This window comes from Rhododendron vialii, chromosome 1a (assembly GCF_030253575.1).
Source record: "Rhododendron vialii isolate Sample 1 chromosome 1a, ASM3025357v1".
Classification (NCBI taxonomy): Eukaryota; Viridiplantae; Streptophyta; class Magnoliopsida; order Ericales; family Ericaceae; genus Rhododendron; species Rhododendron vialii.
In genome coordinates this window covers 45,232,924-45,370,882 of record NC_080557.1, presented here as the reverse complement: position 1 = coordinate 45,370,882, position 137,959 = coordinate 45,232,924, and the positions used below count along the sequence as shown (strand labels likewise).

At 38.5% G+C, this 137,959-nt stretch overlaps 15 protein-coding genes and 2 non-coding genes across 38 annotated transcripts in view; 9 read left to right on the top strand and 8 right to left on the bottom strand.

Moving 5' to 3' along the window:
* The window catches only part of LOC131320383 (guanine nucleotide-binding protein-like NSN1), a 4,940-nt gene extending 2,827 nt beyond the window's left edge, over positions 1–2,113 (bottom strand). Inside the window, exons 1-5 of the mRNA XM_058351087.1 lie at positions 1,952–2,113; positions 1,819–1,862; positions 1,472–1,716; positions 328–466; positions 38–211 (exon numbers count right to left, since the gene is read on the bottom strand). Of these exons, the coding sequence (XP_058207070.1) occupies positions 38–211; positions 328–466; positions 1,472–1,716; positions 1,819–1,837 (577 nt within the window). The 5' untranslated portion in view covers positions 1,838–1,862; positions 1,952–2,113. The remainder of the gene's footprint in view (positions 1–37; positions 212–327; positions 467–1,471; positions 1,717–1,818; positions 1,863–1,951) is intronic.
* Positions 2,114–2,125: 12 nt separating this feature from the next.
* TRNAM-CAU (transfer RNA methionine (anticodon CAU)) lies at positions 2,126–2,211 on the bottom strand. The gene is given in 2 exon segments: positions 2,126–2,161; positions 2,174–2,211. It is a non-coding gene; the product is annotated as a tRNA-Met (tRNA).
* A 4,538-nt stretch (positions 2,212–6,749) lies between these two features.
* Positions 6,750–17,773, top strand: LOC131320355 (uncharacterized). 3 transcript variants are annotated; one of them, XM_058351045.1, is made up of 17 exons: positions 6,750–6,962; positions 7,175–7,295; positions 7,798–7,886; positions 8,215–8,371; positions 8,481–8,619; positions 9,900–9,993; positions 10,907–11,041; positions 12,017–12,117; positions 12,235–12,348; positions 13,521–13,747; positions 14,624–14,682; positions 14,790–14,975; positions 15,169–15,292; positions 15,393–15,451; positions 16,163–16,308; positions 16,446–16,607; positions 16,942–17,773. In XM_058351045.1, exons 1-17 carry the CDS (start codon positions 6,902–6,904, stop codon positions 17,245–17,247), a joined length of 2,280 nt encoding a protein of 759 aa, XP_058207028.1. In that variant the 5' UTR covers positions 6,750–6,901; the 3' UTR covers positions 17,248–17,773. The 3 variants fall into 3 exon arrangements, with proteins under 3 accessions (XP_058207028.1, XP_058207036.1, XP_058207044.1); XM_058351053.1 differs by having other exon boundaries at positions 6,943–6,962; positions 7,788–7,886; XM_058351061.1 differs by lacking the exons at positions 6,750–6,962; positions 7,175–7,295; positions 7,798–7,886 and having other exon boundaries at positions 8,229–8,392.
* A 654-nt stretch (positions 17,774–18,427) lies between these two features.
* On the top strand, positions 18,428–25,025 carry LOC131320372 (probable serine/threonine-protein kinase PBL26). Of its 2 annotated transcripts, XM_058351075.1 has the most exons (5): positions 20,807–21,589; positions 22,243–22,436; positions 22,506–22,695; positions 23,480–23,871; positions 24,399–25,025. In XM_058351075.1, the coding sequence occupies exons 1-5, from the start codon at positions 21,463–21,465 to the stop codon at positions 24,780–24,782; spliced, it is 1,287 nt and encodes a 428-aa protein (XP_058207058.1). In that variant the 5' UTR covers positions 20,807–21,462; the 3' UTR covers positions 24,783–25,025. The 2 variants fall into 2 exon arrangements, 1 of the variants encoding a protein (XP_058207058.1); XR_009198208.1 differs by lacking the exons at positions 22,506–22,695; positions 23,480–23,871; positions 24,399–25,025 and adding an exon at positions 18,428–20,798 and having other exon boundaries at positions 21,499–21,589; positions 22,243–22,290.
* Positions 25,026–25,160: 135 nt separating this feature from the next.
* Positions 25,161–27,776, bottom strand: LOC131320451 (uncharacterized). The gene is made up of 2 exons (XM_058351167.1): positions 27,495–27,776; positions 25,161–25,939 (listed from the first exon to the last, which is right to left on the bottom strand). The coding sequence occupies exon 2, from the start codon at positions 25,862–25,864 to the stop codon at positions 25,475–25,477; it is 390 nt and encodes a 129-aa protein (XP_058207150.1). The 5' UTR covers positions 25,865–25,939; positions 27,495–27,776; the 3' UTR covers positions 25,161–25,474.
* Positions 27,777–32,015: 4,239 nt separating this feature from the next.
* On the top strand, positions 32,016–35,402 carry LOC131320418 (uncharacterized vacuolar membrane protein YML018C-like). Its single transcript, XM_058351120.1, has 3 exons — positions 32,016–33,098; positions 33,412–33,832; positions 34,993–35,402. The coding sequence occupies exons 1-3, from the start codon at positions 32,553–32,555 to the stop codon at positions 35,262–35,264; spliced, it is 1,239 nt and encodes a 412-aa protein (XP_058207103.1). The 5' UTR covers positions 32,016–32,552; the 3' UTR covers positions 35,265–35,402.
* Positions 35,403–36,157: 755 nt separating this feature from the next.
* LOC131320425 (uncharacterized) lies at positions 36,158–40,018 on the bottom strand. The gene is made up of 5 exons (XM_058351132.1): positions 39,813–40,018; positions 38,514–38,602; positions 38,291–38,388; positions 37,359–37,675; positions 36,158–36,746 (listed from the first exon to the last, which is right to left on the bottom strand). Exons 2-5 carry the CDS (start codon positions 38,520–38,522, stop codon positions 36,343–36,345), a joined length of 828 nt encoding a protein of 275 aa, XP_058207115.1. The 5' UTR covers positions 38,523–38,602; positions 39,813–40,018; the 3' UTR covers positions 36,158–36,342.
* A 3,393-nt stretch (positions 40,019–43,411) lies between these two features.
* LOC131320329 (transcriptional corepressor LEUNIG_HOMOLOG) lies at positions 43,412–53,301 on the top strand. 5 transcript variants are annotated; one of them, XM_058351034.1, is made up of 19 exons: positions 43,412–43,697; positions 43,930–43,998; positions 44,105–44,208; positions 45,829–45,926; positions 46,109–46,218; positions 46,315–46,613; positions 46,727–46,802; positions 46,901–47,012; positions 47,877–47,926; positions 48,033–48,281; positions 49,376–49,471; positions 49,600–49,821; positions 50,531–50,669; positions 50,753–50,859; positions 51,519–51,668; positions 51,838–51,993; positions 52,130–52,249; positions 52,338–52,535; positions 52,895–53,301. In XM_058351034.1, the coding sequence occupies exons 3-19, from the start codon at positions 44,174–44,176 to the stop codon at positions 53,036–53,038; spliced, it is 2,361 nt and encodes a 786-aa protein (XP_058207017.1). In that variant the 5' UTR covers positions 43,412–43,697; positions 43,930–43,998; positions 44,105–44,173; the 3' UTR covers positions 53,039–53,301. The 5 variants fall into 5 exon arrangements, with proteins under 5 accessions (XP_058207017.1, XP_058206997.1, XP_058206988.1 ...); XM_058351005.1 differs by having other exon boundaries at positions 43,463–43,697; positions 46,898–47,012; XM_058351014.1 differs by lacking the exon at positions 43,930–43,998 and having other exon boundaries at positions 44,062–44,208; positions 46,898–47,012.
* Positions 50,050–50,157, top strand: LOC131308660 (small nucleolar RNA snoR100). The gene has a single exon (XR_009194521.1). It is a non-coding gene; the product is annotated as a small nucleolar RNA snoR100 (small nucleolar RNA).
* Positions 53,302–55,619: 2,318 nt separating the features above from the next.
* Positions 55,620–62,148, top strand: LOC131320392 (E3 ubiquitin-protein ligase PRT1-like). Of its 4 annotated transcripts, none has more exons than XM_058351096.1 (10): positions 55,620–55,745; positions 56,761–56,789; positions 56,860–57,039; positions 57,130–57,264; positions 57,355–57,489; positions 57,580–57,714; positions 57,805–58,092; positions 58,454–58,654; positions 59,420–59,505; positions 61,372–62,148. In XM_058351096.1, exons 1-10 carry the CDS (start codon positions 55,675–55,677, stop codon positions 61,705–61,707), a joined length of 1,596 nt encoding a protein of 531 aa, XP_058207079.1. In that variant the 5' UTR covers positions 55,620–55,674; the 3' UTR covers positions 61,708–62,148. The 4 variants fall into 4 exon arrangements, with proteins under 4 accessions (XP_058207079.1, XP_058207087.1, XP_058207098.1 ...); XM_058351109.1 differs by having other exon boundaries at positions 55,633–55,745; positions 56,939–57,039; XM_058351104.1 differs by lacking the exon at positions 57,130–57,264 and having other exon boundaries at positions 55,622–55,745.
* Positions 62,149–67,623: 5,475 nt separating this feature from the next.
* Positions 67,624–72,063, top strand: LOC131320310 (BTB/POZ domain-containing protein At5g48800-like). Of its 3 annotated transcripts, none has more exons than XM_058350989.1 (5): positions 67,631–67,963; positions 68,065–68,132; positions 69,047–69,113; positions 69,566–70,738; positions 71,236–72,063. In XM_058350989.1, the coding sequence occupies exons 2-5, from the start codon at positions 68,065–68,067 to the stop codon at positions 71,752–71,754; spliced, it is 1,827 nt and encodes a 608-aa protein (XP_058206972.1). In that variant the 5' UTR covers positions 67,631–67,963; the 3' UTR covers positions 71,755–72,063. The 3 variants fall into 3 exon arrangements, with proteins under 3 accessions (XP_058206965.1, XP_058206972.1, XP_058206975.1); XM_058350992.1 differs by having other exon boundaries at positions 67,841–67,982; XM_058350982.1 differs by having other exon boundaries at positions 67,624–68,132.
* Positions 72,064–72,911: 848 nt separating this feature from the next.
* On the bottom strand, positions 72,912–82,633 carry LOC131320282 (uncharacterized). Of its 5 annotated transcripts, XM_058350959.1 has the most exons (10): positions 82,310–82,633; positions 77,958–78,299; positions 77,408–77,480; positions 77,145–77,257; positions 76,978–77,062; positions 76,765–76,837; positions 74,925–74,980; positions 73,970–74,035; positions 73,457–73,522; positions 72,912–73,383 (listed from the first exon to the last, which is right to left on the bottom strand). In XM_058350959.1, exons 1-10 carry the CDS (start codon positions 82,474–82,476, stop codon positions 73,303–73,305), a joined length of 1,122 nt encoding a protein of 373 aa, XP_058206942.1. In that variant the 5' UTR covers positions 82,477–82,633; the 3' UTR covers positions 72,912–73,302. The 5 variants fall into 5 exon arrangements, 4 of the variants coding, with proteins under 4 accessions (XP_058206942.1, XP_058206953.1, XP_058206927.1 ...); XM_058350970.1 differs by having other exon boundaries at positions 72,912–73,522; positions 82,329–82,633; XM_058350944.1 differs by having other exon boundaries at positions 72,912–73,522; positions 82,310–82,631.
* Positions 82,634–84,079: 1,446 nt separating this feature from the next.
* On the bottom strand, positions 84,080–98,679 carry LOC131320273 (chromatin modification-related protein EAF1 B-like). Its single transcript, XM_058350933.1, has 24 exons — positions 98,354–98,679; positions 95,600–95,801; positions 95,409–95,463; positions 95,216–95,313; positions 93,556–95,113; positions 93,331–93,450; positions 92,952–93,107; positions 92,670–92,858; positions 92,371–92,451; positions 91,873–91,930; positions 91,262–91,788; positions 91,089–91,139; positions 90,862–90,919; positions 90,585–90,781; positions 90,428–90,481; positions 90,255–90,335; positions 89,796–89,933; positions 89,525–89,641; positions 88,654–88,754; positions 88,280–88,498; positions 87,801–88,182; positions 86,490–86,933; positions 84,770–85,875; positions 84,080–84,519 (listed from the first exon to the last, which is right to left on the bottom strand). The coding sequence occupies exons 2-23, from the start codon at positions 95,740–95,742 to the stop codon at positions 84,850–84,852; spliced, it is 5,853 nt and encodes a 1,950-aa protein (XP_058206916.1). The 5' UTR covers positions 95,743–95,801; positions 98,354–98,679; the 3' UTR covers positions 84,080–84,519; positions 84,770–84,849.
* A 4,837-nt stretch (positions 98,680–103,516) lies between these two features.
* LOC131332108 (uncharacterized) lies at positions 103,517–107,451 on the top strand. Its single transcript, XM_058366180.1, has 5 exons — positions 103,517–104,227; positions 104,608–106,067; positions 106,168–106,338; positions 106,794–106,969; positions 107,212–107,451. Exons 2-5 carry the CDS (start codon positions 105,995–105,997, stop codon positions 107,449–107,451), a joined length of 660 nt encoding a protein of 219 aa, XP_058222163.1. The 5' UTR covers positions 103,517–104,227; positions 104,608–105,994.
* Positions 107,452–113,327: 5,876 nt separating this feature from the next.
* On the top strand, positions 113,328–116,021 carry LOC131320266 (uncharacterized). The gene is made up of 2 exons (XM_058350921.1): positions 113,328–113,574; positions 114,655–116,021. The coding sequence occupies exon 2, from the start codon at positions 114,665–114,667 to the stop codon at positions 115,694–115,696; it is 1,032 nt and encodes a 343-aa protein (XP_058206904.1). The 5' UTR covers positions 113,328–113,574; positions 114,655–114,664; the 3' UTR covers positions 115,697–116,021.
* A 2,265-nt stretch (positions 116,022–118,286) lies between these two features.
* LOC131320257 (purple acid phosphatase 15) lies at positions 118,287–124,799 on the bottom strand. Its single transcript, XM_058350909.1, has 7 exons — positions 124,338–124,799; positions 122,813–123,007; positions 121,629–121,962; positions 121,274–121,491; positions 120,603–120,793; positions 119,904–120,188; positions 118,287–118,758 (listed from the first exon to the last, which is right to left on the bottom strand). Exons 1-7 carry the CDS (start codon positions 124,729–124,731, stop codon positions 118,615–118,617), a joined length of 1,761 nt encoding a protein of 586 aa, XP_058206892.1. The 5' UTR covers positions 124,732–124,799; the 3' UTR covers positions 118,287–118,614.
* Positions 124,800–130,711: 5,912 nt separating this feature from the next.
* LOC131320225 (protein XRI1) lies at positions 130,712–134,136 on the bottom strand. 6 transcript variants are annotated; one of them, XM_058350863.1, is made up of 9 exons: positions 134,018–134,136; positions 133,143–133,198; positions 132,906–133,025; positions 132,662–132,801; positions 132,166–132,232; positions 131,978–132,080; positions 131,851–131,891; positions 131,663–131,746; positions 130,712–131,337 (listed from the first exon to the last, which is right to left on the bottom strand). In XM_058350863.1, exons 2-9 carry the CDS (start codon positions 133,192–133,194, stop codon positions 131,060–131,062), a joined length of 885 nt encoding a protein of 294 aa, XP_058206846.1. In that variant the 5' UTR covers positions 133,195–133,198; positions 134,018–134,136; the 3' UTR covers positions 130,712–131,059. The 6 variants fall into 6 exon arrangements, with proteins under 6 accessions (XP_058206846.1, XP_058206864.1, XP_058206838.1 ...); XM_058350881.1 differs by having other exon boundaries at positions 131,978–132,077; positions 134,018–134,130; XM_058350855.1 differs by lacking the exon at positions 134,018–134,136 and having other exon boundaries at positions 133,143–134,017.
* Positions 134,137–137,959: the final 3,823 nt, after the last annotated feature.

The following is a 137,959-nucleotide window of genomic DNA, read 5'->3' as shown; positions in this document are numbered from 1 at the left end:
GTGGTGGTGGTTAGAGAGAGAGAGAGAGAGTCATTACCTATTTTATTAAGAAGCAACACAAGATGCTTATCAGCACCTGATTTGAGCACCATCCTTTCCATGTCGACACAGCGGGTACCAAGCGGATCTCGAGCATCTAAAACTTCCACAATGACATCTGATGCTTCAATGACTTTGACCAACTCCTTGTAGAAAGCCCTCTCTGAGTTTTCTGTACAAAATAATTCCAATGAAGACAGTTAAAGAAAATATAGGAAAAAAGACAGACACAACAGTACCATTTTCCATCCAGAATGCAAGTTCCAGGCATTATAAAAAGTAAAATACCCCTAATCTTGCCAGTAGAAGTCAAAGCATCATCATCCCTGCCCTCTATGAAATTTTGCTCTTTTGCAGAAGCTATATCACCCAGTTTAGAAATATCATCACCACCATCCTCCAATAAACCCAACTTTCTCTTTTTAGCCTGAAAAGGCAGCAAAACTCATAATTAATCACACCGGCTAAAATAATGTTCTCTGAAGTTATCCAAAACAATATATACCCAAAAAGAAATTATGAAAACAGAAGTCCATAGAGAACACAGAGAAGAAAATGAATCAGACACCACAAAAGTAGTAAGCCAACCTCACTGCAACATACGTTGTATTCATCTGCATATCAAACAGTTATAGTCCAAAGCAAACACAGATGAGAACAAAATTTACAAACAGAAGCAGAATGCCGTTTCATGCATATTAGGGTGCATAAACAGATAAAAGTTCTAGAAGCCCAAAGTCCTAGGGGAGTTATCAGCCAATGCAAAAACTATCAAGTAAAAGATCAACTAGATTCCGAAATTCCAAGTTTCTCTTATCTGCTAAACCAACACAAGACTCATCAAAAACTTAGGTATTTAACTAGAAAGTCGCAGACTCTCCTTTGAAATACTTTCATTGGTCACTTCCCTACTACAATGGATCCAAAAGCCTTTAAAGAACAAATATGGAGTGAAGGCTCCAAGACGAGTAATACGCCTCAATCTCCAGTCCATATTTCCTCCTTTCCCCCAAAAAAGCAAGGAAAAATGGTCAGAAAGCAGCAATTGAGAACTTCATCTGACCTTCAAAATGACAATTGATCGTTCAGTTCTCATAAATTGACCAAGAAACTACCATTTAACAACGTCTTGTTTAATTAGAACGCGACACTTCAAAGCACATAAGTACGTGCAAGCAAGTTACAGCATCGAACTTGAGGAAGAAACAACTTGGAAGTAATTAGCAAGAGTATACAAACATGATGCTCGAAGTGAATATTTCTCTCCATGGGTGGTCTTATCAAACCATTCCCATATTTCAAAAATCTCCTTGCACCAATATTTTCATAGAAATGAACACATGCAACACAACTCAGACAGCAGAATACAACAGGTCCACAACATATCAATTCAACACATAACCACCAAAAGATATGAAATCCAAGACCATACCCTCTCCTTACGGGCTGCTTTCTTCTGCTCCAAATCCTCGATTACGCGAGCACGCCGGGCTTCCAGGGCCTTGAGCTCTTGTTCCTTAAAAGGCCAGTCATTGGGAATCCCGGGGTCTTTCTCGACCTTGGGCCTTTTGTTCAAGCCCAGCTTTTTGGCCTCCTTGGCCTTCTTCTTGTGGTGCTCCTTCACCTTCCTTATCACCTTGTGCTTTTGTTTCAACGTAACTCTCTTACTCTTGCTCTCTGCAAAAAGAAAATGAACCATTTTTCAATTTCCACAAACACAAGGGGTTGACACTACACGAATGGGTAGATACAGTCATACAGAGCCGGTGAGTTACGTACTTTTGCTCTTCTTCACCATCTTTGATTGTAAACGACAGAATTATCTGGAAAATAAACAAAAAATCAAGTTCTTGATCTTTATAACTCTGATTGGAGCAATCGATAAAACAATAGAGGAAATCAAGCGGCATACCTGGGAAAACAGGAGAGAGAAAAGAGTATATGGTGTTGCAGAAAGAAGGGCGGATGAAGTAGGGTTTGGGAGAGAGTACTCAGAGGAGGAGTTGGGGTTTTAGGGTTTCAGATGACGAGTGATAATGTGGGGCGGGTATGGGTTGACCCGGAGTTTGTTCAGCAAAAAGATGATTGGGGTGAGAGAGGCTCGAACTCTCGACCTCAGGATTACTCAGAAAGCTATGAGACCTACGCGCTAGCCAACTGCGCCACCACCCCAGTTGGTGTGTGTTTCGTCGGTAAGTACATAATATATCAATATTCTCTCAAAGTACTGCCAGCATCCTCCAATGGAGTGGTCATTTTACTAAACTAAACGAGTCAAACTTTTGTCGAACGAGCCGAGCAGATCGAAAACTCAATCTCAATCTCAACACATTTACTAAACGGACCGAGCCGAGCTCGCGAGCTGCTCCGTTCATTTGCAGCCCTACTCACAATATTTTTACTTTGAAAGTGCATTTTAAGAGCTTTGTATCCTTGCGGTAAAACGTGTTTTAAATACTGTAATTTTGATCGAATGATCTGGTAAAAAACGTGAGGTTGAGACATTACAAATTTCCTTAAATCACGACTGTTATATAATTTGCCGTAAAATGTAGTATCAACAATTAAGACCTGGAGGAAGCTATGGTACACAGGGTATACCGTATATCTAAATTATGACAATTTGTGATTTTCATTATGCCGATTTTTGGTTTTTGAATGCATATTTATGATTCTAGTTACGACTTGTACATTAAAATTTACCTGTTGAACAGGTCATTAGCAGGTTATCCATAATTAAAAAATATTGTTATTATGTAACCATAATTATTCGTACCGAAATCCATAATATTTATACCCTAACCAAATATATACGTACAATATCAAAAATTAAATAATGTTACCCATAAATGTTATAACAATACCATAAATTGGCATTATCTTACCACAATGAATCATACCAAATTTTTTTTGACTCGTATGATATTCCGTAACAAAATCAAAATATGTAGTACTAGAATCAACAATTGTTATACTCAAGCCAAAAATATTTGTAAAATGCCACAAATTTTATAAAATATCCACAATTATTATAACAACACCTAAAATTGTCATTTTCTTAACACAATGTGTCGTATCAAAAGAAAATATATTTAAATACCACAAATTATATAACAAACCATAATTATTATGGCAATACCATAAATTGACGTTTTCTTACCACAATGTGTCGTACCAAATGAAATTAATTAAAATATTCCGTAATAACACATGTCTAAAATACCACAAATTTAGTAATATAATCAAATTTGTTATGACAACGCCATAAATTGACAATTTCATACCCACAACGTGTCGTATAAAAAAATTCAATCAGAATATTCAATTAACGAGTTATAATCAACAAAATATTATACCACAAATTCAGTAATATAACCAAAGTTGTTATGACAACACCATAAATTGGCGTTTTCATACCCACAACGTGTCGTATAAAAAAAATTCAATTGAAATGCTCAATTAACGATAGTTATTATTAACAAAATACCATATCGCAAATTCAATAATATAACCAAATTTGTTATGACAACACCATAAATTGACGTTTTCATACCCACAACGTGTCGTATAAAAAAATTCAATCAGAATGTTCAATTAACGATAGTTATAATCAACAAAATATCATACCACAAATTTAGTAATATAACCAAATTTGTTATGACAACACCATAAATTGTCGTTTTCATACCCACAACGTGTCGTATAAAAAAAATTCAATCGGAATGTTCAGTAAACGATAATTATAATTGGCAAAATACATTACCACTAATTATTTTCAATTCCCGCCACATTAGTTTTTAAAATTTTAAAATTTTCACCATATTATCTTAATTTTCGATTCCCTCCATACTATTTTTTCAAATTCTTATTTGTTCCTACACAATACCTCAATAATTTAAACTAAAAATGAAGTTCTCGCACAAAAATTTCATCCAAGAAATTCACCAAAAAGTAAGTACTATACCCAAAATTTTTAATACAACTACAATTTCCTCTCAAAATATTGTCTAAATCAAATTATTTCTCCACAAAATTTAATTCAAAAAATCAAAATTCCTTCGTGGAAAAATGAGAGGTCACTAAAAAAATAATTATCCTACTGTCTCAAATGCATACACTTTCGACACTAAAATGGAATACAAAAAAATAAGTGTGAATATCAAAAAATAGATTGTGAAAATTACTCCCCTTTTTGTAATTGGTGAAATTAATTACATTAATACCCAATCTTATTAATATTCAGGGCGATACACTTAACAATTGGCACTATATATTTGACACATGGATCGGTGTCAAACCTTCACCCTATGCATACCAATCAAAATTTAATGGTGGTCCTTGGAACTAGGTCGTGGAAGTAAAATCTAAATAATTTTGTAAGCTTATTGTCATTGTACTTTCTTTCAAAAAAAATTATTATAGTCGACATATTGATTTACACCAATGACATAGCCTGAAAATAAAGCCCATACATACAAGAAAATATTATATAACTAATAGCCTTTAGAATTACAAATTCTAAATTGTGTACTATAGTGATAAAGTGTTGGAATTTGGACATTTATCTAAAAGATCTGGAGTTCATGTCTTACACTCTTCGTTCCTATTTTTTTTAAAAGAATGTTGTTATTTTTTAGGATAAATTACATAGTTAGTCCTTAAATTTTCATACTTCAACAAATCTCGTCGTTCAATTTCAATACAACATTAAAATATAATAATGCACCATCTGAGCCCCACGTAAGGTGTTTATTTTATTTTATTTTTTATTTTATCAAAATCGTCTATCTTTTACATAATATTAATTAGGTCATTCGTACCAAGAATGAAGTTGATGGCTTATAGCTAGACACTTAATTGGATGAAAAATATCATTCTATTATTCAATTTGTGTGCCGATAATGGAGTTTTCTAAACCTGATTGAGACAAAAATTTACGTAGGTGACTTAATCAACAAACATAAAAAATTCAACGGATTTGATCGTTATTATTGTGTCACAGTCGCATGGCTACATTACATTCAACTATAACAGAGGACTAGGTTTCACACCAAATACTATAAATTAACTGTACAGTCTAAATGTCGTTAGTGAGTGTATTTTTAAAATGATCAATCAGGACTGTTAGGATGTTAAGTTATACAATATTTAATTTGTGATATTTTAGACATGTATCTTGCTTGGGTATAATAATTATTGATTGTACTACGATATATTTTGGTCGTGTATCTAGTATTTTTTGATCGATTTCTTTTGGTACGACACATTGTGGTAAGAAAGTGTCAATTTTTTGTGTTGTTATAACAATTGTGGTTATGTTATATAATTTGTAGTATTTTACACATGAGGGAGAGGAAGAGAAAGTCAAGGAGGAGTGAACAACCTGTTACCTGCTGAGCCCTTTTTTTATTTTATAAATTGATTTAATAAATGGGTGGTCCGGATTATTTACTTTGAAATCCAAGGGTTTAAAATCATGATGCGTACGGTACACCCCTAATAAGGGGTGTGTACCATAGGACTACCCTACCAACTAAACAAACTTTTCAAATAGAGATTATACAGTGTTTCACTTAATTAGCCACTTGGTTTGCTTGTGAATTGGGCTCACTTGAAACTTCATGAGCACCAGCCTTACATTCTGTAATTGTTGACAAATAACTTTGTGAATTATGGGGCATGGTTTCAAAGAGTGAACGACGAAGAGGAAAGCGCGGATAATAAAAATTATAAAGATAGTGAAAAAGTGTAATTCTGTATGCGTTTCTCGGATTGATGTTTTGAAGAAAATGGAGATGCATTTGTCAATAATAAGAAACACATACACCCCTGAGTCCCACAAAAGATCAATGTCTATGAAATCAGTTGCACCATCAACACTAAGAAGAGAGGGGACTCGCTAGGAGGGGGAGGGAGGGAAAGCTTCAAAGCGGATGGTGAAAATTGGAAAGGATGTCTTGAAATTAGGCACATACATGTTAAGAATCAAATCATAAACCAGAATATGAAAGCATGTTTCATAGATATAGGTCTTAAGGTAGCATGTTTATTACCTCGTCATCATCTCTTGCATTTCTGTTTCTAGTTCCTCTCTCCTCATTCTTTATACATGTTATTCTATTTTTTTCCCTTAATATTCCATCCATTTAGCTTGTCCAAAATTTGGATGAAAAAACCCTTTATAATTTATAGGGAAAATGATGGTCAATAACGTGTTTTGATAATTATTACTTGCCAAAGACATGCTGAGAACATTTGTTAATACTGAAAATATTATTAGCGGGTTATTAATTATCGAAACACGTCCTAGGCCGTCGTTTTCCCTAATTTATAAGGATGAAATTAATAGACAGTTTCACGATTGATGTGCTTTTACTTCATGAGATTAGGGACACTTGTTAAATTATAGCCCCTAAGGCTTCGTTTCAGAACTCCCAATAAGTACTTATTTTTTAAGAATGTAATTTCAAGCCCAAAAATCACGTATTTACGCAAATAATTTTTCTATCAATATGGATTTTGTTTGATAGATCTCATCGAGATCTTTTATACGGTGTAAAAAATAAAAAAATAAAAAAATAATTTTTTATTTATATTATTTTTTAATTTAAAAATGTGAAATAAGCTATTTATTTTTTAAAAAAATTTCTTAGAAAATTTCTGAAACGGTACCTAAGTATACCTAGTTGGGCCTTGTTACATTAGGCCCAAACAAAGGGTTCCGCGCGCCAACCGGACCAAAATATTTTCAAGCCCTACCCGCCGATCTACTCCCGCCGCCGACAACAAAAATTCCCGATTCCTAACACCGGGGGAAAACAGAGACGGCCAGACGGGTACTCGGAGAAATTGGGGGCAAAAAATGTCTCTGGTGTTTCGAAGACTGAGGCAAATTTCTAGGGTTTCCCCCTGCGTTCACTCGGGTAGAATCTCCACTCCAGTGTTTCACTCACTCAATCGAAAGCTTGTGTCCTGTCGATGTTCGATTGTAGAGAACTTCACTTTGATTAATTTTATTTTTTTCGTACCTTGTTAATTATTATTTTTTTACTGATACATGTTTTCAGTTGTTGTTTTCGGAAGCAAAGATATGGGAGAGCTAATGGCGGCGGTTGCTTTGTGTTTCCTTGTGTAGGTAATCGTTATATACAATTTAGACCAGATAAGGACTTATTTGATTCCCGTTGGAATTCTTTGCCTGGTCCATGGCAAAACATCAAGAGAAGTTTTACGGACAGAGGTTGTTTTGTGAAGAGGTAATAACTGTAAATACTGTACTATATTTGAAGTTGAAATCCCGAAAAGCCAAACTAAGCAATAAAGTACCTTGTATTTATCCCTCCGCGGCGGGCTGCCTCAAGATACCTTTGACAGCTTGGCCCCCTTTACGGAGCCAAACTGTACATGCGATTTTCATGTCAAACGGCTGGCGTAAGAACAGAAGTCTGTATAAAACGATACGTGAATTGCTCAGTAGTTCTTCGCAATTACCGTAGCAGTTAATTTGTATTTATATGCCACTTTCTTGTTATGGTTCGTGTGAAATGGTGCAATATTCACCGATTAGGCTGCTAGTTTTGGCTCGAAAGGTTCTCCATTTCTGGACTAATTATCAATAAAGACTGCCTTTTTTGTTTTCTTTTTTTTTGTTACAGCTGTTGAGATTTGAATGTTCATAGATTAAAAGTTTGAACATGTCTCAGTATCCATTTCAGTGTTTGGTAGCAGTCCTAACTTTACCGTGACAGTCTCTTTCAGGTTCTCGACTGCTTCGGAAACATCACACGAGTTGTTTCCTGAAGATAATTTACTGTCCTTTATTGAATCTACCATGAATGACGTGGAAGGTAATAATTCAAATCTTTAGGATTTTAGTTTAATATGGGCTAAGAAAATGGCTTGAGTTTGCGGCCCTGTGGCACCAGCCTAGTAAGCAAGTGGTCCTAGTTGGCTTCCTAATCGTAAAGTCAGGGGTGCAGGTCCTCTTGTTGCAAGAACTGATACTTCTTTTGCCCTGTGGATTGTCTGGGATGGAAGGGCAGAGGCCCTTGGTGTCCCCTCTTGTCAAGAACTGGGGCCTCACAATCACTAGCCAATGTGTTCTCTCATTCCCAGCTTTATATATTTGTCGTGCCTCCACCACTCCCCCTTGTAAAAACATGAATTAATGTACAGGCCCTCATCATTTCTGGATGAATAAAGTAGAGGATAGCAAGGACTTTTGCAGGAAAAATGGAGTCTTAGTTCTTTTTGGTGCATTCCTGGAGGAACCTTTAGTACGAGGCAACAACTCCGCTGTTATGTTTGAGAAAGTAAAATCACTTCAGCAGAGGTAGAGGAATGCTCTATGCAGGTCACTTATTAACTTGGTAGATTTGGATTGTTTTAAGGTGGATAATGGGATGATTCTTTACCGTTTATTTATTCTTCTTCTGTTGTAGGTATCCCACACTACATGTTATAGGTTTTCAGTTCAGCAGTTCAATTTTCTCTGATGCTGTTCGTACTCAATTCGTCCAGATTGCCATGAAACACTATATTACTTTTCCTGTACTGTTGTCCAACAAGATCTTTACAGAGGTGAGATATATGTGGTTGGTTTATATACTTGAAACAAGATAACTGTCTATGAATTTACATACTCAAGACTAATAATGTTGTGTCAAACGTTAATATAGCCGCCAATCAGGTGAGACATTGCCAGTGGCACTTAAAGCCATTCTTTATGGCATCTTTTATCTGGTTCATATGTATTTGCTTCAATGTAGACATGCGTTAGGTGTTCGGTCACTCATCAACTTGACAACTTTGAGGTCCATTTGGGGGCAATGTTGAAAATGTGTGGCACTATATTGTCAGCCCGTTAGCGTTGCATCAACTTCTTTCCAAGTATCTATCCTTCAAGCAGCTGATATAAAAAATAAAATAAAATAAATCCTTCAAGCAGTGATGAGCCCTTAGAGTATGCATTGCTTCATGACAACGCCCATCGGTTGTTTGATATTTGAGTGTGGAGCGGTAACAGATACCCACGTACGTTCGTAGTAAGAAGTAAGATTTCACATCTGCTGTTAGGCATTTGTTTCACGAGGATGTCATTGATAGATTTGTTATATCAAATTAATGAACCATTATTGCACAGAAGTGGTAGATTTGTAAACAGCTAATGGAACATTATTTAACATTTCATACCATTTTTTGCTTGCTTTGTTCACTAAGAAGTGTTAAGTGTTCCAAACTACTAAATACTGAAAGTAGTTTATGTTGGGAAAATTGATAAATATAGATAATAATAACTGAAACATTTGAAAGTTGGCATTCTTTCTGTCCCAAAAACTAAATAAATCTCATTATTTATGTGGTAAATTGTACCAGGCAGTTCCCTACTAATGGCAGAAACAGAATTTTTGGCTTCTACAAGCTTGATAATAAAGTTTGCTGCTTGTTTGAATTATTCACTTAGCACATCACAGAATCTGACAAAGTCCGCTGGTTATAGATTTTTCCCTAGTGATTGTTGTGTAGGCGCCCATCATTCTGTATTATCAAGCACAACATATCATAGCTGTTGGACGACTTTTGTGGACATATGTCTATTTGATGACATGACCATGTACATGTATTCGTAATTATGTTTATATTTTTGTTTTTGGTACTTTCAAACATACCCATTTGTCATGGTATACTGAAAAATGAAGACTGAACTAGGTATCCAAGTCAATTATGTTAAGCCAGTTTTGTAGTTGCTTGTATTCTTTATTTCTGTTTGCTTGACTGCTATCTAGAATAGTACTTAACTTTTCGACAAAGACAGTGTTGGTCATTTCCTCTGGTTGTAGCATTAATTTCGTGCTATTTAGATGACAGATGGGGCATGTTTCGGTTTATTTAAAGGCTTCAAGAGTCCTTTCACTTACTACGAGAGGGATGTGAACCTTGTAACTATTGACAAAGGTATGATATTTTTTCTTTTTCTTTTTCATGTTTAGGGGTTTCTCTTAGCAATAATGCAACCATTAATGCTATTCTTTGTGCATTGTCAGACTGTTTGCCCATTGGAGATTAACGTAAAAGATGTTACCTGGTTTGGGTCAAACTTTTTGACCTAGAGAATCGAATGAGAACTGCAATATTCGGGAGCTAGTAAAATATGGAGATTGGAGATATCTTTTTTCCAGTGAAATTGTTGCATTATTTGTCTGATTGAGTAGAAATTTTGATGAAGAACCATAGCTGATGTAAAGTTAAGCTAGAGGCATGACTTCCAACCTCTCTACAAAAGTCGAGCTCTAACTTGGCATGTGAACCTCAATAAGTGTGCTAACAGCTACGTGGACTTCCAGAAGTCCAAATTTTTTCTTAATAATACATACTGGTTGGGGAGACCTAAACCCCGTCAGGCCAGGAGGGTGTTTTCACAATGAGTCGCACTGAGTAATGGTGCAGAGGCAGGGATTTATAACAGAGTTGTGTGTCGGGATGGTATAAACAAAACTGCCGGGTTCCATTTACATTCCTACGTCAATGATAGTATTGAAGCCAAAACCATAAAAACAAAAAGTGAAATTATATTATTTCATAAAAACCTGTGAGTTGCGCCATCATAACTGAAGCTGAAAACATACTATAAATCATGTTAGGGCTGTCGCTTGAACGACTGTAAAACCTTGGTATGCTGTGCTGTCTTTATTTTGCCATGTTTGAATTGAGTCTCCATTTTTTTTTTTTTTGAACGGCTTGAATTGAGTCTCCATTATGAAACGCTTAACTCATCTTGTTAACCTTTGGGGTCCGCTTTTCATCCTTCTAGGATAGTTACTCTTCTAATTTTTTTTTTCCCCTTTTTTGTATGTTGTCATGTATGCAGCCATCAAAGAGTTAATGCATGGAGAGAATCATGAAAAAATGAACAACGTGAAAAGCCCTTGGGCGAAGCAAATTGAAGTCATTAAGGAACCACATGTTTGTGCTTTCTTGCGCAACTTACTTCTTTACTCTCCAGGTAAAAGTTTCCTAAGGTTGCTTGCCTGGGCTTCATATATTTTGGTCGCATCTCTCTATTAGTCGCTCAACTCAAGGTTGGCATCGTGCACCTTCCACCCACTTCCTGCAATGTTGGGTAATGCAATATTTAAGTTAGTTAAAGGACGGGGGATTCCATGGTTGTCCAGGCTTAAGTAACTTTTTTTCCTGTCTAGAACAAACAAAGTATCATGTCTCCTACCATAAACAGTTATGTGATGTGTCACTCTTGGTTTCACCAAATATGGTGTTCATTATGTAAGGGGACGGGGGTAAAAACCATGGTGGTGGGTCTTATTAATAGATGAAGGTTTGTAGATGCCAAAGAGTAGATCATTTGTATATTTCTTGTTAGGCCTAGAAACAGGATCTACAGGTTCCAGATTCTGGACTTCTGTACCTTGTTTAGTGTGTGATTGCCTCAAGTTAACTCTGGCTTTGGCTTGGCAGACTAGCCGAGAAGAGAGCAATGATTGTAAGGGTGGTGCGTACTCTGGTTCTTGAGTGAACTTTAATTTCCTTCGTGGTTCTAAATGATAAAATAGTTAACAGTTTGGTCCAATTCTTTAATATGCCAAGCATGAATATGCATATGCTTGCTTGCTTGATTTGTTGCTGTGTAGTATAGTGCTGTTGTATGTCTGCTGCTTCAAGTTCTCCTGTGTGGAGGAGTAAATGAGTAAAACTTGTTCCAAAATTAAGCTTGAATAAAAGAAAAGGGAAATCTTATGCGGTTTTAAAAGCATCATTTCTTTCAACTTTTAATTCGACTATTCGAGTAGTTTGTCTTGTCAAGCTTTTTATCTTCTCTTTACATTTTGTAGTAACTTGTAATCTTTCTAGTTTCTTAATTGTACCTCTCAACTTTATTATGGTATAGTAATATAAGAAACTTCAAAGATCTGCCATTTGTTTTTCTTTTGGTAAGTGAAATATCTGCCATCTTTTATTGCAGGCTGCATCTCTGTTGATGAAATGGGCAACCGCTTGTTCCTCTCTGATACAAATCACCACCGTATCATCGTATTCGATGGCAATGGAAAGATTTTAGACTGTGTATGTATGGAAGTATTATTTCGGTTACGGTTGAATGCAAGTTGTTATGTTTATCAGTTCAAAACAAAATAGTAGATTGGGAAACAAATGCATTTATTCAGACCTACACTGGTGCAGATTGGTTCTTCCCCAGGCTTTGAGGATGGAGAATTTGAATCTGCCAAATTAATGTGCCCTGCTGCTTCTTTCTATAATGCGGCTGAGGGTTGCCTATATTTTGTGGACTCGGAGGTACGGACCTAGTATTTCTGTTAGAGTACAGCTCATCAGTTCCTAACTATGTGTTGTTTTGCAACCCTTATACCATGTCTGGGTGGGACGAATGGATGGCAACCTGCAGGGTGTCTCATTTTTCAAGAGTACCATTAGGTATAACAAAGATTTTCATGTTGATGCCATTCATGGGTTTGGAGCACAATATGAAATGAACCCAGAAAATGATAGGATTCAAGTTACTGCGGGCCCTACTTCCCTTTTTGGTTTTCAATTGATAGGATTCTCGTGGATGGATTTGGGAATGAGATTCCAAATATGTTCAGTTCAATCTTGTCGTGCTTTTACGATGTTGACTGACTTCTCATGTGGTAACATAAACAATTGGTGAAATGGAAGAGACATGAGCTCAGATATATATTCAAAGTTTGCGTTCCTGCCATCCAATCGTGGCCTTGGTAACATTTTTTCCTCTTGGTCAAGCCTGTGAATAGGCACTACAATGTGTTCACTTATTAATCTTTTTTATTTTTTTGCCTTTCTCTGCTTAGTGTTAGACCCAAAATCATTCCGAATACACAACCTATATATATGTCTTCTCTTGTTTATGGAACTGCCAAATAGTCGGTACAAGGCTTTGTTGAGTCTAGTAGTTTTGTTTTCTATTGGTTGCCGGACATTCACAACAGTAAAATAATGAAATTACCAATATTAGCTGCATAGGTAATTTATGAGTACTACCATTTGTTCTTTTTTAACAAAATCTTCAACATTGTAGTTTCATATATGCTTGATTACCTTTTTTCTTTTGGTGAAACACGATTACCTTTTTTTTGTTGCCTTCTCCTTTCCTCCCTTTATATCCTTCCATATGGTCTAGGGCATTCACTCCCTCCTGGTGAAATAGAATATTGTTAAGGTAAAATTATTGCCAACCGAACTCAAATGACATTTTGCAGTGGCTATTCGAAGGTTTAATGCATTGATGTAACCTTCCTATGTACTGTATTTCCTGAATTGGAGGAAAAGCGATGTTTCTGTCCTGAGATAGTTACCGGAAAAAAATCTTCTGTCCTGAGATCAGTTTCTTATTATATTACTGGGTTTGTTGTTTGGTATGTTAAGGTGTAATATAAGTCTATATTTGATTTGCATCTAACACATAATTGTGTTTGTGACTGCTGTTAAAGAACCATGCTGTCAGGAGAGCTGATATGGTGAAGAGGGTTTTGGAGACACTCTATCCAACATCCAATGCTACGAAGGAAGGGAATAGTCTCTGGAGCTGGATCACGAGTAATCTTTGGATGAAAAGAAATGTTGACACAAAGTCTGAGTATTTGAATTCAGAATCATTTTTGTTTCCTTGGCATCTGATCAAATCGTCCGATAATGACCTCATTATTGCTAACCGAAGGTAAAAAAAGCATACTAAATTCGGTACTTTTTGTATTCAATTGGCGAGGAAATTGAAAAAGGGAAAAGTAGCTGCTATCATCTGCCTAGCATTTTTCTGATATATATTGCGGAGGATTACATGTCTACTCGAAACTATGGTCCTGTCTTGTAATATGTTGATGATCTCTCTTTTTCTAGGAAGCATAACCTGCAATTCTCAACTCTAGCCCAAACCATAGATTCTCTGGTGATCTTAAGCATACAATCCTAGGATTTGTTGACGAACTGGCAAACGTTGTAGTATCTCACTATATAGCAACTAAGTGTAGATTGGAGATCCGTTGATTGATGTTAACCCGTCAGTTTCCTTGGCTGATTTAAGCGGTGTCATGAGCAGTCTCTAACATGCCATACTCGTGCCCGGTCTGTCTCTTTTACAGATTCATAAGTTGGTTATGAATTTCTCTGCATGAGCCCGCTTAATGACTTGGCCTGGGGCAAGTGTACCATATATGCTTGCCTTGGCCATCATTGCTTGAAATTCCACGGGTAAGAACTTGTAGAAATGTCATTGACCAATAACCTCAGCAGGAAACAATGTACATTGGAGGTGCCAACATGGGGGCACCAGCAACGCCAATTGCAGAGGTTTCCTTGTACTTGATATCTTCAATCAGCCAGTTTTGGTACCAATGTGCTCTGAATGTGGTCTTTTTTGCATTTACAGGAGCGAGTGGAGTGACAGTATTCTTTTTTTATCCGAGAGTGACAGTATACTTACTACATGTATCTCTATGTTTTCTATACTCCCACTGTTGACATGCATATCCACATCTATCTCTAGTCATTTGATGTGAGCTCTGAAGCTGCTATCTTTTGATTTTCTTGTTTGCAGCTTTGAAACCTTATGGATTATAGATTTGGCTTCCGGGGTGATCAAAGAAGTGGTCAAAGGTTTCGAACTGATAAAAACCTCCCAACGCTCTTAAATTGTCCCACCTTCCCCCTTTACAACATTTCTTTTTCTAAAATGATGATTCTATTTTTCTCAATTACTGAAGGATTTCCAAAGATTGTGGAGATCTGCGGACAGTTGATCCTGGAGAAATCATCACTTTTGAAGCAGATACCAGGTGATTGGCTGCAGCAACTAGTTGGTACTAATAGTCCACATGAGGGTGCTATGTACGCTGGCATTATGTCTTCTTTAGCAACATTTGAGGATCATATAGCTATTTGTGATACAGGTACAGAAACTTCTATCCATGCATTACTATTACTTGTATTTAGTGGTATGCTGGCATTATGTCTTCTTTAGCAACGTTTGAGGATCATATAGCTATTTGTGATACAGGTACAGAGACTTCTATCCATGCATTACTATTACTGGTATTTAGTGGTTAAATTTCATGCATGTGATTTATCTTTTGTTTTGTGAAGTTGGTCAGAGGGTCTTAAAACTTAATAGAGAATCTGGATGTATCTCCAGCTTCCACTTCTCAAACTTTGGTATCCTTGGACTTCCTTATTGGGTGTCATCCTCTTTGGAGAGAGTTTATGCTGTGTAAGTCATTTGCTTTATCAAAGCTAAAACATATAATTTCATTTCCTCTCATCCCTCAGTTTCCGTGTTTCCCTCCATAATTCGTCAATTGGTATTGCAGTGGTGAAGTATTGGCAGAAGGTCACTTTGATCATGTTCAGTGTTTCCGTTTTTTGCCAGGTATTTTGCTCATGCTGTGTACCCCTCCAGTATACTCTGTTGGATATGGCTTATTGTTGTATGATGCACTGTGGGGTTGTTAACTGGATTCAGTACTTCTATGTTTGTATGCCACAATATGTAACTTGTTATCGCGAGAATCGATTGACCATGGGTTGTTCCCTAACTGCTTTGTAACAATTTTTGTTGCCTTCCTTTGGGTCTTGTTTGCCTGGAAGTGACAAACGATGAAATTTCTATTAGCAACAGTACTGATGATGACGGATGGCGCAAACTGCGAAAGAATGAATGGAAACTTATACAGATTTTGGTATTTTAGTTTTTGCGAGTCCACTCCCAGTCTATGTCCCTGATTGTTGGGTTTTTGGGAGCAGGGGACTGCGTACATAACCATCCCTTGGTGTTGTATTATTAACTGCGAAAAGCGGCATCCTTATAATTGAATCTCAGCATCCGGATCTTTCATCATTACACCAAGCAATGGAGTTTTTGCAATGAACTGTGAAAGATATAAATGCTCATGCATAGGTTTAGGGTGAGGGAAACTTGTTCCTGTTTATTCTTTGGACTTATGATACGGTTTTTGCACTGCTCAAGTAGGATATGATCATGTCATCGGTTATGTCTACAATACGAAAGTGTGTGATAAGTGTTGGATGTGAATTTTCACGGACTAATCAGCTTTTTTGGTGATTTCATTGCATGAAACAGGACGAATTGACTTACAGTTGAATATTGATATTCCTGAAGATACTGAGCTTGTTGAACCATTACAAGAAGGTTGTGTATGGCGCCAGGTAAGAGGGGCAGCTATTGAAGTCTCAGGAGCAGAGAGGAAAGCGGCATCCTTAGAGAAGGTGTTTACCCACTAGAGCTTTTATCAATGTCACTTTAATACTCTTTTTTCCTTCGCAGAAGATGGCTGAAATTTTGTCGAATTGTTCTAGTATTCGTAAGCAGTACCTCAATGAGTTCATTCTGTGCATGTGTACAGGTTGGTGTGTCGCAGCAGTGGTATGATGAGTTGGATAACCTAGCCTTTTCAGAACCAGAATCAGAACTGAGTGCTGAAGAGGAAAGCACTTCTGATGTTAACTTACAGGAACATGGAGTTTGCGTCGATTGTGCAATTAATACAAGTCCTGGAAGAAGTGAGGTACTGTTGAAGTGCATTTCTATTTGCTGTCCACTCGTAATCTAAGACCCTGTCGGGCTGCCGTTTGTCAAAAAGTCTTGCATAATGCCATGTTTGAGCGGAAAAAGGTTTCAAGAATTCGAAAACATCCTCTAAAAAATTGGTTTTTGCTGACAAATTCCCCCAAAAACACATTCTTACTTTTCAGTAACCAGTTTCATGTTTCTACTTCGGAAACAGAAAACAATACAAACCCTTAAAAGGGATCGTGGGAGTATGTTTATGAAGCTTTAGCCAGCATGGAAAGCTCTGATTTTGGTATTTTGTATTACTTTGCCATTTCTGACTTGTGCAGGTTATCATTTATGCGGCACTTTATCTCAAAATGAAACAACATCCAGATTCCAGTGAGGTCCATGGTAAGGAGAGAAAAGCTGCTAGGATTGCTGATATTCTGAACCATAGGAGAGCTGAAAGGTGGGGAAAGGACCAGTGCGTTCAATTTTTGATGAAATCAGACAGAAGTATGGAAGAACTAGTATTCATGAAACCTCTACGTGTGAAGCTAAAGATTGAATGTCTTGACCACCCAAAGATAAACGATACAAAAGACTTCATTTTAACAGATTCCTCCATTGATGTCAGTGTATCTCTTAACTAAATCACAATGCCCGGTGACGGCTCAGCCATGCGCAAGATGACATTGTTCAGCATTAATGATTACAGTTCTGTAAGAAAGCTGTTCTTTTCTGAGACCAGAGTTGATGTTTATGTTTGGCAGTACAGGTATAGTTAGGCAATTCTCATTTTCCCTCCCTTCAACTTCGCTTTTCGCGGAATATTCATTTACAGTGCTGTTGCCGTAACAAGGGAACGGTTTTGCTCTGTTATCAACTGCGGGGATGGGTTGAATTTATGCATCCACAAAGAAAAAGAAAAACCTGTATCTATTGCGCGCATGCCCCCGTCATTGGAGGATGTAACTAACTTGTATGGATGAGGGGGGAATTCAATTTGTATACAAATTTAACTCTAGGAGTTGGCACAGTGGTAGTAGTTACTAAATACTAAGGGAAGAATTTGATCTGGAATTTATTTCATCTGCGTACTCTCAGTTTTTTTGTTGGGTCGATGTATATGACGTTTTGTCTCGGCATTGAGAAATTGATTTTTTAAATTAGGCTCTATTTCATTGAGGTTCTTATTTTTTAAGTACTTATTTTTCGCTTTGCAAAACAGGTCATTCTCTCATAATATATTATTTGTAATTCAAAAAATACTGTATTTTTTATTTCCCCTAGTGGAATGGGACTATGGTCAATTTAAGTTATTTAACGGGATGCCCAGTTATAATGGCTAAAGTTCTGAACACTTAATTGCAGTTACGAAACAAAAGATTACACAAGCACGCACAATTTACACGCAAAAATGCATGCTTACATAATTTAAATTTTTTTTTTCTTGGTACTGGCACGAAATTATGTTAAGTGTGTATATTTGTTTGTGGTAATGGTAAAACTCATTACGAAAATGAATCCAGGGTGAGTTTCCACTATATTTTTTGTCAATTTTTTTTAGTCTTCATGCTAATAGTAATGCTAGTCAAATTGTTTCTCTTAAATTGTACTCCGTAAGTATTTTAGATGATGTTTAGTTGATATATGTCAGGAGAATAATTTATCTAGAAATTCATTAAAATGGCTTTAGTTCATTAAATAGAAAATTAGAGGTCGATATTCTATTTAGGTTTGGTTTTATCCCAATCCTAAATATTTTTTTCCAAATCTGTATAGACTCGGTTACGTTGCGTAATGACTTTTATATCCAAAATGGACCAAATCAAACCCTCCACTCTCTAAATACCCCTTCATTTATAATTCATTCATTTAGTTTAGTGAAAACTCTAACCGTGGCCTTCTATGAATCATCATAGACTCCTATCTAAGGCCCAATTCAATCCTTCGACTCTGTCCCCTGTTTCAATGTCAAACTGCTCACACAGAAAGTCATATCGTTTCCCTGTTTCAGTTGCAGACACTTGAGAGAGAGAGAGAGAGAGAGAGAGAGAGAGAGCATGAATGAACAGACATGCCTGGCTCATCAAACTTGGCCTCGACACAAACCCAGCAGTCGTCACTCGCCTCATCAACGACTGCACACAGTCATCATCGTGCAACCTCAATTACGCCCACAAACTGTTCGACCAAGTGTCTCAAAAAGACACAACCCTTTGGACCTCCCTCATCTCCGCCTACACTCGCTCCAACCACCCACTTAAAGCCCTCCAACTCTTCTCCCTCATGACCCGCCAACCCGGCTCGACCCTAAAACCCAACCACTTCGTCCTTGCCACCATCGCGCGTGCCATTGCTTCCTCCCCACACCACCTCCCTTTGGGTCGGACTGTCCATGCCCACGCCATAAAATCCGGTTTTTTACCCTCGAATGTCGTCCTTGGGACGGCATTGTTAGATATGTACTCGAAATGTGATATGCCTGGTTTTGCTTGTAAGGTGTTTGATGATTTGCCGGAAAGAAATTTGGTTACTTGGAATGCAATGGTTTCTGGGTATGTTCGTAATGGTATGGAAATTCGTGGGCTGGAGTTGTTTTATTGTATGAAGTGTGTTGAGTTTTGTGGGCCTGATGAGTTTACTGTGGCCACTGTTTTGGCGGGTTGTGGGCGGGCTAAAGATTTGGTTTTGGGGATGCAGATTCATGGGTATGTGATTGTTAGTGGGTTTGAGGCGGTATGCGCGAATCCGATCAGTAGCATGTACTTTCAGTGTGGGAAAGTTTGTTGTGCTGAAAGAGTTTTGGATGGAGTGGAAGGGAATGTTGTTTCGAAACTTGTAAGGATAAGAGGGTATGTCTTTAATCAGAGATATCGTGATGTGATTGATTATGTAGCTTCTGAGAATAATATGCCTGGAATTTTTGAAGTAGATGGCACTATGTATGTGCCTCTTTTGAGTGCATGCGCAGAGCTCTCCTTGCTCAATGTTGGAAGACAAGTCCATGGCCTTCTTATTGCGATGGAGAATTCATCAGAAGAAGATGGTGCAATTATTGGAAGTGCTTTAATCAATATGTATTGCAAGTGCAACAGTGTTGCTGAAGCTCAAAAAGTTTTTGATGCTTGGCCAACTGCCCAAGTTGCCCTTTGGAATTCAATGATATCAGGGTATATGTATAATGGTTTAGTTGAAAATGCCAGGGAATTGTGGGAAGAAATGCCAGAGAAAAATGTCATTTCATGGACGAGCATGATATCAGGGTATGTGCAGAATGGTATGCCACGAGAAGGTTTAAGTTTACTTGCTAAAATGTATTCCCATGGGGATGGATCCAGAGTAGAAGGAAACTGCTTCACTTGTGTGGCAGGTCTTGAAGCATGTAGCCACTTGCCAAACTTGGAAAAGGGGAAACAAATCCACGCAAAGCTTGCAAGGACACTAACAAAAGCTGATATAGAAAATGTGGTCATTGGAACGGCTTTGGTGGATATGTATTCTAAATCAGGTCATTTGTCCTACTCACAAACTTGTTTTGATTTGATGAAAGAGAGAAATGTAGTTGCATGGACATCTATCATAACGGGTTACGCATTTCATGGGTTTGGGTTTCGAGCTCTTGAAATTTTCCAGCAGATGATGGAAATGGGAATTGAACCAAATGAGGTGACATTTGTATCCGTCTTAACTGTTTGCAGCCATTGTGGTTTAGTGGACAAGGGGTTGCAGTACTTCAGACTGATGAGGGAGAAGTATAGGATCATTCCGAGGGAAGATCACTTTACATGTTTGATTGATATGTTGGGACGTGCTGGAAGATTAGACGAAGCATGGGCTTTGGTGGACGAAATTGAGGAGGGAGAAACGAGCGATGGGTGTGTTAGTGGTACCATTTGGGCTGCAATGCTTGGGGCATGTCAATTGCATGGGAATGTTGAAATGGGGAGGAGAGTGGCTAACAAGATGTTGGAGTCCAAGAAACAGGTCTCTATGACTTATGTTGCACTTTCTAATGTATATGCTGCAGCAGGAATGTGGAACGAAGCGTATCGAGTAAGAGAGAATTGGAGGAAAGAAGGTAATATTGATGGAGGAGAGCCGGGCCTTAGCCGCATCTGCACAACCCTTCAGTAATTGGGTTTTTCTTGGTGAGAAGAAGATGATGACATGGCACTTCTTGATTTGATTCTAATTCAAGGTAATAAAAAGGAGAGGTCATGACAAGTGACAACATTTTGGTCAAACAATAAAAATTTGGTCTTTATGCAATTGAACATTTGGTGGCTCTGAGATATAAGCCAACTAAAATAAGTCAGCAATTGTCCACAACGGTATTACAAGATGACAAACCGTTTCTTAACCCCTGGTCCCCTGCCTAAATTGGCTACTACGTTTCTCTCTCTAGGACTTCTCCCACATCCCTTCAAATTTTCCTTTCACCTGTCTTTCCACTTTCTGCGGAGAAGTCAAAGGAAAGTTGCCCCTGCTAAACATGTTTTCCCTTGGATCACAATGTTAAAACATTTTTGTCCATCAGTTTTTTTTTAATTCTCTGGGTCTGCCTAATCTGGTAAATTTGAACAACCATTTCTAGGATTCTTACAATGCCATACCGATTTTGATACCTGGGTTCTGAATATTCAAAGGGTTTGGCGTTTCATTCTTGGATACCTGTGGGACCTCTCTTTGAATTTCAGAACCCACATTCTGTTTTCTCTGGCTTTTTAAGAGGAAACATTATCTATACATGTTTGAATCATTTCCTTGATACCGAAAGTCGTCTTGTGGAGCTCCATTTGATTGGATTTAGATTGCCCTGTTTAATTTGTGGCAAATACTTCTACCATTTGGATTCTGATATTATGAGTTGTTTTTTGTGTTTTTCATCCCACGAAAAGAAATCAACTGAGAGGACAAATAGTAGGAGAGGGGGACCTGTGCCTGCTTCTGCTCCTCATTATAGAGAAGCCCGAACTCAACAACGGCCAGGTAAGCACATTAGCTTTGCAAACAAAGAGGCAAATTCTTAATTCTTGTAACATTCATCCTTGTTACCTAAAATACGAATATGTATCGATACCCACGGGGGTATTGCAGGTGTTTCTATCAGCTAAAAAGGGTTCCGGGTGGGTTTATGGGATTCATTAGTTATGATTAATTTGGCATTCTTCTTGAATCAATCATTTCAGACAGATAATCCTATGAGGGTATTTTTTGGATTATTTGTATCATCACCTGATTGAACGGAAATATTTTCTCGCGGAAACAAGTAAACCGTTTTAGTTGTTTCTCAATTTGGGTAAGATTTATTTCAGGAAAGTTTATGGGGATGATATTCAATTCTGCTAATATTTCAGAAATAGAGTAGTCTTGTTCTACTCCTTATTTGTCTAAGATGATCATAGCTTGTAGATGGTATGTCCACTGATGTACACTCGTCTTGTTGGTTTCATCCGTCCATAGAAGTACTCCTCAATTTCTTGAACTTATCCTATGTACTACGAAATCCCACTTTGGGCTTCTAGAAACAATCACCTAGTGATAATTATAGGTTCTATTTGTCATATCTAATTTGTGGTAAGTGTTGGACAAATGTTTTGTGATGGGGGTGGTTACCGATGGAAACAAGCTCTCTTGTGCAGAGAATCCTAGAAGGGTCTCTGCTGAAGCTACAAATGAAAAGGATGGGACAAAAGAAGCTGCCAACAACATTGCAGCGCAAACATTCACCTTCCGTGAGCTGGCTGCAGCAACAAAGAATTTCCGGCAGGAGTGTCTGGTGGGTGAAGGTGGATTTGGGCGAGTTTATAAGGGCCAACTGGAAAAAACTGGCCAGGTATACATATCAATCTTCTCTTTCTTTTCTTATTCATTTTATTTGGAATTAAATTACCGTTTAGTTCAGATTGTAGCTGTGAAGCAACTTGACCGAAACGGATTGCAAGGGAACCGAGAGTTTCTTGTGGAGGTTTTGATGCTGAGCCTCTTGCACCATCAAAATCTGGTCAATCTCATAGGATACTGCGCCGATGGAGATCAGAGGCTTCTGGTATATGAGTACATGCCCTTGGGATCTTTGGAAAACCATCTCCTTGGTACTTTCTTCCTTTACATCATTCCCTTCTATGTTACTCCCTACTTATTGGCGTCTTGGCATCATTTTGAGATGAAACTGTAGTTTTAAAGTTGACAGAAATTATACATGCTGGTCTATCCTATAAAATGTTTTTTTGAACAGCAAGTCAGCAACTATCCTATAAAATAATGTGGTTAATGCCAACGATAACTGATCCAATTTACCAAATTTTGTAGACCATTGACCCTGTTTTTTGTTTTTGGTAATTAAACCATTCATTAGAAAGCACAAACAAGGGGAGATTCTCAAGTGTTACAAATCACAAAGACATAACCCTATACAAGAGAAAGCAAAACAGCTGGAGAATATACAAGGAAAAATGACCCTGTTATCTTCTAGCATCAAATTAAAGGAGCAATAATTTCTATCGAATCAGGAAAATGTATGATTTGATGGTCAATTTTTTTTCAGAAGAAAAATCTTTTTGAGGCCTAAGTAGCTCTAAAGCGCACCACTCAATAAGGTCACCAAACTAAGCTGCATCCAGTCAATATCCCATGTTATAACATGGATGTGATATATATGCACCAAAATGAAATCCAGTTGAATGTGTAGAAATATAACGGTGCAACCGACCAAATGTAAGTTTGAAATTATCCGAACAAAATATACTCGTCCAATTTCTACGAGGTGCCCATACCTGGAAAATCGAAGTTTCCTACTTAGATTTAGTTTTACAACACCATTTTATGCATAACACCTCCCCACTGACTGAATTTGTCATGCAACATTTTAATTTTCAGATCTCCCACTTGGTCAAGCACCTTTAGATTGGTTCACAAGGATGAAAATCGCTCTAGGTGCTGCAAAGGGTCTGGAATATTTACACGATAAGGCCAATCCGCCCGTCATATATCGTGATTTGAAATCGTCTAACATCTTGCTTGACAAGGAGTTCATTTCCAAGCTCTCTGATTTCGGGCTCGCAAAGCTTGGTCCCACTGGAGATAAAACGCATGTTTCTTCAAGGGTGATGGGAACATACGGTTATTGTGCCCCGGAGTATCAGAGAACAGGGCAATTGACTGTAAAGTCGGACGTTTACAGCTTTGGAGTTGTTCTTTTGGAGCTAATCACTGGACGGCGGGCCATTGACACCACAAGGCAGACTAGGGAGCAAAATTTAGTTTCATCAGTAAGCTCTTTCCATTATTCTCCTCACCTAAGTGAACTCATATTTGTAGCCCGTTGGCCCATATCAGGATGAATCACTGAAACAATAATCCCACAGCTAACTATGTGACATTATTAATGCTTATTGCTGTGTTATAACTAGAGGCAGGATCCTCTCGAGTCTCTGAAAAGGGATTGGACGGCCCTAGTGGGGGCAAATGTGGGCCTTTCTAGTGCCCACTTAAAAAAATTGGCACAGTTTCAATTTTAGGCTTCGTCGAGAATATCAACCCTTCAAAAAAATCATGTTGATCTCGCGTCGATAAACATGATTTGAGAGAAGCACTTTTAGAAAATGAACATACCAACCCAAAAAGTAGATTTTCTTAAGGTTTACGAAGTGTTCTCACATCCACGACGCAATGAGGAAGCTTATTGGTTCATGAAACTTTGTTACATAAACCACTCATATAACAATTACTTCATGTAATCCCTCCTCATTCTTCATGCACTCTGACTTGTGCTGACACTTTTCTTGCCTATGAGCAGGCAGAACCGATTTTCAAAGAACCAACTAGATACACCGAACTAGCTGATCCACTTCTTGAAGGAAACTTCCCAGTGAAATGCTTCAATCAAGCGGTTGCCGTTGCTGCCATGTGTCTCCACGGCGATGCCTCCATGCGTCCCTTGATGAGGGATGTGGTCACCGCTCTCAGTTACCTTGGGCTGGGCCCCCACACGGGATCCATTTCACCCTTGTCAGATCCTGCTTCACCGTTGGATGAGAGAGTGAAGGGTACAAATGAAAACAATTGCGATGAAGTTGGTGCAACGGAGCGCGAAAGAGCAGTGGCAGAAGCCCTGGAATGGGGTTCGACTTCTAGGCATAACAAGGCGAGAGCGATGGCTTCTATTGGTTCTTCAGTGTAACATTTCCAGGTGTCCTTGTTTTCTGCTTCAATTATTCAAATGTATTCGCACGTTCTGAAAGAATGATTACGTGAACTCTTGGTGGAATTCATCTGTTGATATAAAGTTTAACACGCGAATTATATTTGAAAGAAAAATGTTTTGTGAGAGATCTTGTCAATTCATCACCCTTTCAAATATTCTCTTCGGGAGCATCATGAGAGACATATGACAAATATATGTAATTGTCTCAAACTTGGTTTCTTCGGTTGTGTTTGGAACTTGAATTTGTGTTAGAATTCAAAACTGTTTCAAATTGATGCAATCAAAATACCAAAGGGGAATCAAAGATTCGAAGAAAAGAGCAAAATTTCATTCAAGGGGATAAATGTCAAAGGGTAGAAAGAGAAACTATGTCTCAATTAATATATTCAATATTCTTAATAATCAAAAAGCTACCGAATGAACACTCTAGACTCCTACTTATAGACCCTCTACTACAAAAGACTCAAAATGACATACATACCCTTAAACCTACTACATCACAAATTCTCCATATGACACTTTAGCCTTCGAAGTAAACAAACACAACTGATTAACAAGAATTCAGTCTGAAAAGTCCTAAAACCAAAGGTCACAAAAATAGCAAGGGCACTGCATATTAGCTCTTGGATGGCAGATATTAACAAAAGCATTATCATTACTGAAACTAACTAACCAGATTGGACTAGATCACAGAGCTGGTCAAGTGTGCCTGCTAGATTGGCAAGGCACGCGATAACTTTGTCACCTTGACGCCTTGTGAAAGCAGTGTGAGTGGCCTCCACATTTTTCAAATCAGCCAAAACAAAGTCTGCACTCTCATCAAGGTTTCCATTAAGTATCGCAATGAGCAGTTCTGCATTATTTCGTAGTTTTGCAAACATCAGTTGCTCCTTGTTGACCTCAATGGTGCTGCTGTTCTCGAGCATTATCTTCTCATCTCTTGATCTTTTATGTTTCCTAGGCTTCCGCTTTGCTTCTGCCATGATTTCCTCAGGCCTTGTGTTTATATCTGTTTGTGGCTTCGACGTATCCTCTATGTTGTGATTCTGATACATCATGTTCCTTTGTTCTTAGAACCTGAGGTACCAAAACTGTGCTTCTCTTCCAAGCTTTGTCCGATTTGGGATAATGGGCTGTTAAAATTTTAAACCAAACATCACAAGATATGAGGATGAATAACTAGCACCCTAAAGTAGTACTACTATACAAGTGAGGCAGCCACACAAGGCATGCGAGCTAGTGCCCAATATAGCGAATTCATTTTTGTTTCCGAACATCAAGCAATCCTGCGTAACTGGTTCTTTTTCATGATTAGTCCATCTTCATTACACCAAGCAATTAATTATAAAAAAAAATTGCATCATTTTTGTAAGTGGGAATATACAAATAAAGAAACATATTAAGCATTTATAGCTATAAATGTAAAAAAAAAATACCATCTTGTCAGAAAAGGAAGAGCAAAAGACCAGTTAGCAAGGTCCCTACTAGCTATATTTTTGTTGTTAGAAGCACTCTCTTTTACTATAAACCTGGAACACCATGTTTAACACAGTATTTGAAGGATATAAAGAGGATTATGGAACAACAAAATTGATCAATTTTGCATCTGAGATAGATAGTAATTCTAATAATTCAACCATACACAATCATATTACCTAAAAAAGACAGAATGGATAAAGTATGTCTTGAAGTAAAAGTGATGGCTAACTGACTATAGCAACAATAAGCACAATGAATATGTTAGGCACCACCTAAACATTAACCAAAAGCTAACATGAGGATAATCAAAGATCAAAACTGGGAAGCCAAGAGGCATTTGACTAGACGACATCTCAGGTGCTAGGAAAAAGGAGGTCAAAAGTTCAACTCCTCTTCCAAGGTGCTAATTTAACTATTCAAACGATACTGACGTTCACCAATAAAAAAAAAGAAGAAGATCAAATCAGGAAATAAGATCATGAGTTGATTACAATCAAAACATAATAATGTGTACACCAACTTCGGTCACACTAGACAATTTTGATTCACCATGAACAATATAGTAGGAGAGGTCAAGCCCAAAAATATAAACATCCAAAATCAGATGACTTATATATCCAACAACTAAAATAGTAGCTGATTTGTAAATTCTACTCTCTTTAAAACAATATCCTGGTCTTTTCTTCCAAACTTCTTACCTCAACTTTAAATTCCATCAAGCAATTATAGGTAATTGTAGTAGTATCTCTTTGTAACCCTTGGGATTGGGATTGGCCTTGTGGTCTTGGCCTCGGACTTAGGGGTTTGCTCATTCCTAAAGTCTTAAATTCTATTCCTCTCGCCAACAACTCTTGGCCCACCTCACCCCACTTGTAAGCACGTAGAGAATAGTTCGAGGTGCACGCAAGCTGGTCCGATGTGCATTAACTTGAAAAAAAAAATATTTGTATCTTTACTAGGGTAATTTTGGCAACTTCACTTTTTAAGCACGCCCCATAAAAGATAGGAGTACTTTCTTCTTGCATTCCTAGATGATTAGTTTCGCCCCATTTCAATGAAATTTTGAAAGATATTAACGATTGGAGCGATAATTCAAGATTTTGATACACAGAGGCAAATCGGCAATTTCAAGAAAAAAAAGAGGCCCTAATTTACTGAAGAGAGGCAGAGTGAGAAAGAGAGTAGCAGTAATTGAACTGTTTGTTTTACCGAAGGAAGAAACACAGTCGGCAATCTTGGAGCAGCAACGGAGAAGAAATTCTTTTCCTTGGAGTTGGATGAGATCGACGGCGTTTCGACGGTGTTCGAAGGTGGGTATTGCCGGTTTTGTGGAGAATAATCTTGGAGAGAGAGAGAGAGAGAGAGAGAGAGAGGCGTAGATGAGGGCGAACGATAGATGGGGAGCGAGGGGGAGCATGAGGGGTGAGAACAAAGAAACTACTATTCGATTTCGTACACGTATGTTTTCAATCGGGGCAATATAGGAACACCTAAAAATACACTCCATGCGGATTGATTTTAGAATCTTGACGTTAATGATCCGACAAAATTCTAGTTGTCCTAAAGTTTTTAAATGTTTGGCCTTTGGATCTTGGGATTCGAACTCGAGATTGCTTGTAGAGGACAAGATCTTCAATTACTTTCTTAACCACTTCGGCCAAATCGCTTGAATTTAGAGCTCGTAGTTGTTTCTTGGAGTAAAAAATTGTTTATTTCGAAAATTAAAAATAGAACTTTGAGCACAGTACTATTTGGCTCACTAGCTTTTAATATAAATAAAATTTTCAGATTACTCGACATCAGGTCATCTTCGGTGTTATTAAAGTCGGTTTAAAATTAAGTTATTTTGGTGAACGAGAATTGAAAACAGATTAAGGGGCCGTTCCGTTCGCCTAAATAAGACTTGGCTTATTTTTTTGTCCTTATTCAATTTTTTTTTGTATTTATTAATTTTTCGCCAATTTTTTAGAGATTATTATTTCGTCATGACGAAAGGAATCTAAAAAGTAAAAAATTACGATTGAAACCTAATTTTTTTGAATAAAAACAAAAATAAGCCAATTTTTTCGTCTTTATTCAAAAAAATTAGATTTTGATCATAATTTTTTATTTTTTAGATTCTTCTTATCATAAAGAAGCAATAATCTCCCAAAAATTAACAAAAAACTAACAAATACAAAAAAAATTGAATAAAAACAAAAAAATAAGCCGAGTAACTTATTTAGCCCAACAGCCCCTAATTAGAATCTCTCATAAAAAAAATACCTCACTGAAGTCTGCCGTGAGGAAGTCTGTCACTTCACCCAGAGAGGTCATCATTAGACACCATGTGGAGGCAGTGGTTTAGGCTCCGTTTTAGAACATCTTCTTAAAAAATAAGTACTTATTTCACATTTTCAAACTCAAAAATAATGTAAATGAAAAATAATTTTTTGATTTTTTTTGCACCGTATTAAAGATCTCGATGAGATCTTTCAAACAAAATCCATATTGCATATTTTTAGATTTCATTAAACTTTTTATTTTTGAGTTTGAAATTGTCTTTTTAAAAAATAAGTACTTATTATCCGTTCTGGAACAGGACCATCCTCCGCTCTATTGTCTTCTCAAAGGGTATGCTACAAATTGCTTCCCATCATTTCCGTGATTGCATGACATTCATTTGCTAAACTACTCTCGCTTTATCAACTCCACAATGTATTAGTACTAGCACATGAGTCCATGAGCCCGTGGCCGAAGACACTTATTCACAAGCGTTAACCGACAATAATGTAAATTTATCCTGTGCTACCACCACTAAATTAATAACTTATTCTCAATCAAAATTATTACCCAACGAATCAATAAAACACTTAATTCAAATTTACCATAAATGCTTTTGGTCAATCGAAAAAGTTTTGAAATTGCTATTCAAAATCAAAGAGCATTCACCGAGTTCCTATTTTAAAGACATTGCCCAACAAGGCTGCTGATTTTGTCACTCCCTTTTTTGTTAATATCACTCTCCTGTAAGTGTATTTTTGGTGCAAATATACACTTGCAGGGAAGTGGCGTTAACAAAAAAAGGGAGTGACAAAATCTGTAATGATCCTCATTTTGACCCTAATTTTTCGAGTAAAATTTAGTGAGCGTGCTCCTAAATTATTACTGTAATTGATTAGAATGATTTATGTAATTAAGTGTATTTGACCTTATAAACAGAACCCCAACAAACTAAACCATATCATCCTAATTGAACCGACACCCAAAAACTCTATTACTGCCTAACCTAACCCATCACCTCCCTTTCTATCAACCCATCAACTCCTTCCATCACAGTGCTTAGCCATTTTTGACATTTCCTTTTCTCTAGCCACTAATAACTATAGCACCTGATTTTACATCCCAATGGGGATGCTCTAAGAACTCAACACACTTCCTAGAAGCTTTCCTCTAAGGCTCTAACCTACGGTCTAGGCCTTAAGTTCTACACTTCATTACCCAACGGATTGTACCTAGCTAAACTAACACACCCCATATCACCCCACCTGCTACCAACAAAAATAATACACCAAAGAAACAAATAAGTACTCCCCACCCCCTCATATTCCGGCAGTAAGAGAGAAAAAGAGAGTGAGACAGAGGGAGAGTATGTGAGAGAGAGAAAGGCATTAACCCATAGCCTTATTTCCTTTTCTTCTTTTCTTTTGTTCCTTGCCGAGAGTGAGAGAGAGGGTTCTTTTCCGAGAAGGAAGAAAAGTACCACCATTGCCGCCACCAAGCCCCGCTTCCAAACCCACCATTTTTCATCCGTCCTAGCTAGAACTCTAAGGATCAAAGTAGATATCTCATTACCCCTTAACTCTAAGTATATCAAAACAATTTTGTTGTGAAGAAAACCGTGACCTTAATCGAGCCCGTGTAAAGAGTAACCAAATTAAACTACCAAAAACTGTTCGAACAAGTTGGTACCTCAAGTCCGCGAGTCACGACCATACGGCTGCCACCTTATTAACAATCGATCTGTTTGGCTATTTGGGCAATACTAGGTTCTGTTGTTAGTGACTTAATTAAGGACATACGATCAGCTTAGGCCTTATATTTGATTAGAAAGGCAAAGAAGTTAAAACAAAGGGAAGATTTTTGGAGCTACTTGATTAAGATGTTATACGGATGTGCTAAAAAAATTATTTTACTTGTTTAACTAGTAAAGTTTATATTTCACAATACAAAACTATATGGGTATATTGTCAAATTTTAGTAATAAAAGTGTGAGGTTTAAATAATTAATTCATCGTTGTAGTAAATAAAAATGTATGTCTTTTTAGTGAAACTTAAATTACTACTTCAGTAATTTAGTTTGATAAAACTAGATGGTGTGTTAGTTTAAAGTGAAACTTAGATTAAAACAAATAGACGATCTCGGCTAGTAAGATTTTAACTTAGTGAAACATGTTGAAATCGTTATGAGGTTAGTTTGAACTTAAGCTCGTTAGAGATGGGTGTACGGTGGTTCAGTTATTTTGTGTATGTGGTGATATTATGATCTGTTTACTCGTCATTTGAAATGATTGCTTTGCCAATTGAAACGAGAACGTAGAAAGAACATTAGAGACATCGGATGAGTTGTGGACTTAGAGAATGTAGATGTTGTCATGGATAAGGAAAAAGGAAACAGATGAAAGGTTGTGAGCTTAGTAGGACCTCAGGGGTAGCCTGGTAGGACCTTGAGGGTAGCCTAAAAGACTCGGTATAGCTAGGGTGGCCAAGCAGGACCTCAGGGGTGGCCTGGCAGGACCTCGGGTATTGATGGTAGTCTAGTAGGATATTAAGGGCAGCCTGATGGACCTAGAATTGTGAGAGTAGCCTACTAGGACCTCGGGATGTTGAGGGTAGCTTAGCAGAACCTATAAAGTAAGTCAAGTGAATATTGCGGTGTTGGAACGGTTATAGAAGTTGAAATTCTGGAATTTACTTAAGTTGATGGTTATATAATGAACAAATTTTGTGCTCTTCAATTCTTAGCTCTTTTTGTTATCAATGTGGTTACTCGTAAAGTAAGAGTTAATGAGTAGGATTTATCTACTGAGTGTCAAAACTCATTCTAATGCCGTTTGGCCTGGCACTTCATGCCAGGTATACAAGGGATGATAGGTGATCAACACTTTGAGAAAGATAAACCAGTTGCTGAGACTGGGCAAGAAGAAGCCTGGAATCCCTATCAGAATTAGAGTCTTGCTCTATCCTTTTGTTAAATTAAGTTGTCAGACTTTTGTACTCGTACCCTTAGATGCTCTAATTTAATTTTAGTACTGATTTCAAGTTCCAAGAAATGTAATCTTAAGTGATTAACTTATTCTTTTGTAAGACTCAAATTATTTCTATGTTTAATTCGAATTTTAGGACTTTTGTTGTTAAACTCAATTTTGAAGATTAATTAACTAAAATTTATTTTAAAGTTTAAATCTTTTGAAAATGATTAAATTAACGTTTCCAAAAAATTGGAGCATTACAAAATTATTTCCCCCAAACAAACCATTCACAATGACTTAAAAACTTATACCGACCACTCCCCAGTCACTCCTCCCTCAATACAAACCATCAACATGAATATAAGGCTCTTTGGGCTCATAAATGTCGGAATAATAAGCAAACAAGGCCTAGTCCAGTCTAGCTATTCAAGGCCCAGTCCATTTCAACAGTAACACGTGACTTGCGTGCTATATTTACCCGCTCATCTAACTAAACTACAATTATTGTTCTGGCACCGTTTATATTGTACTACTAGTTGGAAGGGGAAGGAAAACCATGGTCCCTGCAATTCAAACCCCAACCCAATTCTTCTCTCTCTAAAATGCAACCTGGGAATCCAATTTGAATCCCGAACCCCTCTGGTAATACTTCTAATCTGTTGAATTCTCTTTGTACCTCTTCAAATCAATACTTGTGGTTGTTGGGTTGGCCTTGTTCCGTTCCAATAGTTTTGGCGAAATAGCTGGTACGAAATTTGGGTTTTGCTGTTTTAATACAAGCTTTGAGTTTATTTGCACATATCTTTTTAGAAGCAAGAACAAACATTTATGGGTTATTGAGGGTTTTGTAGATTGCAGAGGATTTTAGTGCATAGAGGACGAGTTGTTTGGAAAATTGCATTGGAAAGTATTGAAAAGTGAATTTTGGAGATGGGTTTTAGGTTTGTAGTTTAGAGCTCAATAATTCTAGTAAAATGGGTATTTTGGAATTGAAGGTCTTGTAGATTTCTTCCTGTTTTTCAGAAGGCTGAGAGGCATGAAGAGTGAAGCATGGAGGTGGGTTTTAGGTTTGATATACATAGTTGTTGTCGCAACAATCTGGATTGTCGCTAGCTTTGTGGTACAGTCAGTTGTGGACGAGGGGGTTTCGCCCTTTCTCATAGCCTACATTTGCAATTCGTTGTTCGTGGTTTACATTCCTCTATTTGAAATCGGTCGTTATTTGGAGGATAAATATGTGAGTATATTCTTTTGGCGAAACAGAAAAGGCAGTAGTTCGCAAGATTTGGGGGGTTCAGAAGAGGTTCTGCTTCTTGAGCAGAGAGATACAGGTACTCAAGCTGAGTTAAATCCAGGTTCGATTGTCGGACAACAAGAAATAACCCACCATGAAGGCCATGTAATTTTGGAATCAGAAAATGATATTGATAATCCTTCTGTATGTGGTGATGCTAATGAAGGACTAGATGCGAAAGGGCGTTGGACACGCAGCAGAGTGGCTAAGATCAGCCTGTTGATATGCCCGTTTTGGTTCCTTGCACAATTCACTTTTAATCTCTCACTGAAGTATACTTCAGTTACGGTAAGGCATATTGTATTCTATACTTTCTTTTTTGGTATCATTTTCCTTTTCCCGAAACTAAAACTTGTTTGGAAAGAGTTCTCAGAAACTTGTTGCGGGAAAACTTTACCCGATCAGAACAACTCATTTTTCAGGGAACACCGAAAACAAGTTATCAATTTTTTGGAAGTTTTCTTTTTGCACAAAACGAAGACATTGATTGTTCATCTTTTTCCCCTTATATAATATGGTGAAAAAATGTAAAATGGAAAGCAAGCAAGCAACAGCGCTTAGTCTTTTGTCATACTAAGTTCCTTGCCATTGTTTTTTACAGTCAAATACCATTTTGAGCAGTGTTTCCAGCCTTTTCACCTTTCTGGTTTCTCTTGCATTCTTGGGCGAGAAGTTCACTTGGGTCAAGCTGGTTAGTGTTATCCTTTGCATGGCTGGAACGGTAATTGTCAGCTTGGGTGACTCTGAGACTGGGTTAAGTGCAACTGCTTCAAACCCTCTGCTTGGAGACATTCTTGCTCTTGTGTCTGCAGCCTTGTATGCGGTGTATATTACACTTATCCGTAGAAAGCTACCAGATGATGATGGGAAAAGTGGTATTGTCAGTATGGCACAGTTTCTTGGCTATTTAGGGTTATTCAACCTTTTGATCTTCCTACCTGTTGCCCTCATACTTAACTTTACCAAGCTGGAGCCTTTTAAAGTACTTACATGGAAGCAAGTGGGTCTTCTTGTTGGTAAAGGTATGTGCATAATTAGTGCTTTTTAGCTTCTTTTAACTGGCCTATATTTATTGTTTCCCTTTAAAACATTTCTTCCACATTCCTAATCTTTGGTGAGTTAGATTTATCTGCCCTCATGGGATTCTTGTCTAAAGTTTTCTTGAATTGTAGTTACATCATTTATGTAACTTATGTGGCTGGAACATGCCTAGTTTAGTTGGTTTTTTAGGGTTCCACAACCCACCTTGTCAACAGCATAGAGCTTGCTTTAACGTCCTTGTTACATAATACCCATACATGGCTGGATCTCAGATATGTAAAAATGTGATCTTTGTTGCATGTTCATGTGACAAGTTATCTTATTTCCAGTTTCTTTCATAGTACCACATCTTCCCTTGGATAATATTGGTATGGTGTTAAATGTGTTCATCACGGATGCACACGGAAATTACTACTATTACAAAGGGATATTCCTTTATACAAACTATAAGCTTCTTGACTCTGAACCATTTCTACCAGTAACCAAAGCCTTTTTCTGAAGATTGAGGGAAATGCAGCCTGGTAAAGCTTTTGGATTTATCTTGAAGGCATATGGTAATTTAAAGACTAAAGATGCATCTTGGTAGTTCCCTGTTCTGACTCATTGATTATGATAGTGTATGAAGTCTGCATATGGGATTTTCTAGAAACCAATTCGATGGAGTTTATTCGATCTTAAAACTGTGAGTAATAGCATTAGCGAAATCTTTTATCCCTGAAATCCTTAAAAAATATGGAAATAAGGCAATATTACAATATTTTGGAAAGACTCGAAATAGAATTGTATGCAAGGAACACATCAAATAAACCATCATCTTCTTGTGGATCCTGCATTGAGGCTGTATTATTGTGAAAGGCCTAGTTTCTAGTATCTATTTGTTTGTTCAATTGATGTAGCTAACCTTCAGTTGCAATGAGGTGTGAATGAGTCCAACTCCAACACTATTGAAAAGTGACGAATGCATTTTGTTCCGTTTATCCCTTCATCATCTTCTGTTTTTTTTTTTTTTTTGATTATCTAGTTCAACCCACACTTATTTGCTGGAATTTCAGGCAACAAGCTCTTTTTTCTTTGTTTGTGTAAGTTTTGGGTCTTTGGCATCATGCTGTTTCGCTGAGGGATATTTTTTGTCATCTATTAGGCTTGTTGGATAACGTGCTTAGCGATTACCTGTGGGCCAAGGCCGTTCTACTGACAACCACCACAGTAGCAACAGCAGGACTTACCATTCAGGTTCCCATAGCAGCTGTGGTTGATGCACTGACAGGCAATGCTCCTAACCTCATGGATTATATTGGAGGTGCAGCTGTCATTGTTGGCTTTGCAGGCATTAACATCCCTTCTGATGCCTTTTCAAGATCAAAAGAAGAGAGTCTTGAACCAGAAAATGGACAAGTTAGTTCGACCGATTAAGATCGCCTTGCGTCACTTGGTGGGCTTATACAAGTCTTTTTAGTGAACCACGTCATAAGTTTTATGACATTTGGGCAAGGACATACATCTATAAATAATGTTACGAATTGCTATGCATTTGTTACCTTTGGCATTCAAGTCTTTTGCCTTTTGCTACCACATCCCGAATCATAATGTTGTTTGGTAGGGAGAACGGAAAACAGGAAAGGAAGTGGTCCAAACTAGGAAAGGATTGTTGTTTCATATCAAATTGGTTGGTTGCACGGAAAGGAATCATCTTGCTCTTCCCTCCTTTCTACACATTTCCAATCTTCATAATGTACCTACCATAATGTGTTTCCCCCGCTCCCTCAGTAGTCAGTCCCTCCTTCCCCCTTTCTTCATGCCTTTTCCTTCGAGCCAAACAACCTGTTAGGAAAGTCCAGGAACAAATTCTTGTTCGCAGTTCGTTGATTCTTTTCTCTATGTGAAGTGCAAACGCGGGTATCTTACTGTATAAGATGGGAGGAAGAGAGAAAGTTCACACATTTTAAAACAGGACAGGAAACAGTTCACTCATTCGATGCCTACAGTCAAAGTCAAATTGTTTGCAATGGTTTGGGAATATAAAATGATCCTCAAGCATATTTTTTTGTTTAATTAGTTACCCTGAAAAGTTTTTGGAAACAAAAGAATATGGTTGGATCTCTCTCTCTCTCTCTCTCTCTCTCTCTCTCTCTCTCTCTCTCACACACACACACACACAACATGGCTTATTTGCTCTCCCATGCGAGCAGTCAACTGTCACCTTGTTAAATGTAACAGTACAGCTGCTAAGACCAGACCTTCATCAAGTAAAGGTCAGGGAACATCATAGATAGAGGACACAAAAGAGAGATACATTGGAGAGTCAATTACCAGAATCGTCCAGATCAAAAACAATAAAATTTATCGGAAATGTGCCAATCAGTTTCAGCTGAAATAAAACAAGGTCTTATAGATAATTAGATATTAAGGGGTTGTCATAAAACCCACAATACAAAGGATAGTAAGAGTCCTCTTAAGAGAGAAAAATAGGTTAAAAAAAACCTTGTGAACTCTAGCTCAGTGCAACATTTGCTTGCCCGTATCTCTGCATCACCCTTCGGGTAGCAAGTGCTGCAGCTTCACTAGCCCGCAGAGTCCCCTGGGCCATAATAGCAGCAAATTCAGCGCTGATCTCCTCTTGTACCTTGCCCCGGGCATCCCCAAGAGGGTCTTTCATATTCCCATTGATAGATGACTTCTCTTGCACTCCAGTAGCTTTGGCAGCAGGGGTGTCTCTCTTTGGATCCCCAACCTTGGGAGATTGTACTTCAGATTTGACTTCACCATTGTTAGCCGTGGATTTGTTGGCAGTGCCTGTTGGCTGGGAGTTCTGAACCTGTGTAGTCGGCCGGAACTGTGGAGCTTGGGGAACGGCCCCTGATCTCATGGTTGTCTCCAGTTGCTGAATCATAGGCACTGCATCGAAATCATTAAAATAGGTAAGCAATTCACTCAGCAGTTGAAGCTAGAAATTCAATTGGCAAAAACAGTGCGAGACCTTTGAACTCATAAACCAGACTCAGAATCATAAAGCAACTAATCTCTGTTTCAAATTTCTATTGAAGGACGTGTGGTTCACACTGCTTATTTGCACATTTCTTAGGAGTAAGCAATCAGCAAAACTAAAGATGAGCTAAATCTTTCTGTATCCACTTTGCTCCGCTTATTTGGAAGACAATAACAAGTTGGTTTTCTTTAATCAGCAATTAGACAACTTAACCGAAGCAAACTAGCTTCTACGCTTAAGCAAATAAACCAAAACTGGCAGCAAGAATTTGAGAGTGCGGTTTTTGCACTGCCACTTCTCGGATGACTTCAACCAATATGGAACTCAAAAGAAGATGCTAGAACCAAGTGCTTCAGAGCCACTAAAGACCAACAATAGAGCAACGACTGGAAACTGCAATTAATAAGCTCGGAGAAATCTATCCCGCTAGAGCAGCACTTTCAAGAACTACTGAAGGACGATTTGGATGATTCATCCAGACATCCAAATAACATTAGATATGTATGGAAGAGAAAACTTACAAATTAGAGCACCCATCGGGCTGCTCATAACTTCATTGGGGAGGTTCAATATATAGTCTGGAATAGTTGCTCCGACCAAAAATTGAGCAACCTCATTGCTGAAATTGTTGCAGTTGTGGGTGAGCAAACTGTAGGATTCTGCTGTGTATCGGGGGCTAATCTCCTCCAAATATAATTCAAACACATCCTTTGGGACATGAGTAACACCAAGATCTACAACTTTGATTGGGGTTCCATAGGGCGTTACACCAGCAGAACAATGCTGTATACCACCCCCGAAAAAGTATTCATTACCGTAAACCACTACTCCCGTATGCCTGTCATTCAAAGGTATAGATTTAATAATGAACTTTTCAAGAAACATGCAACAACATAACTCCCAACTACAACAATTTTATAAACCCCTGATGTGCTGATATTAAATTGATAACGTAAGCCTCATAAGTGCTCTAACAAATTGCTTCTCCCATGTTCCTCTCCAACCTCCACTAAAAAAGGCCAGGGATCTGAAGAATTTTTTTTCAAACATGAGAATCTAACGATCCGTTTGGAACTTGTGGAAAGTGTGGGAAAGGAAAGCGTTAAGAAGAAAAATGGGAGAAAATTAAGAGCAAAATTTCACTGTCCATTGAACTTTTGCCATTTTCTCTTCTTCTCTCTCTCAAACCAAACAAGGGAGGAATTTTTTTTAACTTTCCTTAGTTTTCCTTTAGTTCCAAACATAGATACTTAATGAAAAAACTCATCAACAACCAAAAAAAATTGAAAGTTTGAATCACAAGCACAGTGGATGCACCCCTTGAAGAGCCTACTCAAAATTTGGTGAAGAAAATTCCTCGATTTGAAGTTCTCCAACAGGAATTGGCATTCCAGTAAACTGCCCACAATCAAATATTATCAATGTGCACTTTTGAAACTCATAAAATGCTTACCATATCCCTTCAATAGCTTTTCCCAAAAATGTCATGGATAGCTGGCGAGCCAATCCTTGGCTTAAGTCATACACATTCAAGGAAACTTTGTAACCCTCCTGCCATTATCCAAGGTGTCCAAGTAAACAACACTATCAGACCACACAGAACTACACCAAAGGTGGGGAAGGAGAAAACAGGCAGAGAATATGACTCATAGAGCAGTAAAAGAAGGATTACAAACCTCTGCCATCTGCAAAGTCCAATGGGCAATAAATATAGTAGCAAAAGATCTAAACTTTATGAAATTTTTGAGAAACTGAGCAAGATGACCTGTGGAAATCAACCATAAATCAGCAATTTGAGTCGAATGAATGATTTTAGCTGACAAGATAGGAAAGAATCAGGCCATGATCTGTAAATTTCAATGAAAGTAGGTAAAACAGACTATGCACTAACATGTCTTCCTTCATCAGCATTTTTATTTGAGCTTATCCGAAAACAGAGATCAATTAGACACGATTTCAGGATATGGGGAACTGAACTAAAGGAAATATTCCAGGACATTAAGTGCCAAAACATCATTCTGTTTATTCACATTCACAAAGAAACACATTAACAACCACAAAGTTATTCAAGTCAAACATATCAAACCAAATTCCCTAAATACAGCCAATAAATCCCAAATCTCCCCATCTGTATACGCAAAAATCCAAACTTCGGTAAATAAACAAATCCCATTGGTTGCATCTAATCAGTTTCAAACCAAAGACATCCTCAAGTATTACAACATCTCAAATTCTCCTCAAAATAGGATTAGAGACTTCAAAAATCCTAACTTTTAACACTAGACTCCCCAGTTATGAGAGGAGATAGGGCAGCGATAATTCCCACCCACAGCGCATTTGTAGACTTTCACATGCTATGTAAAATCAAATTCACAGGGGGGAAAAAATCATCATCGTGAACTATTAAAGTCCAACCCATGGCTTCAAATTGAAGATGCCAATTTTTTTGATGGCTTATGTGGCATTTTGACATCTCCATTTTTTTTTTTTGCATCTCCAAACTTGACATCAACAAATCTAAATCTCCAACCTTTATGTCAAATTATAAGCATTAAAATACAAAACACCTCCTTTTTGAAATTCAAAATGCTAAAAGTAGATTTGGCATGAGAAATCAAATTGGAAGCAAATGGTGTGGAGCCAAATCCACGTTGGATTCAACAATTCACTTGGCATCAGGGCTGGGTCAAAGGAGGAAACCAAAAGTTACCATTTCTACGCCACATAATATGATTTGAAGCCACGATTCGGAGATGCTCTCACAGATCAAGCCCAATCACCCAAATTAACCCCATAAATCCTCAATTTCTCCATCAATAACAACACTAGACCCAATTCCCAGACACGAATTAAATCGCATTGATTACGAACTGGTTCAAAACTTCAAATGCGCAGGCATTTCCCAGTCGCACAAAAATCCGTACGTATACAAATTCAAACATCCTATGAAGGAGGACTGTGATTGAGAAATGTACCTGGTAAGGGCGGGAAGGAATCGGCGGAGGCGCGGCGAAGCGAACCGTTGTTGCGTAAAGCGGAGAATCTGAGAAAGGATTTCACGAGGCGAAGGAAAAAGCCGGGGGAAAGAGGGTATTTATACTCCCTATGGCGTGGGGAAGAGGATTCTCTACGACGACCGGGGGCCGGCCGAGGACTCGGGTAGTTGTGTTCCAACGTCTCCCTGTGACCTTCTGGAAAGTACCGACCACTATTTTTGTGACACGTGTGTCGAGATTCTGCACGTGCCCACCAGTATTTGTCTGTTTTCCCACTCCTATTTCGAAGAAAGAACACTTTGATTGTTTTTATTATGGAAATGGTTTTGCCACTCCCCTTTTTTGTTAATATTACTCTCTTTGTAAATGTATTTTTGCAATAAAAATATATTTGCAGAGGAGTGGAATTAACAAAAAAATTGATTGACAAAATCAGCAGCTTTTTATTATCGGAAAAAAGAAAGAAATAAAATTACTTTGTGTTTTTTTAGTTAGTATCAAAAAAATTCCTTTGTGTTTTATATTGTAGAAGATATAGTGACGTTTCTTCTTTATATGTATTTTGACTAATAGAAATAATACTTTCGTGAAAAAATGAGAAAGACTTTAAGGTGAGTTTTAGAATTATTTTTCACATCGATGATCAAATAACGTGTCGGAGAAATAAAAAAATGTTAAAAAAAAGTTCAAACTCTTCTTTAACTTTTGTGAGTTTCATTGCGAGAAAAATGGTCATAAGAAAATTTGCTCAGGTCAAAATATTGTGTCAACTCGACCAAAATCCTTAATATATATGATAATTACCCAAAAAAAAATTCCTTAATATATACTACTTCAAAAGCTAGCTAGGGAAGCTGGGTATTAGACCTTCATGCTTTACATCCCAAGATATGTTATTTATTCACATTTTTTATACTTTAAATGACAGTTTTCCAATTCAAACTCAAATTCTATACATTTTTTATTCTAAACCCTAGAAAAATCAAAGTAAACCAGAGGAGCAAACACTAGAATCTTTATCAGTGTAATGTTTGATGCAAATGGGCAAATATTGGAATCCTGTTCTGCTAAGATTCTTATTTTTTAAGTATTTATTTTTGCTTTACAAGATATGTTATTCTCTTACAATACATCACGTTTTGTTTGAAAAATAAGTACTTATTGTATTTATTTGAAAAATAAGAAATTATTTTAATTAGTGGTACACAATGCAAGATTGATGTGGGAGAAAACAACGGAGAGAGAAGATTGAAGAGGGTAAAGTGGAAATGAGTTTTAGCCTTTGATTTTTGTAATTTTCTGATTTAATTTTAGTGGGTTTCAAAGATTGGAAAATAATTGTGTGTGTTGACACCATCAAATGGTTTTTAACTTTTGTATATAGAATTTATTGAAAAATTATCTAGTGTGGTGACACCATAAAAATGAAATTTAGCTTTTCATTTTGCATTATCTTGGAACTTTTATGTTTTCAAATATTGAAAAACCCCACAGAGGGCAGGCCCTTTAGGAACCAGGGCTATGGATAGCTTTTAGTCTCCCCGTGCTAACTCTAACACTCTCACTAACCCCCGCTGATGTATATAGCCGTGGAAAAAGAAAAAAAAAAAGTGGTATCAGACATCAAACTTTGAAAAGTCATTTCTAAGTTTATAGGGCTGCCCGACCCCGCAATCTACAGGGTGGCCTCACCCATGTTTGGGAGCCATTTTGATTTTTTATTCTAAAAAAATTATCAAATCATACTTAGAGGGCGTTTCTACTCAGTTAAAAGTTTTGGACTAATTATTGTAGTGCTCCATCCGTCCAATTTTTATTGTCCGTTTGACCGGAAAAAAAATATTTATTGTCCATTTTTTGAATTGTGTGTCATTTTTTAATTGTTTATATCTTTCAACCTATAATATTTTTCATAATTTTGGAAACTTTGTATTATAGAATTAATCGAGATCTATTAAACAAGATCCATATTGTATATTTTTCAATATCTACACTAAAAGATATATGTAAAAGACATAAAAGAGACAAACATAATAATGAACAATGAAAATGAGACGGAGGGAGTATTTTTGTAGTCAAATTGTTTCCACTATACTATATAACTTAAAGATGGTGTAGGATAAATTGGGGAGAGAGGTCAACGACAAAACGCGAAAAAAAAAAGATTTAGCAGAGGAGAAATAACTTTACTTTTGACAATAAATTATAGATAAAGAAATAGCAGATACGAGACCTTATGATGATACTTTTCTCCCATATGGACGATTTTATTATTTCACGTGAACAAGGAAAAAAACAACGAAAATAAAACAATGAGATTATAAATTATTTTATCAAATGTAATTGCGTCTAGAGTTGTGGTCGAGAGCTGTACAGGTGGAGTAAATGAGAAGTTGGGGGACAAAACCACAACATAGAAACTTTAGAAAGTGGGAGTGAGAAACGTTCGTCTATTCCCCGTTAAAGTCCTTTCCTTTTAATAACCATTGACAGCCCCCCACTCCTTAAACATCGAACGCGTTTGCGTCCCCCCTCCCTCCCACGCCACCCTCACGCTTGAACATAGCGATGGCCCCACATGCGACCCACCGTTAGATTCCATAAAGCTGTTCGATATATATGCGATGTGAAGGGAATCACCAACCCGTGATGGTAACGCAATTAAACGTCGAACACTTGTGCACCGAACCTGATTCCGAACCAGCATCTCGTAACTTATGGCTTAATTACATATTGCCCCTATATTACCATGTCTTTTAAAACATCCCCTTAAACTACCTTAAATCTTTCAACTTAGGCACTTGATTGGCCTTTAGTTCTACAATGGCCATTGAAGATTCATGATAGTGCTTTTGTATTTTTTATAGTCCATCCATCCGGATTTAATAGTCACTCGTTCAATTCTAACTAAATAAAAAATGAGTTATATCTTTGAATTGATAATGAATTTTATAAGTATCTAATATGAATTTTATTTGGTAGATCTCAATTAGTTTTATAAGACAATATTTTTAAAATTACATAAAATACTATAAATTACAAGTTATAATCGATTGAAAAATGACATGAACTCCAAAAAAGAACTATTAAATCCGGACGGAGGGAGCATATGATAACAATGCCCAATTTTGTTTTGTGTATAATGCAAAGAAAAGACCAAATTTTGTCTGGACTCCCCATATTTGTTGACCTCCCTCGATTTTATTCCCATTAACACCTTCCTATATCCTTGCATCCTCAAAACCATTTCATATGCCAAGTAGCTCTATATTTAAGAAAGTTGCATAAAGGTCTAGTATCTGATTATGATAAATATTTAGATTCATATGCATGTCATTCTCAACATCCTCGCCATGATTGAAATAAAAGAACATTTGAAAACTATTCTAAAAACTTGCCATTCAGTAACTGAAAATTAATAAAGGGGCCCAAGTAAAAAATTTAGAGAATTTAGTTAGTCAGAGTATACGGTTTAAGGGTAATTAAAAAAATATGTTAGTTCAAGGGGGCGATATGTAATTGAGCCCAACTTGTACGCAGGTCACTTTATTCCGAACCTCCCCTTTTTTTTTTTTTTCAGGGCAATGATTCCGAACCTCCTTTGACCCTCTCTCTCTCTCTCTCTGTTAAGTGCCTTCGCGGTGCCGATATCGCTCTCTCTCTCTCTCTCTCTCTCTCTCTCTCTCTCCTTCTGGTTGAAGCTCGGCCTTCTCTCCGTTTCAGTTCACTCTCAGAATCGACAATTTCGCTCGACGAAATCCCGACCTTTCTCGAGTACCGTATAAGAATTCTAGCTTCTGGACTACTATTGTTTTTACGCATGAATATACCGCATCGCGATCGGCGTACGAATTCTGATATCAGGTATTCTCGCATTCCGAGCTAGTTGAATTGATAATCGTCGCAACGCGACGAAGACTCGCTGAGTCAAACAGCCTAAAAAAACGCTAGAACTCGCTATAATTGATATAAGTCCACCGGATTACTATCACGTTAATGATTTCTTACTCTATAGTAATTCAAGAAGTTTTTTGGACTGAAGATCTTGTTTCTGTTTGCTGAATTTCGCGATTTGTTGTTTTTCGTGTTGAGTTAGTTGGAATTAGGTTTTGTAATGTGGTGATATCTGTTCGGATCGGCAATGGTGGCTGGATTTATCGTACTGGTATGTTTGGAGTTCGATTTTGATGAGTACAATTAAAATGTGTTTTTTGTGTTGTCTTATTAGTGGTTAGATTGGCTGCATTATTGAGAGAGCTCTTGACCTGTAGGACTTGACTGGAAGCAAGCGCAGCGATTGATTTCCGGTCTTGTGTCCTCGTTGTTGTTGGCATCCAATCATGGCGGCGCAGAGTAATTGGGAAGCTGATAAGATGTACGTACTAAAATGTTTGTTTTTTTTAGTTGTTTGTTATGTTTAATTTGCTCACTCAAGAGAAAAGAAATTATGAGCTTATGAGTTTTATGACTTTATGCTTTACATTGTCTTCACGGATGGATCCGTAAAGGTTTTGTTTTTTTCCCGGGCGGTGGGGGGAAGGGATAATGTAACATCTGGCGGGAAAATTTGCAAGAAAAGTTAAAGTGCAATATGAATTTGCTAAACATATATTTGCGAGCTTACAAAATTTTCAACTTTGAACGATCCAACGGCCTATAGTACTTGGATTGTGGATCGTACCAATACAAGGAATGGGAACGGGGTACGCTAGGGTAGGCTTTGATATAACAAAATTAGAACTTACCCTTCCAAGCAATAAATATCTAGGCAAAAATATTGTTTTCCAAATTAGTCAGACAAAACACATTTCTAGGAACATAATGACCGAACTTTTTGCATTTTTCTCTCACCAAGTTTCCATTCTCTCTAGATTTTTGTCTTAATTAGTTGATTTTTTGGAAAAACTTTGGGGATCTCCATGGATTGCTTAATTACCGTTTTGGAACAGAATTGTACCATGTTTCCGAACGGTTAGCAAAACGCTAGTACCACTAGCGTAGTAGCATTCCCCGGTAACATTATTCTAACCTTCTTGAAAAGCTGAGCTAACGTCGTCGAGAACCTCCTTACGGAGTACTTCTGACACATTCCCATCAAACCATAAGGATGAAAGGATCGAATGCTCATTTCCAAATTCAAAAGCCCAATTCTTGTACTAATTGTGGAACCTTTCAAGATGAGATAAGTATAGGATAGATCGGACGAGCACAATACTAATACACCCACCTTCCTACCAAAGAAGACATTGTCATTCATCCATCATCAGTCTTCGATCTCTCTTCGCAACGCACTAAAATCAGCAATTTCATCACATCTTCATTTTTGTTACGGAAGGCAAGAAATTCATTCACGCGATATATGTCAGCGAGTTAGTAGGTGAGTGGTGGGCAAGAAATTAACCCTTGACCCTTGATGAACTTAGCCAAGGACCATGTTTCCGAACGGTTAGTAAAACGCTAATACCGCTAGGGTAGTAGCGTTCCCCCGTAACATTAATCTAACTGTCTTGAAAAGCTGAGCTGATAATCAGCAATTTCATCACATCTTCATTTTTATTACGGAAGGCAAGAAATTCATTCACGCGATATATGTCAGCGAGTTAGTAGGTGAGTGGTGGGCAAGAGTTTAACCCTTGACCCTTGATGAACTTAGCCAAGGACCCGACTTATCACGTCCTTTTATAGTATATAAAATGGAACCGTTACAGTTCAGAATTGTTTTGTATATTATTGCATAGTACAGGGTTTTTTTTTGGAAACTTGTTGGAGTTTGGTGGCGGCCTTGGATCTATCATTAAGTGTTTTTGGTCACGGCATTGTGAATTGGTTACCAGATGCTATTAAGGAAGTAGTGAGTTAATTCGATAGCATTTTTTAGGCAATTGTCTTTGCAATCACATGCTGGCTTGGTGTTTTATTTTTTAATATTATAATTAGCTTGATATGGTCATGATGCTGATCTTATTAATTCTGTTCGCCTGTCTGTTTGGCCTAGGCTCGACGTTTACATTCATGACTACTTGTTGAAAAGAAAATTGCATAATTCTGCAAAAGCTTTCATGACTGAAGGGAAAGTTGCCACAGATCCAGTAGGTAATAATTTTTCAAAAATTTCTTGGCATGTATTTTTAATGTTGTTTTTCATGCTACATTAAGTTTGGTTGAGGCATCATGTAAGTCTAATGGTAACTATGCGCAAGATATGGTTATAGTTCCACTAGAAGTCAAGTAGGACAGTAATTCATCTGATAGTAACTTAGAAGTTAATCTTGCAGCTATTGATGCACCTGGGGGATTTCTCTTTGAATGGTGGTCTGTCTTTTGGGACATCTTCATTGCAAGAACGAATGAGAAACATTCTGAAGCAGCAGCAGCTTATATAGAGGTGGCTCTGAATTAATATATTTTTGGTTCAATGCTCATTTATATGCTAAATTAGGAAGATATTATTTACCTTCATTGTTCTTAAAATGAAATTCAGACTCAACAAATGAAAGCAAGAGAGCACCAGCAACAACTACAAATGCAGCAGCAGTTGCAACTCATGCAACAGCGTAATGTTCAGTTGCAGCGAAGAGACCCTAACCATCCTGCCCTTGGTGGTCCTATCAATGGTATGAACTCTGAAGGAATGATAGGCCAGCCATCAGCCAGTGTACTTGCAATGAAGATGTACGAAGAAAGAATGAAACACCCCCATTCGATGGATTCAGAGAATTCTCCAGGTCTTATGGATGCCAATAGGATGGCCCTACTTAAGTCAGCAACGAATCATCAAGGGTGAGGTGTTTGAACATTTTTTGTCAACTTCATTCTTGTCCTTTATGAGCTTAATATATTTGCCTACCTTTTATGTAGTTTGAGGTCATTTTTCTTTTGTTCCTTTGATTCAGTCAGTTAGCCCAAGGCAACTCTGGGAGCATGTCCGCGGCTTTGCAGCAAATGCAGGGACGACCTCAAATGACCACTGTAATTACTCGGACCATACTCTTGTGCACTTAGTCATTCATTCCAGTACAACCATCTCCTGCACCAATCTCATCCTGTTTCCCGTTTGGAATTAGCAGGACATCAAACAAGAAGTTAATATGGGTGCATCTCAGAAATCTATGCCAATGGATCCTTCGTCAGTTTACGGACAAGCAATTTTACAATCAAAATCTGGACTGGGTGGTGCAGGTAGATTACCAAACCCTGGGGAATGAGAGAAGTATTTTATACAATGACGTTTGTACATGACTTCTGAGAATTATGACGTTCGTACATGACTTGTGAGAATATTATGGTTTTCGTTCTTTAAACCTACCGGAAACATGGATAGTTTATGTGGAGGTTCGTAGAGGTAGTGTAATAAGCTTTCAGAGCAACAAGGCTACAAAGAAGAACAGGCAACTAACTGCTTTAAAAAGTGCAAAAAAAGAAGAAACAGAACCTACTACACAGAAGTAGAAAAGGGGAAGAGCAAATTTTATTTCCAAGGAAGTTGTTTGGAACTTGAAAGTTCTCTTTAGATTAGACACTGCAACAAGATTTCTGGTTCTCAACCCAAATATAAACATCCGTAGGGACAGAAAGGAGGATCAGTAATGGTCAGCATAGGTATATTGACTCGGTTATTCAATGAGAAGTACGTTTCAGCACTTGGTTCACTCTCTTCATCTTTTTTTATTTATTATTATTTGGGTGGTTTCTGTTTATTTTGTTGTTATAAACTGTCATAAGCTATAAGATTTTTACCAACAGAAGGGGATGGATATTGACTTCTATATGGTAAACTTCAGAACATCAGGGAACAAGCAGTAGTATAACTGCATCATGTTTTTTTTACTGTGAGGATATATATTAGTAAAAAAATGAACCTTAAACTACTCTGGTGCCGGTCCGACTCAGCTGTCTGTAAAGCTTTAATCACAACTGAATTGAACTAACAAACACAGACGACCTCCGGAGCTAGCTAACTCAGATATAATAGCACTAAATGGGTAACCATCTCCTTTATAAGTTTATAACAACATCTCCTCATGATTTCGCTTTTCCTTTCAGGATTAAATCAAGGTGTCTCTGGTCTTCCATTGAAGGGTTGGCCTCTTACCGTAAGATACTCTTATACTTTCTTTATGCGATAGAAAATCAAATATTAGCTACATTAATATAGTTTGGAGATGCTTTACTGTTTGTTATCGCTGTGACCTTATTCAGGGAATTGACCAGTTACGACCGAGTTTAGGTTTACAAGTGCAAAAGCCAAATCTACAGACCCAAAACCAGTTTCTTTTAACATCACAACAGCAACAGGTCTTAGCACAAGCTCAGGCGCAAGGAAACCTTGGGAATTCACCGAACTTTGGGCTTTGCGGCTTACCAAGGGGTAGCTTGAATTCTAAAGATGGTCAACCTACAAGGAATGATGGATCTATATGCTCACCAGCACAATCAAATCCACCAAAGGTTAGACCCTTAACTTGTCGGAAGGAGAGATAGCAACATCAAGAATATCTTTGGCAGGCTAACATCATGATGCATAAGCATATACCCACAGCACCAGCTGGCTTGTCATATTCTTGCTGCCTTTTCTCTCCTATTATGCTACGGTTGTATTTGTTCGAATGTGTAATGATGTAATATCTCCCTTTGGGGAATGCTGCCCCCTTTAGATGGTTAAAATGGAATTAGTGGCAAAAGAATGTGATCTTCCTGCTGTTAAAATGTTGTGATACAGTTTTCCAATAAGCACCGTGGACCTTATAGGGTGGAATTTATTGTAGGGTATTGTCTTATATGTCATCTCGAGGGTCTTCAAAGGAGATAGGATTAGTGTATCATCGGTTGATGGTTCTGTTGAACTCTTAACTTTCAAAGGCTATGCCAAATGCATTTCTTGGCTATTTGGAGTGTAGGAGCCGTGTATGTTTAATTTGACTGTGTGCAGGTTTATCAATTTTAGCCGGACACGAGAGTAAATTTAACATTTGTATGTTAAGAGTCTTAAGACCAGTAAAACATTGAGTAAATGTTTTCTCCGTCTGTCCAGAAAGATAGGTATCAGGCATTTGGTCATGTGAAGTGTGAAACAAGATTTGTGTGGCCGGCCCCAAATAGTTGGGACAAGGACTAGCTGAGTTGGGTATCAAAAAGATAGGATCATAGGAAAGAGGTTTCACATATATCTTTAGTTTAAGTCCTTCCCGTAAATGCAGAGATATTAGCCAACACAAGCTTGTATGCACTTGCCGAAAATATGAATCAAGCTTACATGCACTTCCATTTGTGTCTTTGGTTAAGATAAATACGCATATATCACTTGATATTTTCCCCATATGTTTGTGGTTGTACAGATTCATGTCCATAATCTCCACGTTTAAAGGAAAATGAAAAGGGCATCTACTTTTATTGTAATGGTTTTTCTTGTACATTGTCTGGAGTCGCTTCATCTCCATTATTAACACGCACGGCCTATTATTTAGTGATTTGGGATATATATACTCATATTAGTTTTGAAGTTTTTATATGCCCTCTTTTGATTTTTAGTTGGTATTCAACAGATGAAGATGACCCAGATGCAGCAGTCATCCTCTCAACAGCAGGATCAGTTGCAGCAGCAGCAGCAGCAGCAGCAGCAGCAGCAGCAACTGCAACAGGTTCTGCTTACGCTGATTTATTCATAGAATCTCATTTTAAGCTGACAACATCCCTGCGAGTACTTTTCATCTCTGTTCTCCTTGGGTTTAGACTGATTAATATCTAATGGTGGTTTATCATGACACAGAATAACCGGAAAAGGAAGCAACACTCTTCTTCTGGACCTGCCAATAGCACGGGTACAGGAAATACAGTGGGCCCTTCTCCAAACTCACCAGCATCTACTCACACACCTGGTGATGGATTAACGTCGGCAAGTAGCTTGCAGCATGTCAACAGCGTGCCAAAAAGCTTGATGATGTATGGTGCGGATGGAACAGGAGGTATTACGTCCTCTACAAATCAGCTGGTATGCCTGTTTAACTTTTCACTTGTAAAACGATTTTTATCACCTTCAGTATTCTTGATTGCTTGAGGATTTGTTGTGGAGTTTTCTCCTCTTGCCTGGCATATTCTTTCTTGATTGCATCCTTACATTATCTTTCGTCTGCTGAGCAAAAAATAAATAAAACGTCAATGGATTTTTCTTGAATCTGTATTCCTGACGTGTATTGTGCATACCGATGCTCTGGACTATCAGTGAAGGAAGCATGATAATGTGCACATAAATTGAATTGGGTATCTAGGCCTGCCCTCTCTTATGCCATTTGGCTTTGATTTGGGGGCATGGTTTCGCAGCAAAACAGGTATGGGGGGGGGGGCACTATTTTAATGGTATTCTGAGAGCAGCCACTTTGTGCATATTGCCAAAGGTTAGGTCTGTCTCCAATCTTCCCCCACCCATACCCCCAATGATGGGGGACTACATGGGTTCTGCTGCTGCTGTTGTTGTTGTATTCCTGACGTGTCTTATCTCCGTAATAAATTTGACCTGTCGATTTAGTTTGTCCTCAATATGTGCCGTTTTGTACCTTTGGTTAGACTTCAGACAAGAAAGATTTACCTCTTCACATTGAGTAATTATTGGATAGACATGTTCAAATTCGTACCAATGAAGTTTATGTGTGAGATGGAGCGAAACATTGCAATGCCTCCTGATACATTGATAATTTCTGCAGGATGACATGGAACATTTTGGAGACGTTGGTTCTTTGGATGATAACGTGGAATCATTTTTGTCGAATGATGGAGATGGAAGAGATCTGTATGGAACCTTAAAACAGAGTCTTACTGAGCACAAAACAGAGCCTAATAAGGGTAATCAATTCTGTAGGTTGTACATGCTATGTTTGTCCTAGTTGGTTGAGTATTTCTAAGGAATGTTAAATTCTCCATTTCAGGTTTTTCCTTTGGGGAAGTTAGTAGTATAAGGACAAGAAATAAAGTTACCTGCTGTCATTTTTCTTCAGATGGGAAGTTGCTAGCTAGTGCTGGACATGACAAGAAGGTAGAATGTGCAGTATAGTTAATAACCACGGCTGAGCACCACATATGCATAGCTGAATACTATGGTTGTAATGCAGGATATCACTAACATACTTCTTTAATATCATGTCTGTTAGTTCCAACCATGACGTTGTAACGAATGGTTTATTCTTTTATAAGATCCATTTAATATCATGTCTGTTAGTCTAACCATGATGTTGTCTTGATGGTTTATTCTCTTTTTAAGATCTGCTATCTTAATACCACCGCTAAATGTGTAAACGCCTGTTAGTTCCAGGTTTCCAACCATGATTTAACTTATGGTCCATTCCAGTTCAATTTGTTAGCAATGCCCATGATTTTAGTTTGCTGAGATTGGCATGTCTAAAGCAAAATGGCTTATTTTTGTGTTTACTTCAATTTTTATTTTATTTTTTTCTGGTATTAGAGAAGTACACTAAAGCCAAGCCAGCCTTTTTTTAAAAATCTTTTTTATTTCGTTTCTGAACTTTCTTCAAGGTTGGTTCCTTTTCATTTTTACTTTTACAATTTCTCTTTTCTGGACGAACTACAAAAGTAAAAAAGTCGACCGGAAAAGACAAGTTTATGCAGTCCAAGCTAAGTTCTTGGAGTATGGATACGAGTCACTGATCAAATGGGCATCTTGTGTGATTCATTCAGGCTATTCTCTGGAACATGGATACCCTGCAAACAGAGAGCACTCCAGAAGATCACCAATGTCTAATTACAGATGTTCGTTTCAGACCAAATTCAACTCAGCTGGCAACAGCGTCATTTGACAAGTCTGTGCGATTGTGGGATGCTGCTAATGTAATTGTCTTTGCCCCCTGTTTTTTGATAACTTCGGATAATACTTGATTGGCGACCGTCTCCATAATCCTTAGATTTACAGGCTTCACTTCTGCACTTCACACACTAATGATCTGAATAATGCCCTCCATGGACTCTGTGTTTACACTTGTTGGGTTTATTCTTGCAGCCAAGTTACTGTTTGCATGCATATACGGGGCACCCTTCACATGTTATGTCTCTAGATTTCCATCCCAAGAAGAACGATCTTTTCTGTTTCTGTGACAGTACAAATGAAATATGCTATTTTAATATCAGTCCATTCACCTGCACTCGTGTTTCTAAGGTTTGTTCTGCCTACACCACCCCCCCCCCCCCCCCCCCCCCCCCCAATTTTTCCTCTCTTGTCTTCCACGTATTGAGTTTTCTTTGGGCGAAGTTGCTCTTTATCATCCGAGAGATTATTACGTTGCTTGGTGTAGCAAGGAGGCAGTGCTCAGGTGAGATTTCAACCGATAAATGGACATCTACTTGCAGCAGCATCGGATAAGGTGGTGTCTATCTTTGATGTCGAAACTGACAGACAAACTCATGCATTCCAGGTTTGCGTATACTTGTATGTCCTTGGTGATGTTATTGCCTGAGAGGTTGAGTATGTATTAATTTGAGTGACTTTTTACACTTAATCAGGGGCACTCCGGAGTGGTCAACTACCTCTGCTGGGATCTTAGTGGAGACTATTTGGCATCTGTCAGCGAGGAATCTGTCAAAGTTTGGTCATTAGGCTCAGGGGAGTGCATTCATGAGCTTAGTTCCAATGGCAACCAGTTCCATTCTTGTGTTTTTCATCCAAGTTATTCAGCCCTATTGGTGATCGGCGGATTGCGGGTACTTGCATCTTTCAGTACTACATTTGGTTTCTTTGTTTAGTGGTCACCATTAGGTTGTGGAGGGATTTACCAAAGGGAAGAAGATAATGAGGCTGCCATACAACCAAGTTTAGCTTATTCCTTCCACAAAATCCTACAAATTTTTTTACCGAAGCACAGCCTTAGAGTGCAGTTTTTGTTTAGATTCCTTAACACATTGATTCGGCCATAAACGTAGCCTTGTTTTCGTAAGCCAAGTAAAGCATGTACTGGGGTGGCACACTTGCATTGTTTCTTTGGCTGAACTTTCTCCACATATCTTTGTCGATACACACAACTACAACATATGTATTAATTTCTGACACTTAAACATTGCAGTCTTTGGAGCTGTGGAACATGGCTGAGAATAAGAGCATGACCGTTCCAGCGCACGAGAACATTATAGCTGCTTTGGCCCAATCACCTGTCACCGGCATGGTTGCTTCCGCAAGTCATGACAGCTCCATTAAGTTATGGAAGTGAAATAATTCTACACTGTTGGTGGCAATACACCAATTTTAATGGGAGCTGCTGGTGCTACTTCCACCAAAAAAATCTGGCAGAGGACATGCATGATATTAGTACTTGGTCGTAAGTGTTCTTTTTCATTCTAGGAAATTATTAGTGTATCTATTATTAGTTTATGACAGATCGATTTTAGTGCTGTGATTTATTGAAGCTGGTTAGAATCTGGAAACGAAGCAGATTGTTTGGTTGAAAGAGAAGGAAAGAGTGCATATTCTTAATTTTGTTTGTTAAAATGACCCACACTGGTTTTGAGGTATGGTCCCAACCGTAACACTTGGGAGTTTGATTCTTTGGCAGATCTTACCAGAATGGTCGAGCGACTAGCAAAATCATCCGCCTGGTGAGAAATGATAAATTAGTTAGTTTTTGTTTGAGAAAAAACAGTCACTGTACATAAACTGTAGCTCTAAGTCACGTAATGTGCATGCGTGACATAGGTGTGAGAGTGGGAGGAGAGAATCGATTATGTGACCTAGGTGTGGCTATGAGTTGGGCCATGTTGGGTTTGAGTCGCGCTAACCCAGCGGTGATGGTGACAGAGCAACGCAAACCAGCCAGAATGTTCTGAGTTCTTGGCCCACAGGTCCTGTTTGGTTCCACAACTTCGCAGAAATATGGGGTTCATCCACTTAAGTCTGGAAATCCATATCGATGTGCGGTGATAGAGATACTTGAGACACTATCGTGACTGTGCCTAAAGATACTGAACGATATTTTGTTTGTTTGTCAAGGACGAACAATTAGAATCACTAATTGAATCCCCTGTATGTGTAGGGTTAGCGTTCCATCCTAAAATATTTTGTGCTAGGAGCTAAAAGCATTTAGCACAAGTTGCTTCTTTTTTTTCTTTTAGGCGGGGAAAGTTGCGTCTGCCAGCTGCTAGTTTGTTGTTCAATATAGTACATGAGTACCAGGTTCAAATTGCGATGGGGTAGCTTTAATTAAGAACTAGATTGTTTTAGACCTCATAAATTCAAATATTTTGTGTTGCTGCATGGAAAGTTGCTTTTTCGACTTCTCTTGTCAAGACGGCTCAAGAAATTCCTATAGAAGGTGGCCATAGAACATGCTTTTCATACGTTTGGCCCTTTCAAAATAGTGGGATCTCGGGCCGCGTTCCCTTGGAACACAATCCACATTGGATCCTCTCCGGTCTTATAAATTGATTGGACGATTTAATTTTGGGCCTTTTCAAGTCCGCATTAATGAGACAAATCGTTCACTTTTTACAACACTTCGAAAACATATAACACGCCACAAATTAAGTTGATCGGTATTTGACATTATTTTAAAATAAGTTTATATTGCCTACAAAGAGAGGGAAATACAAAACCATTAAATACATTTATCTCAAAATAAATTCATTTCCAAATCATCGATATTTGATTAACTTGATTTTTAGCGTGGAAACATTTTCTAGAAAGCGAACAATCTGGATCATTGACACAAGCCCAAAATTGAAAGACAATCCATTTATAGGACCGGAGAGGATACAGATCCATCCCCCAAACCTTGCAACCCAAGTGCGGCTACGTGTCTCTCTCTCCAGCCCCTGGATCCATCTTTAATTTTTTGGGCAAATATCATTGACACCCCCAAGGTTTTCCTTAGGTACGTATTCCCCCTCCAGGTTTGAAAAATAATTTTTCACCCCCTAGGGTTTGGAGATGCATTTCAATTACACTCAATTGTTCGAAATGCTTACGCTGGTTTGTGTTGGATCCACCCTGGAATCCCACACAAATAATCGGAGTTCTTTGATCTTTGATTTGTTTAAAACATGTTATTAAGGACCCTCATAAAAAATCGACTCAGTCAGATACCGGTAAAGACCTGATCAACTCGTTAAATTTTTAGTCTCTTAATTCTCAAGGTCCTAAAAAAATGGTTTTAAACAAATTAAATAACTTTGATTATTTGGGTGGGATTCCGAAGTGGGTCTAACACAATCCAGTGTAAGCATTTCGAACGATTTGGTGTAATTGAAATGCATCACCAAACCTTGGGCTTTGATATTTGTAAGGAAGATTTGCAGGGAACCATGCAAAGGAAAGACGCATTTGGGTTCATTTTGGGTTCTACAAAAATCTAAAAAATATCCATAATTTTTTGAATATTATTTTATATGGCCTTGTAAAAAATCAGCTCCAATGGACATCGGTAACGACAGTAAGTATTATTTTTGGATTTTTAAGGGCGAACTGAACAGTTTTGTGACATTTTGCCCCTACAAATCCAAAAGAAATACTTATCGATATTCATTGGAGCTGAAATTTTTACAGGATTCCATAAAATAATATTGAAAAATTTATGAATATTTTTCTAGATTTTTGTGGAACCCGAAATTGACCCAAACGAGTTTTTTCTTGCGTCGTTCCCTCCAAATCTTCCTTGCGATTAGGATTTCCGTCAAACCTCAGGGTGTTGAAAATCATTTTCCAAACCTGGAGGGGAAATCTGTACTTACAGAAAACCTTGGGGGTGTCAGTGATATTACCCTAATTTTTTCTATCTGAACCCCGATCTAACACATCCCTCTCTCTCTCTCTGGAAATCAAAGTTGTATTGAAGGAGATTACTTTTCTCGGCCAATGGAGAATGAATCAGATGACGTTGAATCAGGGGAGCAGATTTCAGAATCGTTCATCTGTTGCGTTTGCCTGTAATTTCACCTCCCAAATACCTTTATCTCTACGTTTCATATACGTGCTTGCGCATATATAAATGGATGCATTAGCGTATCTGTAGCACAATTGTCATCCGATCGCCCGATTGACAGCCTTTTTTGACGATTGGCTTCGGGATTTGTTTCTTGTTTTCAATTTGTTAGATTATCGAGCTCAGAATATTAGCTTATCTGATTTTGTTAAAACCCCTAATTTCTATACTTGTGCCGGTTGAGGCTCTGCAGACAAAATTGTGGAAACTTTATGTATAACTCAAATTTATTTTCATACCCAAGAAATTAATTTGGGACTATTTTCTAACACCCTCGTGCTGCCGGCATTTAGGTCTGTGACATGTAGCAATTTTTTTTCTTATCTTTTCTGTAGCCTCGGGGTATGTCGTCATGGAGTGTGGGCAATTTCAATTTAAATTTGGATGGAATGTGCCCGCTTTGATGCCATGTTGGAACTTTATATCTAACCAACAACCAATTGGCAATAAGTGGAGAGGTCTCTCGTATTAAGTGATGTCATATTCCATACCCAAGCAATGTGAGACTATTCTCTAACAATAATCACCAGTCAGTTCTGCACAAATCTTGTTCAATTCTACTGTTGTTTTGTTTTTGCTGGCTATCAAATTTCGTTTGTAATTTGGCATGTCTTGTAGCGATGCTAGTCTTGTGAGCATACTTTTCTTTGATCCCCGTGGCAATGTATCCAAGATTTTACTTAGGGATGGCAAACGTATATTTGCATATAGCACGTGGGAGTGCTTAATTTTCCTTTAACTAGCTGGGGAGCAATGTTATGTGGACTCTTATAAATATATTGTATTAAGCATTTTATGGTTGTGCTTAATACAATATGTTTTTTTGGCTCAAGCTTGTTCTTTTTAGTAACAGTAGTGGGTTTCGTGACTCAATTGTGTTTTTTTTTCTTCTTTCTGCACTGAAATGTGAATTTTTTTTTGTGAAAACCTTATTAAGACGGAATTTGTTCTTTTTGCAGGGATCTTCTTTATAAGCCCATTGTATTGGGTAAGCCATTGCAAGGATGTGAATATTCTGAAGTTGGAGTTGTTTAATTCATTTCTTTGTGTAATCGCAGGTTGTGGCCATGTCTCCTGTTTCTGGTGTGTCCATAGAACCATGGATGGTCTACATGAATCTCATTGTCCAATTTGTAGGCATCCATATGGTCATTTTCCAACTATTTGTCAGATGCTTCATTTCTTGCTTTTGAAGTTGTATCCAGTTGCCTACAAGACGAGGGAAATTCACATCCTAGGTGAAGTGTGTTAGTAGTTGGCTTTTTTTAGAGTTATTGGTTAAGTACTGCTAAAGACATTTGGTGTTGATATATTTTCACATATTCCAGAAGAGGAAAAGAAGACGGGCTGCTTCTCACCTAAGGTTGAGGATCTTCTTTGTGCTTCACATACTAAAGAAGAATTCAATCATCTTGATGATCAGGATCCAGTTGCCTACAAGACAAGGGAAACTCACATCCTAGGTGAAGTGTGTTAGTAGTTGGCTTTTTTTGGAATTATTGGTTAAGTACTGCTAAAGACATTTGGTATTGATATATTTTCACATGTTCCAGAAGAGGAAAAGAAGACGGGCTGCGTCTCACCTAAGGTTGATGATCTTCTTTGTGCTTCACATACTAAGGAAGAATTGAATCATCTTGATGATCAGGATCCAGTTGCCTACAAGACAAGGGAAACTCACATCCTAGGTGAAGTGTGTTAGTAGTTGGCTTTTTTTAGAGTTATTGGTTAAGTAATGCTAAAGACATTTGGTATTGATATATTTTCACATATTCCAGAAGAGGAAAAGAAGACGGGCTGCGTCTCACCCAAGGTTGATGATCTTCTTTGTGCTTCTCATACTAAAGAAGAATTGAATCATCTTGATGATCAGGATCCAGTTGCCTACAAGACAAGGGAAACTCACATCCTAGGTGAAGTGTGTTAGTAGTTGGCTTTTTTTAGAGTTATTGGTTAAGTAATGCTAAAGACATTTGGTATTGATATATTTTCACTTATTCCAGAAGAGGAAAAGAAGACGGGCTGCTTCTCACCTAAGGTTGATGATCTTCTTTGTGCTTCGCATACTAAAGAAGAATTGAATCATCTTGATGATCAGGATAACAGCACAAGCATGCCAAAACAAATCACTGCTGAAAGCTTCAAATCCACATGTACATTTGGTGTCAAAGAAAATTATTCGCCACAAGGAAGCTGCAACAAAATTTCTGGGCAGGTTTCAATTGTTGATGTATCTTGTGCTACATGCAAGCAACTACTCTTTCGGCCTACTGTTCTTAATTGTGGCCATGGTACACTTTTGCATGCGAATCAGCCTGCTGTTATAATTTTTTTGTAGTCCCTCGTCCCTATTTGTTTGTCCTCTTTCTCTATTCGTGGACATCTCAAAAAATTCATGTACATCTTCTATTTTATTTTGTTCCAGATGATTTTGAAAACTTTGTCTACGTGAGCTAATTGAGGTTTTTTGATTGATGGAAAGAAATTGAAAGGAGATTTATGAAAGTTACTTTTTGTGTCGAGTGTTGACCCATTTAAAGGGTGCGGCTGTCCAAAAGAAGAACAAACAAATAGGCTTGGAGGGAGTATCATTTGTGCTTTCAGATGAGCAAGAAATGTACATTAACTCCTTTATTCTTCATTTGGTTTTAGTATATTGTGAAGCTTGCATCGAACTAGCTGGTGAGGCAATTAGATGTCATATTTGCCAAAGCCTGCATCCGGGTGGTTTTCCAAAGGTTTGTTTGGAATTTGACCATTTTCTGGAGGAGCAGTTTCCAGAGGAATATACTGCGAGGAGGGGCACAGTGCAGCGCAAACTAGTCCAGTTTCAGCATGAGAGCTCACCGACTTGTATGTCTCAATTGTTTATTTCTGAATGCAGTGATTTCCATTTTTGTGGCCTGGCACAATACTCCATGCTGCAATCTTTTTAATTTCAAGAATTGGTCTCTCATTGAATCTTAGCTAATCATTGCGTGTATTCTGCTGCTCTCTCTTATACTATACCTCCTAACCTGTAAAGTGTAAAGTTTGAAACCCGATTTTATCATTTGTTGGTATTCTCCTCTTAACAGGACTGTTTTCATCTTTAACCTGCTAGCAAAGTAGACCAGATATGCGTGAAGTTGTGAAGAATAAGGAAATATATACGTGAAGATACACGTGATATAGGAATGTATGGGCAAAGCCATCTCCATTTGGTGGATGCAACGGAAAATGGTTGTGTTGCCTGGTATAATTTTTGCACAGAATTCAAGATTATCTTAATATTATGTAACATTATACTAGTGCCATCAAGCCAAAGTACCAAATGAAGATGCTGTTTAAGATGCTTAATGATGAGAAGTCGATAAGTTTTCCATTCTGATATGGATTGTTAACATCTGCAACCTGTCAGAGCACAAATCATTTCTTTTTTCTTTTTTGCTCGTGTCTCGATGTATTTTGGCGGGGTGGGGGTTCATGGTTGATTCATGGGGCTTATTGGGTATATTTTCGTTCACTTTGATGTGTGTTCTGTTTATGTATTTTGATTTTCTTCAATTTTTTATTTTATTTTAATTTGAACTGCTTTTGCTTCTGCAATTTGTAATGCCAGTTTGTGCTACCTATCAGGTTCAACAGAAGAGCGTGGTTTTTTCCATTGGTTGGGTGAACATGGTCCGGATGTTCATGTTGGAGCCGGTTGTGATTCTTGTGGGGTAAATTTCTGAATCCTGCCATAAACTAACCTTCCATTAACGTCATTGAAATAATGTTGGTCAAATAGGAAATAGAATTTCTGTCATACTTCTTCCCCTTTTTATTTCACCATCTTCTTTGTACTATTTGATGTGAAACAAAAGGGAAGGAAAATTGCATAGTAGAAGAGGAAAAAGTCCCTTCTTTGTGGAGGAAGAGGTGAAAGGGATAGAGAAATAGTTGAAGAAGTGACAACAAGACTCTTCATGCACAAACCACGAGGGTCCTGTACTATATTTACAGATCAAGAGCTTAAAGCTCTTGTGAATATGTTTCTTCTTCTTCTTCTTTCTACTCATCGGGCTAAACTCTCAATTTTGCAAGTATGCATAGATGGTGTTCCGCTAACTTTTTAAGAACTTAATTTTTACCCGTTAAGAACCCATGTTCCGCTATCTCCGACCTTCTTAAGGAACACCACAACGTCGTTTTGGTGTTCCTTCCCCCACAGACTTCGTGCGAAATGACTATTTTGCCCCTCCCCCCATTTTGTCGGTGCTGCAGCCTAGGGCTTCCAGATTATGCGAAAACTCTCTCTCCCTCTCATCCTTATCTGTGCAGCTGCCCCCTCCTCTCTCTCCCTCTGTTGGGGTAAAGGGCATTTTGGTCAATAGCTCAAAAGTACGTATTTTACCTTTAATGGAACAAGGGTGCTTATTTCCCTACCCAATGTTGGGGTAAAGGGCATTTTGGTCATTAGCTCAGATAACCCAAACCCGAAATAAGTACTTATTTTGCCTAGTGGAACAAGGGTTCTTATTTCCCTTTCCAAAGTTGCAAAATAAGTACTTATTTTTTAAGAACCCGTAGCAGAACACCACCGAGACTTCATGAAATCCTTGAACAAGAGAAATTCTCTGTGAAGATCTTCCTACTCTGAATGGCAACATATAGGTACTCAATATTTTGTACCCGAAACCTCATGTGACACTTTAAGTTCTTACAGTAAGAATACAGTTGGAACAAATTCACGCAAGATTTTTGTAAGACTAAAAACTGACACAATAATTTGATTACCACACCCCATGTGTAGGGGTCCTTATTCCAATTTGCTTAAAAGAAGTGGTGGTTCTATTGAAGTCTGCTACGTGGAAGGGCTTTTTTCGTAGGCTGCCTCGTCTAACTTTGCTTTGTCCACGCTTTCCAAATAATGTTTATTCAACCGCTAAGGCATGTGTTCTATGCCATATATGTAGGTTGTCCTTTTGAAATACTTCAGTTCTGTGCTCATAAAATATTGGTGATGCACCAGGCACTCTGTACACACGTGGACGCCTTCGCAGCGAAGTTCTTGTGTTGATTACATTCTGTCTTTGTTGGGGAGGGTCCCGGATGTAGTCATCTGACAATCATTCGAGTCCTAACATACACTACCATATATACCCATTTTGTTAAAGGGCATTCTTATTGGATTTTGTGTCTTATCACTTTACTTGGGTTATGAGGTCTACCCCCTTAATTGAGCTACTGAGGCAAATACTTGATGCCAATTTCTTGAAATCTTATGATTGACTCCCAAAGGGCATACTAATATAATGAGAATACCTCTACTTGCCCATAATCGTATGTATAATTCATGTGTAGCATATCTGAAAAAGCATTTCTAGTCCACTTTATGCTGCTTCAATGGCTTCATTAGGACCAGTTTTCAGACTTGAAAAGATTAGAACTGTTGTTTTAAATACAAATTTACAACATGGGTTAGATTTGGCATGTGTTTATTATAGGTTATGTAACTCACAAACGTCTCTCTCAAGTCAGTGGCATCCATATTCCCTGTTCTTTTCATTAGATTGTCTTCTTGTCATTTTGGATTATTGCTGCAGATGTGCCCAATCAAGGGGGATAGATACAAATGCATAGATTGCAAGGAAGCAATGGGGTTTGACCTTTGTGGTGATTGTTATAATTCTCACTCAAAGCTTCCAGGTCGGTTTAATCAGCAGCATACCCCAGACCACAAGTTTGAGAAAGAAAAGTCGCGCAGTTTACGGAACATAATGTTGCAATTGCTGAGAGGAGACTCGGTTAATGGACTTCTTCTGCCTTCACTCTCTGGTGATGCTTTGGAAAATCCAGAAAATGAGCTTCCTTTGGTGGCTCCGTTGACAGCCAGTGATTTGGAAGAGCCTCAGAATGATGACACCCAACCCACCAGTTGAAACTTGGAGTTGCCTTCGACAAAATTGGAGGGGAAGCAGTCGATGAATTACCAAGTTGTGCAAAAATTGATTGGAAGGAAGTGAGGAACACTTTAAGGCTCATCAAGTCTTTTGCGCAGGGACAGTAATGGGCTTTTGCTCCAACGTAAATCTGCCTATAAATTGGAATACTAGAAAGTGGTGCCGTTGGATGGTGATATTGAGCTAGAGGCATTTGTGACTTGTGAGTTATGGGTCTGCGGGATTATATATATCTTGTGTGTGTCAATGAACGTGCCAGGTATCCATGGTATCTTCTGCGACCCTTTTCTTTTCACTCGGTAAGCATTTCTATTATCAGCTTAATGCCGCTTTTGTTCCAAATTATTGGCTTTGCTTGAATAATGCAAAATTTATCAAATAATATTATATAAAACATTCCGCTGTGGTTGGAATGCAGTATACATGAGCTCATACACTCCATGGACGCGTGTTACGTTTTTACAGTTACTTTGTTTCTCGTTCTGTGTTTATATGTTTTTGTGGCATGGACAAATGGAGTAAAGACATTATCATTTACTGCTCTTACACTTAGACCTCTTGGGTTTCCATCAACTTTGTTGAGCCTCCTTTTCTCGTCAAAAAATGGAAGGCGACGGATGTTTTTCGGGTAACCCCTCTGCTTCTTGTTTATTTCTCTTTGATTCTTGTTCTACCTCTTTCTTCCTCGCTTCCCACCATTCCTGGCGTGGCGTAACTTCCTCTCTCATTGCTTCCCCGCATCCACCCCACAACATAAGAGGGTGTTACGCCAGCGCAGTGTAGAACCGGTACATATACAAGCCTTTCTCCAGCATAGTGTGCGTGGGATCCCTGAAGTATGTGAGTTTGTAAGTTGGGGGTGTCATACCATGATCCAACTATGGGTACAACATTTGGTGTATACCCAATGTAAACATTGCGTGAGATTCATTTCGAGGTTCCACATTAGTGATCGCATTGAACAGTTCCGATCACATTAGTGATCACATTGAACGGCTCCAATCACCTCGGGGTCCCACACAAGACCGTGTTCGTTTGTTGTACACCAAATTATTTTTGTTCCCATCTCCAGAATAAGATTAGGAGCCATGAATGTTAGGTACATTAGGCTTCCATGTGGGGTTGTGTTTCCTAGGAGATTCCCTCGCAAAAGGTTTAAGGAAACTGGACTCCAACTGGACTTTTGGAGCAATAAGGCTTTTTAGGAATTGGGGTTGTTTTAGGAGTTCCCCCAGAGAGAGAGAGAGGCGTTGATTTGTGTTTGGATGCATGCATCTCATGTCTCATGTTTTTTCCGACTAACAAAGCAAATGCAACTCGTATTGATAAAATCAGATATAAATTGCGCTGTCCGTGGGTCTAAAAAAACAACAAAACAAAATATAATTAAAAAAGGCAAAATACAATCAAGTAAAACAAGAAAAGCCGACTAGATGTGTTTATGACGTGACATAGTTTTGGTCAGAAAACAAAATTGAAGTGAGTTTTATATGGAAGGCAAATAGATCTTGGGGTTTGGTCCAATGGTCGTGTTGCGCTCCTTTAGAGCGTGGGGGTCCGACTCCGATGGATAGAAGGTTGACCCGTGTAGTAATTTAAATAATACTAGCACACTAACATCTTATCGTCTAGCAAAAGTAAAATATATGAATGGCAAATCACCAATTAAAAGAATTGTGATTCAAAAACAATGGAACACCTATTTATCGAGTTGCTGAATGATCGCATTCTTGTATACATGTTGGAATATTTATTATACTACTCGTGGTGAGGCTTTAACCTCAACCCCAACATAAGTGTAGTGAGATTGTCAATGATTTTGTGGGGCGATGAAGTCAATACTCATGGGCGGACATTAAGTGCAGTGAGATTGTCAATGATTTTGTGGGAAAAAAAAAAGTATATATGCATTATGCATCTTAGAGTCACCTCCTTGCTCAAAGTTGTTATTACTCACTTGGGTATTAGGGTTTCGTGTTGGGTTGGATTAACAATTTCTATGGGAGATACTGTATATGGTAACCTTCATCATTGTTTTTGTGACGGTATTAAAAAAAAAAAAAAAAAAAGGGACCTTTTGCGAAAACTTTTGGAAGCGCGAAATGGAGAATAATAAATAACTCATCTGGATGTAGAAATGGAAAAACGAACCAAACTACTTGAATTTGAGCTCGTGTTCGCTTGTTAAAAATTCGGTTTAGATCGGTGTGTAATTGCTTTTCACTTTTTTTTTCCTCATTATTCTTCATTCAAGAGGTTGTCCTAGTGGCAAGACCTAATTCTTTTTGGGGCCAGTCCATACTGAGCCCTGCTCCGACTTTAATTGGAACTCTCGCAAGCGAACGGTGAGATTGATCCCCCATCTTAATCGAGATACGGGTAAGCTAGCCCAACACCGGTGTTCTCATAAAGAAAAGAACATAGGATGCTTATGCTATGCTTTACCCACATTTTCATGATTTCATCACCCATTCACCCGGGATAACTTTACGCGTGCATGCAGCCATGTGATTTTGATAGGATAAGACAACTCTTTTCTTTCGCTTTGCAAATTGTTTTTTTTTTTTTTGGTTACTTTTTGTGACTTTATAGTTAGAAGTGAGATATTAGCAACAATTCTAATGTGACACTATTTGATGAATAAATATGGATGAACAAATTAATTTGAGGATGTGGTACTAAACTAGTGACAATGTTCTTTAGTAGTAGTCAAACCGACACGAGTACTATTCTTCTTCTTTTTTTTCTTCAACGAGAATCAGCGTTGCTAGTTGTGGTTAGTCATGAGGCGAAATCGCATGTCAAACGAAGAATAGCACATGGTGCCTATTATTAGGTTACCACTCCACTAGCCAAACACGAGAACTATTCCTCGGAAAATATTCTTTCATTATTATTTTCCAACCGGTCAAACCAGGTCTCGAAAGAAAAATGAAGTGTATTTTGAGATTGATCCAACATTTGCAATGTAATGATCACATGGTACCTAGAGCCATAAATTCATTAATAAATATTCTTGTAACAAGTAGTTATAAGTAACAATTAATGTCCCTCTCAATTTTGATGTGGGTTCTCTCTATCCTCCATTTGGATGTTATCTTAATGGCAAATATTGCAACTCGTGGCTTGGAGACTTTTAGAGTTGAAAATGAAACATGCACAAAAATTTGTTCTCATTTACACATGAAAAGCAAAGCCGTGGTGGTGGTGGAACAAGATATCATATCAAATGTTATCATTTTTATTAGCTTTCATGATAACAAAGGAGGAACACGTGGACCCACCAGGTATAACGCCACATGACCCACCACTGTAGGTGGGTAATCACAAAACCAACCCCCCCTCTTCAAGGTCGACCCAAGGTATTTAAGTGTCCAAGACTTGTTTTTAGAATGATGTCCTAAATACTTCACAGTTTTTACGGAATAAAGACAAACAGTCACAATACGAGAAAATCAAAACTATAGTATTAAATCCCCTTGACTAATACTGTAATACACGACAAAAATAAATTATAAGGGTTGGGTCACTACAAAAATATAAAAATACGTATCTATATAAATTATAAAGTAGGTAGTTTCAGAAGCCAACAAAAATAACAAAGATTTCAAAACAAGCAATCTAATTTTTAATTAGTACATAATATTTTGTTTTTCATAAAACTATTTATTTATTCTAAGAGATTGGGCCTTCTTTTTTGTTACCACGGTTTGGGTCCTTTTTTATTACCACTGGTTCATAGAATCACAAATGAGCCTTTTTTTGAGTTTCATATTGGGACATTTTTTTTTCCTATTGAGCTAAAAAAGACTTCTATTCAAACCCAAAAAGAAAAATTAGTAGAGTGCCCTTAAAATTTGACATTTTTGAGATGCCCAAGGCCAGGCCTCTTGGGCTTTGGGGTTGGGCCGGCCCTGCTCACCACCCCCAGTTACTATTAACTCGACGTTAATCTTTTGAGTCACATAGTTAGGCTAATAGTTAAGTAGGTTAGCTAGCGCGGGTCGTTACAAACACACACACACACTCTCTCTCTCTCAATTATCAATTACTTTGTCCTTCTATTAGTAGCTACAATGACATAATCAAAATTGAATAACCATAAAGCCAAGAGAAAATAATCAAGATTCATGTCCTTTCTTTATGTCCATTTTCTTCGGTGACCAAGGATGTCTAAATAAATTTGCGTGCATCTCGACTAATTTCTTTGTACTTATAACTACCGGGAGTAATTGCTGTATAAAGTTGTACTTTATTCGTACGTACCTATACTAAAGCAATATTGTTGTCTATGCAGCTTAATTAAGAGGTTTAAGATTATTTATCCATGCAAATTAGCAATAGCTTTGGAAAAAGTATCACCGACCTCTCTAAAAAGGCACAAGTTAAGCTTCCTGAGAACTAGATTTGCATCAATTAAACATGGGTGGTGCTTCAAACTTTCTACCACTTAATTCGTGTGCAAAATTAATTGAACTTACAAATGGGTCCAAGTGTCTTAATTAATTAATGATTTGTTAATAAAACATACATAAAATGGTTGTACGTACTTATGTATGATGCACTTAATTTAAAGAACGGCTTAATAACATGTTAACTCATGTCCTTATTGCACTTATTAACAAGCCTCTTTTAATTTAGTACATTAATGAATCAAGAATTCGTGAAAACTAGTAATAAATCCATACTCTTTGTTAGAATAAATTGATATACTCCAGTAATAAATAATATCGTGATATTAAGATTGAGATTTGATTGTAGTTAGGATGATTTTCTTCCATAGTTAATTGATATGATTTTCTTCCTTAATTAGGCTCCCTCTCCTCTATAAATAAAAGAGCTTGTTGTATAGTGTTATTGAATTCAATAAAACATCTTTTCTCTCGTTGGATATTCGCTCTTGGTGGGCAGCCTAAGCCTCGCTGTTGTCCGCCGGGCACTTAGTTAATTACTTTGTCAATCTCGTCTGCCGGGCACTTAGTTAATTACTTTGTCAATCTCACATCGTGGCTTTTCGATTATTGGCTTCTTCTTTTTTCGGATTTTTTTGGTTTCTCCTAGTTTTCTTCCCAGTTTCTCTTGGTTCCTGGCAACTCTTGATTTCTTAGTTTGGCTGCTCCTAGTTTCTCTTGGCTTGGCTTGGTTACTTCTGATTTCTCTGGGTTTTTTTCAAACTCAAGTTGGTAGACCTACTTGAGTTTGAGGGGGATGTTAGAATAAATTGATATAATAAATAATATCGTGATATTAGGATTGAGGTTTGATTGTAATTAGGATAATTTTCTTCCATAGTTAATGGTATGATTTCCTTCCTTAATTAGACTCCCTCTCCTCTATTAATAGAAGAGCTCATTATATAGTGTTATCAAATTCAATAAAACATCTCTTCTTTCATATTTAACACCCTTCAATTACCTTATGAAACCAAAAAGAAACTTATCATTACAAATTTCGGTTTGACTGACAAAATTGTCGCCCTTTGACTCAATTTACCGACACGTTAGGTGTACATAATGGAAAAGAAATAAAATAGTTGTGTTTTTAAGCTATCATGTTTGGTGTTGGTCGCGGGCCAGCATCCTGCCCACGCGGGATAAAGTTACGCATTTACGACTATCTGCATGTTTTGGTTAGATGGTAAACGCTTCATCCTAATCTTTGGATTAGTATCAAAACATATGAAATGAATCAAGGAAAATCTTTGGTGATTTGACTTCCAAGACAAAGTGAAAGCCATAATTGCTAGTGAATTTTCCACCGAATTTGAAAGATAAGTTAAAAATGTGGGGTGCTGATGTCAATACACATAAATTAAAGGTAACAGAAAAAAGGGAATGATTAAGGGGACAAAGAGTAAAATATGTCAAACCAATAACTACCCTTTCCTTCCCGCTTTCCCCCCCTCCCTCTCTCTCTCTCCTCTGTGTTGATAAAACTTGCATTTTATATACCTACATAGTCACAACCCATTCCCTTATTTGCGCCCATTAACCAGCTTAGATTCAGCAAAACAGTGTCCAGACTGTAGAATTCGGTGAAAACGTGTGTAGAAATGTGACTGTTTATGATTTGGAATTGGGCATGCATGTTTGGCTTAAAGAAAAAGGTGAAGACATCATAGGTGACCCACCAGAGAGGCCCAGGGTGCTTTGGACAGTTGCGATCCATGGTTTGAACACCACCTGTTTGACAAAAATGCCCAAGGAAATCTACCAACAGGAACATCTCCATCTGGGTCTCTGTCTCCTTGTTCTGTACCTTTCTTTAACCCCCAATATCCTCTTTCTTTCCTCTAAAAATTTCCATTCCCTTCTCTTTGCGTTTCCCCTGTGTCAGATGGACAAGCACCACCATCAGCAGCAGTTGTCACTAACCAAGTGCTCGCGGCAGAGATACAATGAATGGTTTGTTCTTTAAACTTCATGTGTCCTTGTGCTCCAGTGTAGTTCAAATTTAGTTTTTTTTTTTTTTTTCCCTTTTTCCTTGTTGGTTTAGTTGATTTTTGTTTAACGTTTTTGTTTTTGCATAAGATGGTATCATTTTAGTTAATTGTTTGTTCTATTCGGTTACTAGTAGTTTTCGCCTATCTCCTCGGTGGGAATTTGAAGTTTTAGTTCTTGAGCTTTGTGCTTGAGCTCTTGTTTACTGTAAGCAGGCCATGTGTTCAGTTTTTCTTGCTTGCATTTAGCACTCCCTCCATCCCATTTTGATAGTCCCCAACAAAAAACGTGTAATTTTCGGATAAAAAAAATAAAGTACTTCTGTACATGATTTTTCGAGGTTCTTCGCACCAAATTAAAGCTTGATTAGTTCTTTAATTTGGTGCAAAAAATTCAAAAAATTATGAACAAAAGTATTTATTTTTTGATCGAAAATTGCATGTCTTTTCATGGGGGCTATCATTTTGGGACGGAGGGAGTTACTTAGTTTCTCTGATGTAAGCCTTGCTTGGTTGTTTCTCTGAGGGGGTGAGAGGAGGAATAGGAGGAGATATGAATATTGAATTCTTATCTGTATATTGATGTTTTTGAGCCTAGGATTGCTCCTAAACGAACTTAATGTCAACAAACAACAATTACCCTGTAATTTACTTGAATCGTGACTTCAAATGCCAATGAATCTTTACCACAACATCCGCGGGGAACTCTATATCGTATTGGAACATTTAAGTAGGGCTATATTTCAGCAATAAATTGGCAGGAAAAGAAAGGAAACCATTGCCTTTCAGAAAAGATGTTTCTTATTTTGAATGTACATGTCACATTGCACAAACACCTACTGTACATTTTGGTTGTAAATGGCTGCCGATCTCTTGCAGGATATTCCGGGACGTTCCAAGTGACATTACTATAGAAGTGACAGGGGGAACATTTGCCTTGCACAAGGTAAGTTTCACCAGTCAAAGTAATGGGCTATATATGCTTCTGCCTTCTGCGTAGACTCAGTTTTGTGCGTGTGTGTGTTTGTTGAAGGGTCTGTGTGAGTTTTTTTTTGGGAGTGTCGGTGTTACTAAGAAAATGACTTATTCCTTTTCTGGAATGTCAGTGTGTTCATCCTTCCCTCCTTTTTGTTGGATTTTTTTTCTTCCCAAACTACAACAATTTTTGAATAAAACAGCTATCACACTCAGTCTCATCTCAAAGAGAGCAATCTGAAAAGTTAAAAATAAGACCAAATTTGGAAAAAATTCTACTAAATACCAACCTCTTGGTCTTAATGGTTGGCATGCAACTCTTTATACAGAAGAAAACAGTTTGTTTGTGCCATTTGTTGAGACGCTGTATTCATTGTTTGATCACAACTTGTCAACTACTAACACAGCAAATTTTGCATCCAGTTCCCTCTTGTCTCCCGGAGTGGGCGAATCAGAAAGTTGGTAGCAGAACACAAAGATTCCAATATTTCAAGGATAGAGCTCCTCAACCTACCTGGAGGAGCTGAGTCATTCGAACTGGCTGCCAAATTCTGCTATGGAGTCAACTTCGAGATCACATCGGCAAATGTTGCTCAGTTATGCTGTCTGTCCGATTACCTCGATATGACTGAGGAGTTTTCAAAAAGCAATCTCAGTTCCCGTGCCGAAGAATATCTCGACACTATCGTATGCAAGAACCTTGAAATGTGTATTGAGGTGTTGCAACAATGCGAAAATCTACTCCCACTTGCTGACGAGCTAAACATAACCAATAGATGCATTGATGCAATAGCTTCCAAAGCTTGTGTAGAGCAAATTGCTTCAAGTTTTTCGCGTCTAGAGTACAGCAGCTCAGGTAGACTTCACATGAACCGTCAAGTCAAATGCGAAGGGGACTGGTGGATAGAAGATCTTTCTGCTCTCCGGATAGATTTTTATCAAAGAGTCATAACGGCTATGAAGTGTCGTGGGGTCCGGCCTGAGAGTATAGGTGCATCTCTCATGAGTTATGCTCAAAAAGAATTGACAAAGAAATCAAGCCTATGGAATCCATCTAGCCAGCCGAAGTTTGAGACTGTTGATGGTTCAAATGGGCAAGAAAGAGTAGTTGTGGAGACAATCGTTAGCCTTTTGCCGGTTGAGAAACTTGTCATTCCCATCAGTTTTCTGTTCGGTGTTTTACGAAGCGCTATGATGCTTGATTGTGCAGTTGCTTGTAGGCTTGATTTAGAGAGACGGATCGGGGCCCAGTTGGATATAGCTACTCTTGATGATCTTTTGATCCCCTCCTTCCGCCATGCTGGTGACACTATGTTTGATGTCGACACAGTCCACAGAATCTTGGTTAATTTCTCTCAGAAAGATGATAGCGAGGACGATATGGAGGATGGTTCTGTCTTTGAATCGGATAGTCCTCATTCGCCCTCACAATCAGCACTATTCAAAGTCTCGAAATTAGTGGACACTTACTTGGCTGAAATTGCACCTGATGCAAACCTCAAGCTCAACAAGTTCATAGCAATTGCAGATACCTTGCCCGGGCATGCACGTACTCTTCACGATGGGTTGTACCGAGCAATTGATATTTATCTCAAAGTACGTAACTTCTTACATTAGTACTCCATTTCTTCTAGAATAACTCTTTATAGCGCTGTTTGTTTGCTATTTGGAGTGTTTTAATTTTGCAGGAGGGATCGGAGATGACTAGGTAAAGACAATATTATGAAGAAATCGCTCTTCTGTTTGTCTCTTCATGCTTTTTTTTTTTTCTCCCCTTCACAGTTTGAGCAGCTTTATAATAATTTCTGCCTCTAATCCCTAAGAACAACAAGATTTACAGAACTCAGCAAAAGGGAAAAAACATGGAATGAGATAGAGAATTAGTTGGTTCCTCTTAAACCTTCATTTGATTGCTCAAAAAGTTTCTTGTTAGATCTGTTCATTCATGAGTTTTAGAATTTCTGCCTGTTTTCCTTCATCATAGCTAGATAACAACGCAGCCACTTGGTCCAAAATTTCATTTTAGAGCTTCCACAGGCACTTATCTCTTAGTTTGTAGTTCTTTTGATTTATTCCTTAGACGTATGTGGCAGGCTCATCAGGGTTTATCAGATCCAGACAAGAAGAACGTATGCCAGCTGATTGACTTCCAAAAGCTCTCCCAAGAAGCCGGTGCACATGCTGCGCAAAACGAACGCCTTCCTCTCCAATCGATGGTGCAAGTGCTTTATTTTGAACAGTTAAAGCTCCGGAATGCCTTGTGCTGCTCTAACCCTGACGATGACCTAAAACCAGTGCACCAGTCGTGGCGGGTTGGCAGTGGTGCACTCAGTGCCTCCATGTCTCCACGGGATAACTATGCTTCATTGAGGAGAGAGAACCGGGAGCTGAAGCTTGAGCTAGCTCGTTTAAGGATGAGACTAAACGATCTAGAGAAAGAGCACGTCTGTATGAAGAGGAATATGGAGAAGTCTAATTCCCACAAATTCATGAGCTCATTTTCCAAAAAGATTGGAAGGTTTAGCTTTTTTGGTCATAGCTCTTCAAGGGAATCGAGTTCTCCCTCGAAGCATTCGGAAGGGAAGGAGTCAAAGGTAATGGAAGGGACATGAGCACGCCTATTAGGTAAAATTCACTTCGCTTGTTTGTTTTCTTTCAACTTTTTTTCTATCGAGTAATTACAAGTAATGTTGTTGGTGATCTGGTTTTGTTCTTCCTCGTTGGTCTCGATACAAGAGTTGTAGTGCTTTGGATTAGCCACAGGAAGGAGTTCTGTTATTTACAAGTCTGTTGTAATTAGAAGATTTTCTAGTGTACAAAGGTGAGAGACAATTACTAAATATGTGATACTGCTGTCAAATTCATGTCAATGTAATGATTTTCGCTTTTTGTAGCTGGTAAATGGATGAACGAGTTTCACATATGGGGCTTCCACCCAGTTGTATCACTTAAGTTCTGAAGGTTTTAGCCATTCCTTGTACTGCTTAGGCTTCAACTAATTTGCAAATGAATCTCTTAAATTCTGAAGGTTTTAGCCATTCCTTGTACTGCTTAAGCCTCAACTAATTTGCATATGACGCCTGTTTAGTAGACAAAACTCGAGCTTGAGCTCGGCTTGTTAAGCATATTAGTAAGGCTCGGCTTGTTTACAAGTGAGCTGAGCTCAAGCTCGAGTTGTAGGTTCATTAAGTAAATGGGCCAAGCTCGAATATCAAGGCTCGGCTCAGCTCGTTTGCACCCCACACGTGCTTAGTGTATAATAAAAATCTGGATGTGGGCTCTACAGTATTATTCCACACAGTATTAAGGTTTTTGGAAATTGATTTTCACACTCCCTTTTTGTCCAAGTGCACTTCATTGTTTTTGTCTTCATTCATGTAGAACTACAAAACTACCCTTTATACATTTTTCCCTTCACACATGAAAAGGGTAATCGTATAATTTTACATCACTACAAAACAAAAATAGGATTGCATTTGGATAGAAGGGGGTGCAAAATTCAATTCTCTTTTGAAAATGCCCTTTCTTTTCTTTTCTTTTTTTTTTTTGTTTTTTGTTTTTGTTTTTTTGTCATGCAATAGGAAGAACCTATTTTTACCCCAACCCCAACCAATCACAATGGGTATCAAACTCCTCTCCATAGGATTTGAACCTGCAACCTCACAGTACTGCTATACAACCGCTGGGCCAACTGCCCTAGTTCCGTTTATTTTGCTCATGCATGACAAAACAAGTTCCAGATTCCATTGAAAACGCAAGAGACAAGGTCTGGTGTAATCAAATAAGCTTCAAATAATCACCTCGGCGTTGAACATGAAAAGTATAACTAGTGCCAACTTACAAGCCATTGTATCCCAAAACCAAGTGAATAAAAAAACAGATTGTCCTTTATTATGTACTACTACAAAGAATGACAAAATTCTTTTTGGTAAAGACGGTCTACATATTCCCTTGCTTAAAGGGCATAAATCAGCTACCAAAAGTACAAAGCTAATTGTGCTTTAAAACCCACAATGGAAGGTGTATGGGGATGGTGTTTCAACAGAGAGTTGCAGCAACCATCGGCAGTATGAACCTGTGCCTTCTTATCATGGATTTCGGTAGCTTATACCTGTTCTGCCATTGGGACTTGTGAATCGAGCAAACAGTTATGAGCAGAACTAGCTGGAGAAGCGGCGTCGGAGAAAAAGGAACAATGCAGTTGATGCCGCTACTGCGTATGGGAACACCGTCCAAAGTCCCTGTACAATAGTTATACAAATCAGATTTCATTTTACACAACAAAAAATACCAGAAGCAAGGGGACAGCCATACAACTGCAGATGCAACTGTTGCAACGGCAACTATGGGGCGCTCCCTCAACAAGAACCCAGCCACCAACTGAAATTGGAGGAGAAAAACAGAAAAAGTGTCAGCTAAGAATAGATGCTCAACTTGGAAAACAAAAGCACGTTACAACTAGATTGTGAGAAAATACAAGTGCAATAATATTTTATTCGATAGAGCAAGTATATTTTTGGTCGAGATTAGGAAGTTTATGATGCCCACATCTTCCTTACATCTAAAACAGGGTAAAATGACGATCGTATTCATTCCTACATATTCTATTGTTCTTGTATAGGGGAAGGAGTTAAAAACATTGTAATCCCTTATGAAAGAAACACAATTGCTCTACAATGTTTTCTGTTTGACTGAAAGTTCATCTCACAGATATAATGAGTATGAAATGTCCTCTTTACTTCCTTGATGATGTTTTCAAAGGTTGTGTGTGTTTGTTCATAATTCACATGTCATGCTGTTTAATTTGTCAACAGAAATTAAAATGACCTGAAGCGGAAGGGTGATCAAGCCACCACAACAGACTCCAGCAAAGAAGTATTCTGGAGAAACACCCTGCACTCACAGAAAAAAACATGATTAATTTGATGGTTGGTCCAAATATTACTCATACATAGTAGACATGCACGTGACAGAAAAGGAAAATAAGGTCTGTTTTCATTTTGTTGGTCAAATTGCGGGTTAAATTGGCCTGAACCAATAGATGATGATGTCTGATTGATAGTGCAAAGCCCAATGTACAACATGGTCTAAAAAAACAAGATCTTATTTTCTTTCTACAGATATCATCATATCTGTCAAACTTGGTAAAGTGATCACAATTCACAAAGACAGTACGCAAATGACAAAAACAATGGAAGGAAAGGGTCACAGTCAAACAACTTCGGTACTAACCTGACTGTCTGAAGAAGGTCTGAAGAAGGTCATCTGAAGATTACTATTGCAATCAAGGAAAACAAGTATTGTGTTTTCTATGATCATTTATGTTTCCAAAAATGAGTATGTTCAACCAAACAAAAGCAAAGCTTTAACATCCCTCTCAACAGGGGTGGCGGAGATTGTACGTTCCAGAAGAGGTTGACTTTAGTATCAGGTGCCAACATAGTTTTTTTCACGAACATTTTCAGTCATTTAAAGCAACTATGGAATACGTATACCTTATGATGCACTGAATGGCTGAGTGCTACTGCCACTGCCACCTTTCACCACCTTTGAGATATCCTGCCCTAAGTATGTTAACTATCCAATTGGATTCATCATTGATTTTAAAAAACAAGTCAATCTTTTACTAATACCAACAGGCTTCCTTATGACCCATCCCCACACAAAAATGGCCAAGGAAATGCAGTACCAAAGAATGCAGGAAATAATATCAAAGCAATGGGGATGCACAAATGAGCCAAGTGATACAAAGGACGTTGTCAATAAAGTAATCAACACAAACCAGTGTTCCTGCTAGGAAAGCTGTAGGATTTCTCACTCCAAGAGAAAAACGCTCCGCTGCAGACCACAGTGCACACAATCACTAACAGACCATATGAAAAGATTATATAAAAAGCATTGACAATAATATCCACCAAAAAATAAGCAAACAAAAAAATAAAACAATACGAAATAAGGGTACTTATGAACATAGCATGTAGCAACAGATACAACACAGATTGACATTTATATTTAAAACATGTCCTGTCCATCCTTTATGGACCCATGTTTCACCAGGACAATATGATATTCATTTGCTCCATTATTTTTTAGTTTCCTGCGCTTGTGTTTGCAATCAAAGTGCTCTAACTCAGCCAAATAGGGTCACACATCGTCCTTCGACATTTCTGGAACTTGAATTGCAAAATCATGTTTCCAGTAGAGCCAATTTATCAAAATCTGAGAATGGATCCAACATTGGTACACTTTTTAGTCGAGTTTTTGCTAGTTTTGAGTTATTGTGGAATTGCGATCATCCTATTATGTCACCCTTTGAGTTTTCCTCACTATTGTAGACTTGCGACTCTTTCACCACATGCTCCTACATCCTTGTAAATTGCGAGAAAAAATTTAACACATGAACACAAAAGAAATGAAAGCAACCCATTCTTCCCAAACTTGGATCATAATAAACCAGAAGCCATTACTGTGGGGCTAGCTCATGTGTTCTTTTGACTTTCTTCATATTATGGGTATCATGTACATATCTATATTAACTCAACATAAACCTCATGAGCTTGACCTTGCTACAGGAATTATTGTCTCATAAGTAAACATATAACCAAATATGGGTCCGTATTTTTCGCACACAAACTGCACAAATATAGACCTTTTGAAGATATTTCCGCTCTCCAGACCTTTTCCGCACAGGCATCTCGCTTCCGCTTCGACTTCCGTTCTACAACTCTTCCGTTAGTGTGCAATTAGATTGCAATAGCATTATGACAAGTTCCTTCTAAGTTGTATGCCATCTAGTAATGGAGTTTTTCACCAAGTCAACTACAGAGGTTGTACAAGTGTCATTTGATCTTCATCCTAGGTATGATCAATGGCTTAGGCTTGATCAATCACTTTACAAGCCAGCACAAGCAAGTAGCAACTAACTCGTTCCTGTCTCCCTTCGAGATGACAAATACACTTGCACTCAACCAACCTGGACATGGCCAATTGTGGAAACCTGGAGTTGGCAAAGTGTCATTTAGGCCACTACCAACTACTTGCCAACACGTAACCATGCACCCGTTAAGTAAATTATACATATTTCTGAGGATTAAGATTTGATCGTAAATGAGATTCAATAAGTCTCTCATGAATTACGGAAAAATGAGACTCAGTAAGCACCAACAAGAAGCAGAGCGAGACTTTTCAGAAATGCACAAAGCATTAGTTATGAAGACAACTGCTACACCACACAAGCCATACAAGCAAGTCCAGTTCAAGAAATAGACCCTTCCTAGTTTGTGGAAGCTCCTCAGGACGCTTCATCTATTCCTTTGGTTAAAATTGAATGTCTCTCAAAAGCGTGTAATTCTACTCATGCAAACTTCCCTTTCCCGATGAGTTGAGAACCTTGGGTAGCATTGATTTATGGTGGGGCAATATACCAATGAGTGAACTTATAGATGCAATTTTGACCTGTCTTCAACATTGCAGGAAATATTACCTAAATATCTGGTGAAGGAGTTGACACATGGGTAGACATTTCATACATTGACGGACATTTTAACCAAGCATCGGGTGTGAAAATGAATGGGGGGAGCTAAGACAAAGAAGAAAGGAAGTGAAACGCTGTCTGAACTCACCAAAGCCTGCGAGGTTTCCATATCTTTGCACAACACGAGTAATTTCCATTACTTTCTCCTTGCCAATCCCTAACTAGAGTCATAAGCAATACTGGAACACTTAATTGAGCAGACAAAAAAAAAAACTTCCAGTCGTACTCGTAACAATTAATTGAAAATAGTTGGTTGATGATTGCATGTATGAGCAATTCAGCATTGAGTAGAAGCAATTACCTTTGAACAAACATCATCAGATGCCCCGGACTGCTTAAAAAGCTTCCCGAGATAAAATGGAATCATATCACTAAGACATACTCCCCTGAAGTTAGAATGTGACCACGTCAGATTTTCTACCATTTGATAACGCAATCTTAACATCAAAAAGTTGAACTGTCACCAACCAGTACACCCACAGGACCGTCGATAATATGTATGGTGCATTTCTGGAGAATGATTCAACAAAAGACTGCCATGTTCCATCCAAAGACAGCATACGCGATAAGGATATGCCAACCTGCATCACTTACCAGAAGATGTTTGGAAAAGTTTGTTACAGAGTCGTCATATTGAACCGTAAACACAAAACAGAGAAGAAGAGTTTATCGAAAGGGGCAAAGGGAATTCTAGAGTTTGTGAAACAAAAGTACCAGTATAAAGGACAGACCCATATATTTAAAGCCTCTTCACTAATAGCAATTCCACAACCGGCAGCCATCAGCAACCAAAAGTAGATCCATCTGAAATTACGAAGCAAGGAGATTTAGAGCATTTTCATAAGATTAAGTTAAACTCGGGAGGTTAGACCGTAAACAAAACCAAGCCTTGTGTCAGTCAGCTACGAGAAAAAATTTCCACGTTATGAATGTTCACAATAGAATTCATGTTCATAAAGGATCTGACACGGTTTTTCTACTACGTGGCTAGGAAACGGCTGTGTGTTAGGTGAGACTGGAGGTTGGACAGTGGTAAATAAAAAAATTGGATGATGTGGTTCTTGAGCACTGACTAAAACCTTCAAACATCATATTTACAGCGTAAGACAATAGATTTTTGAAAAATGACAAACACCAAGGCAACAGAGAAGAACTGCAGATTGCATTTGATTGTTTCCTCTAATTGCAAGTCCAAAATGTTAGCAATATATAGAACACAAACAGCTCAGAAGCAACTACTGGTTTTCATCAGGGGTGGAGGAAAGCAAAATGTCAGCATACCCTGGAGCATATTCGGGAATTACAACTTTGTGTCCAAAGACATTGAGAGTGAAACCGGCAGAGGGTGCAGTCAAAACCGAAGCAGGTGAGCCATGACCCAGATAATTCACCCCCTGAGGTGATCCATTCATATACCGTTTGAAGCCAACAGATATTAGTGTAATGGTTGCAGCTACGCCAAGCGCTATAGCTAATTTTACCAAGAATGAAATCCCCGTGCCAGTAGTTCTATTTTCCGGATTACCAAACACCTGATCAGCAACCTTATCTTGACCCTCTGTAGTTTCTCTAGAACTTGCAACTTCAAAAGTTTCTGCATCCTCATCTTGAAAGTTTCTAATACTACATTGCAAAATGAAAAGAATAACATAAGCATCAACATCGTGCAATAAACTGCAAAGAATGGCCTGCTACTTGGATGACAAAGCACGCAAGCGAACATCAACACACTCTCACTTTGAAAGACAAAGCTAAACCAAACCAAACCGAGCCTTAAGTCCCAATCACTTGGGGTCGGCTGATTTATACTATTGACTTGTACAGCCAACAAACTTTCACTTTATTAAAGTAATACCAGCAAAACGCTAAGGAGACAAAATGAAAGGCACAACTCATGTCATTCTCGTTAAGTGAAGCTGCATGTACTCCATATTAATCTTTGCAAAAGCATCTATTCTATTTTTTAATTTGAACGGCACAAAAGCATCTATTCTAATATATAAAGCTAGAACCCATTTTGGTGTCACCCAATAAATGAAGCTATATGGACTTTTTCTGATAACAAATTTGCCTTAGCGAGAAACTGATTTTTACAATGCATAACTACGTGGATGAAAAATCTAGGGACCAAATGGTAAAATCCCCACAATAGCTGCCACACCCGCGTCTGACTACTCTCCTGTTTCTTCAATTACTCCCTTTTCTTCATCTTCACCAGCAGTTAGTTTCACAAAGAAACAAAGTTTGGGAGAGAGCAGAATTGATCCAACACGAACCTGTCTGGCAAGGAGAGAAAGAGATCAGGGAGATGAATTCTTCAGTTCCACTTCCAGAGACAAAATTCCTAACCCGACACAAACCCGTCCGGGGAGAGAGAGAGAGAGAGAGAGAGAGAGAGAGAGAGAGAGAGAGAGAGAGAGAGTAATTATGCTGGGAGGATTCTTAACTGGACGTAAGTAAATGTTCTCGTATTTTACAGTGTTTGTAATGTTGGACATATGTATCTAGAGCATAAGAAACAGGAAGATAATAGAAAAACAAAAGAAATGGTTCTCAGATTTTGCCAAGGCCGAACTAGGATATAGCAGTTGTCTCTCTTACCCTCTTCACAGTTCTCTTCCAGAAAACTTGATTTTCTTCATTTGGACCAATGTGGCCCAAGCACTGAGTTTGCTTATGGAGAATCAATCAAACCCTTGAAGTTGATCTCACTGCGTCCCTTTTCATATGCATACTTAGGACTTGTACAACATCTGATTTCCGACGAAAATCTGTTTATAATTCCTTTAAGTTCCTCTTTTAAACTTGTAGTTCATACGAACCTCAGTGTATATTTATGTACAAACAATCAATACCTACTTATAATCTTATATATAAATAAGGCATCAAGTGCACGGGCCCCCTGGTTCATGAATAAGACAAAATTCCTATCCATACACAACTTAGGGGACAACTAACACATCATTTTGAAGCTAACATGTTTTTACCGATTTTGTACAGGGTCAAAGAAATCAGAAGAGGCCATGGATTCAATTCATGAACACCTTGCACGTGGTGTACCAGAAAGGTCAAAAGGAGCTAGGCCACAAAAAATCGTGCATGGGAGCAACGTTGCCACCTGTGTCTCAGTGATCAATCTCTTCGACGGGAAGGACAAAGAAACTGAGAATGTCAACGACATCAGCTCAAAAACTAGACTCTTGATGTTTCCCAAAGACATTCGACAGAGAGAATGAGAAGGCTGCATAGTGCAGATGAACAAACTACTGATACCATATATTTCATAACGCAATCGGCAAAGGCAACACAAAGGAGCGCTTCACAAAGGACGGAACAAAGAGAACAAAATTTGGCAAAGAAGATCAATGTATAGGCAACACCACCTAAAAGTGAAGTGTTAACTCAGGCAAAGAAAAATTGAAGCCTTTTTCTTTCGAGCCTACCCCACAGTTTTTCTTATTATATGCTCAATTTTTTGTTCATGAGATCGTGGGTTCAAATGGTGGTTCATTAAGCACTACCCATGCCAAGTTATGAGTCATCATTTCACTCTTAATTGATACAACAACGTATTGGCCCAGAATACGCTGGCCCTTTGGGAATTCTTCGAGCTCTAGCAGATGGGATTAAATTCCAATGAATATGTGGTATTGCATACAAACTTTTTGAGTAAATGTATCAAGGAACTGAACAGTTGCTTTGTTTTTCTTGGTTCGTAATTTTAGTAGTTTAGGTTGCCATCATATGCATGTAGTCAACTATTCCCTGTTCATGTACTTCCGTTTCACTTAAACAGGCTAATGACTAACTTCCATGAGCACTACAGATGCCAACCAATTTACGGATTTGGGGATAATTTAGTGCAGATGTGCACTACAAGGTTGTAGTGCACCATCTGAGCCGTCCATATCGGCAATCAATGGTGCAGATTTCATCTCGACAATGGACGCCTCACATCAGTAGGGGCCAAGATAAAGTCTTGACCATTGATTGCTGAGTGGACGGCTCGGATCGTACACTATAGCCTTGTAGTGCAACCCTGAAGTACAGGGTGCACTATAGGGTCCCGAGATAGAGACAAATTGTAAATACGAATTTTCACAATTTTTGTATTCATGCAGAAAGCAACTATTCCTCGGGAAAAAATAGCAACTATTCCTCGAAAACATGTATCTGCAGTGGTACATTCTTTGTCAATTTACAACATCAGCTTGACAATCTACATCTACACAAGTAAAAAAGACCCGCATTTATTATTACAAGCGAATGTGATCCATTAGAGTTGACACAACTAAACTGCAAACACTGAGAGAAAGCCATTCCGGTATAAGGCGCATGTCGTTAGCACAGTAACTTATCTATCATATCTCATATTAACAACTGTCTTGCCATGGTTGCTGTCTGACATTGAATTATGTGGAATCTATTAAGATAGCAATACTAGCAAAGCAGGCAAACACGATGTGTGTGCATGTCTATGAAAAAAAAGACCCAAGGATTCTTTTGCAATCAGGCTATCAGCAGATGGAAACTGCATCTTTCTGGAGCTCTCAAGGATTAAGAAACTGGATCAGTTTGGGGGAAAAAAAAGTGTCAAATTTGCCTCTTTTATGTCCAGTTGGAGTTGTGGGAAGGAAAAAAGTGAGCCAGTCTCAGAGCCGGCCGCTTTAGACCCTCAAAAAATTTCAGATTTCAACGGCCCATCATATTTTGGTACCCTTTAATCTTGATAATAGTCTAGCAAAAAGAGCTCAATCTTTAATTTTCGTTTTAGGCCCCTAAAAAGCAGGGCCAGCCCTAGGCATAGCCCCATCAAGCAACTGCCTAGGGCCTCCAGTTTTAGGCCCAATTATTGGGCCCCAAAATAGCGAAATATTTTAAATATTATGTATGTCAAACATTTTTCAAACACGAAAGTGTAGCATGGTGGTAAGATCTCGGCTCTTTAGCCTTAGATTGCGAGTTCAATTCACGGAAGACTCATTTTCCGAGCTGATTTTTTGAAGTTGTGCAAAAAATTCATTCAAGGTGATGAGGCTGTAAGTCAAACTCACAATCTAGGACGCCAAAGTCACGCTCAGTCAGCATGCCACTAAGGCTGCAAGGCAATCTTGTTTCTTATTTGAACAACTAATGGCTGCTGATTTTGCCACTTCCTCTTTTGTTAATGTCAAAAAAGAAAACTTGAGAGGCCCCATTTTCATATCTTGCCTACGGCCTCCAAAATCGCCGGGCCTGCTAAAAAGTCAGGGCTGGTTCTGGCCAGTCCCAATGAAACTTTTCGCACCAACTTGGTGTTCCGTGTTCCCTTTATAAGAGATAGATGTGAATATTTTATTTTTAATGCTATTGTTGTTTGTTCTCGAAACAATTCTATAAAATATGTAAGACAAGAGTTGAAAAACTATTTTCTGCATACTTTAACCAAAAACAGCGCATGACACTGCGAGAAGCAGACAAAGAGGATATCACATATCATATGCATTAGCGTACGGATAATCGTAGCTGAAACTCTTTTTCAATTTTTGCTCAGTTAATTGCAGCTGAACTTCCGATATATCTATGTACACATACACGTGCAACAAATCTATGATTATTTAGGTAAGTACATAGAGATAGAAAGGTGAAATTACCAGGAAGTTGAAGGTTTACAGGAAGTAGGTAAATTGACGAGCTTAGTTTCTCTGCGACGGACATTGAAAGCGATTGAATGCATCGGGCGTCGTCGATTTGTGAACTGAGAAGTTGCTGTTGTTAAGGGTGAGGACGGGCTGTGCGTCAGGACCGCCATTGCAGACATCGCGAAGCTCACATAAATCCCCTCTCTCTCTCTCTCTCTCTCTCTCTCTCTCTACGATGGCTGTCAATGGCGGTCGTTTAGGTTTCAGTGGAGGGGTGAGGAGAGGACGCCACGAAATCAGTAGGGTCCAGGGGTATATTCTGTTTCTGTGGGCGGGACTATGGGGGATATTTTGAAGAGGAAATGTGGCTGGAAAAACGTTGCGTGGAGCCGTCTTACGTAGGAGAAACTTTTTTTTGTATATGGGGGATACCAACACCTTTGGTATTCCCTCCGGACTATTTTCAAATTTTTGGCCATTTTTCAATCACATTTGGTTGATCAACTCCGTTCATGTTGTAGAGTTCGGCAAAAACCTTAATTATATCAAAAATCATGTTCATCGGATTCTAATAGATACACGATCGGCACACATAAAAATTGCAAAAAAAAAATAAAACTGGGTTCCAATTCAGTGTGATTTTGGATCAGTTTTAGTTTTCTTGAATTTCATGTATGCCGATCATGTATCTACAAAAATCTGATGAACATGATTTTTGGTATATTTAAGGTTCTCGCCAAACTCTACAAAATGAACGGAATCGATCATCCAAGTGTGATCTAAAAATGGCCAAAAAATTAGAAATAGACCGGAGGAAATACCAATGGTATTCCTGATATACCAAAAAGTTTCTCCTTATATAGTTCTCGTTTTGCACTTGCACTCATCGGCAAAGCTGGGAATCAAAGTTGGAGGAGACCGAACTATGAAAGGAAAAAATTTTGGTTCAATTATTTTTCAAGACTAAATCTAGGCAATCGAGTTTTTATGAAGTAATTTTGACAAATTAAAAAATTAATCTCAAATATTGTTACTATCATTAAGAAAGTATAATTATTGCACAGTATCATTGGCCGTAATTTGGTGTACTTTATAATTATGTGTTTGAAATTCTATAGGCTTTTTATAAATATCCATCAAAATTATGTATAAATTATACTAAACAAATTGGGTGGGGCTGAATTTGGCCCCACAATTGCTTCGTCCTTGATTGTGCTCTCAATCACCTCTATAAACTTTAATACTGTAAGTTAAAATGTCTTTAAAAGACGTTTTTACGCTTACGTGCACTCGCTTTTACGCTTGTGTTTGCGCTTTCCATCATGGACGTCAGGCGTTGTGTGACTTAGAGGGTGGCACTATGCATCAGCTCACTAGTTGTTTAGCTTGACACACGTCATTCCCATATGAACTAAGATCCTCACAATCTCTCAAGATCACAATTCAAATATTGGTCTTGAAAGTCGTTTAAATAATTCACCAATTCAAATCCCTAATACTAATATGCAAGTCTCAATTAAGTACATTACCGTAAAAAAATAAAATTGACCAAATGTTATAAAATGAATTAACTATAGAGCTTTGCCGATAAGCGTTGATCAAAACTCTACAGTTTACACGTAGTCAATCCCCATTCAATTTATAGTATAAGTGAAAAATTTACGCATCATGATCTAAAATATGAGCAGCTTGAAAAGCACATGCTGAAGCATGCTGCTTGATAACCAACAAACCTCGAGACACAACACTCCAGACACCACATTACTTAGTCCACACATCGAGAAGCAGAATCGCGAACAAGAAGAATTGCGGGTGCCCAGATCAGTTCTGGATGGTAATTGTTCTATTTTGATCGGATTATACACCAGATTCACAAAATTTCCCAAAGGCATTGGCCATATCAATGATAGCTACCCCCCTTTCTATCCAAGGGAAATAATACATTAGCTAATCTATGGGGGCACCAAGAAATAAAGCCCCTCCATTTTGAGCAGGGAAAAATAAAAAGAAAGAGACAAAAAGAGTTAGGCAAAAGGAATGAGACCTATGTACACATACATCTATTTCTGCCTCTATCTTCCTTAACTTCTAGGGCTACAGTACTATACATAACACCCCAAAAAATTTACCCGGCCAATATTTCTTCAGTTAAATCTAACGGAACCTGCAACAATCACCGCCTCTTTCATCCAACAACTTCATGATGGGGCGATCAGCTTCATCTGAAAAAAGGGAAAAAAGAAAAGAAAAGAAACTGCCATTGTTAGCCTCTTCTTCATTAGAATGTGTAAGCTTCCAGAAACATGCTAACACCGACACAAGAACGAAAATGCAATGAGGCCAGATCTCTTCTTTTAAGTACAAGGAACTAGTAAATTTACTGTTTTATGACACAGGTGAGAGAGGATAGAAGATATATTGGAACCGATCAAATCCACCCACATCACCAGACAAAAAGGAACCAAAAGTTACCTGTACAGTGCAATTACAAGGGCATGCCACCTCAGGCAGGATCAGCCTCTCCACAAATTTCCAAATCCATTGCAAGTGCTTCAGTCCGGTCTTGAGTTAGTAGGTCCAATATACAAACTGTTATTCCCTGCTTGCAGATGCTGAGACTGCCGCTGAGACTGCTGTTGTTCTTGTCCCAGCTGTTTTTGTGGCGATTGTTGCTGCAGCTGTGGTGGCAGTGGGGGTGTCGAAGGTGGTTGCCCCTGCCCTACCCCTAGGCTGACCGCAGGCATGGGCTCACTCCCAGAAGAATTCTCCAAAGGTGGACTCCCAATAGCAGCCATCTGCGTTTCCAAATTTGGAGCTCCAGAATCATACATTTGTTCCGGAGGTCTCCACTGAGCACTAGAAGACGAAACAACTGGCATTACGGTAGCTGTATCAGCAGAAGACTGAGACATAGTCGCCATTGTACCCATCTGAGATGAGTTGCCCGCCAGCTGCTGGCCATTTTGAGCTTGCTCTACTAGCGACTTGCTTTGCGGATTGGAACTTAGTCGGTGATTCTGTTGAAACACTCTTTGAATATTTGGCGGAGTTTGATTCACTAATTTATGTTGTGGCTGTAATGAATGAGCAGAAGTGGCTTGTGCAGCGTGTCCTTGGTTGGTATTATCCAAATGTGAGGGCATCTGCTGGACTTGCTTTGATGAAGGGTTTGGTTGACCAGAATACATCTTTTGTTGAGAATGGGACATATTTGGAGAATGAGGTGGCATTAAAGGCTTTGGTGGTTGAACATGGTTCAGTCCTGGACCAGGATATAGACACGGTTCAGATTGGCTGCCATGTGGTGTGGAGAGGCCATTCAGAAGAGAGGGATCAATCGGGAGGTTCGGATGGATTAACGTGGTCCCTCTTCCTCCCCCTTTCGTAAGTTTACCCTGCTGTTGAGACTGTGACTGTTGTCGCTGATGGGGGTGGTGCCTGTTTCCGGATTGCTGAAAGGACTGTGGCCGTTGCCTTTGTTGCTTCCCCAACTGATTCGCTGAACCACTACCACCACCACCAGTTTGAGGGATCCTGTTTAGACCATGAGGAGGAGCTATGTGAAGCTTCTGCTGATGCTGCAACAAGGGAGACATCGAGGATGATTGGGTCAGAGGCAGTTTCGCAAGCACTTAAGTTTTAATCACATAAATTCTGCCATTTATCACAAAATCTTAAATTGAGAATTTCCCACAAAAACCCATTTAATCCAAAAACATGCATTTTCCATGTCATGAGGTTTTTTTTTTGTTTTTTTTTTTATCACATCCTGTCCGAAACCCCCAACTTAAAGCCACCTCGTCAGCCAAGGAGATCTTCTCTACAATAGTTAGTCCTTTTTTTTTTCTTTTTTTTCTTTTTTTCTTTTGGAGGGGGGGGGGGGGAGGGGGGGGGGCGGACGGACAAGTAATAAATTTATGAAAAAGCATAAAGGGGATGCCATCCATGTACCCGAAAAAAAAGTGGGAAAAAAGAAAAGGACCTACAACCACTCTAAACTCCAAAAATATCTCAAAATCTAGTCCTTACCAAAAGCCGTTTTCCTAAAAAATGAGCAAGAGATTTTTGTTTCAGAAAAAAGTGAGAAATCTCTCCTTCAATAACATAACAATAAAGGTAGGTCAAAATTGGTCAAGATGCATAATGCTTCCTCAACTTTTGAAATATAAACAACGAGAAACTAAGGGCTTACTTGTGCAGAAGAATTCTGAGGTTGAATTTGCGAACTATTCGGCAGGGACGATGATACGGGGAGTTGGGATGGTGCTTGTACATGTGGCATCAGCTGATTTGATGCTGCAAATTGTTGCTGCTGCTGCCGCTGCAGTAAACGCTGCTGTAATTGCCTCTCCTTTGCAAAACATGCATAGGCTTGTTGATGCTGGGTGGGTGAGGCATGATTCGGTCCTTGAATATGAGGATGACGAGGATTGGTGAGTGCATGGGACTGCTGTGGGGACATTTGGGGTTGCTGCTGCTGATGGAGTGGGTGTGAATGAACAGGTGGGGAAGTCTGGTTTGAGAAAGCGGCACTTAACCCTCCAAATGGAGGGACTCCTTGGTTGTTGCCTTGGGTGACCTGCATCTGAAGCTCTGGCACCATCATTTGCCTTTGATGCTCTGGATTCTGGCCGGGCTACAGCACCAAACAAAGACACTGTTATCAAAGAAACTAAAGGGCAAAACTCAATTGATACAATTTCTACTCATCAGATGACTGTTTGGAACCACTTGAGATTGGACATGAGGTGGGAAAAGGATTGAGTGTACACAGCAATCATTTTCCCTACACCTACACAATTATTATAGCAAACTGGAGCATTTAGTCAGTTTAAGGACAATCCGTATTGACATCAGATAAGGAAACTGGAGCATCTTTTGTATATTCCTTGTGTCATTTCTTTTGTATATCAGATAAGGAAGTCATTAGGAAGTAGTAGCTATGATTGCAACATGTGGTTCAGGGTTGTGAACTAACACTGGAGCTCTTTTCGATGTTCAGTTGATAATAGCAACTTTTAGGCAAATTTTCAACATGCTTGGACAGCCTAAGACATCAACCGCAATAAGAGTGGGAACAATAATGACAAAAACAAAAACAAAATCTACGCGATAATATATGTGTGTGCGCGCGTGAGAGAGAGAGTAGTAATCTACACAACTAAAATTTATCGGGTCGAATGTACTAATGCAATTGGTCCATTGATTCTGCAACTGTTCACTTTAGCAAAATTCCTACTCAACTTGTGGAGAAATTTTAAAAAATTCGTAAGGCATCACATGTCAAAATTTTCAGCTTGGAAATGCTTATATTGCCTTATCACTCTGTATCCTGAAATTATCACTAAAAACAATTGTGGTTTCTGCCAGCAACAACTTTACATAGGCACCAAAGACAACATATAGCATTTCCTGTAGAAGCAACAAATATGGGACGTGCTACAATTTAAGGTTCCCTATAGAAGTCATCTCAGCCAAGAAAGGTGACCGGTGGAGCACTTACCCTCATCATATTCAAAGCATCCCGAGGTCTCAACATTGAGTTCCCTTGACCAGAACCAATTCCAGGGTGCGCATTAGCAGGATTCGGCATCACTGCCATGCTGGAAGAAAGCATACTCCCAGGGTTCAACACTGATGGTGGGGCGATTCCTTGAAACCCAGGCCTTGCCATAGGCATTGTTCTATTCAACCCACCCATAGTACCCACTCCACTCCCAGTAGGCAACATGCGAACACCACGATCAGTAGCTGGAGGAGCCCCAGAAACAGATAGGCCAGACTGCTGAATGTTTCTACCAGATAACACGTGATTATATTGCTGCATTCTCTGTTGTTCATCAACAGCTAAAGAAGCAGATCTAGAAAGACCATATCTGCCATCCCTGGCAGAAGTAAGAGTGTTGCAACACAATCATAAACAGCGTCAGAATCTGTAACCCAGAAAAATAGATAATTTTCCGAAACAAAACGTCATCTTACCTAACCGGGGCATTTGGTGGAGCAGATGGAGATGAAAAGTTATTGTTGCCAAGAGCAATGTTGGAAGACACTTGCAGTGGGGAATTAGAACCAGAAGTAGGTAGTATAGGCGAAATACTGCCTTGATTTGAAATTGCTAAACCACTTGTGTGAGAGCCTTGGTATCCAACAGAAACGACGTCGGGGCTTGATGTAATTGCATCAGCGAGATCAACGGGCCTTCATTGGAAATTTGAAAATACAAAAACAGTGTTACAATTTCTTGAGAAAACATTTGAAAGATGGATATTAAATATTATTGCCATACACAAATGAATAAGTAGCTGTTATTCCATAAAACACAGAATATAAAAAGTAGAAGCACCAAAACTTACGTGAGTGGAGGCCCTCCATTCAGGTTATTTAGGCTAACTTGGGAAAGAGCAAGTGCATGAGAATTGTGTGGCTGGATTGATTTCTGATCCTGGTTGTCATTCTTTGTAAAGTAAAGACAACAAAATATAGTAAAATCACATATGGGTTCAAACATATAAAGCAAGGTGCATAAAGATAGAAAGCTTAAAAGGTAACTTTCAGACTCTTCTTCTATCAGTCCACCCTAAATGACTCTTTCCCTAAGGTTCCACTCTCTATGACATCTAACACGACATTCAAATGTGATCCCCCTATTATTCCCCTACTCTAAACTCTATGATTAAGCACATGTATCAAAAGTGGACATGATATGGAAACTAAATATTCTTAGGAAATGGACCAACAATGTAAATCAAGCTATCCAACACCCTCCTCCACAGGCAACCTCATCTTAGGCTCAGAGATGCAGACTGAAGAGAAGAACAATAAAAACTTGAAACAAACGCAGATAGAGACACTCCTTGCAAAAACAAAAGCGTTGACACCAAGTTAGATCCCCCCGATTGGCTCCAAAGCTTTTTTCCTTTTTCTTTTTTTATTCAAAACACAAGTTGTTACGAAATGAACGGGCCCAACAATCTGTATTTAAGTACATGTCTAACACAAAACACAACCTCAATATGTGCACACGCACCAATTGGAGAATACTCTAAAACAACCACTGAAGAAAAGGGCATGAAATTACAGAGAGCCACCGGCAACAATGACAAAAAAATCTAGAGAGGTAGTTTTAGCTTAAGAAACTGGAATCCAAAACATCATAGATCTTCATACAGTGAAATAAAACAAACCCACATACACATTAGTGCAACTCTTGAAACAAAAATGTACCTGTGTCCTACGGTAATGCTGCTTTTGCGAAATCATAATGATTTGCTCAAAATGAGATTTGATCATATCTTCTTCCATTGGCCCCTGTAAACGTTGAAACAATTGTCTAGCACTGCCCTGTACAATATCAGCCCCACCAATGAAGCAGTTAAAATACACTCAACGGTGGCCCGGAGGACATACTGATAACAAGAAAAGATAAAGGATGTCCAGTGTGACTTGGAGGAAGAGGAAAAATAATAAAGAAATAAAAACAAATTAAGTATGATGCCTTGGGAATGCCAGGTAAGGTAGCTGGATAAGGTTGAGAAGTCCCTGAATCTTCAGCACTGTCTGCCCCATCACCAGCAGTCCCATCCATGAGAAGTATATGGCGCTCCTTGCATTCTTTTGGCTTACGAAATAGAGACTGCATGTATTGAAAAGGACATTTAGCACAATTGAACAATTAAATACCTAAAATAAAACAAACAGAGAAAATTCACACAAGCAGATATATGAGATTCATGAGACTATGTTTAGTTAAAAGAACAGCTAAGAAATATTAGTTTAGTACTGATAGTGCCTAAAAGTTGCTATTATCAACTGAACATTGAAAAGAGTTCCAGTCTTAGTTCATAACCCTGGACCACATGTTGCAATCATAGCTACTGCCAAAGTTGATTACTTCCTAATGACTTCCTTATCTGATAAACAAAAGAAATGACATCAGGAATATACAAAAGATTACCTTGAACTGCAAAGCACTGTTGATAGCATCACTTACAAGCTCCCAGTTTGCACCCAAATCATGTACAAGGACAACGAGGGCCTAAATCGAGAAAGCCATATAATTTCAGGCACACACCTATCTCTCTAGAGACAAGAAAAGACTACGAATACAGGGGAAATGAAGCTATTGACCTGATCTTCAAATAGCGACCATTGACTTCCTGACCCTGGCTGTCCAGCTGGCATCTACAAAAGAACCATGAAATCCTGAAAACTCCAGGTATATACTAACAAAGCTAGAGCAACAAGAAAGGGAATAGTGTAAAATCAGAGTCAAACGCCTGAGTACCTTAAAAGATTTGGATTTCCTTCCCCGATCTCGGACACCAAGGATTTTAATGAGCTTATTAGGGTTGGACATATTACTCATCTGGGAAGCCACTGGAGAAGGAATTGACCCAGCCATTGGAGTAAGATTGTCAAATGAATTATCTAGTGATTGCCTCATCATCTTCCGCTTCTTCATATTGTGTTGGCCAAATAACCCTTCAGATAAGAAACACAAACTTGTAAAAAGGAACATGAAAGGTTCAGCCCATCTGTCAAACTCGGGAAAAGGACTTTACCACCGCTTCCATTAGATTCAAGTTGATGACTGTCCGATCTCTTTTTAGAAAGATCCCTCTGCATTTCAAAACAAGAGGAAATTGATGGCAACTCTAGGTAATACTACTCAAGGATAGGCAAATTTACTTGGCCAATCAAATGGCATAAAAAAGCAAATTGACCGAGCACAAAAGCTACTATCCATTAGAGCAAAGCATGCATCGATTCATAAGCAGATGACCATTACCTGATCATTTTGAAAATTGTTATGAAGCCATCTCTGCTCATATGCGGAGCCCTGCCACGAACATAAAACTTGTACTATTACAAAAGATGGACAAAATAAAGAGGAAAGTTGAGACAAATTCTAGGGGATAATGAAGCCCAATTATATTTTCGGAAAACATAGGAAATACACACCAGATGCTTTGCCTTCTTCTTCTTTTTGGGTTTTGATACTTCTGCGGAGTCAAATAGTAAATGATTTTCGAAGTCACCAGCTGAATCAACTTCCAAACTATGAGGAAACTGGGATCCACCATGCAGAGTACTCTGGTCATCCTGAAAAGAATTAGTATCACCACTTGAAGCATCTGCCTTGCTTGGACCTTGAACACCCCCAGGAGTGTCAACACTAAAAGGACTTAAAACCCTCGGCCTGGAAGCAGTTCTCATACGTTTTGTCGGAACCAAACCAGCATTAAGACTGTTGGCAGGCCGTTTTCCCATTAATGTAGATTGTTGAGTCCCAACTTTATTTTCCATGCGTTGCATAAAAGCAAAATCCCCCCCCAGATCATTTGCTCTTGCAGTATATGATTTCGTCAGGTTTTTCCTTTTCTTATGTCCGAACTTTGGTGGCTTGCTACCTTCAAAGGCACCAGGAAAATAATAGGTGCTCGTCTCTCCTTCATCCTCTTCGTATGCATTATCTTGAGATCCAAAGTCTAAAATTTGGAACTAAAATTGTTAGCTATTTGAGACTAATCAACAACCAAAGCAGATAGGAATAATACAAGTCTCCGCAATACCTGCCGCAGCATCGTACATTGAAGTCACTACTTCCTCTTGGATGCTACTGCCGATTTTCTAAAGGAAAACGAAGGGAAGGAGAAAAGACTCAAATGAGAAAGCAACTGGGAAGAAATATAAGTTTTCAATTCCACAGAAGTTGTTGCTTGCAAAATAGGTCCAAAAGCTATATGGGGAATGATATTCATGTCTTGTTCAAACTATCTCCAATGGCATCACTCATTTCAATACTGTTTTCCATTTAAGCTTGTCATATACTCCATAAGCTTTACTCATCCTACTCGCCTATCCACTTCAAAATGAGGAACTTCTTGTACTCCATGAAATAATTTTTCAAACATCAAAAACTGACGCAAATAAGATTGACAGTTCCACTCAATTGTTCAAATTTTTTTAGTCAGATACAGGAAGCAACAGAAAAGGAAAAGCGAAAAAGAAAATGACTGCTGTTATTTTTTGACCTCATACACCAAACATGAAGATGAACATATTTCTACCTCAAGTTGTGCCAAATGAGTTTCAATTGATTTTCTGTATGTTTCCATTGAACAAGGGGGCACTGTGTAAAAGAGATTTTCCTGCAAGAGAAACAATTCAATGTTACAATAAGGAAAAGAACAAGTACAACAAGGAGGAATATAAAATTGGTCTCTTCAAGGTATCAACCTCATATATCCAGTAAAGTTTACCAGAGAGAGAGAGAGAGAGAGAGAGAAAGAGAGAGAGAGAGTTATATTTCCGAATTTGAAAATTGATAAATCAACAAAATACACGAGTATCAGGTGTTGGTTAATACTTCGGTGAAGTGGTCCTCCCAAGATACTTCCATGCCAAAATCTGATATCCTGTCAGGAGTGGCTGGTGCTTCTGCTAGGCCAACTGAAAGAAGGGAGGTATTATACTTCAGATATCTCACTGCATATCCCTGAACAGTACGAGACAAATCTCTACTAGGACATCGCTGCTCTGGCTCTTTGACTGTCTCCTGGCAACCACCACCATAAGCAGCATGTTAAGTATAAAAACAACACTGACAAAGTTCCACCAACCAACACAATGACTACTACTAAATAAGCACCTCCACTGAATGCCAGAACTCCCCGATAGCTTTTGCTAAGGTATGAGCCACAGTTTTTTGCTTCCAACGTAAACTTTGTTCTTCAATTCTTGATTGAGAAGTGGAAGCAATGTGGTGGCCTAATTGAGCAGCAGCAGTAATCTTCCAAAGACGCTCCTATTAGAGGTGGAATTATTGCAAATTAGAAAGCTAGTTCAAGCTACAAAAAGGTATTTGGAATAATATACCAACAAAAATAAATAATTGCGTTTGTGACAGTGCAGGACACATCTGAACATAAACGCATTCAATTGGATCCCTACTGGAAAGACATCCATCAAAACGACAGAAAACTGATGAGGTAAAGAGAACTGTGGGGCTTGTTGAGAAAAAAACAAACCTGTGAGAAATCATTCGCCAGCCATGTCATCTCTTCAAGGACAAAGTCCCAGTGAGATTTCCGATGATTTTCCAAGGGCAAGGTACCAACAGATAACTCCGCAATCCTTTTACGCTTTGCCTGTTTACCGCAGAATATCAAGCCTTAGGGCCTAATAATGTAATAGTATAGTCCGTCAATAACAAACCCTTCAAAAGCATGAAAGACGCATAAAAAAATAATAACCTCTACAATTCGAGCCTCTTCCAAAATAGAATCCTCATGTGCCTTCTTTGCTACTTCTGAGCAGATATCCGAACACTTTTGTTGCTCAGGAGCATCAGTCGAACAGGAACCTTTAACAGACAGTGTATTCTTCGGAAGTGTAAGAATAGATGGATCCGGAGAACTTTGAAGTCTACCAGGAGCACTTTCCCTCGGGGGTACAGAACTATCATGAATACAAGAATCCAAAGAACCCTGAAGTCTACCAGTGAAATCATTTTCTTTTGGAGAATTCAAAACACCAGTTACTAAGTTTACAGGTGAACTTTCTGCACCCGCTGCAGAATTTCCATCTAGTTCCATCACAGCTGCACTGGTAGAACATTTAACCTCATTTTTTACGCCAGACCCACTTCCATGTAATTCTTCCTTGGTTCCGACAATAGAACCATTGCCTTGGGCGCTTTGATGAACAGAATGGTGCTCATCATCAACGAAAGCATTATCGTCGTCAGTTTTCTTCTCACTCTTTACTTGTAACATTTTATCACCTTCCCTATTTGCTTCCCCTTCAATATCTAAGGCTTGTTCCTGGGTATTTTCATTAGATTCAGCATTTGAAAAATTATTGCACAGGTCATTAACATTTTTTCCTCCTAAGCTACCACTGTTTTGGGTGCATGAGGATTCTAACTCGATCCCCTTCACGCATAATGTGGCATTGCTATTATGGCATTCATTCGGTATGCTTCTCCAATCTCCCTCCCCATTGCTAAAGCCATTCAATTGGGAACTAGTTTGATTTTCAGCTTTAGCTGTAGATAAACAAGGCGGGCATTCAAGACCAGCTGAACCCACCAATTTTCTCCCCCCAACAGATTCCGGCACCTCAGAAGCCATAGCTGAAGTTTGCTGAGCATCAACCTGTGAGTATTGACTATCATCATTATCCTGCAAGCTTTTGGAAGTGCTAAAACCAGAAAGAGGTTCAGGCTGACTAACTTTGGTCGGTCCAGTAGTCGATTCAATGGCCTGTACTTTATCCAACTCCATATTTAATGGGCTATCAGACGGTAAAGCCGTTGGACCAATACTACCATTGGGACTTATAGGCTTCACATTAGAATTTGAAGAAATATTCAGATCATTCTGGCTGTTTGTATCAAGTACCAAACCTTCTCCATCTTTCCGACCATGGCGCAATGACAAAGAAGAGACCTGACCACCACGAGATGGAATTATATCCATTTTACTTGATCGGCCACCATCACGATTTGGTCGTGACCTGTTTCTTCGTTTATATGCTCGATTTTTTGGAAGGCCAAATGCACCAGAGTCCCCTGATTTTCCAACATTTTGACTCTCACCCAACTGGGAAGAAAGCTCAGATGGAGCAAAGGTACTTCTATTAGGACGTGCAGAGTTCCTTTCATCCTCAAGAAATTCACTTTCACCATCAAATAACAAGAGATTATCAGCACTATTGGGCTCACAAACGGTAGTAGCACCTGGTCTACCACTACTTTCAACAGAGTCTCCGTGAGGTGAAGCAGTCAACGCAAAACTCCCTTTAGCTTCACTGTGGTACGAAATGAAACATTAAATAAAACCATATACAGAAAATGCTAAAACTGGAAGAATGATAAGTGACTCTAGAAATAACTGAAGGAAAGAAGGAAACCTGGTCACAAACTGCTCGCGAGGTTGATCGATCAGGGAAGTAGATTGGACACTAACAGAAGCTGCATTCCCAAATTTGAAATCCAAGGGATTTCCACCCTGCAGATAACGAGCATTCAGCATTTAATTACAGGGAACTGTTTGGACTGTCATTTAATCATATAAATGTTCAACGAAAATCTAATTGGCCATACTTTCTCCAGAAATTCTAGCTCTCTTCTCCTTTCCTCACGCACATCATACTCCTGCCTGTTATCAACAATTAACAGTGAGCTTATTAACTTAGAGAATTACAAGTTTCGAACCAACCACCCCAATCATATATCCCACCCAATCATACTCAATCATATAGTACTACATAGGAGCCACCAGAAGGTATTATCACCTGAGCTCTGTCTGTGCCTTCTCAATTGCTGCTCGTCGCGGAGAAGTTTTGGTACCAATCCCAATTCCAGCGTCAATAACTCCTCCCATGGAATCAACCTCAGCATTGACTAGAAAAGCAGATCCTAAGCTGCATCCATGCATTCCTACCTTGATACCCACAAGTGTCCCCCTCTCATTGACACATGACTTCTATGAAGTTCCTAGAAGCAGAATATAAGAGAAAGGGAATCAGAATTAGAACAAGGATATTATGGGTAATATGTTCATAACTCAAACAGACATTTTTCCACCATTGATGGCTATAAGGTTGTCAATGGGAACCTAAGAGTGGTTATAATATCGAGAGACAATATTGCCCGCTTTAGAATTCAAACCTGCATACTATCTTGTCAGACCTCTTAAGCTGGAACAAATTGGGACCATATGACTAGTGGATTAAGATCAGTTCAGTAATAACAGGGGGCGACTAGTGAATGCAACATGCATAGCATCTTGTCAGCCTTTTTCCAAACTCCAAGGTGCAAGCACAAACACAACATACACATCAATAAACAAAGGACAACTTGTGAATGTAACCAACTATTTATTTCCTTTTGTTATTTATATTTCTGGGCTAGCAAGGATTCAAACCTACGGCTGACCAGTCCTTCTACAGATGCCATGCACCAACCAATACATATTAGGCAAAAGACAAATAGTATATGATAAACAATCTACAAATTGCCCACCACCAATCGCAATGCCTAAGACCTTCAGCAACAGGCATGGTTTTATCCAACGCAGATCCATGGAGAACACTTACCAAAAGGGAGGAAAATATTGTCTATTGCCAAATGTTGTGATTTTGATGTGCTAGCTGTATCATCAAAACAGAGTAACTAAGCATGTAAGCATCTAATGATATTTCAGCACTAATAACCTAAAGTTGTGAGATCAATCGGTAACTCAGCAAATCTGAGGAGTGAATACAGGTTTTATATCCAACACAGAATTCTTATTGTAGTGTGACAGTGTACCATCAATGTTACGGTAAAGTATGACCGTAACCACCCTATACGCATTCCCAAAGACTGAGTATTTAAGTACGATTGATAAGTGATAACTATGTCCACATCTAGCACCAATATTTCAGGCACTCATGGATATTCCCAGAAAATTCAGAAATTGATCATCAATGACAGTACACATAACACGATATATTTTTCTTTTCCAACAGTTGGGCAAAGCTTCCTCAATACGATCAAAAACTATAAGATATCTCCCAGTACATTAGACAAAAAAGATACTCCCTCCATCCCACAAAGATTGTCCAGTTTCAAAATCTACATCTTTGAAATAATTGTCTATAGTCAGTAGTTTATAATATTTTTATTATCTTAAAATTAATTGAATAAAACTAAGTGAGACGTATCAAACAAGATACATATTGCATGTAAAAGGTATTCCAAATTAAAAAAATACAGACAATTTTATGAAAGGTGTGAACAGTGAAAATAGACTTTCTGTGTGGGACAGAGGGAGAATAATAACTAATAAGTATCCAACATCCATAGAAATGGTTTGATGTTACAAACAAACACTTCCTTTTCATAAGCATCCCTCATGTTTGCACCCAAGAAACATGGTCAATGAGTAGAATGAAATCACTGCAAGGCTGTTCTAATATGCTAACAAAAGAACCGTATCTCTCAACGGTGTAAGCAAGCACAGAAAAGGCCCTGTTTTGTTAACTAAATAGTCCAACGGGCACCTATTTTGTATCTAAGGTACATGCCATATAAGTCTGGTACGATACCTATTCCACAATTATGAAGCCCATAAACTATTATATGCCTCTAATCAGCAACGGAAGGTAGGAGAAGCATTAAATAGGTTATATTATGGAAATCAGTTCGAAAAAGGTTAACTTCTTTTAGTGCGCATTCATGAGAGCTGATGCTATGTAATGACATTGCACGTGCCGACAAACACAGATGTCAGAGCGGCAACTCATGCGGATGACAGGACTTTGAAAAAATTAAATAATTTAAAACAAAACTAGATACCGCATAGGTAAACTAAAACATGCAAACGTCTAACTTCTAATCTTCTATACTGGTGATTAGTCAGAATTCAACATATTGACCTCAATCACATTCTCAATAAACTCAAGGAGTATACGGATACGAGTTTATTAAACTTAATTGACTATCTACCATTGACAGACCATAGAGGAGAAAAAGATGATGTAGCTGACTCAATCGAGCAGGATTCTGGATGCAATACTTAGTTGAGTTTGGTTAACATTCTCAACCCATTGACCACAGCCAAACCAAGTCAAAGGGAAGTTTACTCAATGCCATCCAACAGTTAAACCAACAATTACAACAGTGTAATTTCAAATTTAACACTCCCCTCCCTTCTACTCTATCTTTCAAAGCTCTCTACCGGGCAGCTTCAATAGATCAACTACAAATCCCAAAACGTAGAAGCTTGCAAATAAAACCGCCGAGATCAATAAAAACAAGTTCCCACATTTGATCACACCTTAGCAAAACAAGCTCAATCAAATAACACGACTTGACACGTAGTCCTGCAAGCATTCAATCAAAATGCACAAGCACAATCAAATTCCAAGGGATTGCACATTGTATGCCCCACAATTCAACTCAATAAAGCAATCCGAACAACATCCCAAAATCTAGGGTTTGCAGCACAAGCGCATTGAGTCCAAATTTCTAGGGTTTGTAGCACCAGATATCAATAAACTCACCTGAATTGCAAAAACCCTTCGCTAATTTCCAGCTAGGGCTAGCACTGGAGCCCCTTCTCTCTCCTAGGGTTTTGGTTGCTCCAGCGAAACCTCAATTGAGAGAACACGGATTAGCCATGGCAAAATGTTGGACGTGGAAAAATTGAAACCCTTCACCTCTCTCTATATCTATACGTATGCGTATATAGATACAGTTTGTGTGTATGATTTCGATTCTGGTTCGTCTTCGTCTCCTCCCCCCCGACTTTCTCTCTCTCTATCTCTCTCTAAAACGATGCGTCCTCTGCGCGTAGTGGGCTGGGCATGCAGAAGACGAAGAAGAGGGCCTTTTTTGGGAGAGTAGTCTATTTGGGCCTTTCTGCATTTATGTTTTTTTTTTTTTTAGGCTGCTGTGTTTTTGGTAAGATACGAGGGCAGTAAACAAGCCGAATATTAGAATGTTTACATTCGTTCATTAAGTTTTATAGTAAACTTGAGCTCGAGCCGAACTCAATAAAAATTATAACGAGCCGAACTCGAACCGAGCTTGCCCAGGTTTGGATCGAACTCGAACTTGTTCACGAGCTTTAAAGATCCAATAATATCATATTTTTCTGCTCTCATACAGGTCTAAAATTGCAAATAATTTTTTCATTATGTACATAAATATGTTCATATACATAGAAAATGATAAAAACATATACATAAGTAAATTTTTAATAATTGTAAATGTTTAAACTTGTACAAGTTTTAAAATTTTCAATATATAATTATATAAAATCTCCATTATACACATATACTCCAGGTTCGCGAGTTTAATCGAGCCGAATACTACTGCGTTCATGTTCGGCTCATTTATGAAACGAGCCTAAAATTGAGATTCAGGTTCGGTTCATTTAGTAGACAAATCAAACTCAAACTAACATTTACCGAGTCGAGTCTCGAACAATTCACGAATGACTCAGTTCGTTTACAGCTTTGACTCTCATATGACCAAACTACTGGGTGATTAATTATTTTCTCTTTTTTATTTTTTTTACTTTTTTTTTTGTCATGCAGGTATCCCAGACCAGCTTGTGTACGCCTTGAACTAATCCATACAGCCTCTCCCATAGCCCTTTTACACGCTTAAGCATGGGAGTAATGTGGCCCCAATAATTATCAACAAAGAACTAATAAAAAAAAAGAAGGGAGTTGTTGGCAAGGAGAAGACTGCACCCAACAAAACAACTAATAAAATTTAGAAAATTTTGCATAAAATTTTTTGGGTGTTATTTTTACATTAGTATATATTGTGGAAATTTTATTGTGGTAACAATTTGTTCCTTAAATTTTAATTGATGAGCAAAAATATCAACCAGACTTTAAAAAAAAAAAAAAAAACTAAGATGTTACAATATAGCACCTAATGTCTTTTGATGTGTTAGTGTAATAGTGTTACAAACATTTTTATATGGAAAAATTTTAATACCGTCAGATATTTTTATCGAAATTTTACATTGAAGGCTAATATTGGTAAAAAAATTGTCATTATATTTTGGTTGAATAAAAATTTAAGTCGATGAGCCAACGGGATGATATTGGTGGTTAATGAAATTGTTACTTATTTATTGCGGCAATATTAATGAATAGCATTGTTCACACTTCAAGTTAATTGTTACTTTACACTTCTCCATACATCTCAATGGATTTATATTTACCTTATATATAAAATAACTCAGGAGTTTGGACACGGAATCCATACATATACATTTTTGGACCCGGGGATGCTGCCAAGCATCCCTGCCAAGCGGGGTGTCGAGACAGTTAAAAAAAAATAATCGGGAGTGCCAAGCGGCATCTGACTGTTTATTTCGGCACGGACGGGTCGGGTGCATATTTGAACCGTCCATTGCTCGGTCAAGATTCAAGCCGTCGATTGCCGAGATGAACGAAATATTCAAGTCTTATTCTCACTAATTTTTTGATATTTTTGTTTGTTTTTTTCTAAATTTTTGTTACATAATGTTTTTTAAATTAAATCATTTGTGTCGATGAGAGAAGTTTAAAAGGTAAAAAATTATGGTAGAAAACAACAACAAAAAAGTTCACTAAAGAGGGAAAAACTACCATAAAGTATTTTGTCATCTTATACGAACTTTTTTTTAACTTCAATCCATATTTTTATACTCCTAGTTTTTTAATTTCTCTCGTTAAGACAAATGATTAATTCCACAAATTAAAATTAAAAGCTAAACAAAAAATAACAAAAAATGCCAAAAAATATGCCAGGCCAAAAAAAATAGAAAGAACGGGACCTCACCTCACATTATTTGATGTGAGATGTCACTATTCAAAAATTTCAAAGATAAAATTTCAATACTATTTCAGGGCTTTATTTTTTATATCAAACAAACTATATTGCCTGCATAATATGTAGGGATTGGGTGTACTTAATTTAAAGGATTCGGTTTCTCTACAGTTCAATTGCAATTGCAGAGAAGTTTCTGTAGTACCATTTCGACCGTTCATCTCAACAATTAATGATCCAAAATTTGAAAAAAACTCTTCTCGAAAACTGTAGTTTCTTTCCGGGATTTGAAGTGTTTAAATAAATATAAAGAACAATTAGATTTATTAAGTAGAATTAAAATATATATTTACTAGTTAGGAGGACCACACCGAGCGTTACTCGCTTTCTTAAAAACACTATTTGCCTTAACTAGAAGGTATGCACCAGGTTACAACAAATCCAAACCAACATACAACGGAATGTTAACTATTTTTCACATACGCATAGCGATGCTTAAAAAATGCAATGACAAATCCTCTTTGATTGCCACGTTAGTTCTTCTGAAGAATTTTTGCAAGAAAATAAATTTTCTATGCATCTCGTAAAAATAAATAATTTTACATTATGTTATGGTTGCAAACTTTTACATATTTCACACAGTGGCAACAGACTTTTACACAATAGCCGCAAACTTTTACATCCTATTTGCAATTTTTTACGTCATGGCCGCAAACTTTTGCTTCATAGGTTGTGATTGTTTCAAAGACGCTTTTACGCTCCCGCTTATGCACGCAAACTATGTGACTTAGCTCCGGACCAAAGATCACACATGTGGCATAACCCCAGGGTCGACGAAGGCGGTTGCTATTCTCTGTGTTGGTTAGTTAATTCAGTTACTACTATTATCCATTTGCCGACTGAAAAGCTTCTCACATCAGTTGTCATTCCATTGAAAATTCCTTATAATCGCTATAACCAACTGGGTACAGCCAAAACTTCAGACATCTCTTTCTCGCTCTCTGTTTCTCTCTCCTCTTTCCGGGGTACGTGAGTCTTGATTCTTGAATCTTTCGTAAGCAGTTTCCATTCTCGACTGAAAATATTCATGAAAGAGGAATGAAACAGAAAATGATGCGAGTGTTCTTCCTCGGTCGCGGGTTTCTGTTATATCTTTCTTCATTGAATTGATGTACCATTTCGTTCTATCTATCTACTCGTTTAGAAATACAGAGAGAGAAAGAGGTTCCCCTGTTTTTTTGAATTCCTTCGTCCTTGCAGTTCTTTGCTCTATTCTTGTCACATTTGGCTATAAATTTGCTAGTTTACTTGTGTTTTTCCCTATTCCGCTGAATAATTTTAAATTTTGTCTGGTTGATTACTACAGTTTTCCGTAATTCCTGCAACTTCAAAGGATCTTGATTTTCTTGTTTTGATCGATAATTTTACCCTGACAGATACAAAAGCTGAAAACTTCAGAGAGAGAGAGAGAGAGAGAGAGAGGTTGCCCTTTCTTTCATCAGAACTATCGGGGTTAGAGTTTCTTTATGTTAGTTTCGTTTCCGATTTTGTTTCTCTCCTTAATGCTGTCTCGATTGATATAGGGAAAAACAACAGAGGGAGGAAAAACCCGTTCTTTTTACATTTGAGGGAGGGAGAGAGAGAGAGAGAGAGTTCCCCTGCTTTTTCACCAGAAACTATCTGGGTTTTGTTGAACCTATTTTTATCTTCAATTAGTTTCCAATTCTTTAACTCCTCTGTTCTTGTTACATTTCACTAGTAAAACTTTCTAGTTCTGCTTCTCCCCTTTTCCCACCCTAATCCGTACGATTATTTCAATCTTTTTCGTCAAGCCCTACCATTTCGAATGATTTTTCTTGCAAATACTACTTGACAATGTCCTTAATTTTCTTGTTCTGATGAATATTACCATTATTAGCAGACACAAAAGCTTTTATCAGTCACTCAGTCGATAAATCAAGAAATGTTCGGAAACGGTTGAGGTCGCCTGGCCCATCTTCCGATAATAAGCAATCCGGATCTCTTCCGACGGACTCCGAAAATGGAGCATGAGCTCAGGGGATCAACTTCGGAGTAAGTATATACACTTCTAGTTACCACAGTAAAAGACAATCTGATTTGAAGACTTTGGTTTTCCGTTTTCCCATTAAGTTTATCACTATTTCGAAACCTGTAGTAAAATACTACTATGCAGTACTATAATTGACTTGTTGAGGACTTCAGCAGCAACTGATGGGTGACACGAAGTTTCTATCGAAACGCCTATTTTAATTCTGCTTGGTTTATGAGAAAGATGTTGCATTTGTGTGTGGCGTGGATCTTGAATTCGAAAGTGAAATCGGGTTTTTCTCCCTCCCTTCGTTCGTTCGATTTCTCTAAAATGGTAGTTTTGTTGTTTACTACTACTTGCAGAGTCCCTGTACTCGGGGATAAGGAGCTAGACTTACATGGGCTTTTCGTGGAAGTAACTTCTCGAGGTGGAATACACAAGGTGAGCTAAAAAAAACCCGCATTTGTTTTCCCCTACGCGGTCTGGAAATAGAGGTCGGAGAAGCAACAACTCGCAGTGATAATACTCGAACTCACTGAAGTCTGATTACAAGAATTACAAAAAAAGGTTGCATGAATATAGATAGAAGAATATCGACAGAGAATGTGATAAGTGCTTAACTCCCCCACGTAATCATGGCGTATCAATTCTTTGCCTCTCCTCGGTTATGTGCATTTTCCCCTCCCTACTTGAAAATTCCTCTGGGGCACCGCCACCAGGCCCCTTTTCCATCATACATTGTGGTGGGAGTCCATAAAAAGAACCTGGGGTGTCGTGTCTCAACGCCGCTCAGTAATCTCACGTCCGTACTCAACCTGTATGCATGTTTATCCTCAAATTTCTGTCATCTTAAAGCATTAGCTGCATTACCCATAACAGAAAAACTATGCTAAGAGCCTGGCCCCTCATTCATAAATTTGCAACAGATTCTGAGTAAGTACTATATTGTAGTCCTGAATGAAACTTACCGAAATAGATAGCGCAAGTGCAACATCCAAAAAGAAGCCATTCATGCATAGTCACATCCAGAGTACACACAAAAATCTCCCACCATGTGAATGCAGATCCCTTCCCCTTACTGCCTCGGTTTATAAATATGTTGCCTATACAAAGTAAATAAAACTCCTACCATGTCTGCTACTCCGTGAATGGCTTAGCGTAGACTGATCAAAATGCAGGTGGTTGAGGACAGGAAATTGGATGAAGTTGTTGCAGCTTTTCCTGAAACAAAAGATGCGGATTCCCTGCTTCGTATCTATGAATCATTGCTTCTTCGCTATGAACAGCTCCATTTCTCAGGTAAATGTCACAACCCTTCCATCGTCTACGAACGCACATCAGGACCAAGCTAAAAGCATTCATGCCAGCAGGATGACCAAATGAATGGTTATTTAACCGTCCAAATACTTTTTAGGTACTCAGCCAGTTTCATCTGCAGCATTGGATTCAGATCAACCGGTTGGCCGACCAAGGTTACCACCAACAGAAGCTCCACATAGTTCTCCTCAAACGGAATCAGTCCTGAATCTATCTCACAATACCACAAGCCAAACTGGTCAGTTCACGTATGAATGGTCAAATCTTTCCATACTTACTGATTATACTATGGTGGAGAATTTAAATACTTAACTCAGATCTGCAACTAAGTTCACCTCCAGTGATATGCTAGAATTGTCACTCCCCACTCCCCAGTTGAGCACTACACTTTCTGCAAATTCTCTCTATATTCCTTAATAGTGGGTTTTTTCATTTTTTTTGAAGAGCAAAAAAGAACTTAATAGTAGTTTAGTGGTCAGAAACTTGGCCTACAAACCTCTAGGTTTTCTAGGTTCAAGTACTTGGACAACCAATTTATGCATTTACAGCAAAAGTAGGTCTGTACGTAATCTACCCCTCCCAGGCATCCATAGTGGGAATTACCAAGTTTATCTGCAGGAAGGGTTCCACTTGGAGAGGTATTTCAACAAGGGCAACAACCATTTGTGGAAGCACCAAATGTCGCTATTCAACAAATGGAGCCAAACTATCATTTACCGCACGGGTTGAATATTTTTGAAGGACGAGATCCAGACTTGTATAACTATCCCATACAAGGAAACTCTAGCTACGCTGGTGGGTGCATAGAATTTCTTTATTTCCTTAATTTCATTACAAAACTGTCACCAAAACTATCATTCTTACTCCAAAAATTTCTTTCAGTTCCCCGCCCGAGGTCATCTGCAAGGTACATAATTCAAGGACTAACTGGTCATGGGCAACCATCAGCAGAACCTCAAGTTCTTTCTAGTCAACACGGAGGACTAAACAATCCCTATCAATCTCTGCCACAATCGTTTGAGAGTCCGTATCTGGGCCAATTTACCAGTCCCCTTAGTCAAATCTCACCTGCTGGTGAGTATGGAGATGCTTTATCCATCTTTGGTTATAGTTTTATGGTATTAGAGATACCATTTTGAAACCAAGTTCACATATGCAGGGACAAATTTGGTTCAAGATTTGGTTTTATGGGGACCGCCATCAGAAGAAGCTCGTGTTAGTCCATCTAAACAGGGGATGCTAAATATACCAGATACTTCAATGAATTCTTTAGCACGACTACCAGGGGTCCAGTGCACCCTAGGACTCATGCCTCATAACTTCCCCTCTACTTGGCAGCCAATGCCATCTATAATACACTACCCAATTCATGGAGTATCTGGTCAAGGACAACCATCATTTCAACCTCGATTTCTTTCCAGTCAACAGGGAGGCCTAGTTAACTCCTTTTCGTACATGCCCAACTTGTATGAGAGTTCGTACCTAGGCCAACCATTAGCAGAACCTCAAGTTCTTTCTAGTCAACACGAAGGACTAAACAATCCCTATCAATCTCTGCCACAATCGTTTGAGAGTCCGTATCAGGGCCAATTTACCAGTCCCCTTGGTCAAATCTCACCTGCTGGTGAGTATGGAGATGCTTTATCCATCTTTGGTTATAGTTTTATGGTAATAGAGATACCATTTTGAAACCAAGTTCACATATGCAGGGACAAATTTGGTTCAAGATTTGGTTTTATGGAGACCACCATCAGAAGAAGCTCGTGTTAGTTCATCTAAACAGGGGATGCTAAATATACCAGATACTTCAATGAATTCTTTAGCACGACTACCAGGGGTCCAGTGCACCCTAGGACTCATGCCTCATAACTTCCCCTCTACTTGGCAGCCAATGCCATCTATAATACGCTACCCAATTCACGGAGTATCTGGTCAAGGACAACCATCATTCCAACCTTGATTTCTTTCCAGTCAACAGGGAGGCCTAGTTAACTCTTTTTCGTACATGCCCAACTTGTATGAGAGTTCGTACCTAGGCCAACATCTCAATACCCTTGGGCAGATTTCACCCTCGGCTGGTAAGTATGGAGAAGTTCTATCAATACTTTGGATAGTAACTTCTATAGAGCTATGAGTTTGGATATTTTTCCCATCTCCTCAAAAAAAACTCACTTACAGGAACTAATTTGGTTCAAGATTTGGTTATACCAGGACTACAATCGGCAGAAGTTCATGTTAGTGCTCCTCAACACAGGATGCCAAAGAGGTCAGATAATTTGATGAATACTTCACCAGGACAAATAGGAGTTCAGTACACCGAAGTCATGCCTCGAAGCTTCTGCTCTAATGGTGATCTTTTTCTTTTTTTTAATAAAGTCCCTTTTAAGTTTTAAGTATATTGTTGATCACTGATAAAAAAAAAGAAAGTAAATTGTTGATCCTGAAGTTCTCAATTTGATTAACCATGCAGCATATGAACCCCATTTGATTATCTTCTACTTATTTTCCATAAGAACATTTGTATTACGAGACACACACACACACACAGACCCATAAAATGTGAAGGTTGATAAGGAAAACATTATACATCTAATGGGAAGCCGAAACATGGACATATCATCAGATTGCTTAACAAGGCTGTACACATAAATTTCCTATAAAAGGCTGATTATCATACGAAGTAAATAATAAACATTATTATTTTTTTTTTTTTTGAATTCGACAATTTGAGTAACCTCTGACTTTCTATGTTCATAAACACCATCATCCCAACTTAACTATGGTGTCTTTTATTATTCTTGTAGTTCCAAGAATTGCTCCATCAACAAGTTCTGCTGCAGCTGGTGTTCTGGAACGAGAAATTTCTGAACAGGAGAAGAATAGGACAGCAGCAAATGAACTAGCCCGCCTTTCCTTTATTTGGCGTCCCAAACCTTCATCTAATATGCTCTCCAAAGAACAGACTACTCAAGAAGAAAATGTAAGAAAGAGACCCTTCTTTTTACTTACAAACGATACAAGACTGCTTCATTTATGGTTATAGAAGACATGTAGAACTTCCATAATAAGTTAGTTTAGAGGAACTTCTTTCATCTCCCATATGTTCACTCCTAGACTGTTGATGCTCTGGCTAAAAGAACATGGCTAGCTATGCAACCATTCTAGTCAACAGCATTGATATATTTCTTATCCTGAATAATTTATCATGCAAACAATATGCAGAAAGCCATAGAATATGAAGAGATTGAGCCGCAAGCTGAGGGAGTTGGAGATAGTTTAAGCGGACTTCATTGGATAGGCGAAGATACTGCAAACACGGATATACATGCAAGGTTATCCACCGGGGGAGGACAAGGTGGATATCAGGAAAGCTATAATGAGGCTCTTGAAGAATCTCGTGCATGGAGGGAGAAAAGGGATAAGTCGCTGCAGGAAGCCTCGCAGAAACGCCCTCCGAGTTAGGAAAAAGGCATATTCAGGTCCCAAGTTAGGTCTCTAGTCGGGGAAGTTGAGCCCAATGAGGCAATGACTATGATCTCCTTTGCAAACACTTTAAAATAAAAAATTCTCCCATTTAGACTTCCGGTAGTATACATTAGAGTTGGTTAATTAGACATGTGAAGGAGGAAACAGTTTTGAGGCATTAGCACAGTAAGCAATAAGTCGTTGGCGTAAGTCCCTCTCTTTCCTTTCGAAGCATTCGGTGATATTCACAGCCCAGTGCTCTTCTTCTTTTGTAAGAGCATCCGCAATGGAAATAATCAAAATCAATAACCAAAATGTGCCACGTCAGCATTTGATTATCCATTTAGTTCATAATCAAACTTAACAATCTTTACCTCCACATTGGTTATTTTCGCATCCCTATAAAAAAAAACCCCACAATACGCAATGCACCTATGTCCAATAGCAAACGAGTTCCAATCACGCACCCGACAACACCAAATTATTCGTCTCGATGAGACGATTCTAATGTGGGTATTTTTTAGTTATTGAGTTTTGAATTTAGTTAGTGGGTTTGGTTATTGAGTTTTGGTTATTGGTAAAAGTTGTTAAGTTTGGTTATGGAATGAGTGGAATTTGGTTATTTGCTAAAAGACTTGTAACTTTGCTTATTACAATGTGAGGTGTTTTTTTAGCATTGTTGTTAAGTTTGTTTATCCATATCAATTTGATTATTACAATGGGGATGCTCTAATGTGGATGATATAATCCTTTTAAACAGAAAAGACTTTTGGAGAATCACTTTTGTATTTTCATCCCATAAAATCCAAAATCCAACAAAAAGAACGCAATTATAGCTTGTAACAGTGTCCCTCTGGATCCATCTTGCCCCTTTGTCGCATGAGATATGCCCCAATTCCATATTTTTCTTGATAATCACTATTTGCAATTCCAATCTATCCCCCAAATGTATTAACCATTAACTGATATCTAAATTCTCACCAACCTGGAGTACGACATCAAAGAATCTTGCTTATATGCTACACAGGACACAGTCACACAGGCACGGATACATACATGTTTGTGTATACGTAATTAGAACGAAGGTTAACAAAACTGAAAAATGACGTACCTTGAAACCAGACTCCATACTTTCCGACGATCTCTCTCTCTCTCTCTCTCTCTCTCCGTCTTGCAGTTGAATTAGCGGCATTTTGGGCTTGAAAACCAAATAAACTAGGGGCTTTATATGTGGATATTTGATGGGCCTGGAAGAGTCTGAAACCCAAACAAACAATGGGCTTCCAATTGTATTTGGATCTTGGGATCTGCTAGGTAAAACACTACTACTAGTAAAAGACTGAGGCCTCGTTCCGTTCTTATTTTTTAAGTACTTATTTTTTGTTTTACGAGATAAGTCATCCTCTCGTAATACATCAAATTTGTGACACATCCTGAAAAAGTTAGACAAAGGACTACGTGACAAATAATTTTTTCGCGGGAAAAAAGAGAGGGACAAATACAATTTTTTTTTATTCTAGATTAGTTATTGAAAAGAGAAAGGGAAAAAGTAAGTGGACAAGCATTTAAGTATCCATCTTCTACAACATCCACGTAATATGAGTATACTAGTGCTTTCGGCACTACGCATTTCGGTTGAAAGGGGATGGCAGTTGTGTGATTTAGATGAAAACCATGGGCACTTAATTGGAAAGTGGGAGGATGCACTACAGCCTTTGGATCAAATGAATCTAAACCGTTCCAACAACTTGTCCCCACACCTTCTGTTTTATAATAGAGATATGCGAAATTTAATCATTCATTCAATTTTCTGTCCACGTGATTGACGCAAGTCTACACGTGGCAGCTATCATGAAGAGGCACATACCGTAAGTAAAGTCTTCACGGGCATTAATTAATTTGAAATTAGAACACCAAACGGACACAGAATCACTTACTACTGCTTTTGTTAAATTCCAGCCCATGTCTACACAATTGTTTTTATTTCCCCAAGCAGATCAATGGGAATTAAAGATTTTGGGGCTTCCAATATACAATTGATGATAATATAAATTAGAGAAGTGTTAGGTACAAAAAAAATGGACAAAGAATTGACTCTTAAAGTGTACATGAACGGCTTAGATTCAGTGTGCAGTGCATTTGAGCCGTTCATGTACACTTTAAAAATCAATTCTTTGTCTATTTTCTTTGTACTTAGCATTTTTCTATAAATTAAGCTAATTAAGGGGGGCCGCGTAACTCCGATCCCCACAACAGAGCTGGCATGTTTAATTAGTCAAACAGGCAATAACGTCACAAAAATCCTAATATAATTAGGTGGGTCCATGAAATAATATACCACAAAAAGAATGTCGCATCCCATGCCAATTCTTGGTACCAAATGCCAACTAAATAAATGCTAAGATTCTGTACTCTAAACTTAAGCCGGCCTAAGTGTTTTCGCTAGTGATTAACTTGTATAGAATAATTTTTTTATTTTGTTTTTATTAATTTTTATTATTTTGTATTTGTTAGTTTTATGTCAAATTTTTATATGATATTAGTGAATAGTAACAAGAAGGATCGAAAAAATAAAAAATTTTGACTTTTAAGCAAGCATGTTGAAAAATATTCAAGAAAATGTCAAAAAAGTCAGTTTTTGGGAGATCAATCCCACCTGCAAACTCAAGTTACTTTTAACAATATGATAGATAGGAATAATTATTGTATGCCGTCGCAGGGGTTTCATTGGTTTGTTTTTTATTCGCCAAAGCAGCATGCATGTTTCATTGTTATTAGTTGGTTGAGGCTGGCTTATTCACGGAGGTTCCGTGAATCCTTTATTCACGGAATTGCGCGTTTTTGGCTGTTCGTTTTGGATTCAGACAGTTCGAATGCTAATGAAATTTTTTCGGGACAGAAAGAGTTTTGTCCCGGAAAAATTTCATTAACATCAGATCGTTCAAAAACACCTTTAGACTGTCACGATTCACCTCCGTAAATAACTGTTCGCGGAACCTTTCTAGTTGGTTATCCTCTTATACTATTAAGCTAGCCAACTCTGTACTTCAGTTTATTTTAAACTCCCAAAATCCAACAGGTAGATAACCTCAACTCAAGGGCCTAATTAGAAAATTCCCTATGTATTCCAGTTGGTGCATATAGGCTAGCTGCCAATAAACAACTATAGACTGTATATAGCTAGCTGTGCATCATTGGATGAGTTCCCCCGCCTCCCCCCCCCCCCCGTCCATATCTTGTACGTACTAATTATTAAAATCTAATCAGACTGGTAGACAATTAGCTACGTGCCCACTTTATTTTAATCAGGAAAAAACCATCCTTATAAAGAGTTGTCGTATTTTTCTGAAGTTTTTTGGTCCAATTCTATGGTAATTTCTATGTCAATTCTGCTAACAAAAGAACATATTCAATACCATGACGACTTTCTTTCTCAAGCTCCAAGAGGAAAAACCCGAATCATGTGTGCAACCAGAACTTGAATCGTTGTCCTCGCTAGTTGCTTATATAAACTCGTAGGATATGTAATGCGAAATAAGATTATATGAACAGAACTTGAAATTTATAAAATAGCAAGAGAACCACTAATTGTTTTGATAAACCACCCCAACCAAGAATAGCAATAAAGAAACCAAGGTCGTCCAGCAAACAGCCATGGCGGGCAGTTCACTTGTTCAACCACTTGCCGAGCAGGATAACTAAAAAGTCCAATAAAGAAAAATTAAGAAGAGGGTGGCAAATTGCAAGAATTGCTTTTCCTGGGAAAGTAAAGTTTTTTATTAGATCAACCCTCCAAAAAAAAATTCCATTCATTCTGGTCCCTTACAGTTAGGAATCCTTCGCCTATGCGCACTAAGCTTTAAAATTGACTAATCCTTATAATAAATGGAGGGATCCCATCCCTGGTTTTGACAACTACCGGCTCTCTTTGGACATCAATCTCGCAATAATTCAACAGGGAGGCATTCATTTGTTGCTTTCATCTTTAAATACTCATAAAGAATTTTTGGATCGAGAATATAAAATAAAATGATGAAAAGAGAGATCAATCAAGATTTGGCGGAAAGACGTGTAAACCGATCCAGACACAAGAATAACCAGCATTGTCCTTCAAAAGAGCGGCCGCACTAATTCATCATGCCATATGATGTGCTCATAGAAATACGATCAGATGACACTTCGCGCTCTAACGTTAGAGATGCATTCTGCATCTCGTTTATGGTTTGTTTTTGAAAATTATATGGTGCATATCTAAACACTAAAGACTGAGTTCCTCGCTAGAAAGTAAAAATGTAAAAATCATTAGTACTTCTGTATATATTAGAATTAGGATTGAGTTTTCTCTGGTCCCTAGAGGAGACTGGATGGTTTCGTTGGGTCTTTCGTGAGCTCTTCCCGAACCAATTCAAATATCAGAATTGTTCATTTTTTAACCATGTAAAAAACTTTAGCATGCAAATAACATTGTTCATCGGATATCGATCGATATGTTTTCAGAACCTATTAACATTATTCGGTAAATATGAATTTTTTCATGATTGATGGTTTCCAACAAATTCCAAAAAGTAATCGTCGTCAATCATTAAAATGAACCCGAGAAACGCCCACAAATTGCTGAACCGGATTCCCCGTTGACCAAGGTGGATCTTGTGCCTAGAATTACTTACCAATTTTGTATGTGTGTTGTGTTTTAAAATGTTTTAACATCAATGAATTAACCCTAAGGGTATGATCTGGTGGTCTCGCTTGATGTTACCGAAATATTATGTCTAATCGTTATGATTTTTAAATTAGAGTTTTTTTTGTTTTGTTTTAATCTCTTAAACTATGCACATTTTATCTACTTAGTCCTTAAACTAACAATTTGATAATTTCATCCCCTCAACTATTATACCGTTACCTACTAAATCCAATAGATAATGGAAATTAGAATTTTGGACGAAAAATGTCATGTAAGGCCCTATTTGGGACCTTGTAAAGCAGATACTTGATTACGACAGCCTTAGAGATAAAAATTAATTATAACCCTTTAAGATAAAATTATCAAAAAAATAAGACTTTCGCATTGATTCAAACAAATTGAAAATTGAAGTACTTAATTTATTTACAAGGTTCATATATTAGAATATTACGTGGCATTTTATAGAGACTAACACACACACACACACATATACACACACATATATATATATATATATATATATATATATTTAAAAAAGACTGAGTTCCTTATATAGAATTTAAACTATTTATAATTAAGCGTTCTAATTTTCAATTCTTGTGAACCAGTGTGAAAATCTTATTATTTTAATCATTTTATGCTAAAATATTATAATTAAATTTTCTTTCTAGAGCTATTATAATCAAGTATCTGCTCTATAGGGTCCCAAACAGATCTTAGATGGCATTTTCCGTCCAAATTCCTAACTTCTGTTATCTATCGGATTAAGTAGGTAACGGTATGATAATTGAGGGGATGGAATCATCAAATTGATAATTTAAAGACTAAGTAAAAAAAATATACATAATTTAAAAGACAAAAAGAAAAAAAAAATTTTAAAATTAATCGAGATGTACATAAAGTCTATCTAATATGGTGCAACAAATAAAATAAAAAACATCAATCCAATTTTGTTCGGGTACATAAAGCAAAAATGCTATCCACGAAGAGTTAAGTTTTGGGCTAACGGAAGGACAACGGTTCCATAAGATTCGCTCTCGTCCTCTCACAAAGCTTCCCTCTCTCCTCTGCAGACTGAAACACAAGCGATAGAGATAAGAGGAGAGAGAGAGAGAGAGAGAGAGAGAGAGAGAGATTACAGCGACAAGGGGGCAAGAACAGGGGAGAGAGAGACAAAAAACAGAGGTCCACAAACGTCCCCATTTATACCTTTTCTGCATCTGCGTAATCTCTCTCTAATTCCACTTTCTCTCTCTCTCTTTTCCCTCGTCTCCAATTGATGCGAATCATTTGTCCTATGAACTTTTTTCTCTTCTTTTTTTAGATAAACAAACACACAGGTCCATTCAAAAAGTTGTATAACAATTGGAGTATCAGATCTGATCCCCTGACTGGATTCAACAGCCCTACACACTGCGTAACGGACGTCACGCCAAAAGGTATCCAATGCTAGCTCTCTCCACCCTACTGTACGGTCTCAAATTCCATAATCCAATCCGCGAAATTGTGGTGTGGAAAAGTTAATTCGTAGATCTGCTTTCATTTTGGATGTCTATGGCTGATTACTTTGTTTTCTTGGGAAAGTCTTAATTTTCTCCAGAAATTCGAAAAATCGAATATTTTTTATTACGTATACTAGTAATTTCTTCGCTGTTCTTCGAATCAAGCTTTGAAAGGAACAAGTTCCCTAATTCCGATCCTTTGAATGTTCCCGAGGAAGTGTTGATTTTCTCGATAAACGTTCTCTTCTTGTCTCATTCTTTTTTTCCTCATGGTTTGTGGATTTCGATTTCTTGGAAAACGGAATGGGCATCCAATGCTATTTACTGTCGCCCTACCTAACAAAATGTCTTCGGGAATTTCAGCTTTATCTTTGATTATCAATTTCCCTGGCTTGAATTTGCTTGACAAAGGGCAAAATTTTGCTGAGAATTTTAAAAATCGCGCCTTTCTTAAACGTTTTCGTTGTTCTTCACTTTCTCAAAACGTTTCCAATCCATTGAAATCCCAAGGTCAAGAAAATCTCATTTTCTCTCTCGAATATCCCCATTTTCCCATCTTTTGATGATTAATTTCCCCCACTGGACTGATTAATCAAAGGTTGTTTGTGCTAACCACAGCCACTAATCCATAGATAATGCCCGCAAAATATCAAAAAATGGTAACTTCTATTGCATTTTTCACGTATAACATCACACTTTTAACATCTGCGGAGTGGATTTTGATTAGCATTTTCCTTTAAAAAAAAGTCTGGAGACACATTCACTCCGATTGGTTTAACACTCTGAGAGTAACTTTTAACTTTCGGCACAGTTTTCAATAAATCTTTCTCTCTATCTCTCTCCACTCATTACCACTCCAACTCTCAAAAATAACTTTCTAAAATCTAAACCAAACAAAGCCATTATGTTCGATGTACGTGAGTTACATGCATGAACGGCTCGGAATACAATTTCTATGTTGTAAGGTTGTGTTCTTATTGCTCATTCCATTTACTGATTCCAAATTCTTGGCAATAGAGAAGTGATTATGGAAACCGGCGGCAGTCGGAGACGTCGTACCCTATCAGACGAAAACCTCGACTCTCCAAACCTCCGAGACTTCCTCCGACTCAAAGAAGACGAAAACAACAACGGAACCAGCAACTCCCTCTCCGGTCTAACCCTACGAGCCGTCCTCAGCAGCGGCAAACGACCGCCGCAGCAGCAGCAGCCGTTTCACGTGAACCGGACCCTCCTCGACGTCATCAAGGACGACCCCAACTACGGCAAGGAGAGCAAGAAGAGCTGGAAAGCCTTGAAAAGCAAGCTCCGCCTCCGCCGCGCCGGCGCCGCCTGGACCTCCTCCGTCATCACCCCCGCCTCCGACGTCCCCATGGTCCAAAACCCCACAAGGACCATCTCGCGCCGGTTATCGACTCGGTTCAACTCGGACGGGCCGAGTCCAGACCCGACTCCGTCCGTTCCCGAGTCGACTCAGCTGAACTCGGCGCCGAGCAGCAACCGGGGGGCCATGATGATGATGCGCCGGAACTCGAGTCGCGTGCCGTCGATGGCGGCCGGCGGGTACGGCCGCGGGTACGAGGGTTCGGGGTCGTTGAGTAACAGTCGACAAGCGATGTGGGACGGAGGAGACGGAGGGAGCAATGGCAACGAAAACGGTGCGGTTTCGGTCACAGAGGGAGCGGCGGAGGGAGAGGGAGAGGGAGAGGAGGGGGTGGGAGAGACGGAGGAGGAGGAGGCGGCGGAGGAGGAGGGTGGAGGAGAGCCGAGGATGTCGCTGATGGCGTTGTTGGCGGAGACGGATAGGCAGATGGGATTGGATGGGTCCAATTATATCACGGGCGACGACGACGACGATGACGACGAGGAAGAAGAGGTGGAGAGTGGTGGTGGTGGGGAGTATAACAGCTGCTGTGTGTGCATGGTGAGGCACAAAGGGGCGGCTTTCATTCCTTGCGGGCATACGTTTTGTAGGTTGTGTTCGAGGGAGCTTTGGGTTCAGAGGGGGAATTGCCCTCTCTGTAATGGGTTTATCTTGGAAGTTCTTGATATCTTCTGATGATCTGTTTTTAATGTTTTTAACCACCCGCGGATGGTCGACGGCAACCGCAGTTCGAGCTGACCGATTGTGTTTTCATCCTTCTGAAAGGTTTTTATTTTATTTTTCTGTAATTTTTATTTATTTACTTTGATTTGGTAAACAAGAATTTGGTTATTGGATGGTAATCAAAGTTTAGGGGATTGCAGTAGTGATTTGTTGTGGTAGTTGTTGGAGATGGACTTTGGTCCCCTTTGCTGTATGGAGTATATATTGAAGAGATTTCGAATTGTATGAAACTCTATGCTGCTGCTATCTATGCATTAGAACATGAGAGACTTATTCACGGACCCGGAGGAATGAGTTCTTTACCGCTCCGCACAATTTGTTTCATCCATTTGCACAATCAATGATTGAGATTGCTTTTTAATTTTGACCGATATGATTTTCAATCCGGATCGTGCAAAAATACTTTGGACACGCGTCATTTTGCCTTTGAGCTCAGTAAAGAAGTTAATTCTCTTAGAATATTGGTGGTGGTGGCTTTTTCTTCTTGTTGATTCTGTGGGTGTCCATCCCGTCAGAGCGTCAGCCATTTAGCATGTGGTAGAAGCTTATGTTTGAGATTATAGAAATACGAAGCGTAATCTCATGACTGTTAAGAGAGGTTTAAAAAATCGTAAATACAGCATCCATTTTCAACAGAACGTGTCGAGTTTCCCAAGTAAATGACTGAAGGATGTGGGTAATAGTAAATGCGATCGTTGAAAAGTGACAGAATGATACTCCCTCCGTCCCTAATTAACTGTCCACGTTACTATTCCGGACATTTTAAAAAATCATTTATATCTTCTAAAGTATAATATTTTTTATATGCAATATGGATCTTGTTTGATAGATCTCGATTGATTCTATTAGACAAAATTTTGAAAATTATGAAAAATAGTATAAATTAAAAGATATAACTCATTTTAAAAAATTTGGAAAAAGTGAAAGTGGACAGTTAATTAGGGACGGAGGGAGTAATAAAATTTTTGGAAAGTCGCGATTGGTTGCTACTGTAAAGAATTTCAGCCATGAATAAGTTTCTCTAGTAAGTTTAGATGTGCAACGCAAAAATAAAAGTTACTTTCATCCAGAATACTAACTCCGTAACATTAAGAGTTAGAGGAAAATAACTGCGGCCGGAAACTGGAGATCCTGTAGGTCGGGCTGCCCTATAAGGCTGAAGGGTGGCTGATTTCAATGCGAACGATGGAAGGATCGGATAAATAAAATCCGAGCTGGCGGGGTCAAAATAGGCGATCGAATTGGCTGTCCTCCAGTGCAGCCGCCCTGCTGGATTTCCAAATTCCTGCGGCTGTAGGTCACCAGAAGAAAAAGAGCATTCACGGGATATTTCCTGGCACCCAACCGAAGGGAAAATTTGTCCAATGATAATGTCACTCCCCTTTTTACTAATGTCATTTTCTTTTTGTCTTTTAGTTAGTTGAATTTACTAATTTACCCCTCAATGGAATAAACTTTCACCAAATGTATACACTATTGTGTAAATTCACACTACAAGAGTGACATTGGTAAAAAAAAGAGTGGCATTATCATTCCCGGAAAAGTATCTAATACCCTGTGAGAAGCCACGTGGAATTTCAATAAAAGAGGATAAAAAACGAGCAACCATTTGGTTCTTTGACAAATAAAAATGACTTGGCATTAGCTGCTGTTTTATTGGTGTCATCTGAGTTTTTTGTTTAATAATAAAATACCATCTACAACCACAGAGGCATAAACTTGTCGTTTTAAAAATTGACTTAACAATTCTAACATTCACACTTGTAAGAGGGTCTCACAATCGTCAGATAATAATACTAGAAAATTTTGAAAAAAAGAAGCCCTAAGTTCTTGTTCATGTGCACCGTCTCCTCCGTTGGACTTTTGTGGAGTAGTTTCAATGATGAACTACTCATTCATGGAACCCAAGGAGTTAGGCCCACACAAGCCCTGAGACTTAAGGGTTTGCTTTTTCTTAAGATCTTCGATGTGCTATCAATTTTCTTTGGAGCCAGTTCATATAGAGCTTTGTTTTCGCTTTAATTGGGACTCCCGCAAGTGAGCGGTAAGATTGGTCCACCAGAAATAGTTGAGGTGCGCAAAATCTGGCCCGATCATATAAATTATATTAGTAAAAAAGAAAGAATAACCCATTCATTGCCATGAGGTTCCATCTAAGATACAGCTTTGTATGACGGTGAGGCATTTTTTGTTTTTTTTGATCCACATACAAAGAGGCATTTGTCATAACATTACCTTCTTTTATCACTGGATCCAAAATGAAGATGGTACTGGCTTTCAAAAACTGTTTGTCGGATCTCATACGTCAGAGGACAATAGGAACTTCAGATCTCATACCGTAATATTCAATAAAATTTCAAAAAATAACTACTACAATTTATCAGCAGTGTAAAGATTAAGCGCATTTACAGCCCTCGGCACTATACTGCAATACAATGTAACTTGGGCGAGCATAAATCAAGCAACATGTGTGTTACATATTACAGCCCTCGTGTATAGAAAATAAATATGAACAAAAAAAAAAAAAGAGAGGAGAGAGAGAGACACGAAAATTTCTCTTCTTTAGCCATAAGAGCCGACCGGTGCAGCTAGAGCACTGTCATGTTTATTGATTTCACAGTACAACACAACACATCCATGGCTTGTGAGCTACATTTGGATGATTCAGTATTTCAAGGGGCAAGTCACGTCAATGGCAGCAAGATGCTGCACGATTCTATCCTACATAAGTTGCGTTTATTGATGTACTCTCGGCCCATTACATTCATTGTATTTAAGACTCGTTGGTATTCATCTTTTCTGAAAATCCTATCTTTCGATGGTTTCACTGATGACTAATCTGTAGTGATGATCCAAAATTAATAGCTCACCTAGCTCGAAAACCAGCCTTTAGTAACCTGGGGACGGACAGGGCATTGACCAGGTTGCCTCACTATATAAATCTGATCCCCAGCTTTACTCTGCGAGTCCTGATTCCGGTACCATGTCCATAGTGCCCAAGTCTCATTTTTCACCTGCAGCTCACATATCAGAAATAATCATTATACCCAGCTAATAAGCACGGATACAGACACGATATATAGGCAATTAAACAGGCACAAACACGGGACATGACAAACTTAAAACATTATGGAACAGACACGACACTGGTATGACAAAAATCACATGGAAATAAACCTTTCGTGCAAACCATGAAATAGCAAAGATAACATCAATGCAAAACATAAAAAGAAACTTCTTGATGAATACCAAAAACATCGTTCAGGACACATTGCCGCAATACTCTAACATAGTTGATGTACCAAAGAAGAACAACTCCCTCTCATAAACCAAAATGTCAAGCACTCAATCACAGACACTCAAAGATACAAGAAGCATTGCCCCCAACCTATCCAACAAATGACTGTCAGCAGTTATATTTCATGTGAGAATCAACAATATCAACAGAATTTTCACAATAAACAACTCCCTACTGTCCTACGAAGAGACAACGACATGTGCTAGACACATGGGTTTTTTTATCGGCAAATGTGCAAGACATAAGTTACAAGCACTCTCCAACTGCAATTGTAGACAGCCTAATCATCCTGATAAGTGGCGCTGATAGTGTTTGCACCATATATGTGCTAGAAATCAAAAAGTCATCGTCAGCAGCTATTTTTAATAAGATCTGATAAATGTTTCACATGCACAACGTCCCACTGCCTTACAGTGAGGCCATCAAATGATGCCACAATGTAGACTCCTTTGTATATGTCCAAATTCATCTCTTTCATTGAATGAGGAGGTTCGGAAGTCAATAGCTCAAATCAGATAACTACAAATGCCACAATATGGTCTTTCCAACACTGTAACTCCACTAATGGACTGTACTATATCCCTTCTGAAACAACCCCTTGCACTTCTTGCATTATCAAAAGAAAGTGAAACAATTACTACAACAACTAGAGATAGATTTAAGTATCAGATGCATGAACTCAAATCGGGTAATTTTGTGAAATTACCCCTCTTCCTCAACCACCACCACCCCGAACAAAACATAGACAGACAGGCAAACACACAAAAAAGATCTATCAATATAAATCGACGAACAAATATATATACACGTGTGTGTGTATATTTGCACAGAGAGAGAGAGAGAGAGAGAGAGAGAGAGTACCTCAAGGATCCCATGGCCAAAGCTGCTTTCCCTGAAGGCACTGTAATCAGGTTGCCGGTCCCAACAAAATTTACCAGCTGCTGGACCAGTTGTAAAGTTTGTCGCACAGAAGCCACCCATGTACGTATCTGGCGTTGTTGAAGGTTCTGGGCAGTTACCAGGTTCGTCAGCATATTCAGTTGCCATCTTCTCTCTGTTACCCCCATCACCCACCATAATATGAACAGGGCCACATGGATCTAATTTGTAGTTGTAAAGTCGATTTGACCTCTCATAGGCATGAACCTGATGATTATTGCAAACATAGAATTATCTCTCAATCTATAGGACATGCACTAGCATATGCTACAGGCAGTGCTTCTTCCTTGAATCCCTTCTATTTGGTGATTCAGCTAGCTTTTAACAGATTGGAAAGGAATAATATTTGGTTATGCATACAAGATACACAAAAGATTATATGAGTACCAAATTATTTCTCTCGATTCCTATTATTCAGTTAGAAATCCATTATAGAGAAATAAGTGGTCACCTCAATGAAAAAGAAAATTCAATGGTTTCATACTTTCAATTATGTGATGGTCAAACATCTATGATCAACGGATACAAATCCCCTTCCACATGCCAACATCACAACCTGGTCAGTTTCAACAAGGAAGATATGAAAGATGGCGATATGTACTTGTGGATATCATTACTTACGTGTCCAGTGAAGACTACGTCAACTCCATAAAAGTAAAGCAACTCTTCCATTGCGACCCGCATACACTCCACTTCTCTGTAATGGGCTTTGTAGGAACTGTACCAAGGTGGATGCCAAGCAGCTACCAACCATGGAGTTGTAGATCTGTCCACTCTAGCCAAGTCCCCCTCCAACCACTTGTATTGATCAGCTGCAATGGAATTTAAGACACAAATGAATGGAACCATCAGTAAATGAACAGCCAGATAATCTGTCTGGTCCCTTTGCTATATGGCACCAGATAAGAAAGAGGAAAAAAAAACTCAATCCACGATACATCCTATCATCAAACTCACTTCAATTTGGAAAGCCTAAGTTAGCAATGCATGGATCGCGGACAATTATAAGGTACTCCCAGAGTACCCTGACATTGACAGGTTACAGGAGGAAAAGTTCTGTAAGTGGCATTGAATGCCTTCAGTTGGGAGTACAGCGCGAAATGCCACATAGTACTCCTGGAACACCTAGAAATTACTCATGATATACTCAATGTGCTTTGTTCAACTTTTCTCCTAAGCCATTCAATCAAAACCGATGCCAACCAATTGGCTATGTTCATCCAGTACCAGAATATGGAGGCAACATAAACAATTCTACAAAAGATTTAAAATAACAGCAGCAACTTCCAGACCTGTTTTATTATAGGAAACATAAGCGCCAAGCATTATGAAGTGTATTCCCCCTGCATTGAAAGAGTAGTAGAACGTGGATGAAGACCGACTTTCATCCGATGGGAAAGCAAATCGAGACCTATAAGCAACAAATGTCTGGTTTTCAACCTGTTCTTCAATCTCATGGTTCCCTTCTACCACCATTAAAGGAACTTTCGAAACTAAATTCTGCATAAACCTGTCGACAGTAACAAAACGAAAAGGAAAAAAAAAAATGATTGAATAGCCAGGTAACTAAAGCCAATCCATGAATCAAATTTATAAGGAAAAGCAACCAATATACGGAAGCTATAGCTTCTAAATATGTGTTTTCACCTTCCCCAATAGTCCCAACGAAGTTGATAAGTCTCATGTATGGGAGTTTGCGAAAATGAGCAAGAGTAGCAGTCGGAGCTAGTTCCATTAGTGAGATATAGGTTTGCATAAGTCACGTCGCCAATCAATAGGACAAGATCAGGTTTATTACCAATCAAGTGACTGACTGTGGTTGTCATATTGTAAGTAAGACCCAGATCTGCCACAATTCCAATTCTTCCTGGGTAACTACGTGGCCCAGATACAGGCATAGTCTTGAAAGAGAATATTTCGCTCATAGCTGGTATTGAAGGATCCCCACACCGATAATAGTATATTGTGCTAGGTTTCAACCCTACGAAGAACACAACGAAGAAGGCAAAAGTTCATTGTATGCCCATTATTTACATTTAGCTTCTTTACATGAATTTGAGAGGAAGGGAAACCAATACTTCAATAGGTATGAGCAAAACTAAATATATAGTCTTTTGCAAATTTTTTGCAGACAAGAATTCATAGTCATTTTGTATGAAAGGAATTAAAAATGTACTCATAGTCCTTTATAGGTTTCTTGACACATTCCAAAGAACATCAATCCCAAAAACAGCAGCATCAATGGTTTGTGAAACCTGCTCCAGGATCTATTAGATAACTCATCATTACTATTTTGTGGAAGATCTATGCACAACAGCCCAGTACGTTGATAAACTTTGATGATTACGTTTAGCCCGATCGATCCTTCATATGATTAACCATTCCAAATTTTAGTCATATATGTTCTCGGCATATGTTCTAGCAAGTATATTGTTAATCTGCGAGAGAGGATAAACAGTCGTTTATGTTCTCAGCGTATGAACTGCACTGTTAATACAATCCACATTAAAGCAAGCGAAATAATCCTCTTTATAAAGGTGAACACGTTCCAAGACCAGATATTGAGTTTGATTGCTTACATTTAAATTAATCTACCGTGTCTCCACGACTAGCCCACTCGCCCTGAACGATCCACAATATATCGTTCAGTCAATTTTTGTTGCATAAGTACAAGAATATGCGGATGCTGTAAGAGTAAATTGAACTGCAAAGTAAGCATAGATATGTGCATAGCTGTCGAAATTTGTAACAGATATTTCGGTCATGAACTCAATTTGTGTTGCATACAAGCCGGAGAACCAAACTGTGGGAGCGGAGGTGGTCAAATCTACCTGTTAGGCGAACATGATGGATGATCCCGGAAGTATAGTTCTGCAACCCTTCGAAAGGATAAAGTTGGTTGTAAACAAGAGAATAGCCTCTGGCTTCATGAGGAAGTTTTGGTTGTTTTATCAGCCCATAACGAACACGAGTAGCAACACGTTTAGGATCTAATGGCTTTATGTTGTAGCCAATTTGGGATTCCCCTGCAAATTCAACAGTTTATGAACCCAATTCCCAATAATCATCACAAAATCTGAAACAACATAGAAGCTCATGTCATCCACATAGAAGATAACAAAAGATCGAGCAGGTTGCACACAACTTTCTATGTTGTACCACATTCACCAGTCACCAGTCAGTACTTGCATTCCTAGTCCATAAGAATAGCACCTATAGTATAGCTTGATATGCATAAACAAACACAAACTCCCAACCATAGACAAAATTGGTATTTACTATATCAGCTCACATATACACATTCAGAAATGCAAACATACATAGACAAATAAGGTACTGCTAAGTGATTAAGTTGTCGCCAAGTTGGGATTCCTGGAAGACTCAACAGCATATAACCTTAATTCCCCAAATTACAGGCAAATCCAAACAACATAGAAACTCTGATCCACATAGAACTGATAGAAGATGAAAATATATCGAGCAAGTTGTGTACGGCCTATCAAGTAGTCGCCAGTCACTTCTTGAGTTCCAAATCCAACAATTATAAAACTTGACATGCGTACATGTATACCAGCTCCCACACATGCAGACACATGAATTCATATTCCTTACATCGGCGTATCAGTGTATGTAATTGTATGCATCAGTACGCATACACTACAACAAGCACACAAAAACTGCTTACTTATGAATACAATTACACAATTAATGTACATCTTCCTAGTAATACTAAAGCCAACACAAAAACTGATTGGTGGTAGGGAAATCCGCAAGTGATGCCAGCACTGGCATCTGATGCCATACAGAGATCACCACACGAGGACGCAACAAAACCAGTAAACCAAGCTTCAACATATTTTATGAAGCTGGTTAAGCTTTCAAACCATACTTAACAAGCTACTACTCAGCTTGTTCGGCAAGTTCGGCTTACGGTGTATAAAAAATTCAACCTACTCACTATCAGCTCGTGTTCGGCTCAATTAAAGCTCGCTCAAAATCGGCCCGTCTCTCATAAGCAAGCAAAAAGCTACTTAGGTTTGAACAAGTAAACCAAGCTTGAACATATTTTCTGAAGCTTGTTAAGCTTTCAAACCATACTCAAACAAGCTACTACTAGGCGCGTTTGGATAGTTTGGCTTATGATATATAAAAAATTCAAGCTACTCGTGATCAACTCTTGTTCAGCTCAATCAAAGCTTGCTCAAGATCAGCTAGTCTCATAAACAAGCTAAGTTTAAACATGTATTGAAGCTAGTTAAGTTTTCGAATCAAGCTTGAACAACTAAGGCTAGTTCATCACCCTCATCTCGAGTTCGATGGAATTGAAGGAAATGCTAGAAGACGAGGAAAAGCAACCTGTGATCCAAGAGATCCAGACCGAATCGTAGGTCGAGGAGAGAGCAACCGATATCTGCTCCGGCTCGAACCCGTTGACGCGCCGTCGAATTCTTGGATCCGTGTCGGGCAAATCGACTGCGTTTCCTCGCAATTTCTCGTCGAAAGTGACGGTCACGGGCTCGAACGGGCCGTCCAGAGTCGTCGGAATCTTGCATCGAACGGCGGCGAGATTGAAAAGAATCAAAATCGCGATCGCGTAGGTCCAACGCATATCTAGGGCTTCCTCACTGTAGAGAGAGAGAGAGAGAGTGTGTGTATGTGAGAGAGAGAGAGAGAGAGAGAGAGAGAGGAGCGAATAAGAAGAGCGCGGGAGGCGTGTTTCGTCCCTATTAATTAAACTGTGGGCTTGCATGACGGTTTATGGCGGTTAGCACGTAATCTTTCGTAGGGCCACCCGCTCCCCGGAAAATTCTGCCATGCTCCCAAGTGACACGGAAGGTTGATACTCCCATTGGATACGAACTCTTAGATTAAAAAATCCGCACACATCTCACACGTATTGCTGATGTGTCAAAAAAACAAAAAAGGGACCCACAATCTATTCAAGGATGAATTTCCTTTGTTATCCTCGACTCTCCCTCTTTTTTTTTTTTGGTAAACACTCTCCCTCTTCTCTCTCTCCTAAAACACTTCTTTCAATCCAAAATCGGTGATTATCCCCCAATCGTCCATCTCTCCCACCATTCTATACCCCATAAAGATAATCTAAACAGTGAAACCAAATAAATCCAAAAAAATGAGAACCTCTCCTCTAAAATCATCTTTCCCAATTTCTCTATTTTCCTATTTTTCCCACGCGTACTCAAACCTCGATCGGTCCAAATGGGTCTGACGCATCGACTGAGTCGACTCACCATCAAAGAATAAAGCTTCCCCGCTGTTCCTTTGCAGAGAATAAAGTTTTTCTATCAAACAACTTAGTTGCAAAAATCAATTTTTACCTGCCTCCCCTCTAGTTTTGGATGTGTGATTTTCTTTTTCTTGGACGTCTGTCATTTTATAAACCAAGAGAAATGGATATTTCAATTTTGCTTTTGTTTGCTGGTAATGAACTCCTTTATGTCATTTGTATCTCTATGTACATAAAGCTATACACATACATGTATATATTAGCTAATCTCTTCTTGGCCACGTTGGAGAGAGAGAGAGAGAGAGAGGATTTGGGGGAATTGATTTCGGATTGACGAATTTGGGTTTTGGGAGAGAGAGAGAGAGAGATAGAGACAATTTGGGGGAGTTGAATTTGGGTTGAAGGATTTGGGTTTTGGGGGAGAGAGAGAGTCGAGGGTAACAAGGGAAATGCATACTAGAGTAGGGCGCGGGTCCTTATTGTTTTTGGAGTACCACTATTCGTATCGACGGACAGCATATCGAAACTGTACAGACGGCCGCGTCGGGCCATCTCCGGCTACCGAACGGCCGATCCGAGCCGTCCAAAAATTCTAAAAAAAAAAACTAGGGGGCCATACGCAGGAATCAACGGCATCTAATGTGTGTTGGGTGCTTGATCCAAACACCCTATTTTTCTTGTATATACAAACACCCTATACACATCTGATGCCGTTGATTCTCGCGTATGGCCTCCTCGTTTTTATTTTTAAAAAAAATTTTGGACAGCTCGGATCGACTTTCCGGTGGTCGAAACTGACCTGGCACGGCCGTCGGTACAGTTTCGATATGGAGACCGTCGGTCCCTATAGCTCTATTGTTGTTTTTGACACATCAACAATATGTGTAAGATCTATGTTGTTAGACTTATTGTTAAACAATACATAAATCACGGTAGTTAGAACAGGGTTTAATACTTTACTTACCCAACGCTTAGGGCCCGTTCGGACAAATAAATTACGGTGGCTTATTTTTTGTCCTTATTCAAATTTTTTTCGTATCACTTGGCTTATTATTATTTTTTTGGGGATTATTGCATCCTCACGACAAGAGGAATCTAAAAAGTAAAAATTTTTGACCGAAATCTAATTTTTTTTGAATAAAGACGAAAAAAGTGGCTTATTGATTTTGTTTCGTCTTTATTCAAAAAAAATTGGATTTCGGTCAAAATTTTTTACTTTTTAGATTCCTCTTGTCGTGAGGATGCAATAATCCCTAAAAAAATGACAATAAGCCAAGTGATACGAAAAAAAATTGAATAAGGACAAAAAATAAGCCAAAGTGACTTATTTTTTGTCCTTATTCAAATTTTTTTCGTATCATTTGGCTTATCCTCATTTTTTGGGGGATTATTGCATCTTCATGACGAGGGGAATCTAAAAAGTATAAAATTTTGATCGAAATCCAATATTTTTTGAATAAAGACGAAAAAAGTGGCTTATTGGCTTATTTTTGTTTTTATGTGGGTTTGTTTGGCTTATTTTTAGAGGGAAAGCCAATGGCTTTTTTAGCTGAACAGGGCCCTATTAAAAAATTATCTAAAAGTAAGATGGATTTGCTAAAAATGAGATGATTTTACTATTTTTTTGTCAAAAAAATCACAATATTATTTATCATAAAAATAGGGTTTACATACAAAAATGCTACTTGCACAACCGTTGTATTGGTTGTATTTGTAATTCTGACCGTCCAGATGTATTTGGACGGTCTAGATTTTAAAAAATGAGAAAGAGTTTGAGCGAATCCTGACCATTCATTGCAGGCATGGATGGCTAGAGATTTGTTGTGTGTTGTGTTTTACACAATCGTTGTATGTGTAGCACTTTTGGTTTACATATTACTCCCTCCGTCTTATTTTTATTGTCCATTTTCATTTTTCGTGTCGTTCTTTCAACGCTTATATCTCCCAATTTATAATGTTTTTCATAATTTTGAAAACTTTGTATTATAGATCTAATCGAGAACTATCAAACAAGATCCATATTGCATATTTTTGGAGATTCATATTGGAAGATATTAGCGTTAAAAGAACGACACGAAAAACGAAAATGGACAATAAAAATGGGACGGAGGGAGAATTTATTTAGACAACACTTACTAGATTGTATAGCTACACTTACTACTGGAATGTTTTAACAATCAATGATTGAGATCCACTCATACAATCCAATGGTTGGTACCAATTGGGAGCATCATACCCATTTAAAATGTTTTCAAATTTACGATTTCAAGCTTACAGTCATGCTTTCAATTCTTGCTCTCGTAAAATTTAGTAATTTAGAATGTTTCAAATTTATGATTTCAAGCATTCACATGCATTTGCGCATGCGTACACGTCATGTAATCTATGTTTAAAAACACATGCGTGTCAGAGTCCCTGATGCACATTTGCTTTACAAAAAAAAAAAATCTATATCCAAATTTGTGCACAAAATTTATCTACGTAGCATTGCTCATACAAAAATGGTTTTAGAGAAAAGTGAGATTTCTTGCATCGATTTTATGATCCAGAATTGTTTTGGATATAATTTTGAATATTTAAGGTTAGGGGACCTTCTTTCAAAACCGACATTGAGGAGGCAATGGACTCGAACTCTGCGGAAGCGTACTCAAACCTTGCGGCCAATGAAAAAAACCTTGCTTTGATACTCTAAAACTTCACATACTCCAACAGACACTATGTCAACTCTAACCTTGCGGCCACATACAAACCTTGCGGCTTCGTACTCCAACCTCATGTCCGCGTATCCATACATTGCGACCATAGTCTGCGACCTTGTGGCCATACTTTATAACGTCACGGTTACAAGCTTACGTAAATTCTTTAATTTGTTTTTCTTCCCATTTGTATTTATCAGGAATTCTTACTAAAGAGTCTACAGTTGAGGTGTATGGTCTGGATTCAGGGTGGACTAAGGGGAGTGTAAGCGGGGGCCAGTGTCCACACACACCTCCCAATTACTGCAATATTTTTACTACATTATAGGTTTTCTTTGTAAAAATTATGAAGGAAGGTCCCCTTAAAATTGTGTTGTTATTATACGAGGATGATATTTTATTGTCAATTTATGAATATATGTAATTCGGTCCCCTCGTATCAAAAATCCTACATCCGCCACTCTCTGGATTTAAAGTTGAAATAGTTTATGATGGTAAGTAAAAAATTGGATAGTGGTTGGGTCCAAAGTCCTGTGAAAGACTATAAACACCAAACCTAAGTGCCTTTGTTACCCGAGGGGACTAGGGTTGGGCCATATTCAAGTCCTAGTCAACTAGTGAAACTGGATAGCTGACAAGTTTTCAGTTAGGTACCAAGCCCAACTGCTTTTATTACAATATCTACAAGGAAATAAGCTCTGGGCTTAATCAGAGTAATTATTCAGCGGCAGTGTCCCAACACACTTCTCTGCCGCACGTTTTTTTAGGATCCATGTATTTACCAGTGGACTCCACAAGATTATGTGGTGTGGTGGAGAATGGTGTTGGGGTACGAGGTGACGCTGCCCCAAGACCACCCGATTTTATTCCAATCAAGGGTGTTAGTAATGGTCATATTTCAATTTATCGTTTTGAAAGACCAAGGAATTGGCCTGATAGTTGAAGTGCCAACTGACCAAGGGCACAAGTCTGAAAACTATTGCGAAATGCAGCTTTCCTTTGTCTTTCCCTTCCCCACGAGAAAAAAGGTTGGTTTAAAAATACTACTGTACTAATATGAAGTATAGGAGGAGGCAAAAAAGAAGATAGAATTTTGAGAAAAACTTGGCCAAAAAAAAAGGATAAACAAATTATGAGAGTAAATAGAGTGGAACCAACATCCAAAACATGTTACTACGTCAAAACCTCCCTTTCGAAAGAGTAGTATTTGAGGCAGACATCCGACCACAAACTCAGCCAGAGTCGTCCAATGCATAAAAATGCTATATACATTTGTAGAACCCACATGAATCTGATAGTTACGAGCACAATGTCATTTCGTGTCTTAAAAGTAATTGTTTATAAAACGATTTTGATAACCACACATTACATTAGTCTCACATTACATGACATTTCCCTGTATGTTCTGGAATTTGGAAATCCTGCAGCACAATCCGCATTGCAGGGGCTATAGGATGGCCAATCCAGCTGTCCATTTGGAGGCCGAAACCTAAGCCGTCTATTGCGGAAATAGACAGCCGAATCAACCGTCCTACAGCCCTATAGGGCAGCCCAACCTACAGGATTCTCCCGTATGTTATGAGTCCTAGAGGCTATGAGGGAATTGAGAACCCAGCTAGCACTTGACGTAAATCTCGTTGAACCATTGTCCCCTTGCGGGCCTTGCACCTTTCTAGGATAAAAAATGATAAAGAAAAACAAGTTTCCAAAGCATTAAAATCTCACTACTCACTCCCAAAAGCTACATCATGAGGTAACAGCCTTAACTTTTGGATCTAAATTATCATATGGGCAATAAAAGAGAGAGCATGGAGTTCAATACAGGCTTTAACAGCATTCAACAACCTTTCACTTTTTTCTTTCTCTTAAAGCATGCCACAGCAAACAAGCATGCCACAACTTGATTCCATTCCCTAGGAAGAAATGTAATCATGAACAACTCTCAAATTTCATCTAGAATCTATTCTCACCTTTGACAGCCCAATTGATTAAAGAACACATTCATTGATGCATTAGCTTTAGTAAGTATGCAAGCTCACCCGGACATCCGGTTATAAAAAAATCCTTGACAAGAATGACCTAAACCCACATTAAAAATCTTAACACAAGTTCCTACCAAATATCAGCTGAACAGAATTTGTTAACAAATTTCCTCTCCAAGAAATGTGTGTGGGTTTTTGTTTATTCGGTATCAGGTATTTATACCCGATGCACATTGCACTCAGACCAACTTGGGGGAACCTGTTTAACAAAGTAAAACAATTTAAGATATTTGTGCATGGTTGGCATAATAACTGAGTACCATACAATTGCAGAGCAACAAAATGTAGGAGTCCAACTACATGTTATCCTTCGGATGTTTAAGATCATAGTTCAGGTTCCACCAATTTAAAACAGGCGGCCAATTTGGATCTGAGGTTCATTAAGGGAGTCAAAAGTGCAGCAGAATTAGGTGCAAGTTTTTTGCTACTTTGTTTACATACTCATCCCTTCTATGTGTATGATATCTTTAAAAGCTAAACATGGCAGTGAATTTTTCCAATTCATCAATACCCATGTGACCTTGAAGGGCACATAATCACCAAAAGATATAACTTCAGCACTCTCATCTCTCTCTATTTATGGATAAAGCTCAAAATAACCACGCACATTGGATAAGTAAGACATAGATCAAGTCATACGGATGTGTAGATATTTCAAGCCTCGGTAAGACCTACGATGTTTACTTGCCAAATTGATCTTGTCGCACGAAACCAATTAGTGGTACATAAAGCACAAGCAAAACAAGAAACAAAATGAACACAGGCTCTTCACATTAGAACAAAATGGGTGAACACATTAACAAAGTGTTTTGAAAGAAAAAAGGAAGTCAAAGGACCTCTTAGACATCAAGATCCTCATTTGACACTTGAATCAGTCCCCCCAGCTATAAACAACAGGTATTTGTCACCTACAAAACCACTTGATACATAATCACGTCACCTAATTAATGACTCCCAAGATTCCAAGAATAACACCAACCCAAAATGAAGTATTCGCTTTTATATGGGAGCCGAGAATGATACATAGAAAACTTGACCTTAGGATATAACTTTGTAAGTCACAAAAAGGAAATTAGGAGAACACTTATCGATTTAGCCTTTGGTTCTCATGATTGTGATGCTGCCTTTTCCTCCCTCAGTGTGAATTTTAGTTTTCCCAACGACAGGCTTCCCAGAAAATGCTGAGGTGGGATATGAGGCAGAAGGATCTTCGTTCCTGTGCTTTGGTTTCAAGGGTGGTGGAGTGCGTATCCGCTGGTTTATGTCCTTTAGAGTTACATCCCCATGGGCACCACAAGGTTTAATGAAGGCAAATGGATAAGCAACAGAAGAAGCCAACTTTGATGGAGTTCGCATGTACGACTTCTTTCCTAAATACCGGACAAAAAAGAGATCCAAGAATAGATGTTTCTTAAGTAGGGTCTTAAGTTTATCACAAATTTTATCGGAAGAGCATAGTGCAAATGTGAAATGCATAATAACGTGGCGACTATACACTTGAATACATGTGAATACAGTTCCCTGAACAGTATTCACTCTAAGGTGTTTCTGTGCTCGTAACAGGGGAAAAAATGCATTTTCACGCAAGTGCTCCTCTCTAAATCAGCAAATTGCCACAATTAGTGAGCAATTCCCCAAGGTCCATATGGAGTTTGGAATAGGTGATACAGAATAAGATTGAGAAGAGATACAGACCTTTAAAAACAACATTTCGACGAGTTCGAGTAGGACGCTCTTGAGCCACAACAGCTTCATATTCAGGTGGGGTGTTGCAGTACTCTACATCAATGTTGTACCATAATGTCTTTATTTAATTGCAGAAAAAGATCAATAATCAAGAGGAGAGAATGCATGACATCGCAAGAGAATGTAGCTTCATCTACCTGAAGTATCAATTGTAATATCCGATGCCCCAGACAGATTCCTGCATTCAACATATTAACATGTCGTATTATAATGAACGAAAAGACAGAATAATCAGTTGAGAAGCTTAAGCCAAGAGAAACGCACATATCATCAGGGCTGCAATGCATCTCAATATCATTGAAGCAATCAGCTAACCACCCCTCAGATGACTGATCCAGGCCCTCACAACTGGATCCAGGTGTATCTGCTGGTATGCACAATGTTATAAGGAATCATGTGTATATAAATAACAGAATCTATATCACCTTGGAACATAATTTTACAGGACAAACCTGCAAACCCAGACACCCACTGCGACATATCAAAGCCCTGGCCTTCGTCAAGTGAATCCTCCCTTTCCTACTCATGGAACAAAACGATGTATCTTAGTACTGCCCAAGGAACACTTAAAACAGTTTTCTAAACCTCTTTCAATCACACAAGGTAAGACTAAAACCTCATTTTGTTAGAAACACTGAATGAGAGGTGTTCCAACAGCCTTAATGAAGTATGCAAGAACTGAGTGGGAAAAGAGCAAATCTAAACCAGTGATGAGAATAAAACCATGTTGGGAATTTTGATAGCATAAAAGGAGTTATCAACTGCAAATGAGTTGAGAAAAGCAGGACTAGGAAAGGGAGATGATAAATTTGTTTCCCAGGTAAAACAGGCATGATTGTCCTAACTCTGACAGAACATGTACCTCGACTCGATCAGGTTGAAACAAAATAAGCCCAATATGGAAAAGGTGTAACAATTTCCAAAGGAAAACAGCTAGCATGCACCAACCTTGGATTTTAAGAAGACAGATGATATCTCCTCGTTACAAAACGGGGAACCCAAAACCTCATTGTCAAACTGCAGCATTCGGCGTCTCTTCCCTTGAGAAGAAGTCTCTCTGCAATGCTGTAATTCCTTGGTCATGTTCACTGCAATTCATTCTTTTCAAATCAGAAGCAGCTTCCTTCGAATTGTACAAGAATTAAAAAAGATTGAATAATTTCAATCATTTGAGGAGTTAATAATGAAGTACCACCGTCCGCAACATGGTAAGCCAAATCCCCACATGCCTTGATGGGTGTTGTTTCATCAAACATGTAGGAAAGATCTTCTCCATTCTGGCTAACTCCATCCAATAGGCATGGAGGTATTTCTGCACACCATAAAAGACCCCCAACTCAAATCAACAACTTAAACCAAGCACTTAATTTTTCAAAATTAACCAAGTATGTTGATTTAACAGTAAATCAAGAGGCAAAGTAAGGCTTACCAATGTTGGCTTCCTTCTGGATACAAAACTCCTCTCTGTAACAGTCCCACATTTCCCTGCTTCCATTTTGCACATATTAAAGATCCAATCTCAAATATTTCAACATTTCGAAGGTCAACATGTATATGTAAATATCCCAAAGACTGAAGTTAAGCTACATCAACCAAATAGAGTATTTAAGAAAGTAAATTCGTGGCGTAAACTATATTTTGACCACATTACAGCAACACCCATTAAAATCTACAAGATTCAATTTCAAAATGAACAGTAGTAAATGGTACCATAAGCAAATGCACGGAATTATTTGGTTTTAATTAGTATGATAAATGGAATTAAAACAGTCTGAGTTTCTGATGGGTACTAAAACAGATCATACACAACCACCTAATCGGGCACAAAGTCATTCTTGAATAAATAGACAATAAAAGGGATTCAAGGAAAATAAAAAACAGTAACGTAAAAAAAATGATGAGAAAAATAAAATAACCCAGTAACTGATCGGAGTAAAAGAAACCCAGATGCCATCAATCAAACCAATCTCACAAGTCAAGCACTCACTCAAAAACAACTTCATAAACACAGCATTTCCATTCAGGGCCGGCCCTGGGCAGAAGCCTAGAAACCAACTGCTTCAAGCCCCAAAAAAAATGCTAAGAAAAAGGAATGCTATGCGTGCGTATGCGTGGATCGGACAACCCAATGCTCTTTCAAGGAGTGATTATTTACTCATTTTCTTTCGAACGGAGAGTGATGATTTGCTAAAATGACGTGTTTAAGCATCTAAAATTAAGCAAAAGAACCGCAAACGGAGATTTAGACGATGAGAGAGAGACAGAGGGAGGCAGAGAGAGAGAGAGAGAGAGAGAGAGAGATACCTGCTCGATTTTTGGTCTGGTTGTGTTCGCGTAGATATTGGATATATGTCAGTGTATGGGGCGACAATTACGAAGGAAGGACAACCCTCGCTCACAAATCGCTCCCGTTAGTTCAACATTTTTTCAATTTAAAGTCGCATGAATTCTAATTTAATAACATCAACCCTCTACATGCCAAACCCACTATGCCTAACTATTTGAACTTTTAATAGAGTACTATGAATTTTCATTTACAACACCATGTCACAATCAATCTAACTTCTATGCATTTAATCCACATTATACGTCGTGAAGATTTCACGTACTTTAATTTATGTAATTAAACTTAACCGACCTTATCCAGCTAAATATCACTAAAAACTCCACTTGTGAATCTCACTACAAGCATTCTTGTTTCTCTTTTCTGTTCAACTTTGTTACTAAATAATAAGTTTGGTATGATGAAATTATTACACCTGGTTAAAAAATGCTCAAAGTTTGATTTCTGATAAGTAAGGCATGTTTAAATGTTTAATTTTCAAGTCGAGTTAGTGAGGGTTGGGTATTGTGTCTATTATAACAGAGTTAGTGATGGTTGGGTGTTGTGATGTTTAAATGTTTAATTCTTAAGTCGAGTTAGTGATGGTTGAGGGTAGAAAATAATAGAAACACAAGACAATAGATGGGTGTGGGAGAGTCGTCACCCATTCCTGAATCTCTACATATCATAACTCCTCCCTAAACCATCAAATGAGTTGTCGTCGTTTTATGATATCTTTATGTATATAATGCGAGATACCTAATCACGAACTTTTGTATAGTAATTGTCGGAGAAATAGTAGTTTATGTTAAAAAAAGCTCGAGCAATTACAATAAATATAGCCCTTACTCATAGGGATGGCCATCTCGGGCCGATCCGTTCGTATCTGATCCGTTATCCGTCCCGAACGGATCGGATTTTTCGAATATCGGGGTGGATTCAGATTTATTTTTTTTAAAAAATTTTGAAGATCGGATCGAATTCGGAGGTAAGTCTGCCTTTAATCCGATCCGTGCTCCGAATACCCAACTATATAAATACCTCTTATTTTGATTTTTAAGGGTTAGTCAATAGTCAGTCTCCTACCTAGCCGACTTCACTTCACATGAGTCTCCCTCCCTTCGCCCATGACTTCTCCCCCCACCCCCCTCCCCCTCTCTCTCTCTCCTCTTTCCAACCCTCCTCCCTCTCTATCTCAACACCCCCACAGCCAAGAGATGCGGCAATCTCCCCTCAGGAATAGAGGTGGTGAGGCTCCCACCCCTTGCCCCCGAATCCAACAAAACACTCCTTATCTCCCACCACTTCCACTCCACTGTCTCCGTACAGAAGGTACACCGTTTTCAACACCCTAATCCTCGTCTTCCAATTCGCTACATACTGGTCCTCTACCGCCGCTTCCGTTTTCATGCTCGTTAACCCTAGGGGCCTCGATTCCCCTCGTTGGTGCGACTTTGATGCCATCAAGTATGCATACACACACATGTTAGTTTTATCTGTGTTTTTTTTAAAATATGTTAGTTTTTTTTTTAATCGAGTTCCAATCTTTCTTTCTTTTTTTCAAATTCGGATCTCCGTTCGGAGTGGGGATGAAGGACCAAAATATATATATTCGTTCGGAGTTTGGGGCGGATTCGGGGGCGGGTGGAAGGTTCAGATTCGGATATTGCAATATCTGTCTCCGATCCGTCCCATTGCCATCCCTACGTACTCGGGAGTTCTATGGACAATGGACCCATTCGTTCAAACTATTTTTAGAATTAGATATTTGAGTTGGGTAAGTGAAATGAAACGAAAGGAAAAGATTTTGTAATATCTTTTATCCATAAGTGTATGCATACACACGTCGAGTGGGAGAGGAGAAAGATATGTAATAACATACATATTGAGGATATTTCAGTAACATTAATAGGTTTTTAACAGAGGTAAATTAAATTTTCTTAGAAGCAGTGTTATTAGAGTAATTTTCAAAAACATGAGGAGTGCAAGTGTGAATTCACTCGAATCCAGGGTGTCCAAGTGAAATTTACCCCATAATTTTACAGCGATGCTTGAGATGTGTGCAGCGGGAGCGAGTGCTGACCCTCACTCCTCTTCTCTCTCTCTCCTCACTTTCTCTTTCTTCTTCTTCTTCTTCTCCCCTCTCTCTCTCTCTCTCTCTCTCTCTCTCTCTCTCTCTATATATATATATATATATATATATATATTTTAGGCCATTTATTATTTCACTTTCTCTCTCTTCATAGTACATATAGACAGGGAAATTTCGTAACCACCATTACGAGAGAGAGAGCAACGCTGGTCCCTCCCTAGTCTCGTGGGATTAGTTTTCCTTAATAAAAATCCATCGTTAACTGCCCTCTAAACATGGTTTAGATCGATCATCGTAAATCTCTGCTCTATTCCGCGAAAAACACGACGTGTTCTGTTGGAGAGCCGTCGGCACGCGCCGATATATATATATTTTTTAATCTCCTCGTGGGTTGGAAAAAAACTTTGTCCTTAAAGTGTGGCCCAGCCACTTTTTTATTTCGCTGATGCATGACCGACCGTTGAATAGGGAAAATGTCGAGTTGGCAATAGAGCACGTGGGGTTCACCTTCTTCGGAGTAGGGTGGGCTAAAGGTTTTTAGGCTTTTTGGGATGGTGGTGGGCCGGGTAAAGGTTGTTATTGGGCTCAAACAAAAAAACCCATGAATCAGATGCCTCTATGAGCCGGGTTGGTCCAAGTATTTGGAGATGGATGGTTCCTTGAAATAGGACTCGGGGATCTCGTAGGACGGCCGCCCACTTCGACAATGGACGATTTGGATTTTAATTCGAGCTCGGATTAAGTCCTTGTAGTGCAGGCTGTACTACAAGATTTCCAAATTCTTTGAAATATTGTTGAGTGGTCAATTTACTGGAAGGCGTCAGGGTATCATGCAGCGGCGATACCTCAAAGAACACCCTATAAATAAACACTATTGATGCTTGTTCTGATGTGACCAACCTAGAGGATATTGATTTGGTTGTCTGGTTTAGTTTGTTAGAATATCGTTAGAATATCATGACGTGGCACCCCGAGAGCGCCACACATCTAGAGATATCGGTTTGATTGTCCGGTTAATTTGAAGCTTACCTAAATCCATGAGGAAAAATGACCATTGACGTTTTTTTTTTTGATAAAATAATGGAGGTACTAATTGGTACTAGTAGTTTAATTTTCGCCAAATGTGTAAGTGACATTATCTCAATGAAAGGGCCAACTCTCATTAATGTCAATCCTCATTAGGGGTGGTTATGTCATTGCTCATTTAATACACTTATTATTATTATTAGTACATTGTTTAGGGTCTATATAGATTTAGATACAGCCTCCACAAAAATTACTACTAGTTGTCACCATTTATTACGATGGATTTTGCTTACCATTCCAACGGGATAGGGATTATGGACATCCAATCCTAGAAAGTATTTATTTTTCCCTAAAACTGCTTGTGAAGTTGCAGATTTATTTTTTATTATGAAAAGAGAAAAGTGCAAATCTATCTATCGACCCATTAATGCAGAAAGGAACATCTCTGCACCCAACATCTCCAGCCCACCAAATCATTAAATATACAAGGGCCGCGACTCCACTGGATTCCCAAGGGTCAAGCGAACTGCAAGGCAAGGCACATGGCCATTTCGCCCTGAGCAATGTTTAGAGCACAATTTTAAATCACAATTGTAGCTATAATTGCGTTCAAAACCGTTTGATACACGTTATTTTACATACATCGGACGACTTTGAACACAGTGTTATTCTACATGCATCGAACGGCTACGAACACAGTTTTATCCGGAATTGTATTCCAAAGCTGTGATTCATAGATTTTTAGTTCGGCTTCAATGCCTCGCGTTAGCACATTCGATGAGAAATGGCCAAAAAATGACGAAAA

Bases quoted from the DNA above. Each gene is read 5' to 3' on its own strand.
- LOC131320355 (XM_058351045.1), top strand. From the start codon at position 6,902: ATGTCTCTGGTGTTTCGAAGACTGAGGCAAATTTCTAGGGTTTCCCCC. The intron at 15,452-16,162 runs GTATTTTGCTCA...TGCATGAAACAG, and splicing joins GTGTTTCCGTTTTTTGCCAG to GACGAATTGACTTACAGTTG. The intron at 16,309-16,445 runs GTGTTTACCCAC...GCATGTGTACAG, and splicing joins AAGCGGCATCCTTAGAGAAG to GTTGGTGTGTCGCAGCAGTG.
- LOC131320372 (XM_058351075.1), top strand. From the start codon at position 21,463: ATGAGTTGTTTTTTGTGTTTTTCATCCCACGAAAAGAAATCAACTGAG. The intron at 22,696-23,479 runs GTACTTTCTTCC...TTTAATTTTCAG, and splicing joins TTTGGAAAACCATCTCCTTG to ATCTCCCACTTGGTCAAGCA. The intron at 23,872-24,398 runs GTAAGCTCTTTC...GCCTATGAGCAG, and splicing joins AGCAAAATTTAGTTTCATCA to GCAGAACCGATTTTCAAAGA.
- LOC131320451 (XM_058351167.1), bottom strand. From the start codon at position 25,864: ATGATGTATCAGAATCACAACATAGAGGATACGTCGAAGCCACAAACA.
- LOC131320418 (XM_058351120.1), top strand. From the start codon at position 32,553: ATGAAGAGTGAAGCATGGAGGTGGGTTTTAGGTTTGATATACATAGTT. The intron at 33,099-33,411 runs GTAAGGCATATT...TGTTTTTTACAG, and splicing joins TGAAGTATACTTCAGTTACG to TCAAATACCATTTTGAGCAG. The intron at 33,833-34,992 runs GTATGTGCATAA...GTCATCTATTAG, and splicing joins GGGTCTTCTTGTTGGTAAAG to GCTTGTTGGATAACGTGCTT.
- LOC131320425 (XM_058351132.1), bottom strand. The intron at 37,676-38,290 runs GTAAGCATTTTA...TTTGAATGACAG, and splicing joins AAAGCTATTGAAGGGATATG to GCATACGGGAGTAGTGGTTT. The intron at 36,747-37,358 runs GTAAGTTTTCTC...ATTTCGATGCAG, and splicing joins CCCGATGGGTGCTCTAATTT to TGCCTATGATTCAGCAACTG.
- LOC131320329 (XM_058351014.1), top strand. From the start codon at position 44,174: ATGGCGGCGCAGAGTAATTGGGAAGCTGATAAGAT. The intron at 44,209-45,828 runs GTACGTACTAAA...TGTTTGGCCTAG, and splicing joins AATTGGGAAGCTGATAAGAT to GCTCGACGTTTACATTCATG. The intron at 45,927-46,108 runs GTAATAATTTTT...TTAATCTTGCAG, and splicing joins AGTTGCCACAGATCCAGTAG to CTATTGATGCACCTGGGGGA.
- LOC131320392 (XM_058351096.1), top strand. From the start codon at position 55,675: ATGGAGAATGAATCAGATGACGTTGAATCAGGGGAGCAGATTTCAGAA. The intron at 57,490-57,579 runs GTGAAGTGTGTT...CACATATTCCAG, and splicing joins AAGGGAAACTCACATCCTAG to AAGAGGAAAAGAAGACGGGC. The intron at 58,655-59,419 runs GTATGTCTCAAT...GCTACCTATCAG, and splicing joins GCATGAGAGCTCACCGACTT to GTTCAACAGAAGAGCGTGGT.
- LOC131320310 (XM_058350982.1), top strand. From the start codon at position 67,810: ATGCATGTTTGGCTTAAAGAAAAAGGTGAAGACATCATAGGTGACCCA. The intron at 68,133-69,046 runs GTTTGTTCTTTA...GATCTCTTGCAG, and splicing joins CGGCAGAGATACAATGAATG to GATATTCCGGGACGTTCCAA. The intron at 70,739-71,235 runs GTACGTAACTTC...CGTATGTGGCAG, and splicing joins CAATTGATATTTATCTCAAA to GCTCATCAGGGTTTATCAGA.
- LOC131320282 (XM_058350944.1), bottom strand. From the start codon at position 82,476: ATGTCTGCAATGGCGGTCCTGACGCACAGCCCGTCCTCACCCTTAACA. The intron at 77,481-77,957 runs GTATGCTGACAT...TCGTAATTTCAG, and splicing joins ATTCCCGAATATGCTCCAGG to ATGGATCTACTTTTGGTTGC. The intron at 74,981-76,764 runs GTGAGTTCAGAC...TGTGGTCTGCAG, and splicing joins TGGAAACCTCGCAGGCTTTG to CGGAGCGTTTTTCTCTTGGA.
- LOC131320273 (XM_058350933.1), bottom strand. From the start codon at position 95,742: ATGCATGGATGCAGCTTAGGATCTGCTTTTCTAGTCAATGCTGAGGTT. The intron at 91,140-91,261 runs GTGTGTATTTCC...TGTTCGTGGCAG, and splicing joins AGAAGAAGGCAAAGCATCTG to GGCTCCGCATATGAGCAGAG. The intron at 90,920-91,088 runs GTAATGGTCATC...TTTGAAATGCAG, and splicing joins ACAATTTTCAAAATGATCAG to AGGGATCTTTCTAAAAAGAG.
- LOC131332108 (XM_058366180.1), top strand. From the start codon at position 105,995: ATGCCCAACTTGTATGAGAGTTCGTACCTAGGCCAACATCTCAATACC. The intron at 106,339-106,793 runs GTGATCTTTTTC...TTATTCTTGTAG, and splicing joins TCGAAGCTTCTGCTCTAATG to TTCCAAGAATTGCTCCATCA. The intron at 106,970-107,211 runs GTAAGAAAGAGA...AACAATATGCAG, and splicing joins AGACTACTCAAGAAGAAAAT to AAAGCCATAGAATATGAAGA.
- LOC131320266 (XM_058350921.1), top strand. From the start codon at position 114,665: ATGGAAACCGGCGGCAGTCGGAGACGTCGTACCCTATCAGACGAAAAC.
- LOC131320257 (XM_058350909.1), bottom strand. From the start codon at position 124,731: ATGCAAGCCCACAGTTTAATTAATAGGGACGAAACACGCCTCCCGCGC. The intron at 121,492-121,628 runs GTGAAAACACAT...TACTGTCGACAG, and splicing joins CGTTGGGACTATTGGGGAAG to GTTTATGCAGAATTTAGTTT. The intron at 120,189-120,602 runs GTAAGTAATGAT...AATAATCATCAG, and splicing joins ACGTAGTCTTCACTGGACAC to GTTCATGCCTATGAGAGGTC.
- LOC131320225 (XM_058350863.1), bottom strand. From the start codon at position 133,194: ATGTGGGACTGTTACAGAGAGGAGTTTTGTATCCAGAAGGAAGCCAAC. The intron at 132,802-132,905 runs GTACTTCATTAT...AATGAATTGCAG, and splicing joins TTACCATGTTGCGGACGGTG to TGAACATGACCAAGGAATTA. The intron at 131,338-131,662 runs GTCTGTATCTCT...TCCGGTATTTAG, and splicing joins TCGAAATGTTGTTTTTAAAG to GAAAGAAGTCGTACATGCGA.